Here is a 140,759-nt window from a genome sequence, read left to right as displayed (position 1 = left end):
TAACATTCCTGTTTGAGTTTCTTCACGATATTTCTCTCGTGTTTCTGCTAGTTTATTTTTTCTTGTTCATATTTTCCATGTTTTGTTGCTGTTTTTAGCATCTACCTGTTACTAATTTTTTTTACATTTAAACTGATAATTCCATAATGCACTTTACACAAAAACAACTTTTTTTTCGGATTGTTGGGTTTGCATCTACATGCCTCATGTATGATTGTATCTCTAATTCAATATCTATGAAAATCTTATCTGTAAAAAGGTTTGGCTATAAATTCCATCACCTACCTATCTTTTCATGTTTACAAGGCTCTATATCTTTTCCTTGTTGTGTTGATTGATTGATTAGCAATTAAGTTAAATGTGGTTATTAACATGTATATTAATCTACTTGATATTTCTAAAAAAATGTGTTTTTCTTTAGGGAATGTGATGAACATCAGCCAAAAGAATTATTCAGTCCAAAAGACTTGTTAAATCCTTACATGCAACGACAATTTCAGGTTTTTTTTAATAATTTTGTTGATTTATTACATCTTTTTAATAATTTTGTCGATTTATAATATCTTTTTAATAATTTTGTCGATTTATAATATCTTTTTAATAATTTTGTCGATTTATTACATCTTTTTAATAATTTTGTCGATTTATAATATCTTTTTAATAATTTTGTCGATTTATAATATCTTTTTAATAATTTTGTCGATTTATAATATCTTTTTAATAATTTTGTCGATTTATTACATCTTTTTAATAATTTTGTCGATTTATAATATCTTTTTAATAATTTTGTCGATTTATAATATCTTTTTAATAATTTTGTCGATTTATTACATCTTTTTAATAATTTTGTCGATTTATAATATCTTTTTAATAATTTTGTCGATTTATAATATCTTTTTAATAATTTTGTCGATTTATAATATCTTTTTAATAATTTTGTCGATTTATAATATCTTTTTAATAATTTTGTCGATTTATAATATCTTTTTAATAATTTTGTCGATTTATAATATCTTTTTAATAATTTTGTCGATTTATAATATCTTTTTAATAATTTTGTCGATTTATAATATCTTTTTAATAATTTTGTCGATTTATAATATCTTTTTAATAATTTTGTCGATTTATAATATCTTTTTAATAATTTTGTCGATTTATAATATCTTTTTAATAATTTTGTCGATTTATAATATCTTTTTAATAATTTTGTCGATTTATTACATCTTTTTAATAATTTTGTCGATTTATAATATCTTTTTAATAATTTTGTCGATTTATAATATCTTTTTAATAATTTTGTCGATTTATTACATCTTTTTAATAATTTTGTCGATTTATTTTGTCTTTTTAAGGGAACTTTTTCTTGTTATCTTCTTTTTAACAGTGCATCCAGAGTCGTGCATTAAATCCTGATGAAGTTACTATACCAGAAGTAGAAGAATATATTGCAAGGTTTTTTTTACAAATATCCATTTATCTTTTATTGGCTGAATACTATTCTCTCCAAATTTAAAAAAGGGGAACTGAGATCTACTTTGAGTTTATTCCTTTTAAAACTTTTAGTTGTTGGCCAATAACACTTCTTTTTAAGAAAAACAAAAGGTTCATTAAGATTTTTCAAAACTTCATTACTTACATGGATAGTATAGATATAAGATTTTAGTTTTCGTTGTGATGACTTTTTTGGTCAGAACCTTTAGTGTTTGTTTTTTTTTTTTTTAGCTCATTGCGAGTTTTGCCAGAAATGTTAGCAAATGCTCAAGCTCCAGCAAAGATACTAAAGGTAACCAACGATTTTTTTTTTTTTTTTTTTTTTTTTGATGCACTTGTTTTGTTGTAATAGAGTTTTAAATGAACTGGTTACATAATTTTTTTTATCTTTTTATATAGGAAAGTTTTGCCCTACAAGCAGTAGAGAAAAAGAATACCAATGTTAATATATTCCAGCAGGGGTAACTGTGGATAAATTTTGTATGCAGACCAATTAATATGTTCTGTGTTTTATTAAGCTTTGCATTACAATTTTCAAAGTGTTTCTAAATAAACTTTGGATTGATAAGATCGTTCTTTTACAAATTGTAGTTATTGAGTTATTAGACTTTAGCTGCATTTTTATTTGGTACTTTTCCAGCATTAAAGGGCTTGAGACGCAAAATAAAAACTCCGAAGATACCAATAATGAACCAATTGACTTCGCGAGTTTATCAAAATCTCGCTTGACAGAGGTTTTGCTTTTGTTTTTTCCCATCTTTGGGTCGTAGTTTAAGTTCTCTTGTGGCTTTTTTCTTACTTGTTCACAAATCTTGTAAAAGCTCTCAAAATTTATTAGGTTGGAACTGCTGATCCGGTTCATGATTTTTTGATTTTGACTGAAAAAGCCGATGATGTTAAATTTGTTGAAGGTGACTTTTCGAATAGCTTTTCAAACGTTTTTCTGATATTTTCTGATATACGTTTTTTTTCGGAAAGTTGTTTTATTATTTTGTTTAGTATGTGAGCAAATGAGAAAGTGCATATTAAAGCTCGTCCTCAGTTCAATTTTATCTCAATATTTTTCGAAAGCTTTTCTGGCAACTAAGGTTCTAAGAGAACACAGTGTTGCCGTATGTTTCTGTTTAATTTCTTTTTTATTTTTTACGCTAAACATAACAAAATAGATTTTTTTTTCTCTGGAGTTACTTTGTTAAAAGTAAATGTTACTTCTTTGAAGACAAAATGGTGTTCTTTTAAATAAAACCCTTTCAATCAAAACTTGTTGCTTTGCAACCTTTTGATATTCCCATGTATTACATTTAGAAAAGAATCTCCAAAGTTTTTAATGCGCTTTTATGCGACTTGAAAGAAGAAACATGTGGAAAAAGAAAAGACGAGTTTTGGCAACTCATTGTTACAGGTTGTAAATCTTAAAAAGCTGGCAAATCTAAAAAAGCTAGAATATGAAATTTTTTTTTTTTTTTTTTTTTTTTTTTTATTATATTTTGTTTTTAGGGAATCTGACGCCGATTAGTAACACTGAAGCCGAAGACAGTTCTTTCACGGAAGATCAAGCTAATTTAGTAAGTAACTCTAATTTTAATTATATTTTTTGATAAGTGATTTCAAAAATTCTTAACAGTATATATTTGATGTAGTTCTTTGTGATGAGTGGGGTTGGAGAAGAACTGAAAATTGATCAAATACATGATGATACTGATGAGTTGGTAAGAATTTTACTAAATATTCACCAGGTCGGTTAGATTTTATTTATCAAAAGCAGTCGATTGGTTTTATACTTTAAAAACTTTATTTTAGCTGGATATGATGTAAGTGTCGTCAGGGTTCAATTGATGTCATTAGAAGGAGAAGTGTTGTAAATGGGGTACAGGGGTGTAAAGGGTGTTAAGTATTGAATGCTTCTTTTTCGAGCTTCTGAAAAGTTCAAAATTGAATGGCGTAATATAACCTAGAAGTCTTGTATAAGAACCGCAAAATGATTTTAAAAATTAGAATGGTCAAAAATGAATGTTTTTCTTTTATTCCTGTATCTAGTGGCAACACATGAAGCAAAGATGCTGAGAGATTTGGTAGCAATAACTTGCATTAGTAACAAAATCTTAAATATTATTAAAAATGACTTATTTTTTATTATGAATTGTGAATGATATTAATTGTTTAAACGTTATTTAATTGAATTTTTTTTTTTGACTAATCGGCTTTTTCTTCACAAGTACTGTCTCTTTGACGGATTAATTATTAACGGACTCAATCACATACCAGCAAAAGAAACCTCAAAAATACTTTTCTAAATTTGTAAGTGGATTAGACAAAAGCATCAACTAAAGAGTAGCTGTATGGTTATGGCATTAGTGTTATAATCCTGACCGCATTCAATTCTAACATCACTTGAGCGGTAGGATTTTCTGGTCCGTGATCCGCCCTCTGTCTAATTAATCTGCTACTTATCGTCAGTAATGTATTTAATTAAGTTCTCAACTCTTAATTATAACAATTATTACAAATACTCTAGTCCGCTCCCTTAATTATAATAGACCTAGTCTCTTATAATCTAATTCCTTTTGAAACTAGTCAAAGTTGTAAAATCGGGTAACCAAGTCCCAACTTCATTTTTCGATTACTTGGATAATGAGTATCGTCTCAGTTTCGCTCTTTGGTATTGTTAAATTCTATTATTATATTAACAAAAAAATATTCTACGAAGTTGATGTTTCATTCAAAAAAGTAACCACCATATTCAAAGTAATCAAGATTTTTGTGTTTTTGTTTCTCAAAAACTCGGAAATAGAAAATATATCGAAAGCAATTGGCTTGGCGGATTCAGTATTTGATTAACTTTGTTTTAATCGAATGAATGGAGTTTATAAGTCGTAGCTTAAGATTAAAAAGAATTAAACTTTAGTGAAAGACGTGCACAGTTCTATAAACTTCAGAATTTTTTTTAAAGCAAAGAAACATAATTTGCTGCATTTAGTACCTGTTGGTTTGCTCGTCTCGGAACAACTGATCTTTTGAACGTGCTACAAATAAACTTCTTCCTCATCTATTTCGCCGTATATTTTGCGTTCTGATTTATAAATAAAGATGGCGCATAGAGCGGAAAATATTTTCTCCTGTCAATTTTTTCTATATTTTGTAATATTTTCAAGCTACATTGCTTTTTTCCCGGTCTTCTCAGCTGGTTTATATAAAGATACAGATCCTATGGTACAATTTACAAATGACACAATCAATAGCTATTTAATAGGAAGCGAGAAAGCGTGGATTGTAGAATTCTATTCAAGCTGGTGCGGACATTGTCAAGCTTTTGCACCAACATGGATTCGTCTTGCACTTCAATTAAAAAGTAATTTTTTTTTTAATAAAAAGTTGCCTCAGTTAAAAGTTAGAAGACCAATTCCTAATCTATAGAGCTTTTTTTTTTATTATTACAAAATTTAAAGCAGCTTGAGGATTTTAAACTTTGGAAGTAAACGTAAACTTCAGTGTTTAATTTCAATGATCTTGTAGTGATGAAAGTTCTGTGTGGTTTTTTTTTCTTTTTTGAAATATAAAAAAATACACAAATTCTTGGTCGTCTTTTTTGGTGTTGACTGTATATGAATATAATTGTATGTATATGTGTGTGTGTGTGTGTGTGTGTGTGTGTGTGTGTGTGTGTGTGTGTGTGTGTGTGTGTGTGTGTGTGTGTGTGTGTGTGTGTGTGTGTTCATATATATGTACATATATGTATATATATTTGTCAGGGTTAAAATTAAGCAAGGAAAAATGCATATACAGTCAACACCAAGTTGTTTTTTGAAGAGAGTCAATGTAAAACCATTAAAAAACACTTTGTAATGTTGCTTTGACAAATACAAAAGTATTAACAAATATATGTAGTGCAAAAGAATTTTTTGCAGAGTTATTACATTTTATTATTATCTTGATCAAGTCATTTTATTTGGAACAAAATCTGTTAAGTTAGTACCGAGGCAAATTATCAACAAGTGTTGTTAATAACATTGATTCTAAGAAATTCTATCTGTTTTGAATGAAATTGACAAGTTTCATCATTATATGCCCTTTTTTTTAATTTTATCACTGATTTTATCATTTAATCCACTTGAAAAGCTAGTGTCCATAGCTTTTAAACTGGATTTATGTTTGGGGTGATTTACTCTGCCATCAGCATGTTTTTTCAACATATGCTTTGCTACATTTTCCAGTGTGTTTAAAATTGTTATTTTGTTGAAATAAGTATTTGCCATCTGGAAATAATTTCATTCAACTTGGCTTTGCATGATAATCAAAGATATGATGAAACTGGTTTTGATTCATAATGCCATTAATTATGTGAATCCTTCATGTATCATATGCAGCAAAAGACCCCACACATTTATCTACTTTTGATGCTAAACAGAGTCTTTAACACACTCAGAATGATACTTTTCATTCTACACCTCAAAACACAGAACTTTTAAGAACATCTAAAAGGAGATTTATTTGACTGCAGCATTCTTTAAGCACATCTAAATGAAAGAATTAGTTGACCAAACAACTTGTCTCCATTGGACAATAGTCCTGTCTTTATGTGCACTATACCATTGAAGTCTATGCACATATATGGTTTGATGACGAGTAAAATACTACACTTCTTGTAGTGTCTGTGTGCTCCTGACGGCCATTGGAAATCAGAGGGAAAGTTTGATTTTTGCATCTGTTTATACTCATAGCACTTGCAGCAGGTCTCCTAGGTCCATAGAACAACATAGGTAAAGGAAGCCGGCCAAATAGATCCATAACTTCAGGAAAAGGATTGGCTCTAAGGATTGTTGAGCTGAGACTTGAAGCGAGTGGCACTGACCTGGGTTTTATTTCTGTCCAGTGCTCTGACTGTCAAAGTGAAGAAATTCAACCAAGCGTGCAAAATAGCAGGAGTAACTATGGCTCTCTTAAGGTAGCCAAATGCCTTGTCATCTAAGTAATGATGCACATGAATAGATTAATAAGATTCTCACTGTCCCTATCTACCTCTTAAAAACCACATACATGCATGCATACATACATACATACATACATACATACATACATACATACATACATACATAGATAATAAGTAGTAGATAAGAATTTTAAAAAGTATTTTCAGTTTTGTAATACTTTTATAATGATTATATTTACAAATGACATATCAAAGTTACTCTGTAAAAGCATCTTCTTACAGCATGTTTTTTAATGCAAATTTTAACGTTAACAGGCTCAAAAAATACTAATTCAATTCTGGTCCTACCATATGAAATTTCATAGTTGTTCTAATTAATAGCTAGTAAAACTCATTTTTAGTTTACAAAAAGGTCTGTGTGTATTTAACTGGTGATAACAGCGAAGCAAGAATTGGAATATTTCATGTTCTTCCCCATAATTAACTCAAATATGTAATGTGAATATAATTATTTAGACTTGTTTGCATATTCATACTGTTGTATGATAATCAGTTTTCTATCTTTTATAGTTAAAAAATTCTAGATGAAACTGAAAATATTTAATTCTTTTTTACAGATTGGAATAACTTTGTCAATGTTGGTGTGATAGACTGTGCAGCTGAAAGGAATTATGGGACATGTAAAGCTTTTGGCATTGATTCCTATCCCACCATCAGAGTAAGTTTTTGAATTTTTTTTCATTGATTGATGGGTAATAATTTTAGTTACTGGATCAATTAAAGTAATCTTTTTAAACTATGGTTGATTGGCTCAAAAATTTGTAGGATTGAAAAAAGCTCTGCATCAAAACTTTGTGATTTTTCAGTTTGACTTCAGCTATCTTAAATACTGTTAAAATAACCAAGTTCAAAAAAATTGCAAGATATGTTATTTTTGTTGTTGTTGTTGTTATTTTTATTATTATTTTATTATCTTTGTTATTATTATTATCATTATTATTACTGTTGTTGTTTATGTTGTTATTATTATTATTGGTATTTATTACCAGATAATGAATTTTTTTGCTCTTTTTTACTTCTTTTACTTTCTTTTAGTAAATATTTTGTTTATTATTTTATTTGTTATGTATCTGCAGTTTTTTGGAGTAAATTGGCATGAAACACAAGACAAAAATTCTCATGGGTATACTTACACAGGTTGGTAAATAGTTTGACTATTATTTTGAAGAAGAACATATTTGCTATTATATGCATTTATGTACTGTTAAAATGTTTTCAAATGAAGGTCAAAAAGATGTTGAACACATGAAAAATGGTTTATTGGACTATTTGGAACAACAAAAAGGTGGTGTTTTCAGGAAAAATGAAATACCATTTCGTTTTTTTAAGTATGTTTACATATTCTATTATTAGCTATTAGTTGAAACTCTCATTGTTGTTAACTTTCATTATTATTATCCATATATTCTTCAGACTAACAATGTCAGAAAAGCATATTACATGACATCAGCAATTTTTAAAAAAATTTGATAATAATATTCTCTTTTTGTATTTTTCTTTGGTTAATTATTTTTAATTACTTTCTGTAATTAATATGGGCTTTGTAGTATAGTTATTTTGATAAATGCTACCATTTTAAGAAAGAACACCTTACAAATTTTTAAGTTTGAGGGCGTTTCAGTAGAAAACTTAGATCAGATAATTATGAAAGATGAATTGAATGTTGATTTGAAGTTTGCACAGGATTTTATAAAAACTCAAGATTGACTTAACATTTTATTATGCATCCTTTTAATTAGAACTTTTTAAGTTGTATGCCAAATTTGATTTGTATGATAATAGGAATCAGGAGTATGATAATATTATCGTTTAATATGCAATTTTTTTTGGCTTTTTTAGCAATGCTGATGTTCAAAATTACTTGTTTAAGAAAGACTTTATATCATACAGATATTTAGCATTATTGTTTGAGGCTCCTGAATCATACCTTGGAAAAATAGTTTGTGGTTTATTACTTTAATATTTTGTTAATGCATTAATTTAGAAAATTTTTATTAACTAGTATATATATATATATACACTTAACTAGTATATATATATACAACTAACTAGTATATATATATATATATATATATATATATATATATATATATATATATATATATATATATATATATATATATATATATATATATATATATATATACACTTAATCGCAAAATTAATGCACCACTTATACATTTCAATTTATTTTAATTGTTGTCAATATTATCATATATTTTGACAAACATATTAAGAATAGAACACATGAATACAATTATTTTGATGATAATAATAAATTTGACTTTGAGGATGGTGAAAAAAGAGCTAAAACCAAAAATATGGTTCGTTTAACAAAATAAAGTTAAATGATTATTCTTATCATGCACACTAATATACCTTAAATTGAAACATTTTTGACTTATCAGTAACTAGTGTTACCACCTCTTGATGTTATTACAGCCTGACAGTGCAGTGGGATACTTTCAATTAGAGATCTCATCTTTTCTTGAGGGATATCTTCCCACACGCAAATTAAACTTTATTGTAGCTGGTCTAGGCTGTTAGGTGGTGGATGTTGGCTTCTAACACAGCATCCCATTATGTCACAAAGATGCTCTATTGGATTTATATTTGGACTGCAAGCTGGCCACTTCAAAACTTGAATATTAACATTATTTAAGTATTCAGTAACAATATGTGCTGTGTATGTTCTGGCATTATCCTACATAAGAAGGAATCCATCTCCAATGTACGGTGCAAAAGGTACCTCAAAAGGTTCTAAAATGTCTGCTATATATTGTTGAACATATGTAACTATAAGTCAGACGTCCACCATCAACAATAAAAAGCTCTGTGCGAGCTGTTAAAGATATTCTGCCCCATACCATCAATGAGTTGTCTCCATATAAAGTGGTTTCTCGAATGTTACAAGCGAAATGTCTTTCATTTGGTCTTCTGTACACTCTTGGGCAGCGATCAGAACTTACAAGGCAAAACCTTGACTCATTTGTTAACAAGGTCTGTCCCCAATCATGAATTTTCCTATTCATATGCCTTCTTGTAAAAGTCAGTCTGTTTCTTCGGTGGTGTACAGACAATCTGGGACCAGTAGCTGCTGCCAGAGGTTGTAAGCACGAAGTCTTTTTCTTATGGTATCTTGACTGGCAGCAGCTCTATGAACCTCAGCAAGTTGTATTTGGAGTCTTCGTGCAGTAGTGAACTGTTCTCTCAGTGTTCGAAGCATTAAAAATTGGTCCTCCACAGAATTGGTAGCTCCTGGTCTGCCTTGGCCAAGTCATCTAGCGTTATCATTGGTCTCTATAAACCTTTGTAGAACCCTACCGACTGTTGTATGAGACACTCCAAATCTTCTACCAAGTTGGCGATTTGTTAATCCTTGATTGGACAAAGTAACAATTGTAGCACATTCATCTTGACTTATATTTCGTTTAAAATGCTGGATTGCAAGCAGTTGTGTTGCTCAAATGGCAGTTATCTAAGATAACTTATCTTTTCTTCTGCTAAAATAATTTAAAACCAATACATACTTTTCTTTTAGAAGTGAGGTTTAATTACAGCAAAATATACTACTTATAAAAAGCTGCTATAATTTCAAAATTGAATAAGGCAAACAGAATAAAGCCTAAAGGTGTAAAAATAAACATTAATATCATCTTTGTAATTGATAAATCCAGGAAAATACATAATATTTTTCAAAATAAGCTGGAATTTATATGTGGTGTGTTAATTTTGCTGTTAAGTGTATATATATAAATATTTTTACATATATTTTTTTCATAGTTGGCTTTAGACACAATGAAAAGCAAAAAACTTATTCTTAGAAGAGTATCTGATTCAAATGTATGTTATTTGCTCTTTTAAATCTTTTTTTTTTACCATATAAAGTTTTTAGGAATATACATGCTTGTCGACAAAGAAAATAATTAAAAATTTGCCCTTTTTATAAAAATTTTGTTATAATTTTTTCACAGTAGCTATAATTATGTCAAATGTCCAAAAAACTTTTTAAAATGTAGGTGTAAATGGAATGCATTAAAATTTTATGTGTTATGTTCAAATTCAGGGAATTGCCACAAGGCACTAAAGTATTTGTAAAAAGGGCTGAATTTTATAATCAACCTTAATATAAATACTGTAGTGTCATTTTGCTGTGATTGGAACTTGAAAATTTTTTTGTTATAGGATGAGCTTAAAAAGAAATATAATGTTGCTACAATTCCTTCATTAATATTAATTACTATTTCTACTGGAAAGTTTAAAGAACTAAGCATGTAAGTTACTTAATATTAACTATATTTCAATAAATTTATGTTTTTTATCTGTATTAAAATGTTTAAATCAAATGTCACCAAAAAGTACCCATGAAGGCTTTAAGATTTCTTTTAATTGTAAGGTCAATTTCAGAGCTATTTTAGAGGCAGATTGTTTTAGTATTCAGTGAGACATGATTTAATGATGAAGTAATTTTTTAAACTTACTTTTAAATTTTTGTAGTTTAGGAAAATTAATTTTAAAATCAGAATTAAAACTATAAAAAAAAAATGATTCTCTGAAAAAAACTTAAGTTTGTTTATTTTACTATTAGTGTTGTTGTTATTGTTGTTGTTGCAATCTGTTTCTTATGTAAAAGGCATAGGTTTAATCAAGTATCATTCTTTTCATTTTTGCATAGATGTTTTAGATAGCATGAGGTTCAAAACGAAGTTAGTAGATCATCTTTTAAAACAGGCTTAAGCTGCTTTAGCCTCTTCAACAAGAAAACTATTTAACAGTAGTTTATTTATTATGAAAGCTTTCCATTGCAGTTTCTTTTGTAAAAAGTTTCAATTTGTCGCCATCTGTCAATTTTCTCTACATCAACTCTAAATCAATTTTTTTCTATTCTTATGCTCAAAGAAGTTATTATCATTTATAACATTCAATCAGCAAAAACTAAGAGCATAATTTACAATAAAAGCCTTGAAAACCTTGTAGTATTACATTTTCTTTTAGATTTTTATTATAACATATTTGTTTTTGTTTTGCACTTTAGGTCAAATCGAACTCATAGTGCATATTTAAGTGTGTTAAATCAATTGGCAGGTGGAGATGTTATAAATGAATCAGAAGACTTAAAAATATCACCAATGGTTATAGATGAAAAGGATTTAAAAATAGCTGCAAATGTGTTTGTTTTTATTACTTTCTTGTTGTTTTTATCACAACTCGTGATTTATAATTGTTAGGTATTATGTTATTCTCTCACAGAATGATTTGCAAGAATGTCCATCATATTCTTTTATCATTTTGGTGAAGTTTTTTTTTTTTTTTTTTTTTTTTCAGTTCTTCTGAAGTTTATATACAAGATATCATAAGCGCAGTATCATTTTCTCTTCGTCGTGAAGTTGCAAAAAAGAATATCATTGACAATGATGATATGTTTGCTTTAAAAGATTGGGTTAATCTTTTAGCTAAGGTGAGATAAAGTTTTATTTAGCTTTTATAATCTGATAAAAAATCGTTTATGTTAAATAGCTTTTTTGAAAAGTTACAAATCTTCAAACACAGATTTAAATGGTCGGGCAAAGTTTTGAAATCATTTTAAGGTTCATTTTTAGTTTTAAAAGTTACTAATACAAATTGATGTTTTCATTGAGGAAGGTTAAAACCAACAAGCAAAATTTCTCATTTTGATAGATAAATGTTGGTGGAAATTTGTTTTTATCATTCTTGTTCACCCTCATTTTAAAAGATAATTTGATTGAGAGGATGATACAAATGTTAATATAAAAATTATTAGAACTTTTTAAGTAAAAAAAAGGTTTGTTTATTTTGTTTGTTTTTTTTTATTAAGTGTCTTCCTGCAGAGAGATATTTACAGAAGTTTCTTGAGAAACTTGATAAATGGCTGCATGGGGCAACTGTTGGCAACGAAATTACTTCAGAAAAGTTCATGAAATATATAGAAGAAAATCAGGCATGTTGCATAACCTTCTATGGTCTGTTTACATTTCATGTAGTACTGAGTAACTTTAACATAGACTCATAATAACCAGAACAATTTCTAATTTAGGAAACCGATTCATACCTGCCTTCAGAAATTAAATGGCGAGGGTGTGAGGGAAGTGTGCCAAAATATCGTGGTTTTCCATGTGGCTTGTGGACGCTCTTTCATACACTAACTATAAGTTGCAGTGTTGAAACTGATATTAATGGTTATGAGGTTTTACGAAGGATACGGTCCTTCATTGACCACTTTTTCGGCTGCCGTTATTGTCGCGATCACTTTATAGAAATGTCTAAAGATTTGCAAAAAGAAGTACAAAGTCACGAAGACGCCATTTTGTGGCTTTGGTCTCGTCACAATCGCGTTAATGCTCGGCTAGCAAAAGACATATCATCTGATCCTTTTCACCCTAAAGTTCAGTTTCCGCCTAAAAGCAAATGTGAAAAATGCCATGAACCAATAAATATCAAAGATTCTCTCGTTTTCACGCCAGGTGTAGGCGAACCTAGTACAAAGTGGAGTCGCAAATTTATCTTAGAATTTCTTAAAGACCACTACAATCTTAATAGAATTCAAAATAAAGATGGTAAAAAAGTAGCAGACAGTGAGATGCATGATGCTGATGCTGTTCGAAATCGTTTCACCTACAAGTTCTACTCGCGTACAGCTTCTCCCCCATTTTCTCTTGCTGGTATGTCACGGGTAGATTTAAGTATGTGTGTTGTGTTATATGGCTCAATTATCGGTGCAGTTTTTGGTCTCTATGTTTACTTTATTAGAAGAAAAAAACATAAAACATACAAATCTTACGTGTGAATAGAAATCCGTTTATGGATTCTTCACAAATTTTAAATTAAAGTAGGGCATACGTTTTGAGAATAAAGCGTTTTATGTAAATATATAAAATTTTCTATGATATAATATATCAAATTAACTATTTTTTATGTTAAAATGCTTTCCGTTACATAGGAGAAAGTCTCTCAAGCATCATTTCAAGATCAGCTCAGTTAAATTTATCTTTTCTCATCCTTTAAAAACATAACTCAAGAAGACTTTTTTTACTTTTATTGAAATGTCGCGTTGCGGATCTCAGTATATTTTTTGCACTGAACATTTTAGAAATATAAAATTTATTTATTTTTTTAAACTGCACTAAAGTAGGACGTACTTTATTTACGAATGAGATCGGAAAGCATATTTTTATTATTATTTTTTTTTTTTTTGACGAGGTCACGGCTTAATTTTGCTTACTTTTCCTAGAACATACAAAATATTGAGCACTCTTATACGAGTATGAGATTTTATATTTTATCATAATACAACTCAAAACAGCAATACATACATACATACATACATACATACATACATACATACATACATACATACATACATACATACATACATACATACATACATACATACATCATTTTTTAAAAGGCCATAACTTTTTTGACTAGTAACTAGGCAGGTTTTCCTGGAGCCACCTCTGGATCTTTTGAGATGTATACGGAGGTGCTCCACCCTGCTTTGTGAATCCTCAAAAGATTTCGTTTTCTCTATTGCACATCAAATCATGGCTGATGAAGCAGTTTGTTACAGGTCTTAACAAAGAAAGAAAATCTTGAAGATACTCTACTGTCTTAGAGTATCTTCAAGACTTCTTCCTCAAGCTATCGGAGGCAAAGGTGAAAGTTGGCACTGGAACGTGGATCCATTTCCACACTTATTTTGACGACGCAAGGTTATTTCTCAATCCATTTTAAAACAAAACATAAGAAAACAACCATAATTCTTATTTAATTTACTTTGGAGGCTAGGTAGTTTGACATAATTTACTTTGGAGGCTAGGTAGTTTGACATAATTTACTTTGGAGGCTAGGTAGTTTGACATAATTTACTTTGGAGGCTAGGCAGTTGACTTCTTGTGAGAAAGTCAGCTCGTTTTTGTTACTTTTGCTGGTTTTGGATAAAAAATGAAGAAAAATTTATATAAGTTAAAGTTTTGTTTTTCTTTGTTTAAAAATTTTGCAATTTTAAAAATGGTAAGTTGTTTATAGATTTGCGAGTGTTTAATGTAATGTCTTCTCGTACAAGTTCCCAAATGTACCCAGACATGACAGAGATTAATAAACACCAAGATAAATATTATTTCTGCTTTTAATTTAAGATTAATACTATTTATAGGTAATATTGTTAAGCTAATTCAGTTTATTTGGCTAAAGTTGCATATAACAATATTGCAATATGTCACGAACCAAATGAGTATCAGACCTATCCGAATTTCAGCGAGGATGCATCGTTGGTCAACATGAAGGTGATTTTAGTCAACACAAAATATATGAAAATCTTTCAATACCCCATTTTACTCTTAATAGAGCGATCATACAATTCAACAGAGAGAGCAAAGGGTGCATGAAACCTCATCCAGGTTGCCCTGGACACTCTGAAAGAAGAATTATTCGCCAGGAACAAAAATCGTGTTCCACAATTTATTCATTCCTGTAAAAACTGTTGTATTTTTATTTAGTATAAATGCTCAAATTTACTAAGAATAAAAAATTGTATTATGTTTGAGTGAAGTTATTTAATATTTAGAAAAGAAACTAGGAATCAAACTAATCTGGATTATTTGTGCTTTACATGCTAACTAGTTGCCACTCAGGCATTTAATGATAGCTGATGGCAAAATAATACCTGATGGATAATGATAGCAAAACTGTATCTGGCAACAGTTTTTCAGGAGACATTGAACAACTGATTAACATAGTGAGTCTTCTTTTTGCTAAAGAAGTTCCTCACCTTGATTGTTGTACAGTTAACTTATCTCAAGAATGATGTTGTAAATTCATTGTTAACTGATCAGAAGTATTTATACAAAATATCAAGACCAGTGACATTAGTGCATTGAGTATGAATTGGGGGGGGGGGGGCAGGATCAAAAGAACTTGAAGTTTACCATGGACTTTATTTTGTCATGTGGTTTGAAATTAAGGCAATACATTTTTTTTAGCACAAAAATGTATAGTTCTCTGCCGGAAATTCATACAGTGATAGCATTCATTAGACATCAGCTTTGTAGTTTAGATAAAGGAGAAATAAAATTTGCAGTGCAGGCAATTTTTAAACTGAGAAAAGATATTGGAGACAAAAAATGTATAAAAAGAAAAATACCAAGAATAAATCCTGATGCTAGAAGTCTATCAGATCTAATCAATCGGAGAACAGAGGTTATTAGCGAACCAATTCTTACCTTTTGTTTAAAAAAGCAAGACACAATGTAGTTACTTGACAACTCGATGATTGTACTAAACCTCCCTGTTCATTTTCAATTTAGTGAACACGTTATGAAAGAGATCATAATGACTTCAATGGTGGTGTATTGCGCTAAGAATGATATCCAACCTCTTTTAAGGATTACAAAATCGTTGTTAGAACATCAACCATTCAACATAGACCATCGTTTTGCAATATCTAGAAAAACCTTAGAAAATTTTTTTCCGTTGAAACACTGCGTTCGTTTTTATCGTATTTTAGGATTTGATCGAGTCATCGATCTAAAAGCGATGCACGTATAAGAAATGGACGTGCAATGATATTGCTTTTTCTGCGAACCATGCTCGTTGCATGTTCTTACAAATCTTTTGTTTTAAACAATAGAAATTAAATTATATTAAAGTCTGTCGAATTGGTCGAAAATTTTTGGTATTGTCTAACCAGTCACATCAACTTCCTTTCAGTTATCAAAGATAAGAGCAATAGAACCAAGTTTTAAGCTTAATTTCATACAGCTATACATTCTTAATATTTTAAGAAATAACGCTGATGAGGATATAGAAATTGAGATCATTTACTTAACTACTTTAGTACATTATATCTCTATAACTAGAGATATAATAAATAATACAAAATATCAACTAGTTTTGTAGCTACCTAAAGCACAATGCTTTCATGTCCAGGGAACTACTCAATCTATTATATTGCTGTAAACTTTCAGTTTATGAATATTTTGTATTTTTAAATTTAACAACAGAAATATATACAGTTAAAGATAAATAACTTATACATAAAATGAATATAAATACAATAAAGAAAAAACTAGTTTTGCCAATTTATGGCAAATCGCAAGGATAACAACGTATTTAATATTAACATGATATGATTTATTAGCTATATATAAACTAATTTTTATTTGACAAAAACAAATGGGTTATTATGTGCTTTTTATGACAAATGAAATATTATATGAAATATGAAAAACGAAAGGATGAAATATCTGGCCGCAATTTCCGAGATAATTATAAAATTTGAATAACTTTTTAAAAGGTTTTGCTTTAACAAATTAATTATAAAAAAGCCCATTAGAAAATACATTTACTAAAAAATAACGCATAGTGAAATACATATTATGGAGCTTATAGAGCAGTCGAGGCAAAAAATGGCGACATATCAGAAAAAATACTAAAAAAATACACAAAATTAAAACTAGTGAATGAAGGACCAGGGAATTAAATGAAACCAGATCTTGACAAAAAAAAAATTTTCAGCTTTTTTATATTTTGCTATAAATTTTTTAGTCATTTTAAAATTATCTTTACAGGTCTATTTTATCATTGACAAACTTTGTTTACACGAAAAAAGTTCCCAAATTTACAAATGTTCATCTTGAAAAAATGATAAAAATCTGTTTTTGCCGACGACTAATTTTCTTTACCTTGGTGTAGTTTGTTTAGTAATTTGTCAACGCGTGAAGCTACTTTATCCTGAACAGTCTTATTAAACAAATGCTATAAAAGTTCAAACTAATACCACGTGATCAGAGTTTCTGTTTTAAAACTGTGGGCAGTCATTTTATTAGATTTTTTTGTTGACGGTTGAAAATTTAGAATTTGTTGGAAATTTCTGCGGCCTCTTTGTCCTTACAAAGTCTGCGTATCGTTTCATTTCCATATCGTTATCATTCCGATATGATATCGGAAAAAAAAAAATCATCGGAATGACGAGAGTAAATACCGAGATTTAAACTAACTGCAATACCGGTTAAAATTTTTATAACGATATTACGTCGTAATCATTCCAATGACACTTTTTTTTTCCCTGATATCATATCGGTATGATAACGATATGGAAATGAAACGATACGCAGACCCTTACCTCTTTGATCTAAAACAATGAGTTGCATGTCCATCTCTTATACGCCCATGCTACAAGCAGTCAACAGTTTACAAATGACTATCTTTTGAGAGTAATTTTTGCGAAAATTTGTTTTCGGTATTTTTCATATGCAAATGTGGCAATTGATAAAAAGAACTCTTTGTTACCTCCATAACGTTAGTATTGTAAAATACAAGGCTAATAAAAGACTACACACCAACCCAACCTGTCCAAATCCCAACCCCTCTTGGGTGGAACACGCGATTTTAAATACCGAAAAGGTCTCGCACATGAAAAACTTTACAATTTGATGTTTTCAGGGTCACCGGAGTAAAATCCATATTCCTAGCAACTGTAGGATAACGTGAAATAAGAATCATCCTAACTCTATTGATTTTATAAAGCTGTCCACCTTTTGAAGTGTTTAATTGAAGCCAATAACCTTCTTCAGTTTAACGAGTTTCAAGCTGGGATGGTGTAAACTGAAACTTCACGCAACTCAATCACAAACTTAAAAATAGATAGTTTGCAGAAAAGTTCCAGAAGAATTATGGAGATAAATTTTTTTTTTTGCTCATCTTGGTAGTCACTATCAAACAATTATTTACGAAAATAATTCATAAACAATTATTTGATAATGACTACCAAGATAAACACTCGTGAAAGAAAGGTTTGTTTGAAGCTGATTTTTTCATCGGTTGAGGTGGAAGCTGATTGGTTGATGTGTGTTAACCAGCGTTTTGCACAACTTCAATTGTACAAGAAGTAATTTAGAGTTTTCTGAACTCTTAAAAAAAGAGGAGAAACAAATTAATTGCTCAAAGAGTAATTTATCAAATATTCTGCCAGACATTTTTCAATTGCTCTTCGAGTACTTTTAATAGTTTCAGTTGGTTGCAATTGGAGAACAAAGCTAAAACTTATCAAATAACTCTTGAAATCTTTAATGTCACAGGAAAGACTCAAATTTTTAACGATGATATTAGATGAGTACAATGTTAGCATTCAAATGCTTTCAAAACAATTTAAAAAAGTCGTAAATTTTTATTTTCCAAGTTGAAACTGTTCAAAAGTATATTTTTTAGCGCTAATAATTCTTGCCAACATCGCTATGAAAATAATTCTAACTACAAAAATGTTCAATTATCTTGTGGCATCTTAATATGAAGTATTCTAACTGGAACTCTTCTAGTTAATAATTATTCTTTTTATTTCTCTTCGCTGTTTACTTGGTTGGCTTCTTTTATAAATTCTTTTACTTTACCCTGCAGGGCATTGCTCCAACTCTCAATTTTGTCTAAGGCAGCATTAAGGTTATCCAGTTCTTGGTCTAAAATTTCCACATCTAAAAAATATGAAGCAAACGCTAGAAAAAGAAATTGTCTAAAAAGGATCATATATATAATATAGAATCAACGTTGTATACATTGTAGGTGCTTGTATACATTGTAGGCGCTTGTACAGTTGCTTTATTTTTCAATTTATAAAGTAATGAGTAACTTGTTAATTTCCTAAATTAACTTGAAATTTAATAATTATCCAAAGATGTGTATATAAAAATTATCATTTTTTGATATTTAAGAAAAAATTTTGCTTTACATTTAAAATGGACAGTAACAAAATTGTGTGTCTGATGTGAAACTTAGAAATTATGATTTTTTTTACTGATGTTTACAGCTTCTGTTATCAAGTTAATCATATTTGATCAAGAAAGATCTAAGAACAAATTTCTAATCAATTACTATTTGAGATTAAACTGAAGCCATATGTTTTTTAGCTTAATAACAAGCATAAACATTCTACATCTAGCTAACCGACTCTTATCTTAGGTTTGCGACTACAAATAGAACAAAAAGTATATTTACTGACTATAGCAACTATGATAACTCAAACTGCTGGCATTTAAGCTACTGAAGAAGAACGAGGAAAGATTGCTATATTATTAAGATATTTTATTTAAGCACTTTAAAGAAATTTTGAACCAGACAAAACCCTTGAACCAAATTAAATGTTTAATTCCTGAAATTTTCTTGCTTACATGGTTTAATGTAAATGAAACCTATTGCATACTAAAGATATTTGGTTTTAAAAGCAAATTGCTTTAAGTTTTGAACTTTTGTCAGTCTTTGCAGTTGGCATATCAAGGGAGAGAGGCAGAAGCCTAAAAGATCATTGGGACCTGTCCCAAAAATACTTAATGCTACTGTAATCCAATGCTGTTTTTTATGTTTGGTAATTAACACATTTTAATGGTTTATAATAAGGTTGTATACAGCTATATAACAATCAAAAAATAAAAATAAAAGAGCGAAGAACAGTGATCTTCTAGAAAATATAGAAAATTTTCAAAAGTTTAAAACAATAACAGACCTGATGATGGGTTAATGATTTTATTATCATCACCATTGCTTAATTGATCAGATGACATCTTAGTATAACAGTAATAATCTATTTTTTATGTAATTTGTTGTGATTAAAGCCTAAAGTAGAAAATCCAATAAATAAATAGAATTGCTAAAAAAAAAAAAAAAAAAAAAGAAAGAAAAATGAAGACACTTTTTTTTTGCTTAAAGAAATTGAAGATAAATAAAGATAAATAAATAAATATGGACCAAAATATGTTAACATATATTGAGTAAGCATATACATGAAAGTCTGATTGGATAAAAATATTTTATCAAAAAAAATTAAAACAGTAGCAAAGCTCTCAATAAAACTTATATATGAGTATACTTTAAGTATATAAAAAATAAAACTCATATAAGTATACTTTAAGTATACAAAAAATAAAATCAGTTAATAACCATCTAAAGATATTGTTAACCATATATGCAATATAAAAATATATATGTACAAAGAAAATAATGTATAAAAAAACAATATTATGATTATATATGTTCATATATTGTTTATATTTAAATAATTTTTGTGCAAGCGAAACTCAGTTAAACATTTTGAAGTAATGGGGTTCTTTCTCTACTATCTAATGTTTTTCCAACAGTAACTTTGCATAGGGGACAATTATTCTTCACTAATAGCCAGCTTTCTATGCAGCCTTTATGATAACAGTGTCCACAGGGAAATAAAACAACATCTTCGTTTAAAAAGAAATCTTCCAGGCAGATTGTACATACAGAATTTTTAAATAATAATCTTTTCTTAAAGCCAAAGCAACCAACGTGTACTGTTGATTGTGGGTTAAATCCCAAAAAAAGATAGTTAGAAATTGGAGAATTGTACTTAAATCTTTTACAACAGAGATATGTGTCAGATTGAGATTCAGATGTTTGACTACAACATCCACAATGACATGGAAAATTAAGTGCTTTAAAACATGCAAAAAAACAAAGTATAAATAAAGTAAAAACACAGGACACAACAGCAAGGATAAAAAATGACCATGCTCCTTCACCGGTTGAAAATGAAAACATTTTCCAAGAACCAAAGCTGAACTTTTTACATATGCTAATGATGTTTCCAGCACAATCACGCTTTTTTTGCAATACTGTTTTGTATGTTATTTAGGTGCTAAAATTAAAACAGCTTTATTTTATACATACATATATATATATATATATATATATATATATATATATATATATATATATATATATATATATATATATATATGTAATGCAATTATGTATGCATGTATTTATGCATGCATGCATGCATGCATGCATGAATGAATGTATGTATGTATGTATGTATGTATGTATGTATGTATGTATGTATGTATGTATGTATGTATGTATGTATGTATGTATGTATGTATGTATGTATGCATGTGTGTATGTGTGTGTTCGTGCATGTATGCATATATCAAATAAAAACAACATAATTTTTGCTGTACGTATAAATAGTCATGCACGTCAACAAAGCGTCACAATGTTTTTATTCACTCATATGGTCCACTATGTATGATTATATAAAGTAACATGTTTTTATCACTGGCCATCCTTTAAAAGCCTTTTCCACAACATGAAATAATTTGAATAAAATTATACTAAATCTGAGTTTGGTCAAACCCAACGTTATTTTAAAAAAACCCCCAAAAAACTTGTATTGCATATCCCACTTTTTAATCTATCTACATTTTGTTTGTTTTCTTTTCTTTTTTTTATTCTTGACAAGCTTTATTTGCTTTCTGAATTACTTTGTAATGTTCAACGACCTGGCGAAGTCAAGAAAAACTATTGTTCAAAAAATTATACGAGAACAAAATCAAGAGTTTCGCAAGATTTCGGGATTGTTCATGTAGTAAACTTCGGACCTTCCTCTTCGGATGAAAAATTTAACTTTGTACTTCTGTTTACGTTCCACTAAATTTACGCAAAAATTCTAGTTCCGAAGTTTCATTAGATATCCTAGGCTTTAACCAAAACTTCAAAGTTCTGCCGCAAAATAAAAAACAAACGAATATTTCACATTTAAAACTTTTAACATTCGAACGTTCAAAACAAAAAGCAAGGTGAATTAAATTGTTTAAAAGAATGAATAAAATAGTGGAACATAGGTTTCACACAGTGTTGGAAAAATTTTTTAAAAGTAAAATTCCTAAAGCGTAAATGTAAAATGCCAAAATAATGCCATTTTTTTAACCAAAATGTTATCTTTTCAAATTGTGAGTTTCAAAATCGACATTATGATACCATGGTCATACGTATCTAATATATTAATATCTAATTATCTATATTCCTTGAAATATCTGACATTTTCTGTACTATTTTATTAGGTTCAACCAGATGCAGTTTGCACACTGGTAGATCCCAGATACAAGTCATTTTACTGCAAAAAACCTGAAAAGCCGACTGCCAACATATCAAAGCCTCGTGAATTAATGAACTTCCAACAGCACCAGGTTCAGGACCAAAACCAGCCCAGTTTCAGCATTCAGTGACAGAGTCTACACTAGAAACACAATCAATAGGCTTATGGGAATCCCTTGATAACATGATAACAGCAACTGCAACCAACGACAATATTGCTAATGTGTAAAGTACGAGTGCGCTTGATGATACTGTGAAGGCGTATTTGAAATAAATGGTAATTGGGCAGTTGCTGTCCACTGACATGGTGGAGGAAAAATAAAAGTTGATTTTTTTTGTCTTGCTAAGATTGCTCAATCACTTCTGGCAATCTCAGCAACCATTATCAATTCAGAGCGTCTGAACTCAATATCTTGGAACATCGTTTCCATTAAACGCTGCAGTCTTCTATCAGAGCATGTAGAAGATCTTACCTTTCTTCATAAAAATTTGTTGACTTTTAGGATAAGTATACTTTGTTGATGATGACACAAGTTTTGAATTTTTTTTTTTTTTTTAAATAAATTGAATGTACACTTACTTTGGTTTGTCTAAAGATATATAGATGAGAATACTTAATGTAACTTTTAAAGTCGTTAGTTGCATAAAAGCCAATGAATAAAATTATATTAACAATCTCCGAACTCGATTGAAGATAAAAAACCATTATCTCGCACAGCTCTAATATACATATAGTTTCAGTGAGATACTGTTGCGTGATATTTCATTTACATCTTTGTTGTCAAGAAACCAATTTGCTACAAGGTAACTTTATTTAGAGGTAAGACAAAACATATTTTTACATGAATTTGTCATCAGTTATCTCAGCAATACTTCGAAAATCACATTTTGAAAAAAGAAAAAAGTTCGAGGAAAATAACTGTTTGAAGGATTACAATTGATCAATGACACACATTCTCATGTGCCTTCAAATATGTATTTTAGCTATAGAATGATTAGATCAAGTTTCTATTGAGTGCTTTTCCTCATAAGTCTTCATTTTTATTTTATATATATATCTTAATTTCATAAAACAGTAATTCATGTCCAATCCACACAGAATATACACTTAACCGCAAAATTAACGCACCACATAAAATCCAACTTATTTTGAAAAAATATTATGTATTTCCCAGATTTATCAATTACAAAGATAATAATGTTAGTTGTTAGGCCTTTTGTAGGTTTTATTCCGTTTCCCTTATTCACTTTTGAAATTTTAGCAGTTTTTTATAAGCAGCATGTTTTGCTGTAATTAAACCTCACTTCTATTGTTACTTTGTCCAATCAAGGATTAACAAATCGCCAACTTGGTAGAAGATTTGGAGTGTCTCATACAATAGTTGGTTGGGTTTTACAAAGGTTTGTAGAGACCAATGATCACGCTAAACAACTTGGCCAAGGTAGACCAGGAGCTACCAATTCCTTGGAGGACCAATTTTTAATGTTTCGAACACAGAGAGATCAGTTCACTACTGTACGAACCCTCCAAATATAACTTGCTGAGGTTCATAGAGCTGCTGTTAGTCAAGATACCATAAGAAAAAGACTTTGTCCTTTAAACTTACAACCTCTGGCAGCAGCTACTGGTCCCAGATTGTTTGTACTCCACCGAAGAAATAGACTGACTTTTGCAAGGAGCCATATGAATTGGGAAATTCATGATTGGGGACAGGTCTTATTTACAGCTGAGTCAAGGTTTTGCCTTGTAAGTTCTGATTGCTGCCCAAGAGTGTACAGAAGACCAAATGAAAGACATTTTGCTCGTAACATTCGAGAAACCACTTTATATGGAGACAACTCATTGATGGTATGGGGTGGAATATCTTTAACAGCTTGCACAGAGCTTTTTATTGTTGATGGTGGACGTCTGACTTATAGTTATATATGTTCAACGATATATAGGAGACATTTTAGAACCTTTTGTGGCACTTTTTTTACCATACATTGGAGATCGATTCCTTAATATGTACCCAGTAAGCACACAACGTTGAAACAACGTTGAAATAACGTTGATCAACGTCGATCAACGTTATTTCAACGTTGTTTCAATGTTGTGTGCTTGCTGGGTTGGATAATGCTTCAATATATACAGCACATATTGTTACTGAGTACTTAAATAATGCTAATTTTCAAGTTTTTAAGTGGTCAGCTTGCAGTCCAGATATAAACCCAATAGAGCATCTTTGTGACATAATGGGATGCTGTGTTATAAGCCAACATCCACCACCTAACAGCCTAGACTAGCTGCAACAAAGTTTTATCCGCGTGTGGGAAGATCTCCCTCAAGAAAAGATGAGATCTTTAATTGAAAGTATAATGCTTTCTAATAATGTATTAATGGCTTTCAGTGACATACTTTCACCGGCTTGTTGTAATAATATCAAGAGGTGGTAACACGTGGTTAACACGTGGTTACTGATAAGTCAAAAATATTTCAATTTAAGCTTAATTAGTGTGCATGATAAGAATAATCATTTTACTTTATTTTGTTACGAACCATATTTTTGGTTTTAGCTCTTTTTTCACGATCCTCAAAGTCATGTTTATCATTATCATCAAAATAATTGTGTTCATGTGTTCTATTCTTAATATGTTTGTCAAAATGTATGATAATATTGACGACAATTAAAATAAATTGAAATGTATAAGTGGTGCGTTAATTTTCCGGTTAAGTGTATATTACAATGTTAACCTGATAAATAAAAAACGTTTGTAACTATTTTAAACAATTTTTTGGTTTAGATTTGGTTATTTTATCTTAGACATTCATAATTTTCTCAAAGAAAACAAATCTTGGTATTTCAAATAAAATATTATTGAAGATATATTCAAACTTGTTCAGCCAAAAGTTTTTAAGTTTGAAAATGTTTACCTGTATCAAAGAAAACGGAAATCTGTTAACTATACTGTTGAAAGTTTCAAAAAAATATTTGTGAATTGGTTTAATGAATACTTCTTTGTCAGAAAAACAAATATGAACAAACTGCAAGTGGATATGGTTGAAAACCAGTTAAATTTGATGATGTTTCTGGTTTGCTTGAATCTCATTCATCCAATTATTAACTTTTGCTGCCAGTAAGGAATTAGGAGATGAATCTAATTTTATTACTGCCAAGAAGGCTTCAAACCTTTCAAATATAGATAAAGCAAGTAAATATTCAGCAGATAAAGCTGGCCTTTATAATCGACATCCGTTTGACAAAATCTTCTTATTAATTGTTTAGAATGGAGCCTTGGAGAAGGAACATAACAATTATCCCACTTACAATGATGTCAGGGAGTTGAAATGTTATCCTGCAAATGGAGAACTATTTAGCTTTAGTTCCTTTGAAAGATTTAACAATTCATACTTTGCAAAGAATTCGTTCAGTTCAAGAACCTGTGCTAAGGGACTCGATTATGAAAGACGAAATAAAAAAGACAATAAATTTTACGTGTAAGGCTGGCTTTGGTAGCGCTACTCACCGAAGCATTTATAAACAAGTTTTATTAAATCCAGAAATGAACAGAATTTCAAATATGAATGATCATTATTCATTACTTGCGAAATCTCATCGTATTTGACTGGATTCCACAGCAGAAATCATCCACAGCCTACATCAAACCATAAAAATTTGCATACTAAAAGGAGTCTAAGGAACCATTGATCAAAGAAGATTAATACATTAAAAGTGAAACAGAAGGGTTTGTTATGATTGTAATTGTGAGTAAACTAAATCTAATTAACCAAGATGCTATTCATAACAATCAAAACACCCAAAATCAACCATTAATATTTTACACACTATCTAACAAAAATAAAAAGACGCTAACGCCCAAAAACTAGGCAACAAATATAAAAACGAGAAACCCAAAAAGAAGAGGAGGAGAGAAGAGGAGAAAGAACCTAAGAGATAGGTTACGAGAAGGTTTTGAGAAAGTTACGAAAATTGTTGAAAGTGGGGAAGACAAGTTATAGTCATAAGGGATATACGGGTGGGCCTTTACGGTAGGGAGATTTATAGTTGGTTACGTGATAAATGACAAAAGAAGGAACAGAAGAATTTGTAAGAAACAGTTTTTTTTATATAGTTTAAATTGGAGAATATATTATTTGTTATTAACAACATAAAAAAAAATTTGTTGTTCGTAAAGAAAATAGGGAAGAAGAATATCACGCGCCAAGAAAAGTACGCGCGTATTATAATACAAGTCCAGAGTGCTACCATTACACCGAACCAAGAGGCATCCATACATCTATACACCCTATCCTCCTAAAATATGAACAAATTAAACCCCATCCCTCGTAAAGAAAACCCCGACTCACAAATATAGAATTGATATTATTTAATAAAGACCCGCCTCATAAATGCAGGTTTGTGGATTTCTAATTAAAGTGAAATATACATTATTGAAATAACAATTGTTGATGGGAAGATCCAAATTATATTATCTGGAACAACTAACTCATCAAAATATTATTCAGTTGTGGTGTCTCTCCAAAAAATATGAACAGCCTTGATATCTTCAATAAAGATTACATTCACAGAGAATTTAAAGTTGGTCTCTCCAGTCCCCATGCCTGGATTTGATTTTTTAAGATGGCTTTGCACATTGCATTTAAAAAAAACAGGAAAATGGCAAGCAAGATTTAAGGAACATAAAGAAAAGACATCAGTGACTAAAAAGAAGATTCAGACTGACTTAATAAGCAAAATGGGACATGTAATTGGAACAAGCAATGACGGTTATACTTCAAAGCTCGCTTTTGCAAAATATGTACAAACAGCTGAATTTCTTTATACTGATCAAAACCTTATATTCACATTTTAAATTATCTTGATACCACTATCTTCAGGATATGAGATAAACTGCCTCATATTCAAGCATTATTGCTTTGACACTGTTAGGCTGTATGTTTTACTTTACCAAAGGTATTACATGGCTCAATCTGTACACAAAGTAGATACATCAACATGACAATTCAACAACAGATTTTACTCTTAGGACTTATGTATGAAAAAGTTCACGCAAGAGAAAATGACTAAAAAATATTACAAAACAATTCACCCCAAAAACATCGAGGAAGCAAGCAAGCAATACTGATCTAATCAATAGGCTTCCTGTTTTTTGTAACACAATATTCTTTTAAAAATTTTTGATGTAATTTCAAATTGAGAATATTTTCTTACACTATTTTTTTGTTTTTTATTACTCCTAAAACATTAATTAAAAACATTAACTAATGTCTGATTGTTACTTAAAGTAGGTGGGGTTAAAAATCAAACAAAAAATTTAAAAAAAATCTATTTACCCCCTATGTAATTAAAGAAAATATCTATTTGCTAAACGTCGTAGGTTTCAATAGCAATCAAAAATCAAAACTAATTTCACCATTGGAACTACAGTCCTCAAATTTGTGTATAAAGCAAAAATGATCCTTAAATCTTCTATATGTGATGAGTTATTAGTTTTGCCCGGGAAAAGAGGATTCTGGCCCAGTGTGCATTTTTCCAATCGCAAGTAATCCTAGTTTAACTGTTTTAAAACAGAAAAAGATCATCAAAGCGCCATTACTAACATCTGAAGTGTAAGGAACGAATCAGGACATCAGAGTGGTGGTTAGGCCGCAAAAAATAATGGAAAAGGACGGTCTTATGAAAAGTTTGAAGCCATGTGGCTTGTCTAATTCGCATTTTCTGACGAGATTTTCACAAGTTTATTTCGTTTAATCAACTTATTCAGGAAATTTTATCAAGAGAAAAAAGTCATTTTTGTAATTGAAGAGCAGTTTCCCAAAATTTGTTAAGTCCATTTTTGTAGTTTTGAGGTATTTAGGTTTTTTTGTTTATGAAAAAACTAAAACTCACATGTAAATTTTTATAAGTTGAAAACATTCAAATTAAAAATTATATATTTAAAAAAATTATACAATTAATTAATTATAATTTCCAAAAAAATGAGTTATCTCATTTTTTTCATTTTTTGACTTAACCAGTTTTGGAAAACTGCTCTTCAATTGCTAAACATTAATCTGATATACTTTCTGGTTCGAACTTGCGACATCACATTAAGCAAATAGCGTGGCTTTGAAATTCGGTGAGAAACACTCATTTTGTCAAAACCTGAATGTTTGGTAGGTGATAACCTACCAAACATTCATGATGGTTGCCCGATCGACGAGTTTTGGTTTTTTTTTTGAAAAAAATGGCCTGTAATGAGCTGGTGAGTAAAAAATTTTTATCAGCAAAAAACTTAAGATAAAAACGTTTCTAAAGAGAATTTATCTTCGTAATCTTTCCAAGAAAGTGTTAAACGTGCAATATACGCGGGCTAAACAACCCGACAAAACGCGCCAACGTGAAAGCTAAAGTGTTAAAGTTCCTCGAGTTAAAAGTCAGAAGAAGCAACTTCATCTTAAAAGAGATTTTATTATAATAAAGAGGAAATACTCCAAATCTTTTTTTTTTATTTCCGGCAAAAAAGATCAGGGAATCCTTTTGAGTCCCAGGAAAAAAAGTTCTATAATGTTTTAAAGTTATCTACTAACCCTATAAGAATCTTAGCTAAATTCTACACGATTATAGAATCCCAAAATATTTATAGAATTTTGTAAAAAACATGTCGTCCAGGATCTACATAAAATTTTAGTAATTATACGTTACACTTATGCATATATTTGAATTCGTAATTGAGTTGTGCATCCCTATCCCTCCCTTCCTTAAGGAAGTTAAGCCTGTACCCTTGGTCCTTCCTTTTTTAGTCCTCTATGAAATTACTAACAACAACTATTACTCCTTTTTTGGTTTTTTAGAATTTACAATTTCAAGGAAATAGTAAAAAAAACTCTGATGTATATTATTTAACGGCCTTTCTCCAGTTTTTTTTTACGGATTTAATGAATTTTATGAAATGAACGAGTTCTGCAGATAAAATTTTTGCAAAGGAATTGTTAGTATAAAAATAAGAACATTGCTGATAGAAAACCATCAAAATGTTTGGTCTACTACGTGATGCGAATTATTTGAGGCGAAGTACGTGAGGTTAATTGCGTGAGGCGAATTACGTGAGTTGAATTACCTGAGGCGAATTACATGAGGTGAATATTTGGTCAATAGCGTGAGGTGAATTTTAACTCTTGCTTAAAGGAAGAGAGTAATTTAAGATTAAGATAAAATCGTTGCAAATTATAGTGAAAGCGATCGGGAAGTGAGTTAAATAAATTATATAGATAACAATACAGGCAGTTTTCTAAATTATTGATAATACAGTCAATAAAAATATAGTAAATATAGTAAAAAAGTTTTTAAAATTTTTAATTTAGACACTTTTTTGAGTAAACTCTCTACGGAATCTAAGCATTGGTGTCAGCATTTTTTTTAAGTTGGTGTCTGTATTTTTCTATTTTACTAAAGCAATCTTAAGAACATTTTGCTAATAACGTCTTTTGATTTTAAAGCAATATTTTCAAACATGATTTTCTGAAATTAAAGGATAGTTAAAAGTCGTTACCCGCGGACCCAGCGTCGTTACCCGCGGACTAAGCGTTCTTTTCTGCGGGCCCAGCGTTCTTTTCCTAGGGGATAATCTTATTAGTTTTTACCATACAAAAATTTTAGCTTTTTAAAAGTTTATAGTTATTATGTAAATTTAAAGTAAAAAATATGGAATTAATGACTATATAAAATATATTTCCAAATAATCTGTGTGTGTCCATCAGATCACAAAATTATAACAATATAACAATAGCTATATGGAAAGGAGTTTGATTTGGTCTCTTAAATCGAAAGATTTGGAGCGACAGCTCTTAAACTTTTGACTTTCATTGGATTTTTTATCTATCGAAGCAAACGACATACTAATTTTCCGTTTCTCAAAGCGTGTTTGTTTGCATATTTCGATAAGAACACTTTTCAAATCTTGAGTGGGAATGGCTGCTGATCTCTCAAACACGTTAACGTCATATTCAATAGATAAGGTTACCCCTTCTTTTACGCTTACTTCACGCCGTTTGCACTGATCAATTTTATTTGCGATAACTGCTATCGGTATATCGTTTACATTTAGTTCGCGAACTTTTTCGATAAGTTTTTTAACATTTTCAAAACTTTCTTTATTAGTGACTGAATAAACGAGTATAACGGAATCGGCGTACGAAATGAGCGCATCATTCTGTAAAAAAAAAAAGTAGCATACTTTTTTTACATTACAACCGAAAATGCTTTTTAAAATTGTTATTCGAATGAACTCACGTGTGTACGAAATTATTATTTCGAATAACGATCGAATAACCCGATGTGTTAAAAATATTATTTAGAACAGTGATCGAACGAGTAGTGTTAAAATTTTTATTCTAATACTTTTGTGCGTTTAAAATACCTTTCCGTTTGAATCCATGATTTCTAGCTGAATCTTTTTCGCTCCAACTGTTACCTTATACCTGTAGGCTTCTTCCTTACCTCTTACATAGTTGTTAAAAAATTGATTGGATAAGCAGCGAACAATAAGCGCTGGAAAAAAATGATAATAAGAATGATAATTTAAAAAAATACAAAACTAAATTTTTTTTATTCTAATTGTCTTTTTTTATTGTGAAAAATCAGCTCAAAATTTCAAATAAAACTTTGAACCAAATTTTCCACTTTTAAATTTACGCAAACTAGCTGTATCTATTTGTAAGTTTGTTATTGAACTAGCAATTAGTTATGAATTAATAATGAAAATTATACCTGTTTTTCCAACGCCTGGTGAACCGAGCAAAACAACTCGTAAAGAACTCCTTTTTTTTCGCGATATGAAGTCAATAATTTTCTGCTTCATTTTTTTCTTGATTCAAATGGCATTTCCCGCTGTAATTGAAATAAACCACAACAATCTCTCAACTTGTTGATAATGGAACTCGATTATAATCACTATTATTATTAACACTTGCAATCCCAACAGGATACAACAAAACAAAAGCTACGCGTCATTTAAAATGGCGGAACTTTTTTAAAAATGCAGCAAGTAAAATGCTAATGATGCATTAATTTAAACCACTTTGAAAATGAAACAATAATAGAAACAATAGCAACAACAAAAATAATATCAAATTTAATAAGTATGATAGCAGTCAAACTTTTTTTTCTTAAACCTTTTTCTAATTGAAGAAGTAAGACATCAATAACTTCTTATTAGACTGCTCGGTACTGATCACGTTGCGATTTCGACAATTTAGAAATGGCTTCACTGTTTAATCCTTGGACGCGCTAAGGAAATGAGTAGATTGATAGTTATTTCGAACTATGCTCAAAATCAACGAAAGTTATGAATGTTTTTTTTGGTTTGCAACCAATTATTTTTATAGTTTGGTTGCCTAAGCGTTTTTTATTTGATGCAGAAAAAGTTTTAAAGACATTGTTTGTATGTAAATGTAGGTTTTAACGTAATTAAATGTAGGATTCCATAGCATAAAGAGAAGCCTTCCATTTTACTTCTACACCTTTTGATCCGCAATTTTATTTTAGATATAAAAGGCCTTTTAAGAACACCAAGTTAAAAGCTGAATAAGTGAGACGAATGAAGTTCATTCATAATCTCTTTACTTCATTGAAAATTTGAATCGTGGCGCTGCAAAAGAATATATTTTGAAGGCTGCTGAACAAATTGATACGTTTAAAAGCTGAATGTAAAAAAGTATTTTTCCATCTTTGATGTTTGATTCTGCTTTGCGAAAGGAACGAAATTTTTTTTCTGCAAGTAATCGTTGCACAAAAGTGAAAGTATGACCGATCGCGCACTTGCAATTCTTACACAACATGATAGAAAGTTCGTATCAGTTCTGGAAAGCGAATTGAGAGATCTTATTGATCGAATCGGGAAGAATCTTGATGACCTTTTTGCTACATGTCATAATCAAGGAAAAAACATAATAAAAGCGGATACCTTAATGATTGAAGCACAACAACTGATGTTTTTAGCACATTTATTGCAAGAGAAGAGATCAGTTTGAGAGAAGAGTTTGAGATCAGTTTGAGAGAAGATCAGTTTGAGAGAAGAGAAGAAGATTACAGCGATGATCAGTTTGAAAAAAGTATTACATTTGGTAAAGAGGATGAAGAAGAACCAAATGAGATCTACAAGTGATCAAAATTTAAATGAAATGATGATTTCGAAAAAAACTAAGTTTTAATCAATCATATTGGAAGTTTTGCAAGCAAGATGTTTTGCGGTGCACATGTTTGGGATAGTACATATATTACGATCAATGATTTCAAGAAGAATATGCGATTGCAAATGATAGATAAAAGCTAATGCGATCGCAAAAATCATTTAAGCAGATAAGCGTCGAATTTATTGACGAATATGCTAATGTATTCAAACCACTTCACTTAGCAATGTAAGATTTTGAGCATGCTTATTAAATAATGAGTAACTTTTACTTATGATGAGGCCAAACGCAAATGCAAGTGCAACAAATAATCGACAGAGTTAATCAGTTACAAAGAAAACTGCTTACTGTATTGAAAGAACTTTCTCAAGTACTTTTGAATTGTGATGTTATTGGCTCCTTGCTTGCGCCAAATCATAAAACTATGATGCTTTGCGCACTGATGTAATCAGTTCAAAGTCGAAGAGAAGATAACTTCGGTGGATTTGCACTCATACGTAACCACTTATGACTTCGTTAATGCTTAATACGGTTCTTGTAGTTAAAGTAATTTGGGTTTGTTAGCGAATGTTAATTTCGTTTAAATGTTAAAATTTTTAAAAATATATATGTATGTGGATTAAAACACAAAAAAGTTAAATTCAAATTAAGAGAGAGTAATAAATAAAATATTTGTGTTTGTTATTATTTTTATTATTTCTAAGATAAAACAATTTCAGTTAGTGTTTGTGAAACCAAAAATTTTCTGTAAATGTTTTTTTTGATCACTAAGCTATAAAATAATAAACTTTTTCAATTGGACTTTCCAAAAATAAAAAGGTTTTGCAACTTTTCCGTCTCTGAAACTTGTTTACATATAAATCTGGAAAGGAATTCACAAACCTTTATGTACGCTAAAAAAAAGAAAAGTTTTCTAGAATTCAATTTCTTATGCAAGAGTTTGTCATTAACGAATCGTACAACTTTCCAATTAGTTATGCATAAATAAGATTTACGCTTAAAAGTTCCCGAAAAAACCAAGGTACTATGCAAGCAGGAAAACTAACACTGACGTTTTTTCGTTTTTTAACGAACAATAACGAATAGTAACCAACTTTTAAATCAGTTTTTTAAGATGAATCGAGTTTTCTGAAGTTTAATAAAATAAAACTCTTTATGCGTTTAATCACTACAAGGTTTTCGGTGTGACAGATTTTTCTTTCGTGCATACATTTTTTATTTAAACCTTTTGCAGAAATAAGTTTTTACGGTTTTAATCGAATTGCAATTGAAGAGCGTTTTTTTAAAAGGCACATAAGCCAATACTTTTGCCAAAATTGAGTTTCGGTTACTTTTGGATTCAAATGTGTAAATGGTACTACTTCAACTATGTTAACATAGACAGAAAATTATGCATCTAATATGTTTTCAATGTTTAAATCAAGTTTTTTCAAAAGAGCAAAAGTCCATCGGAAAACAGTACATGAAAATCATTAACGCTTGCGCAGTAACTACTTCTGCAGCAAGTTGACCTTAAAGATGGCTTCTAAATAAATAGATTCAGAACTGGAAATGTTTTCATGCACTTTGAACCAGTCATATTTAAGATCTAAATATAATTTCTATTTCCATTTTTATTCAATTCTTTTAGCATTGATTTAATTCCTAATTTTAATTTTACTTGTTTTGAATCAGTTCTGATGAAATTAATTTCAGTTCAGTTCTTATGATTTCAATCATTTTACTTCTTATTTCAGTTACAAATTCACTTCATATTTTACTTCTGTTAAATTTTACAGCAATTAGTAGTCCTAACGGCACATTTTTTGGAAAAAATCAAAGTGTAGTCTTGAAGTGTATGAATTTGGATAACTTGTACTAGTAGTATTCATTTTTTTAAAAAAATCTTATGGCACATTCCGGGGCCTCAAAAAAAAAAAAATTTTAACTCACCCCGGGATAAATTGACGCAAACTGTAAAAAAAATTATTAACGTATTAGTGAGTAAAAATTTATGAAAATCATTTAACAATTTTAATGAGCTGGTAACAATTATTAGTTGGAATATGAAGTTAAAACAACACCCACCTTTGTTCCTGGTAACAAAATCCCTTAAAAGGTTTTTTTTTATAAAAAAATAAATTCAAAAATTTTTTTTTTGTAAAAAATAATCTTTTTTAATATTGTTACAAATAAAAATTAAAAAAAATTTTTTCAATAAACAGCCAATACATATTGAAAAACGGCAACTATTGAAAAAAAAATCTGACTGATAATAGTAAATAAATTATGACTGAAATATTTACAGTAGTTTTTTTTTTTCATAGGACCCAAAATGAAATTGTCAATTAGGAAGGTTCCCTAAGATTTCTGAGACTTCTTGATAAAAGTTCTGTAGATAAACACAATTCGTCAACTTATCCCTGCTACCAACTGGCCCCGGTCTCCTCTATCATTATTTCAAGAAGTAATGCAATACATAAGTTTTAAGAAAAATATTTAAACAAATTTTTAACTTAATATCAAACAATCGAAATAAGCATATAAATAAATAAATAAATAAATAGTTACAAAATAACTTAATATCAAACAAACAGTTGTAAAATAGTCATTCAATGATTCAATTGAGTTATAATAATAGTCAAAAATTTTTATTAGTTTTAGCATAGATTTTGATTTAGTTTTTTTTGTAAAATTCAAGAAAGTTCGCATAGGTATGTTTTTATTTTCATCAATACCAGATTTGATCAAAATTAAAGGTGAAGATTTTTTGGTGAATTACTTCCAGGCCCTTATTTTCACATTGAAAGTAAATATTAAAGTTTTTTTTTCTCACTTAACCAAACAAAATTTTCAAATCTTAAGGGTTGATATTAGATTATTTTTCACATAAAATGCTGGAATCACAAACTTAAATACAAAAGATTTAAAAATTATTCAAATTTTTAACTTCTGTTAAAATCTGAGTTTTCAGGCAAAAAAGACTGGGTATCATATGGAGTTTTATGCTTCTATTTTCGTGGTTATTCCATCACGTAAGAATGGTTAAATTATTATAGTATCGTAAAGTGATTTAGGCTACGGGCGACCTTGTAAAATGACCCTAGTTGACTGATCTTACAGATCCTACAAGAATCTTATGGGTTGAGTTGCACAAGTCCCTGCAAGACCTATAAGCATCTTTTTGAAGGATCTTGTAGGATTTAAAGGAATTCTTACAGGATAAGGTAAGATCTAAAAGAATATTTTAAGAGATCTTGAAGGATCAAAATAGGATTCTCATAGGATGCTGTAGGCTATTTAATTTTAGATTCGTAATAGCTAAGTTTAAGTTGGAATTATTATTTTCTTATTGAAATAAAATTTCATTCTGTGTAAAATAAATTTTGCACATTAAAAACTAAATAAATAGTATAGCAGATATTGTTTTTTTTTAGTACATGTACTAAACATGTACATGTACCAAACAAAATGTAAACGTTTTTATAGATTAAACAGGATATACCTTGTTATAACAAATGAAAATGAAATTTTTATAACGAAATTGTTAAAAAAGCGCGTTTCTTAATTTCTCCTTTAATTATCTGAGTGAAGTTAAGAAACGCGCTTTTTTTTCATTTGTGAAAAAAAGTATATTTTACAGAATTAACATTAACAAAACAACTTTTCTGTTTTTACTTACGATCTTACGAATCCTTTAGGATATCCTAAAGGATAATATCCCTAGTTGACTGATCTTACAGATCCTACAAGAATCTTATGGGTTGAGTTGCACAAGTCCCTGCAAGACCTATAAGCATCCTTTTGAAGGATCTTGTAGGATTTAAAGGAATTCTTACAGGATAAGGTAAGATCTAAAAGAATATTTTAAGAGATCTTGAAGGATCAAAATAGGATTCTCATAGGATGCTGTAGGCTATTTAATTTTAGATTCGTAATAGCTAAGTTTAAGTTGGAATTAATATTTTCTTATTGAAATAAAATTTCATTCTGTGTAAAATAAATTTTGCACATTAAAAACTAAATAAATAGTATAGCAGATATTGTTTTTTTTTAGTACATGTACTAAACATGTACATGTACCAAACAAAATGTAAACGTTTTTATAGATTAAACAGGATATACCTTGTTATAACAAATGAAAATGAAATTTTTATAACGAAATTGTTAAAAAAGCGCGTTTCTTAATTTCTCCTTTAATTATCTGAGTGAAGTTAAGAAACGCGCTTTTTTTTCATTTGTGAAAAAAAGTATATTTTACAGAATTAACATTAACAAAACAACTTTTCTGTTTTTACTTACGATCTTACGAATCCTTTAGGATATCCTAAAGGATAATATAAGAATATTGCCATCCTACAAGACTTATAAGTTTTCTGTAAGATAGTCAACTAGGGTAAGAATATTGCCATCCTACAAGACTTATAAGTTTTCTGTAAGATAGTCAACTAGGGGAAGTTCTTGAAAACCCCCGCAACCACCCGTCTACCACCCAACGCCATCAATAAAACAATATTGTAATCGATTAAATCAGAAAAAAAGATGGCTCTAGATAATATAAATATCAACAAACTGCTTTATACGGAAAACCATCCCAACGTGAATAATTTTGTTTGAGGGTTATGAAAAAAGCCTTGAGTATGCCACTTTAGAATAAAGTATACTTTTTAAGTTTTTTTTAAATGGTGACCACTTTTAATTGGAAAAAATACAATGAAAAGTGGTCACCATTTAAAAATAATGCTTTCGCTTTTTAAAGCTTGTAGGTACGTGTATGGTACATGTGAAATTTAAAATTAATCTTCACTAGGTTAGACTTAAGATATTTAACAGTGATGCAAACGCTACAGTATAATAGGGTCTCTCAATCAAAAATAACTTAATATTAAGATTAAAAACATCTATAACATCTTTTAAATATTAATTTAGTCACCATCTATTAACAGCATTTTTAAGCTCATATCAATTAATAATTAAATACATCCAGTTAAATAATTTTTTTTTGTGGTTAATAAACCACAATAAATCTCAAAAAATTTTTCTATTATAGTTTTTTTCAAGTATTTTCAATTAAATACTTCTAACAAGTAGTATCTTAGGTCTGTTACAAATTGAGTTGAACCCAAGTTGTACTACAATGTATGTAGAGATATGTTATTGAAAACTAACATTTTAAAGGAAAGTAATTTATTTCAGTATATACTTTTTTCTTACTTTTTACGATATTTTGAAAGATTTAGATTCTTCTTATCATGTACAGCATGAGTGAACTTAACTATTACCTAAAGTAAAGTGTTTGAATTCGAAACTTTTAATTCTTTTACTTTAGTTTTATATTTTTTTTATGTTTATAATTTTGTACTTTAGCAAGCACAATGAAGCTCTGCAGAAGTTTTCAAAAGCAATGGCACATATTTAAGTTTACTCTAAAATCATTATGTTACAACTCTTCTCGATCATCTAACCATTATATTGATGCAGCTTTTGAGCCATTGTTTTGGTTTATTGATCATTTTACAGCATATTTAGGATTAATATTTGTTGTAATTGTAGTTTTAGCCACTTCATCAGTAGTTGGTATTTGGTATATGTTTTTATTACCAATTATTCGTACATATGCTAGTATTTGGTTGATTTTTCACTGTGTAATAGCTCATTATCTACTTATAAACATTGTGTTTCATTATTATAAAGCAGTTACAACTCACCCAGGCTCACCACCGCCAGATGCTTCAATAGATACAATTCAACAAGCAGTAATTTGTAAAAAATGTATCCAAGCTAAACCACCTCGAACCCATCACTGTTCAATATGTTCAAAGTGCTTCTTAAAAATGGACCATCATTGTCCTTGGATGAACAATTGCATTGGATTTTATAACCACCGGTATTTTGTTTCCTTTTGCATCTTCATGTGGCTGGGTACAATATATGTCAGTTTATCAACTTATTCAATTTTTATTTATCATGCTTTTCATCCAGTAAATCTATTGAAAAACTCAATACCATTTTCTTACTCAGTGGGTCCTTTAATCCAAGGGTTGCTGGGTAATCAAAATGTTTCAAATTTTTTTGCCGATAAGTTAAAAGAAAGAGAAAAGGATTATGGTCCTCATCCAGCTGGCTTCACCCAAGTACATGAATATGAACATGTGGCAGTAATTTATTTATTTTTTCTTTGTTGTGCAGTTACTGTAGCCTTGACTCTTTTAAATATGTGGCATGTAACATTAGTTTGTCGTGGAGAAACTTCCATTGAAGTCCATATAAATAGTTCTGAGCGACAGCATGCTGCCACTCAAGGAATGGGATATAACAATCCTTACCATTATGGATGGCTTAAAAACTGGAAACTATTTTTAGGGCTTAATAAAAAAAGAGGTTTACTATATATTTTGCTTCCATCTTCACACTTGCCAATTGGTGATGGTATGCAATGGCCTTCAAACAAGAAGCCTACACATTATGCTGACCCTGCTGCTTATGCAAGGTATGAGAGAGAGCAAAAAAAATGGTTTATTCGCAGGTATTGCCCTTGCTGAATTAATCAAATTTAGATAATAAAAATAATCAAAGATATAAATTTTATAAAGAAAAGCAATTACAAGTTCTATCATTTGAAAATATTTTTCCTTTCTTTCTGTAAAAATGAAATTTAGTTTTAAAAGAACTTATATCATGCAATAACATTGAATACAAAAAAATGTTTTATAAAATTTTAAATATTGTTTTTAATTCTGTTTTCTTGATATGTATTAATGGCTACTTGTTTTTATCTTTAGCTAAACTTTTTTAATACATTCAAATATATTGAAGTAAATTTTAATTTTGGATTTAGAATAAGTTATGAAGTTTTTACTATGGAATATTTTTTCAAGTTTTGGGAATTTCTTAGATGATATTTCAATTCATTGTTTTTTGATATTTTTGTTTTTGTTTTTGATTTTTTTTTTTAACACTCTGTTGATAGAGTTCTTTTAATATTGATATTAGTAAATTTTTAAGGCATGTTTTTCTTTTTGAAAGTTTTCAATGTTTAATTTATCCATTTATACAGCCCCCTGCACTCGTATTGTGCATAATAGTAGTTTAGTAATTACATTGTTTTTTTGTTTTTTTTGTTTTTGTTTTTTTACATAAATAGCAGTATTTCAGTTAATCAAACTACAATTTTTAGTATTAAATGATAAAGCAAATTTTTTACTAACATTTAAAAATAGCTTATTATAAATTTAGTTTGGGATTATTTATAGGATACGGAATTTATAAACTATTTATAGAAGTTTACAAAGGCAAAGGAGTTTTTAAAAAATGTCTGAAGAAGATCTTTTTAACCCAGGTAAAGTTTTTATGTGATATCTGCAATTTTTAAAAAATTTAATGAACCCTATTAATTAAGTAATTAATGCACATTTTAAAATTTGTTTAGTTTCTTTACCAAGACTTGTAGAGTTTGACTGGCGTTTCAATGTTGTTGCTGCTTCAAATAATATTAATAGAATGTCAGTACCAACATGCATGCTTCGATTAAAAGTAAGTTAAATATTTAGCATAAATTTATAATGAATGAATTTATGGTTTGCTACATGTGCTACTTTATGTTCCATATTTATGGCAATATTTATGGCAATATTTGTTCATTTAAAAACTCACTTCTCTTATGATCAAATGTTTCAGGTTGCTGATTATGGCAATAGCAACGAAGAGAAATTGCAAGTAAAGAATGTTCAGCTGTCCAAAGAAACTCTGGATGCTATGTTAGATGGACTAGGAAAAATAAGAGATCAATTGAACTCAGTTGTATCCAGATAGCCTATCTTATTCTGTTACCTTCATTTGTCAACAGTATTTTGTCATCACTGTTTTTGCAAAAACCTCACCTGATCATAAAAAAAAGATACGACGTTGGTTTTTAAATACAAAATAAATGTTTTGTTGTTGGTGTGTACATAATCTTTTAAAGTATAAGAGTAAAATTTAATTCCTCAATATGTAACTGCATTTGATCATCCTAGATATCTCTCAGAAGCAGAAAAGTGCATAATCAAGTCCTCTGGATGAGTTTTGATAATGAATTCTTGTTTTGAATTTTTGTTCATTATATTTTACTTTAAAGCTATTTTTTTTTTTTTTTTTTTAAATAAAAAGAAAAAAGAGAATTATTTTTGAATTAAAGTATTTTTATTTTACTAATTATACACAAACTTTTTTTTTTTAGAATGTTCTTTTCAAGATTAAAAGAATATTTTTCTTTTATATTAGTGTAATTATCATCTATTGTATATTTTATTGTATATATTTTTATATTATGATGTTTTTTTTTTTAAAAAGATGTTTAAAATGTTGTCAGATTATTGCTCAAATGTTTCTATACTCTGTTTCCAGCTTTTATCTTTGCAATAAACTAATTTTAATTAGGTTGTATAGGGTACTTAGAATTATAAATGGCATGGCATGAAGATATTCGTGGTAGATTTCCTTCTTCGTCAAAACGACTTGGAGCTGTGCTCTACTGTAAAACTGGGTAAGCATTTACATACTTTTTTGGGATTTTGAATTAAAACAGTTCAATCATACTCATTTGAACATTTAAACTTTAAAAAAAAAAGTTTTGCTTTATGGTTGCTGAAATGAAATTATAGATGTGGATTCTATGGAAATGTAGCATGGGAAGGTTATTGTTCAAAATGTTTCAAGGAAGTGTCAATAAAAAGCCGACCTCAGTCAAGTTATGAAGAGCTGTTGTCGACCCATATTCCTGAGTTTGGTTAGTACTGTTGCTGTTTGCTATTGCTGCTGTTGTTGTTTATTGTTGCTGCTACTGTTTTTTTGTTTTTTTGAGTTTGAAGCATTTAAAACATGTTCAATTGAAAAATTTTGTACTAGAAGAATGTTTTTCCCTTTGTTTTCTTGTATTATATTTTCACAGATGTTTTTGCATCACCAACAACATCTACTACACAGTTGAAATTTGACAAGTTTGAAGAGAAGAAAAAGCAAAAACAAGAATCCAAAAGGTAGAAATTTTACTTTTAGTTCATTTTTATTTAAATTATCTTTTTAGTAATTAAAATTATACTTCCCTGTTGGATACATAATTGTCAGATAATTCATAATTGTTGAATACAACATAGTGAGCTTTTGAATATATCATAGTTGTTAGATGCACTATGGTTAGCTTTTAGATATATAGTAGCTGACTTTTTTGAATAAATTAGCAATAAGCTCAATTTTCTTGTTTTTCCAAGATTCAAATCAAAAGTTTATTTTGGTGCTTATTGATATCATTCTGCAGTTTTTAAATTTGATTAAACTAAAATTAAGTTTTAATTATTTTGAAATCAAAAAAAGAATTTGAAACAACTGAAAAATTTTTGAAAAGTTTTTTTTCGTTTTTTTTTTTAATATTAGAGAGAGTGTAAAAAAGTTCTTTACAAAGAGACCAAATGCAAACACTGATTCTGGAAGAAAGATAAACTTTGATGGTAAGAGTTAATAATTTAATAAATTATTTAACATAATTTAATAATCATTTAATATATGTTTATGCTAGGTTTTTTGACTAGACTTGTCTATAAATGGTTCAAAAACCTAATAAAAGGATCAGCAGAACACATGAAACTATAAAAAGATCACACAAAATAGTCATCCTAAAAATACTTAAACAAGATATCATTAAATCTTGATGCTCTTTTTTTACAAATGTACAAGTAATGTCAAGATATTTACTGCCGTTATATTTTTTTCCATTTTAATCAACTTTGACTTTTGAGACAAAAAAAATCTTTAACAGCTTCAAACTTAATTTTGTCAAGAGTAAGATCTTCATATCATTATTATCAGCGTTACTTATTTCACTGTGTGAAATTATTACTATATTTACTATTACTTGTTACTGTATTTATTACTATATTTCACTTTGTGAAAAAAACAGTGAAATAGTTAAGAATATTATTTAAATAATGTTTGCACCTAAAAAGCTGAAAAATACTCAAATGCTGATTGATGTTAGTTAACTTTGATTTCAGTTGCAAAAGAGGAAATTTTGTCAACATCTCGTGATTTTGTTGACTTTCTGAAGGCTTTGAAGAAACCTGCTTCTAAAGAAATCAAGGATAGATGCAATCGGTTTGTTATTTAGCAGGTCTTTTTAAAATGAGTGAATTTCTCAACAAAAGATATGGAAAGTATGATTTGAGATTATCTGTGAAGTTCTGTATGTGAAGTTTTATGCAATAGTTATATGTAGTGTAGAAATTTTAGATTTTATAAACCAGAAAAAAATAAATCTAAGTTTTTATTTATTTTTTAGCAATAGTTTTAAATCAAATGGGATTTCAAAAGATTTAATGTTTCTCTATGATATCATAAAAATGACTCTAAAAATCTATCATTCTTTTAATCAAATTCTTTTTCTTTTTCTTTTTTTTTTTTAAATCTTTTATACAAGAGAGTTAAGTTTTATACAAGAGTTGATTTTGAGAATTTTTCAGAAATATTTTTAATATTTTTTTATTTAAGGTTTATTATTAATATTTTGGAAAACTATGATCTTCCAGTACAACAACAAAGTGAATTTGTCCAAGAATTCTATGTGGTATGCAATCTTAAATGTTGTATATGCCATATGATCCTATAAAAACTTACCAGCACCTACTTATCTACATTTCTAAAATACAAGCATATTTTCTGATCTTTAGCATAAAATATTCATGAACATAATTTAAGGTGAAAACAGAAGAAATAATTTCTCAATATATTGGATTGTGTTTGTAAAACCACCATAAGTTTATACAAATATAACATGTATGTGTGTGCATGTGTGTGTGTGTGTACACACACACACATGCACACACACACACATAATATAAGTATAAAATCACAAGATTCTAGCCTGTATCATCGGAAATTGAATTCTTTCTCAAAAGTATTTTGTAATGGTTTTTGTTTAGATGTTTTTGCAAGTGGTAATCTTTTTAAACTTTATTTCAGAAAATGGGAAATCTTATCCAGTCACATCCCTCATTTCGTGATTTGCCTGCAGAAAAGCTTGAGTGTATGATGGATGGAATTGAGAAATATATCATGACCCACATTTATAAAGTGTGAGAACATTTTATTTTTTCATAATATTTTAAAAATTTAATGATAGAAGAAGAAAAAATTAATAGAAAACACCCATTCAAATCTAAAACATTTTTTAAAAATCTTTTAATTTTTTTGTGAAGAAATTTTTCATTGCAAAGTAATTGTAAAAACATTTTTCTAATGTTGGTATCTAGTGCATTCAGTCAACCATCAAGTGATGATGAAAAAAAGGATCTCTTAATACAAAAAAAGATTCGCAGCTTGCATTGGATCACCTATGAGCAACTTGAAGTCAATATTGATCTCAACAATTCGGAGGTACAGACACTTCTTAAAAAGGCTCTTCAAGGTAATTCTGTTTTCAGCAATCAACAGTTAATCTTTTAAAGTTTTATTTCTTTATCTAGATTTTTAAAACTTATTTTAGATAAATTTTTTGAATCATTTCATAAATAAATTATAAAAATTGTTTGCAAGTTTTTTTTTTTAAGTATTCATTGTCTGAAAAAATTTAAATAAATTCATCGTGTGAAAAAGTTTTAATAAATTCATTTCTGAAAAAATTTTAATAAATCCATTTGAAGCTTTTTTACCTATTTCAAAATCAAATTTTTTTGCCTTAGACTTGGTAGAGATGAATACAAAGCGAGCTCCTCAAGATAAACTAGCATGTATTGTTAACTGCAGCACTGCAATATTACGTATCTTTTCAAATTCCTTTGCTACTTCCTTGAATGATTTTTTAAATTCTGGCAACTGAAATTTGCTTAACTCATTTTCAAGAGATGCTTCAAATTACACAAAAAGAACTGATCGCAAGTGCTGATGACTTTCTCCCAGCTCTTATTTACGTTGTTCTAAAATCCAATCCTACTTTGCTGCATTCTAACATACAGTTAGTTTAATATTTTTTGGTTAAGACATTCAATAGAACTTTTTTACTTGCAACAGAAAAACAGGTCCTTTGGGTTTTTTCATTTTTAATTTTTTTTTTTTGTAAAAAGTTGAAGAATTATATATTAGGACATCCCGAACTTTTCAATTTTCAACTTTTTTCAACTTTCAACTTTTCAACTTTCATTAACGATTTTTTTGCCTTTAGGTACACACATTAAGGGTGGGCATATAAATTTATCAAAATAAAAGCACCATTTGCAAAAATAGACCTTGACTTTTGCAAATAATAACTCATATTGGGAGGGAGGAGCAAAATTTAGAATGTGTATGAGTAACCCATACTGATGGTATAAAAAACAATTTTTTTCTAATCAGATTGGATGTCAATAAAAATAGACTTTTCTGAAAAATTTGGATTGGTGTGTAATAAACCCAACTCTTCTCTCAAAAGTCTGTTTCAGAAGCTGCAGTTACCTAAAAAAAAACTAGTTGTTTTAAAAACTATTTTTAAAATTTTTATTAATGAAAATGTATTATTAAGCATAAGAAAAACTAACTTTATCTGCCCTCTCAACTCTTGGTGTGTGAACAGGGAAGTACTACCAGGACACTCCAGGAACTATTCTAGATCATTAATGCTCATATGACAGGTTAAGTTGGGTTCATAGGCTTCTTTCATTGTTATACGGTAAGTAAATGTAGTTGCTTGGAAGTTTCAATTATGAATCTTGTATACTCTGGAAGCTAGGCTTTCCATTTTTTGATTTTTTCAAATTTCAAAAATTTTATTAACAGCAAAGTCCCTTTCAATCTTGTTTTGGCTGCAAAGTTAAGTTTGAAACAACATTTCAGAATGAGAAAACCATACTGAAGATCTCACACATTTTTCAATAATTATCTGTGCTTTTATATTTTAAATTTTGAAAAGGGTGAGTTAGTTCAAGATGTGCCATGGATCCTCTATCCAACTATGTTTCACTTTGATTTGGAACCACATAGAGAAGTAAACTGATACAAGAAGCTTAACAATTAGCTCTAATTTTTTAAACTCATCTCCCTCTAGTTAATGTTTGCAAACCCACAATAAAAGTAAAGAAAAATCTCTGTTGAGCCACCTTGAATTGACTATAGTGCCTGGTTTTTGCCAATCTTTCAGTAAGAGTTCCTGAAATTACTGTCAGCATATTTTATACACATGTTTCAGATCTGAAGATATTGGCTTGAAATTGTAATTTCTTTCCATTTCAGTCACCTTGGAAAGCAACTTCCCTAGGGGTCCAGAAAACACTGCCTTTGAGGTTGTCTTATCATCAAGCTCTTGTATCAAATCTTGAAGGCAAAGTTCATTTGTGTGAAGTGAACAAAATATATAAACATTCAAAATACAACTTTTGTTACAATTAGATATGAAGTTTGAAACTTCATATCTGAATGCAGCAAAAGCTGTATTTTGAATGTTTATATATTTTTGCTCTTCTTTAAAATCTTTACTTTTATCTAGGACATCAGTATTTTCTGTGTAATTAGAACATTTTAAGTCACTATTAGAATATCCTTCTTCAATATTACATTTTTCTAAAAACTTCTTTTAATTGCTACATGTTTCCAAAAACTTCTTTTAAAATGGCACAATTTAACACCTCCTTTTCTTTGATCTCCTTTGCATCATGTTCTTTCTTACTACTTCGCTCTATTTCCTTTCATTTCCATGTAATCTCTTTATAATCTTTAGTTCTTATCATAACTTGAGTTTTCTTCTTCTCTTTTGTTCTCTGCGCTTACATAAATTCTAATTATATCAACGGAATCCTCGCTAATTTTTCACATGTACAATTGATGCGAACTTTTCTTTCACATCCCTGACAATTTGATTCACTAGAGATAAGAATAGAACATTTGCAGTTAGTTACATCAAAGAGTTGCAACAGACTTTATTATGTTGTCAACTTATAGTTTTTTGGTATACATCATAATACACATTTTTGATCTTTCTGTCAATGGAATTATCGTAAAAATTAGTGGAGATGAAAAGTCTGAGTTTGCTTTTTGCTTTTGTTTAACAGCTTCCAATCTCCTTAACCAAATCATCCGGCGGATAGATTTTCTTTTTCTAATAACTCTTTAATCAGTATAGCTTTACAAAGAACAGCACCAAGAGTTGGTAGCTCAGGTGGTTTAAAGTCTCTTCCTTTCTTCCATAATGATAATTCTTTATTTCCTTTTTCTAAAAATATTATCATCATTAATTATTAATTTTAATATAATATTATTGATAATTTTATATTATAAGAACATCAATAATAATATTACTAAAATAGCATTATATTGTTAAACACGATAATGCTATAAAATATTTATTTGAAAAACTTTCATATATTACCAATTAAATTAGACGTAGCTGTGTTTGTTTGCTTTTTTCTTGTTTTTTTTTTTTTTTTTTTTTTTTTTTTTGTAAATAAAGGTTTTTATAATATCCGCTTTTTTTTTAAATAGATCCTACATTTATATACCTTCAAGCAAAAAAATACTTGGGGCCAAGTTGTTATGGTAAAAAATGATGATTTTTGAAAAGTACGGGATGCCCTATTATATATTTATTGCTGTCTTTTAGTCCCGATTTGATATCTGTGTTTTTATATTCAGATACATTACTCGTTTTTGTAATCCTAGTAAATTAATGGCCGGTGAGGGCGGATACTATTTTACAAACTTGGTAAAAAAAAGTCTTTGGTAATTTTAAAGATTTGTTCTTTTTTTTTTTTTCTACTCTTAACATGAGTTGAGTTGAAAAAAATGGTTGAATTGTTTTTTAGTGTTGCGCTGTTTCTTTTATCACAGACAATTTAGATGCGCAATCTTTAAATATTTCTGAAGATGAGTTTAACAGGTATGCAGCTATTTTTTTCCAGGTTGGGAAAGGAAAATGTTAAAAAAAAAAAAAAAGAATGTAAAATCACATGAAAATTAGTTTCTGAAGAAAACTCTTAAAGATATTTTTTATTATTCCAGTTATATGAAAGGTGAAAAGCCTATACTTCGACCGAAAATAATTCAAAAGAAATATGCAGTCACGTGTGAAGGTCTGCAACAAATGCAGGTGGAGAATTTTTGTTCTTAGTTCAAAGTAATCTCTTTTATCGATTTTTTAAGTTCTCAAATGCACTTCTTTAGTCATCATTCTGTCTATTTTAAGAATACCAGTATTACCACCAAAATAACTCCACACCATCACACTACTTCCATCACGTTTTACAGTTGACACAGTTTCATCATCCGTTCACCAATACTTCTTCAAATTTATACTCTTCTCTTCGAACCAAATATGTGAAACTTTGACTCGTCGGTCCAAAGAACACGTTTCCAGTCATCAGTCATTTGTTCATGTTGTTTTGTCCACTGTAGTCTTCTTTTCTTATTTTGGAGTCGAAGAAGCGGTTTCCTTGCGGCTACTCAACCATAAAGCCCTGCTTCCATCAATCATCTCTTCACTGTTGTCACAGATATGGGATGTTCTCGGGAACTATTCCTACTATTTATAATTTCTGGGGCAGTTAGTAGTCTATTTCTTTTATTATTGGTAGCAATTCTTCTTTCTTTGATAATAGAGGTAATTTGCTGACGTTCTGATCGTTTCCGATTGACCACATTGCAGTTTCTTCCTTCTTTTTTATTATACTTCATACCATTTACATGTGGTATTCGGTGGTTAAAAAAAAAGCTCTTTGGATTTTAGATTATCAATCGTCGGATCCTAAACTCTAAATATTGATCACTATGCGTAGGATGTGCTGGACAGTAATCTGTGATAAGCACTACTTTTTTCTTCTCTTTTGTGAACTTTGTATCCATTCCCCTTATCCACTCTTCGAACACTACTCTATCCATCCAGTTTTATTTTCTATTTTTCTATCTGCAAGGTAATTGTTTAACTCCTTCAAAGCAGCGAGAGGAATCTTATCACCCGCTGCATTTGTCTGTCGCCATTCCAGTAAAACAAATTTTACTGTATTTTCTTCCTATGCAAGCCTCAATTAGGCTGCGCACAAAAAAACAACTCAAATTCATCTGCATTGTAAATTTCATCCAATTTACACCCGAATGAAATTATATAAAGGCTGCCACCAAATTTGAAGTCAAGAGTCAACTCACACATTCATGAAACGTTACTTTCATGAGTGAGTCGCAAGCCCAATTAAGAGATCATGGAGTAGTCGACATTCAGTAAAATTATGTATATATGGGATAATGGAGCCACCACTAAAGTTATTCACCTCAGTTATTCCACTTCCATCTTTTGTAGTTTCTTATTACATGGTTTATATATTTAAAAAATTTATTGGAATTTTAGGCAAATTTAGAAGAAATAGCAGCACTGCGTGAATGCCAAGCAAAAACGCTAGAAACTTGTCGGGCTTTTCGCAAGGAGATGAATGAATTTAAATCAGATTTTAAGTCACAGGTAAAATGCTGTTAACACGACAGTTAACACGACACGACAGTTAACACGACACGACAGTTATTTTTCATGTTTTTGTGATACTTAGATTTCAAAGTTAACTAATAAAAGCTGATTCAAAATGCATTTTTTTTACAGTTAAGGTAATAATGTAAGCTCTATTTCAAAGAAATTCTACTCGTTACGAGTTTATATTTACTGTTGTAGTACTTTTACAATTCGTTGCGTTATTTAACGTATTTAGATTCAAGCGATCCTGAAAAACAGGCCCTATGATCTTAAGCGCATGGAAACGTATCTAGAAAAGTTCAGACAAGCGAATGCAAATGAAACAACGACGATAAAACACGGAAATGACCTGCCACTTGACAACTCGTCTTTGATAGGTGTTTCTGCGAACGATACTGTTTCTCTCGACAACGCGATAGAGCTATCGATGCACCTAAACGTTGATCCTTTCGACAACACTAAATCAAAAGACATTTCAACACAAGTTAATGTTGTTTCGGACAATAACGCTGAGTCGATAGATTTTTCTACACACTTTAATGTTCCATTTGAAAGCGAAGTCAACACAAAAACCAACTTGCTGCTCGATATTTAAAAAAAAAATTAAACAGCGCGCTTTAAAATAATTTTTTTCTGCAATTAATTTATTAAACAAGCATTTTGTTTTAGAGTTGAAACAAAAGAATTTCTTGTTATTATAATTTTTTATCGTGTCAGTAATAATTTGAATACGACTTATTCTATTCCATTTTGTGTATTTCTTGCCTGGTGATAAAAAAGAAAAAGCTTAGAAAAGTAACTGCATGGTAACAGTACGTTGCTGTTTTTATTTTAATTTAGTCCATAGTTTTTTCCACAGTTTTATCTCAAGTCAAAAAAATGTTTACTTCTTAGAGAGGTTGTCCAGGATGTAGTTGAAATGATAAAACATAAAGTGAAGTTTTCCCCATTGTAAACACAGGATCATAACATTTTTCACAGCTTTTTAATAAGTTATCCTGAATTCAATCAAAGCCCATAAACAAATTTACATGTAAATTTGATTCTAATGTATAAATTCAAATGAAGGTAAAGCAGAGTCAGTTTTAAACCTTTCATGGAACGACTCACTTGAAATTTGCTATGAATTGTGAATCCTCATTTCTTCATGCTTAATATACTTAGAATGACCAACAACACCATGCTGGACCTAATCAACCACATCTAGGTGGTGTTTATCCAACGTCTTACAATTACTAAAAGACATGTACCTCGTGTCTTATAATTACCAAAAAATATGTAGGTGGGAGCTGCTAAATATCCCTTATTCATAAGTCAGCTTCCTCTAAACCATTCTGGTGAAATGTTCACAATAGTTTTCACATCATTGTTCCTGCCTGTCTGTACTTCCTCAGATAGTAGTCCGATTGGAACAGGTTTGTTGCTGACAACTGAATGCGAGTGAAAAACCATTTTAAATCAGCGGCATTTCCAATTGGCAAAAGATATCATTCATACAGAAGAACATATTTCGGAAACGTTTTTCTACAGGATTGCTTCACTTTGTCCGCGTCAATAATAACACACAGAGAATAACATAAATCACTTCATCAAATTCCAATCCAAATTTAGAATATCTGCAAAGATTTTGTGGCTCCTAAAACATCAACAACTAAACTTTTGGATTCCTTTTATTATCTGCATGGAGTTCTTTTCTCTTTAGTTTCTTTTTTCTTTAATTTTCTACATCTCGTTAGAATTGGCGTGAATCTTAGAATTTTCTACCTCACGTTAGAATTGGCATGAAAGAATCTTAGCTTCTCTGATCCTAACAACCGTCTCTGGCCTATATATAAGTATTTTCACTTCGTATCTAAAGCTTCAGATTCATGTTTATACACGAATACTCTAAACTTTGTAAAAATCAGAAAATGGCGACAAAAGTGTTGACACTTTATCATCAAGTATAAAGAGTGATATGCGACCAACCATCATAGATACATCATAACTTTGGTTTGTAAACTGTATCAGTTGGTCGAATGCCACTTTTGATAAAGAAATTGCATTAAACCTGATAATAATAAAATAATAAAGTAACATCCTGAAATTTTCTGGATAGACTTTCTCACCTTGAGACCTATTGCAACTCAACAAGACATAAATTTAGAGGAACAGTTTTATGAAAATAAAGTTCTATTTATATTGTTTATAGTGTAGAGTCCAATCCCTTCACTAAAAAAGATAATTTACTTACTCGAGAGAGCACTCGAAACCAGCTATTTTTACAAATTCCAGAAAATTTTAAATTTCACATAAATTGACCATATTTTACGTTTGATATAAAAAATATTCTACTTTTTGAAGTGTAAATTTACTTTTATTTTTTACACAGTGGTGATGACAAAGAAACACACAAAACATTTTTCGAGTTTATATAAATTCTTTCTTTTTACTGGGGAAATTAAAAAAAAAAAGAAATAGTATTAATTGATTTCCATTTATTAGCTTTAAACCATAAGAAAGAAAATCATTTTTAATTTCAGCACATCTTTATGGCATAATGTTAACAAGCTCTTGACATCGTTCGAATTTCCCCCCAAAATTCTTTAAAATTAGTGGTTTGTTTACCTCGTAAAGCCACCCCACAAATGGCCCAAATGTATGTGCATTGATCTAAATTTCCATTAATTTTGACCAACGGACCGATACCATGACAGGATAAAGCTCCCCAACCTTAGTATTACTCCCACCGTGCTTCACCGTCTTTAGTATAAATAGGTTGTTTTCTTGTTTATTTAAATGCCTAACATATACTTTCCTATCAGATTAGAAGCGATTAAACTCGGATTCATCACTCTATAAAACGTTTTTTCAAAAGAGAAGATTTTTACTTAAAAACATTTTTGTAAACCTGAATCGCTACAGCCAATTTCGTTTCAAAACAAGGTGTTTCTACTTTGTTATACAGTCTCGAAGGCCAGCTTCCCGTAAACGAAAGCGAATGATTGGGGCTGACACAACTAGATGATACTGATCTTAAAGTTTGGTTTTTATTTCATTAGAAGCTAAAAAAAAAAGATCTTTTTTAGACATCATTATAATTTGACGACCGTATTGAAGTTTCTCTTGGCGGTGGCGTTCGAATTTTATCAACCAGTAATATTTTTTTTTTCAATGTTTACGACAGTTTTAAACAAATTTTTTTTCTAGAACACTCTGATTCACGCGAAGTTTGAGAAATGTTAAATACATTCAAATAATACATTATTTACATTATTCCACAGAGCGAGGTTTGTTTAGTTACTTCAAGAAGAATAAATATGCATTACAAATAGTATTTGCAATGCCTTACATTTGCAATGTTCTCACTTAAAAATTTTACTTAAAAACTCCAAATTTTTATAATAAACGGAATTCTATACTAGCACATTTCCATCGACCACGTCCAAACAACGAAATACGTAACAAAAAGTTTTTATTGTGACATTTTCGTATTTACGTCCAAACAATAACGCAAACTCCAACTTGTATGTTTTCATAAGAACTGCAATTAAAATTATTTACGTAAAACTCCACTGTAAAATGCAATTAGAAGAAAACTTTTTATTGGGTGTGCTATTTCTATGACAACCATTGTATATTTATAAAAATGGCTATATGTTTTTCAATTTTAAAATTTGAATTAGAGAATTTTGGCCTAATCAAGAATAAAAATGGATATCACGTCTTTTTAAGCAACGATCTTTCATAATGTGCATTAAAAAAAGGTGTTTGTGTGCGTGTTTGCGCTTCTTAAAAATGAAACAAATCCGTAAGTAAACATGAGACGTAAACTTTTTTCTTTATAGCAAAAAATTCAACTTTATGATTTTTCTTTCGAACACGCTGAGTGCGCAAAAGTAGAAACAATATCAGATAATAAAATGGAAAAATCAGGAAAAGATTGCGCGGTAAACATGTACTAGATGGGCAGAGCCATTTTTCTCATAATAACAGCCACTTATGTAGAAAGAAAAAACTGAATTATACCAATTAGATTTTAGAAAAACCTCTTTTTAAAAATTCTAAACCAAACTTCAAAACGTGCCTATAATTTTAAGCTCAAATGAATTGCTTTCTTGATACTTAAAAAGCACCCAAGCACCCACCTAATTAGGTTGTCAAAAGTGCCCAAAATATTTTTTTAAGTATTAGAGTCAAGAGTATATTTAGCAGCATCAGGTTACAATAATGAAATTTCATCATTAAAATGATATTTTAAAGAACTTTAGTTTAAGTCCTGGTTCACATTCTTTGAAATTAAAGGGAACTTGTTTTTTTATGAATTAAGGAACCGATAGTTCCCATATCCATTTTTCAGTTATCATTCTTCGCATTCAGGTGACCAGTCCTTTCAATGTACAACTTCTTTAAGCAAAAGTAAAAGATGCATTTGGTTTAGTAATGTATGGAAATTCATATGTAAATATATTACATATATAAATATATGGAAATAACTACTGTTGGCTTATTCCACATTGTTTGACATCTCAATTTAATAAATTTCTTTAGATAAATGCTAAAGGATTTAATTACTAAAAATACTGTTGGCTACAAAGGACACCTAAATCTTTTTGTTTGCAATATCTCTTGTAATTATTAATAATTATCTTCTAAACGTTGTGAAAACTATTTTCCTAAGTGAAATTTATTTCATGTTTATGGTATATTTAGTATATAACATTATACATATGTGATTGTAATTATATATTATTAAATATATGTATTAACATATGTATAGGTCTAATATAGTACTGTTTCGTTTAAAAAAAACTATGTTTTGTTTATCCTGCCCTTTCCATATACTCCCAGAATTAATCTTAGATGCGCTTCTATTTAAGCTAGACACTTTTACTAAGGTAAACCAGAGGCTTTCAGTAGTTGGTTGATTTGACCTGGAATGACCCCGTGGAGAGTTCGAACGACTCGATCATCTTCTCCAACTGCAACGTGTTTTAGTTGCTTATCATTCTCAATGTGAAACAACTCTCCATCAACTAAACGAAACGACACTGCTTTTTGTCGAAGCCTTCTCTTATCCTCTTTCATATCATCATTCATTCTTTGCTAAATATAAAATTTGAACATCAATTTTTCCAGTTTTTTCAGTTTATAGTGAACTTAAGAATTCTGCAAACACATAGTATATTTTTAGAAGCATTCTGTTACAATTTATGCAAATATGTTTACCGTTTATCAAGCACCAATAAATGAGAAACGTCCTCCGTTTCCAACTATGTTGTATTTCTTCCAGCAAAATTCTTGGCACTTTTTTTAATTTCAAATTTTTGTCAGGACAGGTTATTTGCTTATGTTGTATTTCCTTATTTAAAAGTGTTCCTAATTACTCTTATCTGTAGCTGATCAATTACCGTTCATTTTTCAGCAAAGAACTTTTGATTGCAATTGTTTATATTCTATTATATTATACTGTAAACATAAAGTTAAGGATATCACGTTATTAACTTTATTACGCTATCAAGTTAGAATCTGTGTTATCGAAATGACATAATATGGAATTAAGGAGAATCTATCAAGCGGATTGAAGTTACTTTTAAACGAGGGAGGGAATTTTATTTTGGGACAAGTGATCTTTCTTTTAACTGTTAACTTAATTTGGCTGTCAATGTTTGAGGTTTAAAATAAATTTAGTTAGCGACTGGCCATTTTTTTGTATATTTACAATCTAAAAATGAAAAAATGAAAAATAAATTTCAAGCACAAAAATTACTTTTGTTTGTAATGACGCAAGAAAAAGTTTTAAAAACGTCTGAGAATTTCCCCCGAAACCAATTTGCATTAATGTAGATGGTTTTTAGACAGATTTAATTTAGATGTATTTCCCTTGTTTTAAGTCATTAGATATTTCAGACTTAGATCAGTAGCATAAATGACGTGCTACTTTACAATAATACCTCACTTACGTTAACAAACGGATTTGTCATCGTGAATTTTGTAAGCAGATAAATCAACTGTAATGATAATATTGATTTCATGTATATACTGTAGTAAAAACACGTATTAAGCAGTTGGAATTATAAAGAAGATTAATGTGGCAATGTCACACAATATGATTAAATCTTTATTTAGCTGTAGTGCCAAAGTCAAGTGACAACAATTACTTAGACTTTATCTACTTGTGTCTAGTCGCATAAAACACCTTTTTCAGCAGTAATATTAAATCTTTATTGAAAGCATATTTAAGACAATACGACTTTATAAAATACCAAACTTAACTGAGGCACCCAGCCATTACAGCAAAGACTGCAAAATACTTAATATAACAAATGCATGTTAGCATTAAGCACTTGTTTTCGCTTTCTCAATAAGGATCTTGACTTCTACAGTGAGTTAATCTGAGAAAGAATTCAAAGTGAAATGGCAAAGCAAGACCATTATAAAACCATTCTTAATAGACGCCATAAACATCAGCAATAAATAATCGATTGGCACCATTCCATTATTTTTTCAGTGTGACAAGCGTTCTTAAAACGCCCGATAAATTTTACACGGGTTTACAGTGTTTCGGCAACCATAGCAACAAAAACAAGTACAATTAGTGGCATTGGCTTTGTTTTTATACGAATAAATATATTATCACAACGTCGATGTTTTTTAACACAAATTATATAGGCTGCAAAATCTTTACGCTCAAAAATTGTCTTGAATAGCTGCTACACCAGTTGAGTTGAGTGATAAAAATCGAAAGACTCATCACGTGCCTTTTTCGTTACTTCAAATTAATTTCAAACAAATTATATACATATAACAAAAAATAACAACTATAACAAAAAAAAAAAAAAAAAAAAAAAACTATATAAAAACTCTGTAAAATAAATACTGCTTGAAAAGACGGTTATCTAAATGGTGAAAATAGTTTTGGGTTTTAGTAAAACAACATATTGCTAATAGTAGGTTTCCTGTATAATTCCAGTGTTCGTTAACGCGCCCGCACCCGCGCCATAGCCATATCCTTTCGGTCCGAAATGTTTGTTGTAGCAAGCTAAAAGAAAAATTAACATTAAAGAAAAATAGACAGAACTTGATGAAATAAATAAATTTACAAATGTTGACATTCATACAAAACTACTAAAAATTACTTTGGCAATATATTTCTTGTTCAGCCATATTTTCTTGTACATTTGTTGAATCTAAGCTCTTATTGCATGATCGACATCGAAAGCAGTTCTTATGCCAATACTATAAAAAAAGATCAACTTTTTCATTCTTCAATTAAGCTGCTGATGCTCAAACAAATCATACAAAAACGAAAATTGTACCAGTCCCGAAGCGATATTTTGTTCTGCAGTGTATACAGTGCCGCCACAACGTCCGCACGGATTCCCACCTAAGTAATTTTCTGTGTATAGAGATTGAGTTAACGGAGCATTATTTGTTGCATATCCATCACCCGCGTCCATACTTAAAGTACCGGCACCAGCGCCGTAACCGTAGCCTTTTGGACCGTAAAACTTGCCATAACAAGATTTGCAAAATATTTCTTGAGCTGTGGAATCAAACATAAAATACATTCATACAGAATGTTTATGCTCTACGAAGAAGACTAATTTTGCTCATAAACAACAGAAGAAAACATCATACTCTTTATAAACATTAAAAAGTATATTTTGAATATACCAAGCAAATATCACGAATGAGAAAGTGCTTCCCTGAGAGGTTTAGCCAGACTCTAATTTTTGAAAACAAACTGAGCTATGAACATAATGAAATGATTTTAACCGTGAATGAATTTCAATCTGTAAGCTTATCGAAATTATAATTTTATATGAATAACAAACTAATATAGAAGTATATAGATTTAAGGATCGCTCCAAGTCATAACTTTTTATATTCATAAATTTACCTAATAATAAGTATTAACAACACTAGAAATGACAAAAATAAATCTATTTTTTTAACGGGAGCTCCAAAAAAACGGTGTACATTTTTGTATTACATATTTCAACTTATTTTTTATGCAGTTAATCAGATCGGCAAATGCCCGGCTTATATAGGTTAATAGGCAAGAAACGTTATTGAAAAACAACTATAATTTGAAACGTCATTCTTCCATTCATTGAAAAGTTATTTACCAACAAAATATTTGAAGTGTGACGCGCGTGTCAAAAATCGCTATGATATTAAAACACAACAATCTGACTTTTTATCAAACAACAGTTATAAACGTGATATACTCATTCCAACTCAATTTAGTTAAAAAAAAAAAAAAATTAAAAACTGACTATTACGTTTAAAAATGCTGATTATAATGTTTTTAAAGACTGATGAGCGTTTTATTCTCCGCCGTATTTATTAACAAAAAACGACGTGGAATTTCGTAAAGTGGTGGTACAATATTCAAAAGGTTTCAAAAAAATTTATCGTTCAATAAACGTCTGAAAATTTACTTCAAAAAAAAAATTTATGGACTTTGAAATAAGCTTGAGCCCATTTGATTGAAACAACTTGACTTAAAATATTAGCTTAAAAAATAACGCGATAACTTCATATTGCAATAACTTAAAAATAACAACACACAACTTGATTTAAAATGTTAACCAAAAAATTAACGCGACAACTTCATATCGCAATAATTTAAAAGTAACAAAACACAACTTACAATCTTTATTTTCAGCTACTGTTGTAGAAGACAGTGTTTTGTTGCAAATTCTGCAAGTAAAGCATCCGCCGAAATGCCACGACTTACCAGCTGCTAACCGCTCTTCTGCAGGGTATACGGATTTTTCACACCTTCCACACTTTGGTGCACCGCCGAACTTAGGCGCCATTTTTGTTGTTGATATCTTGGTTTTCTAAATCTAAGTGCAACATTCAATAACTGTACTAATAAGCTGTAGAAGGGAACTTAAGAAAACGTAAGGATGCAAAGGATGCGAACTAATGATGACGTTAATTAAAAACATGGGAAAAGAATGCAAGTAAAAAATACTAAGTAAAAAATTACTAAGCACGCAACAGCTAATAGCAAACAATGCGAGGTTAATATCAACACAGTAACTGTGATAACAAAATGTCTTTGTACAACGTACACAAACGCGAGTCAAATTTTATATAAGTTTTGAAAATACTTCTAAAATATTTTTACATGGTATATTGTATATTTGTTATAAAAAAGATTATTTGCTCAGTCTGAAATTAAATGCATATACACTCATTCCACGAACTACAAATCATAAAAAGAGACCATTCGCCACCAAGAACTAATTTTTTGGGCGAATGATAACTACGTAACAATCCTCTCTTTCTTTGAAAAATCTTTAAAGTAAGAGCTGCTCACGAACTGAACACGAAATATCACATATCAGAGATAGAATATATATATAAAAAAACAAAACAAAACAAAAAAAACCCATTTATAATCAACCTAATTTGAAACTGCGATTCGAAAGAAAAGAAAGTATTAAAAAGACGAATAATCTCCGTAAATCTTCTATTGAAAAATCTTAAGAGAGTATTAACAAAGATTCGGAAATTTCAGGCAAGGATTTTGTGCTACGCATCTCTTTATATGATTTTTAATGTTCTTTCAAAAACAGGCAATGCTTTGTGAAACAAAAATTTTGAAAAAAAAACAAACATCTTTTTTGACGAAAAGTTGCTTACCGCGAAAAATATTTAACACCGTAAAAATTTTTTTACAGAGGATTGGAAAATAAATATTTCATAAGATATTGCCATGACGGAAGTACTGAATAAATCAAATTACAAAACTAGTAAATCAAATTACAAAATTTTTAACCACAAAACACTTTTAAAATGTTCCTGATTGAGAAACGCTACAAATTACGTTTCAAGAGCAGCCAATAACGCTTACAGCTAACCGCTGTACACGCTGATAAAAACAGCGCTAATAAAGCACTAGCATGCCATAAAATTAATCTTTTTAAAGCTGAATATTTAACTTGAATTTCTAGTAAAAAAAAAAAATCTCAAACTTTACTTAGCACTTATCTAGTAATCCATCATCCGTCATCATAATCCTTTACTTCGGAATGTCCACTTCTGATCCCATAGTTACTTAAATTCCCGTAGTTACTATTGATTGTTTTTTTGTATAATCCGTTGGACTAACAACTCGATAATTAAAGATTTAAGATAAGTTTGATAATTTTAATAAAAAAAAAATTATTCCAGTAAAATTTTGAAAAATCAGAAAGTTATAAATCAAACATAATTAGCAGAGAGAAAAAAAGCTAACAAAAGAAGATACAAAATATATAAAAACTAAACAAGTTCCTACATGACTGAGAATAAGCAAACCCCAAGCCCATATATATTTGAGTGACGACATGAAAAACAAAATACTGCAAGAAAAAAAAAAAGAAAGAAAAAGAAAAAGAGAAAAAAGTACCTCAAACCAATAAAATAATAAAAGAAAAACAATAAGATAGTCATAACTATTACCACATTTACCCGTCTTGTTTAGAGTAAGATGCTCGTTTAAGCTAAAAGTCCACAAGAAAGAAAAGAATCCAAACTTTAAATACTAATTTTGAAGATAGCTTTCTTTCTTTTCAATAATCAAATATACTTAAAAATACAGTCACTTAAAGGTCTATTTCTAACTGAGTATTAAACAATATGGATCCATTATAAACTTACTGTATAAGCGTAATAAATAATTTTGTTAAAAAATAATTGGCAAGTTAATATGAAAATGACTTTCTTTAATATAACTAGTAGATAATATAACTAGTAGATAATATAACTAGTAGATAATACTAAAATATTTTTGCTTTTTATTCCGCATAAAAGCACATCATACAAGTAAAAATTGGGAGCAAATTGAAATAAAAATAATACATCCTACTGATTGGTACCTTTCAAATTAAAAACTTGATTACATTCCAAGAACTTATTTTTTTGACTCTTTTAAAAATTTATATTCATTATTTAAATTCATATTTAAATTGCTTTGAAAAGACGTTTTTTAGAAACAAGCATCGAGAAAGTTCTTAAGTTTTAATTCGCCATATTTATTTTAGTGACAGAAAAATTGTCATGTTGCATTTTTTAGCTGAACTCGAATAAGTTGGATATTTTTTCTTCAGTTAAAGACTGTTCCCTACCAACACTCTTTTATCACTAAGCAATCAAGAGAGACTACCACCAAATTGAATGTTTGTTGGGAGTGCCGTGGTTTCGAAGTTGTACCCACCCTGTGCGTCTAACTTGCGTGATTCTAATAGGGTTAAAAATAAAATTTATTGTAAATACAAAAAGTATTTGTAAAAGATTGGTAAATATATTGAAAAACGTAAAAAAAAAAAAAAAAAAAAAAAAAAACTCAAACAAAAGCATATTAAATCTCTGAGTACATCGAAACAGCTGTAAATCCACAGCTATAACACGAAAGTTTTTTTTTAATGGTACTGTTATTCCGTAACTAAATTATAATTATTTTACAATATCATTTCGTAATTAACTTTACATTAAAAAACGAAATCATACGATATCAATTAGAAAAATATCGTAACTGTAGGTTTTTTCAGTACTAAACTTCACACAATAAAAAAAAAGATCATTTTTTCTGTTAAAAATAATATCATCAGCGAACAATATTTTGATTGTGGCTAAAAAAACCTCTTTAGGAATAAATTACCCGGATATTGCAACAATGTGCAAACTTTTCTGACGAAGTTTATTTTGAAAATTCTAAAATTTCTTCTATGGTTGTAGAACGACATCAAAAACTCTTTGATAATCTTTTAAAAAGTAAAACCACACCAAAATATCTTGAAAATAAGTCTTTCGATAACTTCGTTTAATGAGACATCTTATTTAGGTGTCCTTGATAAAATCTCCAGTTAGAACACAATGAAATGACACAATGTTTTTAACAACCTTGAACTGTTTTTACTATCACCAGTATTGGACGTTTAAGTTACAAAAAAACCTGAACGTGCCTAACAAGATCAAATACACAGTTATGATGATTTGAAAGCAAACCAAACACGGTAGCTACATCAAGCACGCAGATACGTTTACCAGCCCAGGAAACGATTAGTTGAGTAGCACCCATAAAAGGCAACTTTAAACTTATCATACACTTGCCATTAAGTTAAAAATTGTTACATGTTGGTGCTAACAATTTTTAAACACAGTAACAGAGTAAGGAAGCTAACTTGTATTCACCAATTATATATTTTTAAATATATCTTCTGCATTATGAATTAATGGTGTATTAAAGATATTGAAGTTTAAGAATAAATGATAAAACAAATTTTTATTTTCTTAGGGTTGGACTTATTTCTTAAGGTATTAATAAACTTAGAGGTCACACAGGTTCTTTTTTTTTGCATTTACTTTTTGTTTAAAAACTTTGTTTACATTTCTATTTAAATTTAAAACGCTTTATGTATGTATGTACGTATGTACGTATGTATGTATGTATGTATGTATGTATGTATGTATGTATGTATGTATGTATGTATGTATGTATGTATGTATGTATGTATGTATGTATGTATGTATGTATGTATGTATGTATGTATGTATGTATGTATGTATATATATATATATATATATATATATATATATATATATATATATATATATATATATATATATAAGGAAAAGTAGCTTACCAAGCTTATGTGCATTCTTAATTCCTTCATTGATGATAGCCTGAACACTAACTTTTTGTTCATCAGTTAAAGATTGTGTAAGCAAGGTAAATAATCGAGCATCATTACTTTGTAAAGCTAAAATGGATATAAATCTGCTTTATAAAAAAAAATCAGCTGAAGTGGATGTGATACTAACAATTATAAAAGCAGTTCATAAAAAACACAAAGAATTTGTAGCGCGATTTTGTATTTATACCTTCAAATGTATCTTTAAAAGTGATATATTCATCTATGTAAGGACTGTCATCAATAGGTGTTGTGAACATATCTAATTCATTAGCCCAATCATCATCATCATTATCAAAATCATAAACCTTTTGCCCCTCCTACAAAACAAATATAAAAATCATTACTTTTTTGACCTTTATATAAAACATTGAAATCATAAACAAATTAACCTTCTGTGATTGAATTGCACTAAAGCAATTAAGTAGAGTGCTAGAAAGATGTTGTTATGCTGTTTCCTTGTATTAATGATTTTCAACTAGAAATATTTGTAAATGTAACTTAAGAAGTTTTTTGTATTTAAAGGCTTTTTATGGATTATGAGTGAGTGTAAATTGAATGTGAAAAATTTTTAGGGATGTAATTGATAGTTATAAATAATCATGTTTTTCATTAAACGAGCTTTTGATATGGTTGTAGTTGTTGATCGTTACAACTATCTAAATTATTTTTTTCAGAATGAAAATCTTGTGATCGGACTAGTGTTACAACTGATTTACCTTTTTTGGGAAATTTATATATTGGCTGCTAAGTTAAAAAGAAAAAATGGGAGAAGAGCTGGGAAGAGGGTTACATATAAAAGTTTTAGACAAAAAGTCTAAAGTAAATTCTAAAAAATGTTGACTAGCAGACTATATAGTGTTGATATTAGAAGATGAAAGTGATAAAGAATTATGCAGTGTGAACTTTATTTTTTTAACATGCTGCTACCTAAATTTGTTCTTGTTATTCTTCATGATATCACCAACTTTGAAAAATATACACATAATAGTTACTATTTTAAGCAATTAATTAACAATCTGGAAATCAAACTCTCTTATTTTAAACAGTTAAAAAATTTACCAGGTTGAATGAGTTGAAATGACTTATAAATTCAAGTCCAAATAATTTTTAATCTTTTTAAACAAAAGGGTATTTTTTAAACCTTTTGATGTTTGAAAAACTAAAAAAATTTGATTTTTCCACAGAATATAGAAAACAAATAAATTCATATTTTAAAAAAAAAACAGCTCAGTTTTGTTTTGTTATATGCTTTATGTTATGAAACTTTTCCTGTGTTAACCAAAAAAACAAAAAGAATAAGTTTAATAAAACTGCTTATTTATTTGACCTGTTGCACACAACTTTTGCACTCAATTGTATTGGAGTTGCTGTTTTTCCTTTTAATACATTTGCTGAAAAAATGATTTCAAATAAAAAACATCTCTTTGCTTAAAATATTGCATTAAGATATTTCAGCAAACCTGCCCCGTATTACAGGTTGCGAGAGCAGGCTTGATAATGAAAGTATGCCATTGAATGTAACTATTCAATTGAATAGTTTGTCAGGGACAAAATAAATTACATAAATCAACAAATTAACTATTTGAATCAGAATAGATAACTTAAAAAATTAAAAAAACTTAATCTAAGTAACCTCAAGAGGTATTGTGATGGTAATTGCAAATGAACTTCTGAAATTTGAATTGAAACACAAACAACAGTTATGTTAAAGTAAATAGAGAGCTTTGTTTGAAAAAAAATTACTTTTTTTAATAAACTCTCAACATATTGCTGGCCATCTTCATCGTATTCATCATCTGAGTCATTCAACTCATTATCTAACAAATAAATATAAGTAATGTAATAATAAAAACTATAGCTTTTTAACTCTTTAATTCTGCAGTTAAATGATGATGATGATGATGATGATGATGATGATGATGATGATGATGATGATGATGATGATGATGATAATAATAATAATAATAATAATGATAATAATTATTATCATTATTATTTAACTGCAGAATTAAAGAGTTAAAAAGCTTTAGTTTGCCCAAATGTTATTATATGCTTGTATGTTGAATAAAGGGCAACAAATACAGTATACAATATTGATGTTGCTTTTTATTTTACAATACAGTTCTATGCCAATTTAACATTTCATAAAAACAAAAAATTTAATTTTAACTATTTAAAGGTTTTTTTTTTTTTTGTAGGAAGGAAAGAAACAGTTTTTAATTCTTGTACAATCATAAAATTCAAAATGTACATGAAATGAACATTTTGAATGTTAGATGATCTACAATTGAAAGTGTGTAAAATAATTGACGCTATAGACATTTAAATAAAAATGAGTTGTCTTATTTTACAGTAAGATATAAATATATAAAAAGCTTTGCATAAGATGGCTCCCACATTAGCTAACAAATGATGAAAAACAAATTTAAATGTGAATTTCTTAAGAAAATATCAAAACAATTTTAAAGGCTGATTAAAGTGCCCCATTAAATGATTTAACTGCAAAATTTGTTTCTTTCTTCTTGGTTTCAAAACATTTTAACACTGGTCTTCAACTAAAGCTTGAGATTTTATTGGAAAAAAAGTTACCATTATCATCATCGTCATCAATATCATCTTCTTCATCTTCAACATCTTTAGCCATTTCTATAATAGTTTATTAAAAAAAACCAGTTTTTTTATTGATAAATTTAACCAGGAATAGAATTGAATAACAAACTTTGATACTAGAAAAAAAAACCCATAAAACCCATTTGGATGCTTGTTAAACAAATTAGACACAGAACAGTTCCTTTAAAAAGAACCCACTGAGGGCTCAAAAGGTTTTTTGTTATGATAGAGCACATTTTTAAAGTTTTATTCTTTGATTAAGCAATTGAAGATTTTGACAATATAACTAATTGTAAATTCAATAAATTATATAAACTAGAGTTCATTGAATTTCTTGTCTAAATGATTCTTATCTTAGAGATTCATGAAAACATACATTTTTGAATGTGTTTTTTTGAAAAAACTTTATGATTTGCAACCAAAGGAAAAAAATTGTTTTTATCTTTTGCAAAAAAAAAAAAAAAAAAAAAAAAAAAAAAAAAATTTTTTAGTACTGAGAGTTTTGATTGTTTGCATGTTTTAAGCTTCGTTTCCTACTCAATGCAGCTTTTGACTGCATGTTTTAAGCATCCTTTCCTACTCAATGCAGCTTGAGTAGAAAACAGTTTGAAACATACAAAAATAATTGTTGTTTTTTTTCACTCTAGAAAACATTTTTATTGAAGCTTATAAATCTTTTTTCAATATTATATATAAAAAATATTGTAACTGTAATTATAGTAATATTATCATTTTTTTTTTTTTTATTAAGTTATGATTCTTAGGATGCACAATGCTGCAATTAATTTCTCTTAAAATAAATTAATGAAAAAAACACTTATTTTTATCTCCCAATAGTCATCACTAAATGATGATGAAAAATACCAGTTCAAAAATCTGAATTTCATTAACCAAACTCTATTAAAATAATGAGTTTAGGTAATGTAGTAAATTATCTCCATAGAGGTAAAGCTGAGTTTTTCTAAGATTAATTCATTTAAAACCTTTTTAAATGACTTAAATGTCAAAATATTTTTAAGTAGATACTAGAGTACAGGGTGGGCATTTTAAATCTGGAACTTTTTGACGAAATATAAAAATTTCAGTTTCAAAGATTTTTCTGAATTTTTTTACAGTGTTTTACACATTCCAGATCTTTAATTTTATTCAATCCAGTGAGTTTGGAGGCCAAAGGTGCTTGACCAGAACATTAACAGATTTTCATGAACCCTATACCAAATTTGATGCATGGGCAGGTGCAGAATCTTACTGAAAGATATAGGGCCTACCTTCAGAACATCTGTCCACCCAAGGTTTCATCACATTATTCAGAAGCTCCAGGTAGACTTCCTTGTTTATATTTAGGCCCTTCTAGAAAAAGTGGGGTGGCATGACATGACCTTTGCTTGAAACAGCCATGAAGACATAGACAGAGGCTGGAAACTATGCCAGGCTTATCACTGTGACATCTTCAGGGTTTTGAGCTAACTATCTATCATTTCTCATTTTAACTTTGGCATCCACAATGAGGATTTTCTCATCACTGAAAAACCAGATTTGTCTATCTGTATCATGCTTAATTGATGTTAAAAGAAGGGAGCACCTAGCCACTCTCTATGCCTTCATTTAAGCAGACAATATCTGCCTAACTTCCAGGATGTAAGACATGTACCTGAGGTCTTTATGGATGGCTTTTCTCATGCTGTCAGGAACCACATCCATTAACTTGCTTAGTTTCCTGATGGAGATGCTAGAATTGTCGCTGATGATAATGTCCTGACTTCTGATTGGTCTCTCCCTGGCATGTTCCTTATAGTCTGTAGAGTTACACACAATCATTAAACCTCTTTGCAATGTCATAAACTGTGCTTTTTGGGTACTCAAACCATATAATAATTTCTTTGACTGAGTTCCCAGTGCAAAGTGATTTTATCACTGCTGCTCAAAGATCATATTCTTTCAACATGGTGATAAAAATTGCCAAAAAAACATGGTGATAAAAATTGTGCCAAAAAAACATGTACTTTCTAAAAAAATAGCTTTGTTTTTGCTTTGAATTTTTAGCAATATAGTTCAAGAGAAAAAAAAGAAAGGAATTTTTAAAAATTCTGAATTTAAAATGTCCAACCTGTAAATATTTTTTAAAAAATGCATAATAATTCAAAAAATAAATAAAAACCCAATACTGCTGCAGAATCTTAGATTGTAGTTAATCTGGTAATGACAAACAAAAAACAACTTAATAAGTTTTCATCAAGTTTTCAGGTGTCATCCTTGAAAATTAGTAAGCCATTGTAACAGGAAAAATACCAAATCATATTATTTTAAAGTAAATGAGTATTTGTCATTTCAACCAACTTTCAAGAAATTCATTTAGGACAATATTTCAAAAAAGCTTTGATAAAGACTTACTATTTTACAATAATAACAGGATTCTTTTTCCTTCTACTAATTCAATACTTAGAAAACTAAAAATAATAAGAGAGTCGAAATTAAAAATAACTTACTATCATACATAGAAGCTAAACCATTAAACACAAGTAGCAAGGCAGGCACAAACTGTAGTGCAAACTCTTCAATAGCAGGTGGGCGGTTATCAGCAGGAAGAGCAAGCAAAGTGCAAACTCCAAAAATGTAAACTTTTCTGTCATGCATGCTAAATTATTTTAATGAAGAGAAATATGATAATAATAACTCAAAACTGTTTAAATTTACTACTGATACAAATGAAAAAAAATAAAACTTTTAATTTCAAATCTTTGATTTTTAGGGTCTACATTAAATATTTTTATTAAGTTTTACCCAAGGAAGCAATCAGTATCATTGAGCCATTGTGAGATAAATTGTGTAAACATGTTTTGTTGTGATGTTGGATTTTGGAGATGACTAAGATGTGAAATTACAAGTAATGGGCTGCTAATGATACTTGCTATAATCTGTTAAAAAAAAAAAACAAACAGGTGTTTTCCTTAAATATTCAACAATACATCAACCTTGAAAATAAAGCTAACAAAAACTGACATTAAATGTTAGTCGCCATCTTGAATAGTGATATTAAAGGTTAGTTTTGGCAGCTTACCACTTGCAAAAGCATTACACGAAGTTCACTGGTCTTTAATTCAAGAGTTAATCTTTCTAAGCATAAGGAAATGAATGCTGGTAACCACTAAATTGAATTATTAAAAAATGAAAATGATCAATTATAGCTACATAAGTCACTGGCTATATACATATTGCATGTAAGCATATTTCATCTGTGAGCAAGATATAAAATATCAATTTTTGTTAAATATTTTTAACCTGATCAAACTTTCCTCTATATTGCAACACACAAACTTCTAGTAATTTTGCAGCCTGGCATTGTGCACCTTCTCCTGTATACTCAATAAGCATCTAAAGGACAATTGTTTTATAAAACTTTTGATGCAACATAAAAATATGAGGAATACTTTTAAGTTTTAGAAATAGAAGGCTATGGGATTTGGAAGATATGAGTCTAACAGCAAACTTCATTCGCTGATGCAAAAATAAAATGTCACTAAATTCCACAATTTTAATCATTAAATTTAACTTCATTTGCTACATCAATTTGAATAACATTTGGAATTGAATGTTTTTCTGCTACTGTAACTTTTTTAAAAATATTAAATCATTTTATGTTATATAAACAAAATGATTTAATATTTTAAATAATGGAACCATTAGAAATGCAAAACTTATGTCTTTGTTTACATTTTATATACAGCAATTAATGCATATCTTTCCAAAACAATATTTAAATTCTCTTTTCCATTTGACAAAAAAAAAACTTTAGAAGAAAAAGCTCATTTTGTTTTATAACTCTCATCTTAACAAATAAACACATCCTAATGATAAAGAAACATCTTTTTGTTAGTATAGAAACTTTCTCCAAGTTTTGTATCTTTTTTTTTATGTGTGAATAGTGACTTTCTTTAACTGTGTTGTAAGCATACCTCTTAATTTGGAATGTTAAAATGGAGTTTTATTAGGATATCCAACAACTTTTTTATAACAACAACAAAAATTAAAAAATCAAAAAGCAGAAGAAAAACTTAATTAAAACTGGCTAATTTTTGAATAAATGAGCAAATAAAGCTTATTCACACAAACAAGTTCTTACAAGTGCTGCAAAGAGGAAATTTAGTTACTAAATATGAATGCAGCAGTGAAGCATCACTCATTTAAAAAACTTTAACTTATTCCCTCCCTCTCTCTGCCCCCCCCCCCCCCCACCTATTCTTTAAAGTAGAAGAAAACATGTTTGAAAAAATCAAAAAATGCTTACTTTATTACACATATTGAATATTGCTTCACAGTACTTTGGTTGTGAAAGAAATGCATCAGGGTCCACTGTGACATAATTGTGAAGACAGGGCATCATTTCTATAATTTCAAATAATGATAAAAGCACAAATTTTATAAGCTGCTGTTAAACTAATATAACATAAAGTTCCAACAAGATATACAAAGATATAACAATATTTGCTAAAAAAAAAGCATGTAACTGCAGTGAGATTAATCTGCAAGACAATCAGATAAATAATGAGTATTGAGGTTGCTAATGCATGATAAAACATTTCAAAGCTTTCACAGTGGCCAATTATGTTTAATTTTTAGTTTGGTGATGTTTTATTATCCCATATTAAGAAATAACCCTTTTACATATTTGCAGCTCACAAACTTATTTTCTTAGGGGAATAAGGCTATAAACTCTATATTTCTGCTATTCTCTCTGTTAGTAAATAAATAGCAAATCACTTAAGTATTAGGTCAAAACTAATATTCCAGCTGATTTTAATAGATATAAATCTCATTAAGCTATTCAAACAAAATAGAAGAGAAAAAAACTTGAGTAATGCAGATAACTTAGTATGTTATGTTGCTCACCAGTAAAATAATCTGAAGCATCTCTGTGAAAAGTTTCATAAAGTAGAAAGAGCATATTCCACATGGTGGTAGAAATTTGTATCGCTGTACACTCAGTAATCAATGAAAATACTTCTTCGTAATACTCTATAAAATTGGCATTAGAATAAAAAAAATTTAAAACAAATAAAACAACAGAAAATCATGTAAATAAAAACGTAAACCAGTTCAAATGAATAAAAATTAAATCACTTTTCTAAAGTTGTTATTATGTTACATTAAATTTCCAAAAATAGTCATACCCATTAACTCTTTCTGTAAGACACCTTGAATTAATCTTATCACTTGCAGTTCTAATTGAGCCATTATCTAAATAAAATATGCATAAAACTCAAAAATTTAATATTCTTTATAGCAATTTTATTAAATGAAGTAAATATCTAGCCAAATGTAATGTAAAGTGGTGGTCAGGAAATAATCACACTCAAGAAAATTTCAATTCTATTAATTTTGTTGAATTTTTAGAAAATAATTTTGTTGACATCAAGTATATGATCTAATTTGGCTACATTTAGTTTTGTTAAAAAATATTCTTAAAATCTGATAGCCTTCACTCAGTTTTTAATTGAAACCCCATTTCTAATACAAATTTGGTTGGACACATAATTAGCACTCTCTGTAAATGTCATTTATCAGAAAATATTTTTCTGACACATTTTTAAAACTGAAATCATCAAAAATAATTGTAAGTATTCAGTTAATACTTATTTTTATCATAAAATATTTCTTGGGCATAACATATTCCTTGGGTCATAATCACTTAGACTCTAGAAAAATTTTAGTCAATATGAAAAACAAAGGAAATCAGTTAGTGAAATTTTAGAAAATAATGATCTGAAAAATTTACTTTGCAATTTATAACAATGATATAAAACCAAGAATAATAAAAAAAAGACTTCTTTTCATTAGCTAAAAATTGAGATAATTCCAATAAATTACATGGAATTCCAATCAGTAGTCATACAATTATGAGATGATGAAGCTAATTTGATTGATGCTGCAGCTCAAAAAAAGTCCCTAACGCCAAACAAGAACTTGAAAGCCAAATTTGAATTTGTAAAACTCTATTGATCATAGCAAATACTATTTTGTAAAAATATTCCATTAGTGATGAGTCAAAATTTAATAGATATGGCTCTGATGGAAAAATTCATTGTGCTGCTCCCACTAAAGCAACAATTGAACTCCAAATTCAAATTAAAGACAGTGAAACATTGAAAGAGTCATTTTATAGTATGGGGAGCATTTTCCTAGGATGATGTTGGACCAATTTGAAAATCAATTTTAGAAAAAATCTGCACATCTGTAAGCATATTTTAGAGAACCACATGGAACCATTTTGGAAGAAGAAGTCACATTAAAATGGACATTTATGCACATTTATGTCCCTAAGCATACTTAAAGTCTAGTAAAAAAAAAAGTGGCTTAATGATCATTTTATTGACATTTTGATTCTATTGAGAACATTTAATTCTATTGAGAACATTTGGAATGACATTGAAAAGAATGTAAAAATTAAGTAATCCAAAAACTTGAATGAACTGTAGCAAGCAGTAAAAGGAAGATAGTATTTGACTTCAACATCTTGATTCTAAGCTTTAGTTGAAAGTTTAGAGTGCCATTTGGAAGCAGTTACAAAGCCACTCAAATTATTGAAAAAAAAAACAACCTAAAACCCAAATTATTGAAAAACTTAAAAACTTAAAATTTTGTGACTGCAGAAAAAAAAAAAAAAAAAGCAAATTAAAAAAAAAAAAGAAAATCAAGCAACCATAACTGTATTGGTTTGATGAAAAAGAATATATATATAGTATTTAAAAGCTCATTACAGAATATTTACACAGGAAAATTAAACAAAAAATGTTAAAAACTACCTGATAAACTTATCATTTTATTGTTTATGACTTACATGTACTAATTCCCCGACTACCACTGCATTAAAAAAGTCTTTAAAAAGTTTTTTCTTTAAAATAGTAACAACTGTTTCTCAACAAACAATAACAGTTTTCTACAATTTTAATGTATTAAACTTTTTAAGAATTAATAAGATTGTAAAAATAATTAAATAGAAGAAAAGTTATACTTCAGGAGAACCATCAAGTTCACCAACAACAATTTCAATGGTTTCCAGAATGCCCATCGCTGTCACTGATTTGCTGTCATAATCTTCCTCGCTTTCTACTAAACTGTTAAATGTTTCAGCCTAAATTTAATTTATATATAGTTTATTTTAAACTATATTTTTCAAAATATAAACAAATAGTAATAATTATAAACAAAATAACCTGTAATTCAACAATAAGACAATAACATGATTAACTTTGAAAAAAATATTTGATAAAAGATTTTTATACCAAAGTTTTCACTAATTCAACTGAGATAGAGGAAACTTCATCTGCAAAATTTTGAACAAGAATTGAAACAGTTCCTGTCAGTTCGTCATTTTCACTTTCTCTTAAGATCCTCAGAATCTGCTGAACCAATTCTCGAACATGAGGCCGCAACATATCATTAGCTAAAAATGGGAGAATTTTGTGTAGTTCAATTTGAAAAAGAATGTGATTAATAAGAAAATTCTTAACAAATTCCATTAAATTTAATAGTAAATTCTATATATAACCAGCAAACTGCTTTGTATTTTTAAAACAAAAAGATTAGATTTTTAGGTCTAAATTCTAATAAAAGTCAATGAAAGTCACAAACATTTCCTGCTTAACATGTTAAAGATACCTTTTTCTTCTTGTTTGTCAACAATCTGTCTAATGGCAATTCCTGCCTCAACCTGGACAGGTAGGTCTTTATCAGTTAAACAGTGCAAAATATTTTGAATAGTTTGAGCAAGAATATTAGGATCTTTAAAACCAATAATTGCGAATTGTTGTACAACCCAACAAGCCTGATGAAATATTGAAAACAAATATGCAATAGGATTATAAAATCTTTTAACAAGAAAGGATTTATAATTCTTTATTTCTCTTTATCATACATTTCTAAAATCATAACAAAAGGGGAAAAGGTTTACTAACACGAGCTCTCAAAAACCCATAAGGACTTTGAAACTCAGGTAATACATGTACACTCAAGACACTTTCCATGTGATTCTTGTAAGCTTTTTTCTAAATTCAATTTTTTTACAATAAAAGTGAAGAACATTTCCTCACTATTTACATTAAATCATAGAAAACAGAAAAGGAAATGAAAACAAAAGATATTTTAACTATAAAAAGTTGTTAGAATAACTTAAACCTTCACTAATTGTACCATTTAAAGATCAAGTAAAATTTTTGAAAACCTTTTGCAGTGTTTCAGCAAGTGAACCAACAACATGCAAAGCACCATCTTTAAATTTTGGATCACGACTACTTGCATCCATTGTGAATATTTGCATAGCAAACTCTATAACAATTTGTATTACATTTTTGCGCTTTTTTACAGCTTCTCTGAGGTACGATTTTGCAGCCGCATGTGGTGAAAAATAAAGAAAGTCCTCAAATACATCTGGAAAAAAGAAATTGCATATAAAACTCATTTAATTAAGTAAACAGAAACTTGATAAACTTTTCTTTAACATTTATTAAGTTTTTTACCAACAAAAAAACATTGATATGTAAAGTTGATTTGTAAGTTCAAAGTAAAACACAATTCATTTGCGTCATAGCTTACCATATTTTACTCTAATGTATTCCTGAGGATCATCAAGCCATAAAGCCTCATCTTCATCTGAGTGGCACATTAAAGGAAACAATATCTCTTTAAAAAGTTCCTAAATAAAAGATTTAAGATGAATTTTTATATACACATCTTTAATTTATAAAACTAATTTAATCCATTCAAAAAAGTTTGTCATTAAATAAAAAAAAAATCAAAAGAATCTGAACTATTAAGACTGTGAAATTTAAAACTTAAAGTATCTGCAATTTCTTATTGCATTTCCTAAATAGTGTAAGAAATATTACCTGAAAATGAGGCTTGACAACTTTCCATGATCTTGCATTATGAACCCTATTTCCAGATTGATAAACAGAAATTTAACATAGAATCATAGCTATATTTGTATATTGTCTGCATTTAAATCTACTATATGTTTACATACATTCAAAATATTAAGCAACATTTAACAAAACAATTTTTATAAACAAACCATTTATTTAATTTTTATTTACAAATTAAAAAAGGTAAATTTAATGACTAACCCTTGAGCTAAATAATTGATTGCTTGCTGTAGCACCCTGGGTGCAATATATTCTTTATTTCTGTATTGATTCAAAATTTTAAGCATAATTCCAGTAACTTGCTCTATTAAAAAAAAATATTAAATTTATTTCTTATAAGTTCATAAGTAATAATATTTTAATTAACATATGACAAATTATAAAATTTTTAACTAAACTTACCAGAGTAGTTTTTATCATAAAAATCAGCAAAATCACTGTAAATCTTTTCTTCTGAACCTGGACAACCATATCTAAGGTTTAAATTAAATTCTTTAACATTTTTTTAAAAAGTAAAGTATTTTACTTTAATTGAAGGGAGCATATCATAAAACGCAAACTAAAATACAAAAGAACTTTAAGAAAATTCCTTAAGTAATTAACAATGGGAGTGATGAAACTGTTTTTACTACTAATCACAGCTCGCTTTTAAATGCTGAAGCTATTATTTTTTAGGTAGAAAATTTTTAAACTCAAAAAAAAAAAATTTAATTAAACTTTGCCCACCACAACTTTTTACCTAAATTTATACACCTGATCTCTTGAATTTGAGAAATGAAAAAGGGGAAAGTTTCCTTATTTTTGAAAAGTCTAATATATGTGAATTAAGGTACATTAAACCCTTGATCTGGAAAATTTCTAAAAGACACTCTGTTTCTACCTCTAAAACATACTATCACATCGCAATAAAAAACCTGACCTTAAACTCAATCTTAACTTCGAAGCCTAACATTTTGAGCAAATATTAGATTAAAAGGCACATTTTTTCTTCCAGTGCATAAAAAGGTTAGGTAGAATATTTTACAAACTTTTTTTATGACTTTTGCCAAATACATACTCTTTCTTGTATGCTTAAACTACACTGAGGTGCACCATAACAGGTGATTTACTTTCAGTTAAATATAGCAATTTTTGATTTATTCTATGAACACACTTTACATCATAGAACACACTTTACATGATACCTCATAGAACCTCATAGAACACCTATTTGTCTATACTTAAACTTCAATTTTGAGCTCTTCAAATTAACTTGCACTACAAAGCAAAATTCAAACTAGTAAAATTTGTTACTTTTTTTTTTTTTTTACAAGATAAAATATAGTAAGAAGGTAAAATGGATAATAAAGAGGATGGTCCAGTTTCAGCTCTTGGATCAATTGGGTTAAATGGATTGAAATCCACAATTCCACAATCAACATCTGATTGAGCTATCCATAAGAGTGTACCCTCAGTCAACATCTGATTCAGCTGTTCAGAAGGGTGTACCAACTAAACATAATATTTAGGTTAGACAGCAAGATAACTGATAACTAAGGATTTCTTATTAGCTGTATCATATTTCCTACAGATGGGACACAGCTTATTAGGAATCCTGAAGATCTTGTATCTCTAGAGTCCATGAAAAGTGAATACTTTGCAACATTTAGTCTCCAAGACAAAGCTCTTCCCAGTAAAGTTAAACGTAGAGAACAACCTACGAAAAGAAAACATGATGGAAGAATATGAACAATGCAACTAGCATAAATAATCCTTGTGGAATGAACAAAAACTGTGATAGTAGCAGCAATCGATCAACCAGGATTGGTGTCTAGAATTCACAAGTGTACTAATCAGACAGGGACCACTGCATCATAAAAATTTCTTGATAGTTATCAAAGTACTGTTCTGCAGATCAAAATGGCCTAAATTCTTCATAAACTCAACTACTGAGAATTGCTGAACAATTCATAGTGTTCCTAGACATAGTAGACAGAGATTATGAAGAAGATTGTGTTATCACTGTCAAGCAACCAGGGACATGTCAAAAGGTTTATTGGATGGAGTTAACTTACTCACTTAAAATATGTTTGTTTGAATAACCACATGGACAACCACAATGTTGTAGTAAGAAAATTATATTAGAATTTAGAAGAAAATTAGATTTTATGAACTTCATCAGACTGATTTACAGCAACTTGTGAATGATCTTGCTGCTTTTCTATTGATGAGATTGCTGATTAATGATGTTTTGTATGGAATTATATCAGAACTTAAAAACTAACCTTATTATTTTTCTGATAAATTGAATAGCTCTGTGTGCCCCCTATATCAAGTTTAAACAGAACCATTTTCCTTAGAACAGTTTAAAAGATACAAAGAAAAAAACAAAAAATAAACAAACAAAAATACAAAGAAAAAAGATATTAATAAGAGTTTTCTTCAAAAGTCATTAAAAGTTATGAGGGGTATGGGATCCAACCTAACATGGAACTACTTTATCGTATTTTTAAATGCATCAAGTTTATTAAGATAATTTTATTTAACTCTATCTTTGCAAAAAAAAATTCTTAAACCATCAACAGATTTTGAAAAATTATCTTGTACTTTAGATTGTTATAGTTGTATCCTTTTTTTTTTAAATTAGTTTATATTTACCTTTCAAAAACCTTATAAAGAATCGTAAGAGCCCATTTCTTTGCTTTCCACCATGATAGCTGTGGCCTGTCATCTTCATCTACCTGAGCATCCTAAATATTTATTTGTAAATAAGAAATTTATTTTAAAAAATTACACAACTTTTTATTAATAATACACTACTATTACATTAAATTCTGAAAAATGACAGTTCTAGTTTTAAATAAGCATTTTTAAAAATGTACTTAAAATTTTTTTTAAAAAAACAATCATAAACTTTTAAGTCAGCACACCCTTCTGCAAAAAACAAAGGTGTAAAAGAAATTAAGATTTGTTTCCTGAAATCTTAAATAGTTTAACAATACCAAATTTTAAATTTTTTTTTTGTTGAGATGGGAAAAAGTTCCCTGGTTTTTTTTTTTTTTAAATATCTGTATATAATATTAAATACTATATCTGTATATAATATTAAATTTTTTCACAAAATATCTGCCATATATATAAGATGTTTAGTGGAAAAATTAAAATTTAGGTAAATAAAAGCATTACTATTCAGTATGGAGTAACCAGGCAAATACACATTTTGATATACATATACTATACACCATATTGTATCTTAACTAAGCAAGAAATTAAATGCAAGAATTTTAAAGAAGAGAGTTGTTGATCAGTCTTAAAAAATTTTAACTTCTTGGACTTTCCTAAAATCTATCAATATATCAGAAATATTGAAGTATGATTAGAATGTGCACTACAGGGTGCGGCAGCGATTCGCGAACTTTTTAGAACTTTTTTCAAAATGAGTTTTTAAAGTACTAAAAAATTATTTTCATCGTATATTAATAGGAGAAAAGTTGAAGATAAATACTTTTCCCACCTTAACATTCAATTAAGTCTCCTTTTTTTTTTGATTACTGCCTCAAGCCTAGGACGGAAGGCAGGTGCTTATTATATAGTCCCTTGACATTGAGTTCCAAGCACGGGTAATTGATGACTTTAGTGACTTGAGACTTGAGTGGGTCTTTTTGCAAGCCTTACTCTCAACTACGCTCCACACACTATAGTCAAGGGGATTGAGGTCAGGGCTGGATGGTGGCCAAAAGTGTTTGGGCCAGAAATTACCCATATTGTCCTGAAGATATTGAGTTTTTCTGGACCGATGACAAGGTGCATTGTCCTGTTGAAAAATGTAATTGTTTTCTGGGAATGTCTTCTTCAGCCATGGCACCACATAGCATTTTAGTAAGCTAATATACTCATCCGAGGTAACTTTTTCTTTCTCTTTAATGTAGATTGGTGGATATTTCTCTCCATTAGAAGCAATAATTCCTTGCATCATAATGGACTGAGGGTGCTTGGAGTGATACACAGGTGGTGCTTTGTCACCCTTTGTCACCCAATGAATCTGTCATTACGCCTATTTATCACACAGTCAACACTAAAAAGTTTTTCATCTGAGAAAACTTTAACTGTTGACGAAGCATGACTTTTTAGCTGATTCAGAAGCTTCTTTGATTGTTCCAATCATAAAGTTTTTAGTCTTTCTGTTAAAAGTTGGCATGAAGGTCAGGCCACACTGACTTTTCCAAGTGTTCTTAAAGTTCTTCTGACTGTCCTTTCATCAACATTGAACAATTTTGCTGTCTTTCTGATGGATACAGTAGGATTCTTTTCAACATGCTTTTTAAGCTTTTCTGTGAACTTTTTATCATCTTTTTTATTCACTGGAGAAGGCATTTTGGCTCTTTCAGCACTGACACGTTTTTTCACTTTGTAAAATGTAGTTTTAGTTACTCCAGAAACACGAATCACTTCACGTGCAGACAAACCCGCGTGAATCAAATTTAAAACTTTGGTTCTTTTGGCTTCCATTGTAAAACTTTTAACTAAAATGTTTTCTATTCACAATTTTATTAAAATCTAAGACGGTCATTAAACATTAATCAACAAAAACAAATTCCAGAAGTATTTTATTTACATCACAAAACCTAGCCAAAAATTAGTTTGTGAATCGCTGCCACACCCTGTACAATCAAAAAGCTCCAAGCAAAAAGCACAAAGTCTTTAACATGAAACTTGCAAACATGCTATGGTATTGAGTGAGCAGCATTATCCTATATGGTATACATCTGGTAAAGATCAAATACAAAACTTGAAATTATTAGTTATAAAACTCTCAGAATGATCTGCATTCAGACATTTTGACTACAAAGCTAAAATTAGATACCTCCCTACAGAACTCAATCCAGAAACAATTAGTTTGCATAGAGTTTGCTAACAAGCTACTAACAATTGCTCAAGCTACTTGCAGTTAAACAAACTTTAGTTGAAAACTGTTTTAACATTAACATAAATAGCATAATTATCTAAAAATATTTGGAAACCTTTAATGCAGTACTTACATTAAATGTTCATTAATATCCCAAATGAATATATAAAAGTCTATTATGAAAAGGCTTGTGAACAGAAAACTTTTTTTTACATCAAATCAAAGAATTTGATAGTTATATTTTTAATTTTATTCAAAAAAAAAAAAAAAAGGTTTAAAATCAGGAGAATTGTTCTAAAGGAGATAAAAAGAGTACCTTTGCTTGTTATCAAGAAAAGTTATTTAAACTATCTATTAAGAGTTTACTGAATATTAAAAAAAAAAAAAAACATAAAAATTTGAAAATGAGATCTATTCCATCAGGGAAGATATCTATCCTATTCAAAAAACTTTTTTTCTAAGTCTATAAAGAGGCTTTTTTAAACAAATACATTATCATTATATTTACTAGAGTAATAATAAATTACTATTATTTTAGCAATTGAGTGCAATTTTCAAAATGATTTACTAAAAAATTAGGTACATTACATTACAGTACACAAATTTGATAATTAAAATAATGAAAATAATTAAAACAGAAAAAAAGAAAATGCTCAAATAAATTATAACAGTTAAAAATCTAAGTTTGAAAAAACCTTTTTGTAGATCAAATTTGTGTACTTAATGCAATGTACCTAATTTAAATTTTTATTATTAAAATAATTAAAATGATTAAAGTAATTAAAACAGAAAAAAAGAAAATGCTCAAAAAAAGTATAACAGTTGAAAATCTAAGGAAGGAACTTACAGTAGGAACAGCTTTTTCCAAGACAACTTTAAACAAACCCATCCATTGTGGAAAATTATTTTGATTAATCAGATTTAAAGGTAAATGCAACTGAAAGAAATGAAAAAAAAACTAAGAACTCCTTCAAGCATTGCAAACAAATAACTGACAAATTGTTTTTAAAAAAAAATAGAAGCTTTTAAAGTTGTCTATAAGATGATGTGACCATGATGTTTCAACCAAAATTTGACAAAAGTGGTTTTTGAAATAGTCTTCAATTTTAAAAACCTGAATTACTAATAAAAATGAAAAATAACAATTACCTGTATAAGTGAACGAAAAATTTTAAATACAATAGTTAGTAAAAGATAGGCATCAGCAGATTCTTCTTTAACTAATGATGCACATCTACTATGAAGTATAGGTAAGAAAACTTCCATAACTTTGTCAATAGGTTCTCTGTCCTCTTGTTTTTTGTATCTTAAAAGAAAAAATTATTTGAGCAAAATTTCATTAGAAGTTAAATTGAAAATATAACTTTTTTAGAATCTATGAGAGTCATTAAAAATCATATTTGCATAAAATTATTATTTAAGGTTCATTGTTTCTTGGACTTAAAACAGAACTCAAAGTTCAATTCAAACTTCATAATTCAATTTTAAAACTAGCTTTATTTGTTAACAATGTACTAACCAGTGAGAGGCAAAATGCTCCCTCTCTTAATAGGGTGAGACTCTCTGAGGGCTTATTACCCCAGTTCTATTTGTTTTAATTATTTTTTAAAAGCATCTATAAATATTAAACTGCTCTTGTAACAATAACAAATAAATATTAAAATCGAAACAGAAAATAAAGTACCTTAATTTTACAAAATGTAAGTTGTTGTTTAAAAAGATGTATTTTATGCAGGTAGTCAGAAAATCTGTACAAAAATCAAAGAGGTGCTAATAGTACAATCATCTATCTGGCATTGAATGCAATCAAGATGGGTTGTAGTCTCATTTGATTTTAATGTGGACAAAAAAAAAAAATTGTGCATATCAGAATGGAATGAGTATTTCTAAATATTGACCACTTTAAATTATTTTCATTGGAACCATAGGGCCTTTTTAATAGAAATCAAAAATTGTATTATGGATCATATTGAAGTGCAGGAATGAGCAATATTTAACTTACAGGGTCAGGATTTATTTTTATGCAGTGTATAAATGTCAGTATGGAATATGTCACAAATCATCAGTGAGTGGTGTAAATACCACTGGTAGGATGGAACTCAGCAACATAGTTGGAATTGGATTCTGCCAGACCTCTTGAATAGTACTGAGTCACTTGTCTTCATGCAACCTGGACACTATCAATGAGCTATTCCCTGTGTTCTGGGTTTTGGTTCTATCATGACACTTTTCTGAAGTTTAGCTCAATTATGCTCCACAGGATTTAGGTCTGGGCAATTACCTGGCTAAAACTCTTTCTGCAAAAAAATGGAAAAATTTGGTATGCAAAAATTTTGACACTTTTTTGCAGGGTAAGCTAGGGCTCTATCTTATTGAAGCATCACTGAAGAACATTTTATCTTCATCAATCTTGGTACTGCCATTATTTTGCCTTTGACAAATTTGCCTTTTTTCAAGACCATTTTTGGATCTTTGGTCAGGTGCTATTTAATTTTATAAGCAGTACTCATTCAAACATTTTCCCTATTTGGCATAGAATGTGAGCTCTTTTAATTCACCTGTATACCCATGCTCTTCTAACCAATTACAAAATTTTAGTCTATCTTCCTTGTACTTGTCAAAAGAAGTTTTGGCCTTTTACAGGCTATTTTTTCTTACGGATGACAAGTAACACCTCTGAACAGTCAAAGAATAGTAATTTGTTGTCAGGACTGAGGAAGCCTGGTGCCAAATTACTATTCCCAACAACATTTCCCATCTAAAAAATAAAAAAGTAAAATTTTGGTTGTGATTTATTTAAATTAAATTTATAGCGACAAGGTACACAAAACTTTTGACCTATATTAAAGTATATTTTAAATCACATTAAATTTTGGTAACTGTAAAAAGTATCCACACTAAAACTAATATAGGCTATATATATATTTTACTTTCATTTAAAACATCATTTTAAGATACTGCATTATTGTTATTCAAAAAAATAATAAAAATGCTACATACCTTTTTTCTTTATTCTTGAAGTTTATTTATCCACAGTATATTTATCCACAGTTTTTGTGAATTACCCTCTAAAACTCTTCATACAAGCACCTTCAAATCACAATCACTAACCACAGTATTAAAAATTTAATTACTTTCATGTATTTACATATTTATCATTTTTATGTATTTACAAATAATTATGTTTGCAAAATGGCCTTCCCAAAAGTTAAGGTGACCTACTTGTTATAATATCTTTTTATTTCATAAGTAAAGCAATAATTATTTTCTTTTAAATTTACTTAATTATTAGTCATTTTTAAATTTATTAAAAAAAATTTTTAGTTTACTTATATTAACAAATATCATTTAATGTATACCATAAAAGACTTTAGAGAGGGTGTCATGCCCCACCTTATCCTAGTAACAAATAAAAATTAAAAAAAAAAACATTTAAAAAAATCTTTATTTAAAAAGAAAAATATTAATAAATGGATATAAACAACTTTCTTAACATATAAAAATAGCCTGATTGAAAAATACAGATTTCTGATTAATCACTTACTCATATTTTTTAACGATTTGGTATAACACAAGCAGAGAGCCAAGCCATGTAGACCGAATATCTGATGTTAAGTAGTTGTTTAACTTGTGGCATACATCTGGCCATTTTTCAGGGAAGTCACAAGAGAGTATCTCATGAACGCTTACTGTGAGTTGGATTCTAAACAAGATTGTTGAAGTTTTTATCATCATTTTAAAAAAACTAACATTTTGTAGTTACCTTAAAATGAGTATTACACTATAAAAACTCAACTGCAAATTTTATGCCTTTTATATAAATGATTTAACATATCTTGTCAAAGATAATTTTAACTAAATAGTTACTTAACTAATTTATAAATAAAAACCAACCGAATTAATTCAGATGCTTCAATGACAGATTCAACAATTTTCTCACGAATAAAAGATTTATCTGCATCTGGGACAACAAACATTTGTTCACCATGGTTTAGATTGATATCACGCTCTCTCCAGAACTTCCCTGTCATATTCTTTAAATATATGACAGCTAAAAATTAAAGTAATGAATATATATATATATATATATATATACATACATTTTTTTTCTCTCTCAAGTCTTTTAATTACTTCACTGATTTAAAATTTTAATAATAGTTAATAGTTCAAAAATTTAAACTTTTTTAGTTATCGCATTATGCACCCCATAGGTAAGAACATTAAACTTTTTAGCCATTTTGGGTTCAGTAGGTGTATGTAATTTCAAAAATCACAATTTACTTAATAATAAATTTCAATGCTGTTAGGTTTTAGTAAAAATATTCTCTGATCAGATGAATAAAAATAAAAAAGTGATGGAGCAAAAAAAGTTTAGCAGGCAAAGCTTTCAAGTTAAGTGTAAGGTACTGTAAAGCATGGAAGAGAAAACATGATGTATTAGGGTGCTATTGCATGAAATGAAGTTGATATTTCATGCCATAGCACTCCTAATACATTATGTTTCATGACAATTCAATAATGAATGCTAACTTGTAACTAAAAGCTGCAGCCTTTAAATTGCATCCAGAATTAAATTTATCTTTAAATAGGACATTGATTCCAAACACATAGTTATGAAAACTAATTTAATAATAAGTAATTTTTTGATAAATTCATTTAAATGTATTGCCCACTTAGACTCATTAAATGTACTGCCCACTTAGAACCCAAATTTAAACCCAATTGAAAGTTTGTGGTACCTACTGGATTTGGAGTTGAAAATAGATTTTTGAATGAGAAGGAAGAACTAAAGGTGCATGACCAAGAATAGCTAAGGAAAAGACTAGAAACAAATATTTGCCTTTTTTTTTTCTTTTTATGAATAATGATAAAATGGAATTAAATAAAATGCGCTTTACTATTAGCACTCTGCATTTCTATTATCTTAACATTTCTTTTATTTAAAGGATTTACTAATTTTCTATTTCTAAAGATTTAAAATATTTTACTATAAGACTTATGTTGGATAGTCATCCTTGCTCAATATTGAACTTTGGGTTAACATACAATTAAAATATGAACTAAATGTTTTTTGTTGTGTTAGATAAAAAGTAAATTTAAAAAAAAAAGTGATGTGAAAACCTATAATATAAAAATTACTGCTTGCTCACCAGCTTGTCTGATTGAAATATGAATCTCTCCTGACATTACCAGCTGTAAAATAACAGGTAGAAAACCAGGGCATCTTGAAAGCTATGATAAAAAAAGACATCAAGGTAAGATATTGAAATACTATAAGGATTAAAAAAAGATTTATCTAAATAGAAAACAAGAACATCAATTTTTAACTTGAGATTTATAGTAACTATAGTAACAGTTAGTAGATTAATTAGGTTACTAATGACACTGGCCTTATTTGAACTCAAAAAGCAGAGGAAGTAATCTTTACAATAAATGCATCTACAAATATTCCTGGCTTCAAATAGATTATGACAAATGTCAGTCTATACATGATGTAACTGCTTTCAATTTAAACTTCTAAAAAACTGTATAGTGAAATACATGCTTGTTGCAAACTGTTCACTATAACAACTAAATATCTGAGTAATCATAATATTTATAGTGATTTATTGATCACTTTTGCAAAGAAAGTTAATAACTATTGTAGAGCTTTTTTTAAAAAAATTAAATATTTTCTTACAGATTTTTTTTTATACAATTATTTTGATTCTACAGATTATATTTTAATAACACTTAGTATGTATATTTAAAAGAGTACAAAAGTGTGCAAAACAAATACAAAGATCATACAGAAAGCTATACAGAAATACTACTAAAAAAAAGTTTATAATGCTACATCAGCACATGGTGAGCATATGAATTATAAAACATTTACCTCCTACAGCCACTAAATGTTTTAAAATGTTTGAAAATAACCCTCCAGAATATGAAACTTATTGTTTTGTTTTGAAATGGATAAAAGATTTTATATTGAAGTATAATGAAGAAGCTTCAGTATTTTTTAAGTAAGATTTATTACAAATTTTTATTTGATCTTTTGAGATAGAAAAAAGGTTTCTTTAAATTTTTCATTAAAAAAATTTGAAAAACATAAACTCAAGATCCATTTAAATGTTTTTTTTTAGCTATACAAATTGTGTACACAGTGATTTGGTGTACTCAAAAAGTTTACACCAAGAAAAGTTCTAAACAAGATGATGAAGACAAGGAGGAAAACTTATATAGAAAAGTGCTTCCCTATATAAAAGAAATAGCTTTATCTGCTGGTCTTACCCAACAAGAAATAAAGATGCCTTATAAACATAAGGAAAAGCTTAGCCATTTGAAAAACATTCAGCTATTAACTGAGTTAGATAAAAAAGTTCTACCATGGCTGAATGAGGTAACCTTAAAAGTTAATAAAATAGCAGAAAGTAAGGCAGATAAGATTGATAAATTCCGTAAAAAAACAAAAACTCATATTAGGGGACCATCAGCACTAAACTCTGATCAATCATACTTGGTAGAAACACCAAAACATATAAAAAATAAAAGCACAACAGAAAATCATTTGAATAACATGGAAAATAACATGGAAAGTTTTCATCAGGAAACTCATATTTCTGAATCTCCACAGCTACAAGATTTTGAAACTCCCCACTTACAAGATTTTGATGATACACAGTTACAAGACCTTGATACAACTTCAAAAACAGATTATCACCAAGATAATTTGTTGGTAGATAAAGAGAATAAAAGTAACTATTGTATTAATTTTGTTTTGACCTAAAGCATTAGATATAGATTCTCTTCTTTTCTTGCAACCCTGAATAATTACATTTCAGTGTCATTAGATGTTGCATCAGAGGTAGCAAAGTTGACAAACCAAATTGCTGAATTCCAACAAGAAATTGTAACAGAGGTAAATTTTTAACACATAGAATCTGAACCTTACACAAGGTTTATAAAGATATAAAAATCTGATTAAAACAACTGTGTTTGTATTTATGAGTAAATGAATTTCTTGGAAATAATATTCCTAAAAAATTTTTTTCTCAGAAAGAAAACAAAAGTTTCAAGACCAAAGAGTATGCAAAACAAACTCTTCCAAAGAAATCAACTTCCAAAGTGAATCACTTATTCAGTAAAACTATTGAAGAATTGGTTACACCTCTAAAGAAAAAGTACAATTCAAAGAAAAAGGTATCTTCAACAGAAAAGAATTTCATAAATAAAAAAAAAGAAAAAAAGAAACCATTGAAAACTGTTAAATTGATATTTGGAGGCAATCTAGGATTAGATGGAATAATACGATATAAAGTCGAGGAAGAAATCTGCACATTTAATGAATCATTTGATGGTGTGAAAAGTTACTTTGAAGCAGCTGATCATGTTATTGTAAACTTAGAATCATCAATTGGACCCAATGAAAATAGTTTGGACATCAATAATATATCAAATATAGATCTAGAAGCTGCTCAAGCTTTAATGTAAGTGATATGAATAATATTTTTTATACCAATAACCATATGCTAAAAATTAATAAAAATGATAACAGTTGATTTAGTAATTAATAAAATAAAAAGTTAAAAGCCAATTTAAAGTGTATATATAAAAGGAAACTCTATCTTTAAGATATGCTGGCATTGAGACAGTTGTTCTGGCAAATGAATATATTGTAGAAAATGGGCCCAATGCTGTTTCAAATACAAAAGAAATTCTAACAAAGAAAAACATTTTGGTGTCAGGATTAACAGAAGACAACAGACAACAGGTAAAATCGAAATACAAGTATCCTAATAACAGTAAATAAAAACAGACATTAAAAGAAATGATAAGTAACTCATTTACCTGAGGTATATCAACTGATATCGTCATAAGATTTTTGGATGAGCTATTTTTTACTTACCCAGAAAATATATACTGATAACCTATCTATAAAGATTAGTTTAAAAAAAAAGAATTAAGTCACAAAAAAGAGAATTTAGCCACAAAAAACTTAACTGATTCTAGTAAAGCAAATTTACAAATTTCAAAGCATAAAAAATCTGTTTGTAGTAACCATCTAATTAACTATATTTTTGAATACTAAAGATAATCTCTTTAGGAGCCAGTTACATTTGCAAATAATGGTATAACAATAGGAATTTTGTCTTATTGTGGTAACAGTGAAGGTTGCTTAAGAAATAGAAATGAAACAAGAATGGGACCAGCTGTGTATACTGAAGATTTAGTCAAAAAAGAAGTGACAGAGCTTAGGGAGGTAAAAATTACCTTTAACTATATATGTATGTATGTATGTATGTATGTATGTATGTATGTATGTATGTATGTATGTATGTATGTATGTATGTATGTATGTATGTATATATGTATGTATGTATGTATGTATGTATGTATGTATGTATGTATGTATGTATATATGTATGTATATATGTATGTATATATGTATGCATGTATGTATGTATATGTGCATATACACACACATATATTCATTCATATATATATATATATAAATTCTTCCAGAGTGGCATTGATATTGTAGTTGTTTACTTGCACTGGGGAAATGAAGACTCTCTGATTACAACTGTTGAAGTTAAAGAACTTGTTCAAAACCTATCTAGTATAAAAATTGATGCATTAGTAGGGTGCCACCCCCTAATACAAAACCATTATTTTTACAAAAACATGCTGGTGTCTTTCAATATAGGAAACCTTCTTACACCAATGCATGTGCATTTTTCTGTAAGTATTCCATTAATAACTTAACAATTTATCAAAATTAATAAGAATGAATTGAGATAAATCAATTGAATTCCCATGTTAAATTCATTTAGGAGTGTTTTTCATAAAAAAGATTTTTTTTTTTTAAATAACATGCAAAATTATTTAGAAAGTGGAGTCTCATACAGGCATGTCAGATAAAAAAGTAAATAAATTCTTTGGCAAACGAAATGAACACTGGGAAACACCTATTTTTTCAAAACTACTGCAAATCGAAGTTAACCGGTAACCTTCAGATTGCTTTCTAAATAACAAACAGCCTTTTTTTCTAAAAAATTTACACTTTATACTTTGCTTTCTTTTTACTTTAAGTGTTCCTAGTTCTTTATTTACTGTTACTTTCAACACTGAGAAATATCAGACAAATATTTTTAATTTTCTTCATTTTTTAAAGTAAGTTTATACTTTTTATACATGTACTTTATGTTATATGTCCTAAAGAATTTTAAAAAGGATTTCAAAATTTAGAGATGGCATAATCAATAACCAGTCAAAGTATCTACCTATTAGAATTGGTATCAACCAAAATCATTGTCTACAAACTGAAAAGCAACCAGGAAGTAATTGGATTATTTTATGTTCAGATGAAGACAAGTTATGTAAAAGGTAAATGAAGAAAAGAACCTATGAAAATCATAGCTTTTCAAAACAAGACAAGCAAATCAATACACTAGATGAGATACAATAGATATATTAGATGAGACTAATAAATTATCTTTATACAGATTTCATAGTAGAGAAATAAAATGGTTGATTATAAGTTTTATTCTAAATAGAGGTAATAATTTATTTTCCAAACAAATCCTGGAAGTAAAATGAGGTACTTTCAGTTAGAGCTGCAAACTTTTATTTTTTTAACTATTGTATCATGCTGCTTATTTGAAGAAACATATTTTTAATTTATTGTGAATTTTAAACAAACTGAAAGCTGATTTTCTTTGAGAATTTGAATAAAGATAACTATAGTATATACCTCTTGTAAACGAGCCTCGGCCTGTGCTCTTGTTTCTGGAGAAGGGTCTAAAGTATGCTGAAATAAACTAGTAATTAACTGAGCATCCATAGCACTTTGCAATAAGTAGGAATGTTTACACCTATGCACAAGACTTCGTTTAGCTATGCCACCATTACGAATTTCGTAACGTGAAATGCGCACATGCGCTCGTTCTTAAACTTATAAGAGGTACGAAAATGCTGCCTAACTCAAGAAGAGAGTTACGCTCATACAGTTTGCGCCCTTGAATCCGCACTAATTTTTTGAAAGTGGTTAGTCGTAAAAACAAGTGAACAAGAAATACTTTCGGTAAAACAATTTATTATATGTTATTTTTCTATGAATTTCAGATAACTTGTACAAATGAATGATCACAGTCTCAATTCTGCGCCTGAATCTCTTACATGTCTTAAGGACAAACTTCTTGAACATGGTATTCCACTGCTTGTGGAATACCATGTTCAAGAAGTTAAAAAATGACTTCAGAGCTGAAAAATTGTTTAGGGGAGATGTATAGGCCTTTGACTCAGCATATAATCATATATAACATAGCTCAAATGGTTTAAATCAGGGGAGCTTGGTGGCCACAAAACGTTCTCCCAAAAATTCGGCATGTTTTTTCTGAGCCATTCATGAGTCTTTCTGGTTGTATTGGGTGGTATCCTATCCTGATGGTACACAACTTTAGTATCAGAGTTGAAGTTAGAGTGTCATCCATGGCTGGACATGATCTTCCAAGATTTTAATTTACACATCTGAATTGATTTTGATCCCTAAAATAAACGAAAGTTTCTTACTTCTCTCAAATCGTTTGGTCTTAATTTCTTTAGAAATAAGATGTGTTTTGGGTCTAGCTCTAGATATCCCCTTCAGGTCATATTTAACAATATTTCTGATTGTGTGCTCACTCACAGAGAGCTCCTTAGCCATCTTCCTTATGAGTCACACTGATATGTGCTGAACTTGGCGTTTGACTGCTCTATTAAACCTTGAAATCCTCACAGTCTTAGTTTTACTTTTTCCTGGTTTCCTCTTTATGCGACCAAACTTTTTAAATTGAATTAAAATATCATGCAAAGTTTGTTTCACCATCTGAAGTCTTGCTATTATGCCCTTGGGCGTAACACCCAAGAGATGAAGGTCAATAATGATCTTATTTTCGGCAGTAATCTTAAAAAAATCAAATTTTTTATTACATTACTTTTTTACATTCGAATCAAAGATTCCAAAATTATAAATCCAAACGCTGATTCCTACAAAAAAAATAGATTAAAAAAGGACGCCAAAGTTAGTAATGATTTTAAGGATGCATGCTGTATCTTTGGATTTAATTGCGTTAGATTTTTTAAACGTTTGTTTTCTAATGACATAAGAATTTTACAATAAATCCCTTTTATTTTAATGTAACTTAAAAGATCCATCATATTTATCGCATCAAATAAAAACTCCATTTGTAAATCTAGTGAAATAAAATCCATCGTTTTTATCGTTTAATATCGTTGAATAATATCGTTGAAATAAAACCCATCGTTAAATATTTCTGAGCCGATCTTTTCCATATGTCTTTTTTTTTTTTTTAGTTTCTCTAAATCTATCTTTAAAATTTCTTTAAAGTCTTTAAGTTCCGATAAGTTTTATTCGCTCAAGGACCTGAATATTCAGCTACGTCATTGGGAATGAAGTTATCAATTTCTAAAGTTATTCTCATTTATTCTCATTTCAAAAACAGCACTGATTTATTTTTAGAAGATGAAAACTTTAACAAGAAGGAAAATAAAAGCTTTAGCAAAAAAAAGCACATAACAGGAAAAAAACTCAAAAAATGTTTCTTTAGATTTCTTTAGTGTTCCGCCGTATATTCCAGACACACAACTTATGAAAATAAATCAGTGAATTCAGGAAAACTGCAACAATCATTTAACCGTCAGCAAATATTAGTTCCAGGAAAAGTTCCTTGGGTTTTTTTGATGAAATTCAATTAGCTTTCTAATAGCGTAAAAATGAATTTATTTAAACCAAATATGTTTCGTTATTATCAACAACATTTCTCCATTTTGTGAGGAGGGAAGATGAAGAAAATTGTAAACATTATCTTTAAGTTTTACCCGACTCAAACACGCTACATTCGAACGAGGAAAAGAGTAAGTCAACCAAAAAAAACACCAGGTGGACACACATGTCTAATAACATGAAAAATGAATAAGTCACACCATAAATGATTAAAACTGTTTCGCAAACACGACTTGAAACACAATGATATGATTTTAATTAGTAAAGTTCTAGAAAGTTCTGTAGCCACTCTGATATAAAGACTAACAAAAAGAAAACTAGTAAGACTTGTTTTAAAGAATACCATGACTCAGAAGTTGAAACTAAAGTACTGAACGAACTTGAAAAAAAAAAAAAAAAAAAAAAAAAAAAGAAATCTATTGTCTGGACGAGAATTCAAAATAACACCTGCGGACAGATAGAAAAGGAACGGTTGAGAAAATCTTTTAGATTTTTATTGAGATTTTTTTTTTAGAGACTTTTATTTGGGGAGATTTTTGGAGCCCTCTCTTTGGAGAGATGTTTTCGGGAAAATTTTGATGAAATGTTTTAAAGAGAGTTTTGAAGATGAATTAAGAAAGAGTTATGAAAGATTATAAAAGAGTTTTAAGAGATTTTAAAAGAGGATTTATGAGAAAAGGATTTAAAAGAGTTTTAAGAGATTTTAAGAGGATTTATGAGAAAAGGATTTAAAAGAGTTTTAAGAGATTTTAAGAGGATTTATGAGAAAAGGATTTAAAAGAGTTTTAAGAGATTTTAAGAGGATTTATGAGAAAAGGATTTAAAAGAGTTTTAAGAGATTTTAAGAGGATTTATGAGAAAAGGATTTAAAAGAGTTTTAAGAGATTTTAAGAGGATTTATGAGAAAAGGATTTAAAAGAGTTTTAAGAGATTTTAAGAGGATTTATGAGAAAAGGATTTAAAAGAGTTTTAAGAGATTTTAAGAGGATTTATGAGAAAAGGATTTAAAAGAGTTTTAAGAGATTTTAAGAGGATTTATGAGAAAAGGATTTAAAAGAGTTTTAAGAGATTTTAAGAGGATTTATGAGAAAAGGATTTAAAAGAGTTTTAAGAGATTTTAAGAGGATTTATGAGAAAAGGATTTAAAAGAGTTTTAAGAGATTTTAAAAGAGGATTTATGAGAAAAGGATTTTTGAAGATTTTAAAGAGAATTTAATGAAAAGAATTTATGGACAATTTAAAGAGGAACTTATGAGAAGGATTTGGTAAGGAAATGTATTTGAGTAGTTTTCAATTTGCGTTGTTATAAGTATTAATGTATTGTTATTTGTATGAGTTGATATTAAGAGAATATATATATTGTTGAGAAATAATTGAGAATATTGATTAAGAAAAATAAGTAAGAAAAGAAGAAATATCAGTCGTAAGTATTTTTACTTTTGCTTTCATTTTAAGTAAGGCAACATTATCATTATAATATTTTTTATTATTGCTTTATTTGAGTAAACAATTTTTATTTAAAAAGTCTGATGCTCCTATCGCGCTTTTACCACATCTGCGTTACACACTAACAGTCCTACCTCACATTCTATCACTCTCTATATTTGCGCTACCATTACACTTACATAGAACCAATCGCCACAGTCACATTTTTTTATCATCACATCAAATATAAATTAACATAAAATAAAAAAAATTAATTAATAAAATCAGCCGCCCTCACACTGGAGGTCCTAGAGAGTCTCGATCAAAGTTATCTATTGGTAAAACTTCAATGTCGGGTGTGATACAGTTGGGTGCAGATGGTGTTTTTGAGTAAAATAGTGGTATAATGTTAGGGTTATTGTTGTTATGAGGTGAACCTGAATGACTTGCCATTTTTGATGTTGATAAAACTGTTTTTTAAATGTTTATTAAAAATGTTAATTCACTTTTACTTTTTCGAAAATGATTAATAATTAAAGTTCACTGATTTATGAAGAAATGAGTGAATAAAGTTGATCTCGGTAGGACCTCCAGTGTGAGGGCGGCTGATTTTATTAATTAATTTTTTTTATTTTATGTTAATTTATATTTGATGTGATGATAAAAAAATGTGACTGTGGCGATTGGTTCTATGTAAGTGTAATGGTAGCGCAAATATAGAGAGTGATAGAATGTGAGGTAGGACTGTTAGTGTGTAACGCAGATGTGGTAAAAGCGCGATAGGAGCATCAGACTTTTTAAATAAAAATTGTTTACTCAAATAAAGCAATAATAAAAAATATTATAATGATAATGTTGCCTTACTTAAAATGAAAGCAAAAGTAAAAATACTTACGACTGATATTTCTTCTTTTCTTACTTATTTTTCTTAATCAATATTCTCAATTATTTCTCAACAATATATATATTCTCTTAATATCAACTCATACAAATAACAATACATTAATACTTATAACAACGCAAATTGAAAACTACTCAAATACATTTCCTTACCAAATCCTTCTCATAAGTTCCTCTTTAAATTGTCCATAAATTCTTTTCATTAAATTCTCTTTAAAATCTTCAAAAATCCTTTTCTCATAAATCCTCTTTTAAAATCTCTTAAAACTCTTTTAAATCCTTTTCTCATAAATCCTCTTAAAATCTCTTAAAACTCTTTTAAATCCTTTTCTCATAAATCCTCTTAAAATCTCTTAAAACTCTTTTAAATCCTTTTCTCATAAATCCTCTTAAAATCTCTTAAAACTCTTTTAAATCCTTTTCTCATAAATCCTCTTAAAATCTCTTAAAACTCTTTTAAATCCTTTTCTCATAAATCCTCTTAAAATCTCTTAAAACTCTTTTAAATCCTTTTCTCATAAATCCTCTTAAAATCTCTTAAAACTCTTTTAAATCCTTTTCTCATAAATCCTCTTAAAATCTCTTAAAACTCTTTTAAATCCTTTTCTCATAAATCCTCTTAAAATCTCTTAAAACTCTTTTAAATCCTTTTCTCATAAATCCTCTTAAAATCTCTTAAAACTCTTTTAAATCCTTTTCTCATAAATCCTCTTAAAATCTCTTAAAACTCTTTTAAATCCTTTTCTCATAAATCCTCTTAAAATCTCTTAAAACTCTTTTAAATCCTTTTCTCATAAATCCTCTTAAAATCTCTTAAAACTCTTTTAAATCCTTTTCTCATAAATCCTCTTAAAATCTCTTAAAACTCTTTTAAATCCTTTTCTCATAAATCCTCTTAAAATCTCTTAAAACTCTTTTAAATCCTTTTCTCATAAATCCTCTTAAAATCTCTTAAAACTCTTTTAAATCCTTTTCTCATAAATCCTCTTTTAAAATCTCTTAAAACTCTTTTATAATCTTTCATAACTCTTTCTTAATTCATCTTCAAAACTCTCTTTAAAACATTTCATCAAAATTTTCCCGAAAACATCTCTCCAAAGAGAGGGCTCCAAAAATCTCCCCAAATAAAAGTCTCTAAAAAAAAAATCTCAATAAAAATCTAAAAGATTTTCTCAACCGTTCCTTTTCTATCTGTCCGCAGGTGTTATTTTGAATTCTCGTCCAGACAATAGATTTCTTTTTTTTTTTTTTTTTTTTTTTTTTTTCAAGTTCGTTCAGTACTTTAGTTTCAACTTCTGAGTCATGGTATTCTTTAAAACAAGTCTTACTAGTTTTCTTTTTGTTAGTCTTTATATCAGAGTGGCTACAGAACTTTCTAGAACTTTACTAATTAAAATCATATCATTGTGTTTCAAGTCGTGTTTGCGAAACAGTTTTAATCATTTATGGTGTGACTTATTCATTTTTCATGTTATTAGACATGTGTGTCCACCTGGTGTTTTTTTTGGTTGACTTACTCTTTTCCTCGTTCGAATGTAGCGTGTTTGAGTCGGGTAAAACTTAAAGATAATGTTTACAATTTTCTTCATCTTCCCTCCTCACAATTTTTTGGGTAAAACCGTGATGCAATTGGCAAAGATATTCTCTGGTTTCTAGTTGAAACCCCGAATCAAGTGGTTTTCATATACTTCTTTTAAAACAACCTTAATTCCATTGAGAGAATTCTGCAGAGATTGGAATAGGTAATAGTTAGAGGGTGCTGTATCTGGAATATACGGCGGAGGAAACAAAATTTCCCATCCAAGTTCTCGCAATTTTTGACGGGTCATCAATAAAGTGTGTGTGGTCAGACGTTGTCATGATGCAAAATAACACCTTTCTTATCATTCAACCATGGCCTTTTTCTTTCAATTTCCTGGCCTAATCTCTCTAGGTGTCTATTTTAGACTTGAGAATCAATCGTCTGATCAACTGGAACTAGTTCATGGTAGACAATTCTCTTCAAGTTCCACCACACCACACATCACCTTGTACAGCGTCAATCCTCGCTTAACTAATGCTTGCAATGGCTTACTATCATTCATCCACAATCTTTTACGCTTCATATTGTCTTACGTGATCAATTTTTCATCACCGGTTAAAACGCGTTTCAGAAATGGCTCGATTTAATTGCGTTTCAGTAGTATTACACATGTTTGATCGTTCTATTATGTTTTTCAGGCTCAACTCATTAAAAATCTATATATCTAGCTAGCTTTTCTTTGTATCCAGCTTTCAGTGAATGAACGGCCTCGTGGTTTATACCTAGCTTTATACCCACAATGCCTACAATACCGAATAAGTATCTGCAACACAAACACAGCTGATGTGCCAAGCTTGTTAGACTTTTTCAATAATTTCATTAGCTTATTCACTGATTGGACGACCAGAGCGTGAGTCATCTTTCATATTAAAATTACCAGAACAAAATTGAGCTATATCCGTTCAGGAGTACTGATAAATTACCTTTTACCGTACAAATATTTTTTTTACCGTACATAGCACAAATATTTTTTTAAGAGACTGGGCAGCGTTCTTCCTTTTGTTGTAATAATATTGCAAAACGTAGTATAATTTTAAATTTCTATCAAGGTTTACAGTGATCAACAAAAAGGAACACATTGTGGTTCGTTGAAAAGATCTTGAAGCGATTAAAAATGAAATCTTGTTGAGAAGACAAGTTTACAACAATCATATTGTGAAGCTGGGCATCGATGGTGAAGGTTGTTTCCTAAAAATCAGTCTTGGAATTCAGGAAGACCTAGCCACTTAAGCAAAATCCAAGAAAAAAGCTCTTGACAACACAATCAGCAAAAGATATCAGTGTCAAGCGTCAACTTCTGGTTGCTATTGCTGAAGATATTCATGAAAGCTACGAAAATATCAAAATACTGCTCAATTTGATTCAACCGAACAAGGTAGGTTTCATTGTCTTCAGTGACATGAAACTTGCCAACATCCTTTGTGATCTGCAGTCCAATCCTTGCACATGGTGCGATATTGACTCTCAAAATCTGTCTAAGAAAGGCAATCTTCAAACATTTGATGACTTCCGGAAGTGCTCTTCAGCATTCAAGAATGCAGGTGAAGATTTGAAAAAAGCCAAACTTTTCAAAAATGTTGCTCATGAGCCTCTGCTAACAGTTTCTGACACAACACTTGTTTTGAATGTAATTCCCACAATGGAGCTCCAACTTCTCCTTGCTGTTGTGAATCGCCTTTTCAAAGCTCTAAAGGAACTGTGTACAAAAGCTAATGAATCGCCAGTGTCTCTTCATATCAAATGCTAGTTATTCCATGGTATTCAGTTTGCTTGGAATGAGTGTCACAAACTCATAAAAAACATTGATGTTTTGCTCGGAATGAGTGTCACAAACTCATAAAATATATTGATGTTTTGCTTGGAATGAGTGTCACAAACTCATAAAAAACATTGATGTTTTGAAAAGGCTTGCTGAGAACCACAGTGCTTTTGAAGTTTTTTCAATCACTGACACACTGAGAAAGTTTGAATCTGTTGTGTCATTTTGCTTTGGAAATTACCTTGATGATGGCTATGGTGAAAAGATTTCAAGCTTTCAAAGATCATTCCTTCAATTGCAAAGGATCAGTGTGACTCTAAAAGCACGTACTGTGTTTCGTCATATTCCAAATTTTTCAGCTTCTCGAAAAAAGCCATTGGGTCAATACCGTAGCAAGCTATTGAGTCGTTCATCATTCGTTCAGCATGCAGTGGAAAACATTTAAAAGGCCAACTAACCATCCAGAATGTGGAGAGATTGGAATTATGCTTGGTGGATTTCAATAGCAAACATTTGTAGAATACAGAACGAAAATTGGTTTTGACTTTTTGCTTTTCTGAAAGAAATTGACAGATTAATTTATTCTTCAACCAGAACATTTTTTCGGCACAAATGCCACGAACTTTTTCCCAGGACCAATATTATATGTTTAATGCATTATCCACTGTCAGTGGTCGAACTAGGAGGATACAAGGGGGGGGGGGGGGAATAGAATCTCCGATGACAATTTTTTCTATTTCATCGTTGCAAAAACCTTGAGTTTAAAACTGTTCGAAGAAAGTAGAGTTAAAAGAAGTAAAAAAATTGCAGAGACTATTCTGAGGACCTCCACTCAGACTACCCCACCACTTCCCATCCCCATCCTTTCCACAAATTGACAAAATGCAAATGTTTTTTGTAACAGTGAACTGTTACCCCATAAACCGTTTTTCAACTTAACCCCTGCCAATAATCAATGTGTAGTTGATGTCAGCCTCTATACTGTTATTTGGACCGGACGAAACTACTTTGAAAATCCGGAGATAAGAGGTCTACTTTCGAATGTACGATAATTTAACTTCAGATTTGCAAGATCATAGTTTTCTAAAAATATTATAAATGGCATTACTTGGTATACAGTTTTTAGTTACTTTGATTATTGCACTGTTTATGCAAAAGCTTTCGCCGTTTTATTCAATTTCAAAATGGATTATGTGTGGTAGGCTATATCGGTACTTGCATCCAAGTAATGAACACTTAAAAGCATTAACTGGAAAACTACCTCATGCTAAAGGTAAACCTTTTCCTTTCATGAAATAAAAATGTACATTAAAATGAATGAGATTACGTTAGGAAATAAAATAACAGTGCTGGCAGTAAAATGTTAGACATAAGAATCAAAAAAGAAAAATTACATACAAATAAATTTCATAAAAAACAATTCAGATAAATTATTTGTATATAAATAAAGATCAATGGAAATCTATGCAAAATATATGCATGAATTTCTTACTTTTATTCTTTGTAGTAGAGTTTATACAAGAACAAGTGATGATGTTGAAGTTAGTGTGTAAAAAATAATACATTTAAGTAAAACTTACCTTTATTTACTAATTATCTATGCTTTCTAAAAATAAAGTTTCATATGAATTTTTAACAGTAGGAAAGCGAAGAAAAGTAAGTGAAAAGCATGAGAAAAATGAGACTATGGAAGTTTTTACTATACCCTGCAGTCTTGAAATTCATTTGGACTGTGTTAGCATTGAAGAAATTGACCTATATTCGCAATATAAATATCATGATTTTAAATGGTTGGTAGACTTTACGGGATGTGCTGCACTGGTTTATATCATTATTGAGTTAATTGGTGTTTGGCGTCCTGAGATCTATGTGGAAGAGTTTAATATAGGTAATTTTTAACTTGTTACAAAAAGTTAAGTATAAATTATGTTTTTTTACTTCTTTTTTTTTTTTATTAAAATTGGTTGATTATTATGATATCTTTTATCTATCTTAGAGGTTATCCTTTTATGCGTGAAGGTAAAATATTCTCCCTTTGACTCATTCCTGCTTAAGTATAACCATCCTCCTTTTTCTGCTCAAAGTCATCACCAGCTCTCCACACTTGTCCAAAATTGATAAGTTAGGACCAAAATAAAATCTATGGGGCATTAATCTACAAGATCTAAGGAATGACTAGATATGAAAACTAAAATTCAATCTCTATAGCTAAAGGAGAAAAACAAATTTAAAGTTTTAAGGGATTTTGTCCTACTGATTATATTTATAGCTACATTGTAAATCTATTCTGTTTTGTTTTGTTTTTTTTTTTTTGTTTTTTTCCATCCGTGGTGTATGGAATTTTAAAAAATTATCAAAAACTCTTTAGATATGTGTTAGGCATAACTTGAAAAAAAATTCAGCTCTTTAACACTTATAATATTTATATAATATATATAACTATTATGTTCCTGAATTTATTGCTCTTAAGAGGACAGCATTAAGTATTCTCAGTGTGCAATCTACAGAAATCTTGCATTGCTTAATGGCCGGGTACAAAATAACTAAAACATATAATTAAAAGTGTGATTGGCTATAAAAGAATGATTTTTTAGATAATTTTTATTTTAAGTAATTTCTACTTATTTTAAATTGCGTTTAATTCTAGAAATACTTGAATTATTACAGAATGCGGCTTTTTTTTTTTATTTTGAAGTAAAATTATTACCCTTTCAAAAAATATATTGGTTGATAATCAATTTATGTGTGTGTAAAAATTAAAAAAGAAAAAAACCACTAAGTTGAATTGTTGAAGAAATGCAACTTCAAAGCATTAAATAACACATTTTATGTGTAATGAAGAACACATTTTATGTGTAGTAAAAAACACATTTTATATTCAATCAAAAAAAACATATTTTGTATTTAAATGTTAATACAAAAGTATTAACAAATACATATAATACAAAATAAATGTTGATAGAATTGTTATATTGTATTATTATAACATCTTAAATTAGTATTTAGTTGTTGCACCTTTTTTTGAGAAGATAGATTTATTTATTGTAGATTATCTTAAATTAGTATTTGGTCATTACACCTTTTGTTGAGTTGGCAAAGTTGTTATGCTGTCTTACACCTTTTGTTGAGTTGGCAGAGTTGTTATGTTGTATTACACCTTTTGTTGAGTTGGCAGAGTTGTTATGTTGTATTACACCTTTTGTTGAGTTGGCAGAGTTGTTATGTTGTATTACACCTTTTAAATTAGTACTTGGTTTTTGTAGCAAGGACTACTTCAATTCTCTGAGGCATACCATTTTAAAAAGACTTCATAAAAAGACAAGCTTCATTGATACACACTCTTTTTTGTTTTATTATTGAGAATTGACCATAGGCTTTCCATTGGATTTAGATTAGGTGATTGCCTGGGCCACTAGTCCAAGGTAAGCATATTTTTTTCAACATATGCTTTGTTATGTTTTGTAGTGTGCTGAGGTTCATCATTTTATTGAAATAAGTAGTTGACATCTGGAAATAATTTTTCAATTAAACTGGTTTTAATCCATAATGTCATTTATCTTGTAAATCTTTCTATAACATGTAAAGCACCCCTATATTTTTATCTTCTTTTGATGCTTAACAGTGGATTTAATACACTCAGGATGATACTTTTAATTACAATGCTCCCAAGCACAGAATATTTGAGCACTTCTAAAGTGGAAAAGAGATTCATCTGACCATACAACCTTTCTCCATAAGTATTAGTGCAGTCTTTCTGTGCACTGCACCATTGAAGTCTATAGGCAATTTTCTTCTTTGATAGGAGAGGCTTCCTGACAGCCTAATTAGATTCTCAATTTTTTCACTCATGTAAATGACAACTTAAAGTTTTCCAGAGTTGTTGGTCTGTTGTATCTATCTTCTCATACTTTAGTTTTTCTTTTTTTTCCAGATTGACAGACTGTTTCTTAGGTGTTCTTACACTTCTTACTTGCAATATCTCTATGAGTTATTTAAAATTATCACATCTCAATATTTCTTCTTTTATTGATATCATTCAGGACCATTTTTATCTATATATTAAACATTTATGTCTATTCTATAAAAGTAATAAATTAGCAAATCATCAACAAATACATATCAGATTTTAAATTATACAGGGTTCGGGTCAGGTCAACCCCTTGTCTACAAACATTTTATATTTGTTTTTTATTTTAAAAAATCTTAAAATACTTTTTAGAGTTATTTAATTATAATTGACACAGCTCTAAATATGAAATTGTTAAAAAAAAAAGAAGAATAAACTTAAATTCGATGTAAAACTTGGATAAAAAAAGTTAATGAAAATAAAGTAAACAAAAAGTTTTCAAGAAGCAGAAATGTGGTTTTAAACTTTTGCAAAATGTTTTGAAAATCCATAAAAAGTCAATTTACCTGTATACAGAAAGCTTTTTTTCTTGTTGTTGTTGACTATCCAAAGAGATTTTGAAAGTTTTTTAAAATTCAGCAAAAAAAAAACAAAAATAGATTTACAATGGGGCTCCAAGTGTAATCAAAAGGGCAAAATGCTTTAAAACTAAAAATTTTAGCGAACTACTGAGACCAAAACAGGCTAACACTTTAAAGGCAAATTTTGGTTACGGTTGAACTGAACTGAAATTTCGGTACTTGCAATTTCAGTCGTTCACTAAAAGAGTAACCCCAATTTTTGATGTTCATCTTTTTGATTTTTAATTAGTTGAAACAAATTTTTTTATCATGGGTTGTGCTTTCACTAATTCCTTGCTTGAATTTTTTTTCAGATGAAAGAATAGATGTCAGACATAAAATTTGGTTTTGATCTCTTGAAGTATAATAGTATGCTATTTTGAAATTTAGACTAAAAGCGCTCTTTTTTTTGTTTCATGTCTTCCTCTATGGATTTTGTAGCAGTACTTTTCCTGAGCACTTCAAGTTCAGTACTTCAACTTTTAAGTTAAAGTTTTAGTAGAAGTTTTAATTGAAAGAAATTATTCACATTTTAGTGGAAGACTTTTAGCCTGAAAATTGGTAATTGACCATTTTTGAGGGTGCTGATTTCAGAAATATAATGATAATAACCTAGTTCAAATTTTTTGATGGTTATTTTTTGTTTTGAAATCAAAAACTGATCATGAAAAACTTTAAATTTAGTTATTTTCTCCTCATCTTTGGATTTAGATTTTCAACACTTTTTACTTATATTTTAGTTACATTTTATCTCTACAGTAAATTTTTGAAGGGCTATATTTCTCAAAATATGAAGGAAGCAAAATACACAAACAAAAAAAGTTATTTTGAAAAGAAAAAAAATTATATTCAGAACTACAGAAATTATGATTTAATCAAGAATAAGTTAACATAATTAGAGTCACATTTTGTAATAAACAAAACCCTCTTTTTTTAAACAAGAAAAGCCCCTTTGGTAAAAAAAAACCTGTAATAATAAGTCATTACAAGCATTAGAGCATTTTGTTTTGTTGTATTTTTATTTTCATTTTTGGATTCCTTAGACCTTAAAATACTGTTGTACCAATTTACATATTCATCATTCAAAAGATTGCACCTTATGCAATAAAAAGTGTCACAACGCTAAAAATATTTTTCTAAAAAACATCTGGGTCCATCTAAAAACAACTGGGTCCAATTAGCAGATTTTCTCTAAGCCTGACTGGTGAAAAGTTATAATTTAGTAACCGTGTTCTTAGTATTAAATTAGGCTTTAGTATCAAAAGTCCTCAATTTTAAACAGGATGGTTATCATGAAATTGATTTTATGTGAACTTTTGATGTGGAGTATTAGTGACTAAGAGTTTTATATTTTTTTGCTTTCTTCGTTTATTTTCTGTCTTTGTTTATTTTCTTGTTTATTTTCTTGTTTATTTTCTTCCTTGTTTATTTTCTTTAGGTTTTGTTTGGTGTGGAATGGTTGTTTTTTTCTGCGTAAAAGAGCTGTTCTCACTTACAACTGCATATTGGAAAACTGAAGATGGTGGAGAACGATCAATGACCTTGTCATTTGGATTGTTCTTTTTTATTGTTGCAATGGGTGTACTTATCATCGATGAAAGTATAATGGATTTCGGACTAGAGAAGGGATTTAATCACTTTGTTGGGAATTTAGAAATAATTTACAAGCATCTAAACTTCAACATTAAAAGAGCTCCTTCAATATGGGTTTTTAAAATATCGTTAGCCTTTCTCTCCTCATTAATTGGAGCAACACTTAGTTTTCCAGGAATCCGATATGCTAACATGCATATTGAATCTTTAAACTATTCTCAAAGTAATACCACTTATGTATTACTTAACATCATTTTTTTTAGCCCCCTACTTTTATCGCTGTTTTGGATTCTTCCATTATCCAAAGCCTTAATTTTAGTAAAAGATTCAGAAAGTAAACTTCAAGAGATATCTGATGAAACATTCTTATGGTTAAGAATCCATTTCGCTATTTTAATCTGTTTTATCCGATTATTAGCTACAAGTCGATTTCTTCAGTCGCATTTAAATCTTGCTTACAAAAAGGTCGAAAAGCTCAAAAAGGAAACAGGGCGGATTACAAATCTTGAGTTACAGCGTACGGTTGCTAGGGTATTTTATTACTTATCAGCTGCAGCATTGCAGTATATCACGCCCATTATTCTTGTCTTATTCCTATCGCTTATGGTGCGGACCCTTACATACCGCATGAATGACTCAACAGTTCTCAACAGTTTTTTAGTAAACAATACACTACCGAATGGTAAAGAAGATTATGCTAAGATGATGCGTGGACTATTTTCAGTGAAACTTTTTAATGGACTTTGCTCGTACTTTTGCTGGTGGGTTCTTAATGTATATTTCATAACATCAACTTTCGGTACCGTTTATCTAAAATTAAAGGTATAATTAGATAATGTAAATTTGAGTTTTCATCAACTTAAAATTTACAGCCAAATAGTATTTTTACTTTATGAGCAAAGTTTCATCTGCATAAAATCATATATTTGTATGAAGATCTAAAGAAATCTTAAATTTATGTCAAAATTTATAAATTCATTTAATGATATCAAATAAAAGCACATAATGAATTTCACAACAACAACATAACACAAACAACAAAACTAAATAGAATTATGAGAATTCAGTTAGAAAAAAAAGAAAAAAAGAAAACATATTTACAAATATCTCAAATATTTAGCGAGGCTTTTGTGGTTCTCTCCTAGAGAAAAATGCTTATGATTTGCACATGTGCATTAAAATGTTATTAAATGTAAATTTAAAAAAGTTTTTTTTTTTAAAAAAAAAAAGCATAAATTTGTTTTTGATGCAAATTTGGTTCCAGGTTTCAGCTTGGACGCATCATGTATGTTGCATTACTTGCATCTCATAAATTGCAATATACAACATACAATATGCATTTACAATATACGAATTTGTTATGCACAGTCTACCAATGTGTAAAAATGCAAAAACTTTGAAACTCCAGCTATGTGAAATCACTATTTTCACAATCCATGAATGTTTTTATCCATTTTAACGAATTTATTTGCATATCATATTTATAATATATTGTTATTTCATCATATCTAGTGATATCGATATATTATAAGAACATTTATCGAACTAAGTGATGGAACAATGACGCATTGAATTAAACGATGTGGGAAGAAATTAATTTTTAAAATTCGTTGCAAAGAGTTTTTGTTTTTCCAATATTCAATTTGTATCAAAAACTTCAAATTTTCGCATCCGCTCCGCGTCTTCATCAAATCATCACCGTATCTTTTTTTAATAGAAAAATCCAACGCCAATCTTTGAATAAATTCTTTTGTAATGATCACTGAAAAAAAAAGAAGAAATTTAAAATTGAAATATTTAGAGGAAAACTTATTTTGAATGAATTCAAAATTTATGATGAAGGGTAAAAATTAGTTGAAAAGTTGTTTTCAAAACTGATAGGACTTGTTCTAGCTACGTCCCACGACTAAATCAAATTCAAATTAGAGAAGTCATTTTTAAAAATTGGCCTTGAATGTCATTGAACAGAAACTCAATAAATTGAAAAAGTGCAGCGCTCATATTTTTATATCAACGTAATAATATCCGAATCAAGGTAAAATAATTCATATCAATATAATAATATTTTTATCGATTCTACTTGAAAGCATTTCGCTGTTTTGGCCAGTTTTTTCGCTGTTTTTTGTTTTATAACTGAGCTTGATGTTTTTCATAAATGAAAAAAAAATACATATGGTGGGTTATGTTCCTACTTAACATAGCAATATTCTAAAAACTTATATAATAAAAACAATATTCTAAATAATTTAGTAGAAAATAGAAGTTTCACTGAATGGTTTAAGTATTTTAATCTGTTTGATATCGTTACAGCAGTTTTTTCATCTGAAATGTAACTCACAATAAAGCTTATTTCACCAAACAATTTATCATTTATTAAATTACTAAAAAATACTTGAGAATGCAACCACGGCAAGCTGTAAACACCACTTAGTCTAACTAAACCTAAACACACTTAAAGCATTTAAGGCTGGTTTATCAAAAGACCCTTCCTCCGGGTTATCAAAAGAGTTTCTAATAATTGGCAGGATCTCTTTAGATTCATGGCCACAAACTATAAGGAAAAGAGGGAGAGGATAGCCAGGATCTATATCCTCAATCATGATTTTAGGTAAAGGTATCACGATATTTTTGTATCGCTCTACTTTTTAAGCAATTTGCATTATTTTATATGGTGAAACAATCCACAATGGTTGAAAGTTTTAAATTCTTATGAGATAACTGTTTTTTCATTAGTGTATAAAAATAAAAACCAATAGTGAATGGAAACACGACCTTTCCTTTATTCACCTCTTAAATACACTTTGCCCCCTCCCTACCCAACATTTAAAGTAAATTTACGTCTATGTTTTAGATGATTGCAAATAAATAAATCATTGTTTTTGGGAATTGAAAAAAAATGAAACATTTCTATTTCAGCAAATTTCTGGACTTGCTTTTTACTGCCACGCAGTTTTCTCGGACGGCCCTCAATATTTTACAACGCTGAAAATAAGCCCTATACAAAGGGCTTATTTTCTAGAAAGGAGAGACGTCATAAAGACATTTTTTAGGCTAAATTTGGATTTCTTTTTTCTATAGTAGAGCTTCTTTTTTTTTTTTTTTTTTTTTTTTTTTATTAACACTAAAAAATTCCTTGCTACTTAAATTATGTTTTAAGTTAACATAAAAATAGAAATCAGTTTTTGCTTTTTTTGTGGTTTTACGCAAATAAATAGAAATAAAATTAGCACCATTTTAATCCTGACCATTAACTTGGACCAACAAGGAAATTAAAACCATTAAAAATACACTTTGGATGTTTACAAACCAAAGCTGTTAAAAATAAAAAACCGTATAAAAAAATCTCAGCATTAAGTCTTGTAAAGCGTAGTAAACGATAAAAGTGGTATTAATGAATTATTAAATGCGTTCGTTTTTTTGTTTGTAACATGTTGTAATTTTAAATAACGTTTTAGTTTTCCTGTTAAATTAAAATTAGTTTTAAAAATGACAATAGACTTTACAAAAAAAATATGCACAAGTATGGAAAATCCGAATAGAAGCTCTAGCCCAATAGCAAAAGAGTTGTAAATATATCTCTACACCATTAGTCGTGCTATTCAACGTTTCTCTCTAACAAAATCGATCAATTGAAAACCTGGCGGTGGAAGAATAGGAGGATTTTCAATACAAAAGACCGGCTAGAAAAATTGTTAACAATTTCAAGATAAACCCTGGCCACACTCACCTAGGGAACGCGCAAAAAAATACGGATTTTCTTATAGCTTTGTTGCAAAAAGTTCAAAATAATTATCATTTTTCATTCTTTCAAATCACAAAAGGGGCCAAACGGTTTTGATACTTAAAAAAAAAAGTGCAAGAATTTTGCGGTAGAAAGTTATTCAACAATTTTATTTTTTAGAAATTTCTGATTTATTGAAGACGATGAATCTTACAACAAAGTACAATGATCAACAAATTCCTAAGGCTGTCTGTTAAAATTTCCAAGTATAAAGGAGAAGCAGATAAGAAATCTAAATACACATTAAACTTATTGCATTTGTAGCATAAAATAGGTACGTGTATGAGTCCACACTTACTGGTCAATTATATGTTAAAGGTTGCTTACAAAAATGTCTTATCTCTCATTAAATTATATGCTAATGGTCTGTGTTGGCTTCAAGTGTTAATGACAAACTGGCTATGAAATAGTATGAACAAAATGATGGGAGAACTGTGCTTAAAACATTTTAGACACAATTTTAAATCCTTGAAAATTGCGCTGAAATCCCTCTAAACTGCCCAGAATTGATAGTTATTGAAAGGTACTGGGCAGTCATTGAACAAAAATTGAAAAAAAAAATTTTTTTTTAGAAAAATTAAAGATTTAAAAATTTTTTTTAGAAAAATTAAAGATTTAAAAATGGAAAAAACCATCAAATAATTACGATTATAATGGCGTGCGCAATAAATTAATTTCTTTGAATTCTTTTATCTTCAAACATTGATGCATTAGAATTATTATTTAGTTTTAAATAAAAAACGAGTGCTTTTTTTAAATAGTTTTTCTGCTTTCACATTTATTTCGTTTACACGCTTCAGAACATGCATTTAGGAAGGTCGAGATCAAATCTAGATCGCAACCAAAATATTTGACCTTAGCACCCGTGCGTAAAATAAAATCGCACCGTGAATTTTGAAACATACGTTTAACCAAAGAAAATCAAGTCTGGTTTATAAAAAAAAGCCTTTGACAATTTTTTTCTCCTGAACTTTTGACCAAACCAAAACATTTCGTTGAATTGAGTGTACTGGATTTTAAGTCATTACTAACAAGGCTAATTCTTTAAAAGGAAGCTATTTCCTTGGGGGATAATTTTCCGAAATCATTTTTCCATACGTTGTTTTTTTTTTGTTTTTTTTTTTTTTTTTTTTAAAAAAAATTCTTTGTACAAATCTAAAATATTTTTAAAGAACAGTGTATTTAGAAACCAAACCATAAAAGGTATGCATAATTACGAATAACTCTAAAAACCTAAAGCTAATTATAGCCTAGAAAATATCTCGGGCTTATTGTATTCTTTCTTATCACTGCAAAATGCGATTAGAAATGTTTTATTGGAAGAATGACTATTTAAATGTTAAGTATCGGTGTACTAATTTAGTAAAAATACACTAATAATAACAAGTTATAAAAGTTTTTAATAATATACTGCATAATCCAGATATTGTGGTTTTTAAAAATGAACAAATTATAAATTTAAATGTATGATTTTATTTAATGTAGCCGATGAAAAATTGTAAATTGAAGCTTACGTAGGCTTATTCATTAAAATTAATGCCTCTTAGAGATGCTGCTCATAAATTGTAGTTTTTTATTCGACCGCATCCCGCCGAGTAATGACGTTATTTAACTTAGAGCTTACATTTAATACAGGACGTACAACGGAAGCAACTACAACATTCACTTGGGAGATCTTACATTTTATTTTCAATGATCACTAATTGCTCTTCAAATAAAAATTAGTGTTTTAGTAAAAAACATTAATTTTTAACATTTTTGCTATAAAATAAAGAAATTTTGATAAAGGAATTGAATTAAAGACACCCTGACAAATTTCCTTTGCACGCAGGTAATTTAAAAACCTAAAGCCGTTATCTTTGTAAGTTTCTTTGATTACAACCATTCTGTGTGTTATTCAAATAACTTTCGCGGTAAGCAAGAGGCAGTCGACATTAGAGAGATTAAGATTTATGAAAACGATTTTTGCACTTAAAGGAGAGTTGTTATTTTTGTAAATAAAATACGCCTGACCATAAAAAGTTCTTCTATCTTTAGCGCTGAAAGCAACAATGCGCAAAATTGTTTGCTGATAGTTTTTTTTGTTAAGTTTTTTTTGTGCCAACAGCTGCTTGCAATAACATTGTTTTTAAAATCTATTAATATTCTATTTCGTATTAAATACTTTTAGACGCTCAAGTTATAGAAAAGATGGGTCTAACTTGTGGAATGAAATGTTTAAAATATCTAATGTTTGCTTTCAACTTTGTGTTTTGGGTGAGAAGTGTTTTTATTTAATAAAATTCATATTTTAAGCTTAGAGCTTAACATATATATAATGTATAATATGTGTTATATATATATATATATATATATATATATATATATATATATATATATATATATATATATATATATATATATATATATATATATATATATATTTATATATAAAACACATAACTATCATTTTATAACTTTTTCTTTTACAGATATGCGGCATTGTGGTTTTAGGAGTAGGTATATATAGTCGAGTTAAGTCTAAAGATTGGAATAGTGTACTTGGAAATGATGGCTCTATTACAAGTGTAGCAAACCTTTTGATTGCCTCCGGCATAATTGTAATGATTATTGGCTTTCTTGGCTGCTGCGGCGCAATGAGAGAAAATAAATTTTTGCTAATATCAGTAAGCAAATTTTTTTTTCTAAAAAAAATTTTAACTTAATAGTTCCTAGTAAAATTTTACTTTTAAATATGTGATTTGAGAAATGCTAGAGATGCTTTTTTTTCGAAAAAGATATTTGACTTAAAATTTGTAGTACGCTATCTTGCTCATTCTCATCTTCATTATGGAAATTGCCGCTGGTATATTCGCGTATGTGAAGAAAGACAAAGTCATCAACGGTATAGAAGTTAACGTTCAAAACTCTATTCTTAGAGATTACGGTGGTCCAACTACTGCTCAAAAAGGGTTGACCGAAAGTGTGGACTATGTTCAAAAAGAAGTAAGTCAATCGATGAATTTAAAATTCGTCCAATGTATTGACTTATCAGTTGCTTTTTGATATTAAATATTTGCTTTTTTTCAGCTAAAATGTTGTGGCTCAACGTCTGCAAGAGACTGGAGCGCATCAAAATGGTATAATGAATATAAAAAGCCACAAAATGTTACAATTGCTCACGAGGTTGTCCCAAAATCATGTTGCATAGACAGCAAAAAAACTAATTGCAATGTTGCGACCGATGTTGGTTCTTTACAAAATACCACATTTCCTGAAGTAATTATACTTGTTTCCTAGGAAACCGGTGTAAAACAATTTCTTATGGAAGTTTTCGTCTTTTGTTTAAGTTTTTAATTTTTTTTTGGCTAAAAAATCTTTTTTGTTTGTTTGTTTTAGGGTTGCATTTCATCGGGAAAAAAATTTGTTAAAAGTCATGTTTTAGAGATTGGAGGTGTTGGAGTGGGTATAGCTTTTATACAGGTAAAATTTAATTTTATAATATATATTTTTAGAAATTCTTTTTTTTCTTCCTTTTATTCTATAGCTTCGTTTTCTTTTAGCTTCTAGGAATTGTATTTGCAGTGTTACTATGCAGAAATATTCGATACGAGAAAGTTTGATTTGTAAACAGCATTTAAAACGTCTCAATATTTCTTTGGTGTTCTTAGCGAAATTTTGCATGACTCAAACGTTCTTTGTATACTTTTAGTATGACGCACTTAATTTACCATACAACTTAACTTGATTGTAAATTACATCGGAATAATATCCTTAGATTTTGAGATTTCAAGTATTGTTAGCATCAACTAAGTTTTTTAAATAACACACACAAACGCGATATATATATATATATATATATATATATATATATATATATATATATATATATATATATATATATATATATATATATATATATATATATATATATATATATATCGTGTTTGTGTTTAAAATTTTACTCTATCGCATCAATAGAGGTTATTAAAGATAAATCATCCTTATAAAGTATGATATGGTCTTATGAAGTATGATATGGTCTAAAAAAAGCGCATGATATTCTGAGGTTGATGTTCTTGAGGCCTTTGATGGTGAAAAAACCCTTTTGCAAAAACAATTTTCAAATCCTCAAATATTTTTAACCAAATTTAATTGTTAGAATTTTACAATAAAACATTACTGGGTGGTCAGGTATAGTTGGACAGGGATAATAGGGTGGTCAGGTATAGTTGGACAGGGATAATAGGAATTCTTGTGAAAAATTCAGGGGTGTTACCTAAAAATAACTTTTAACCGTAATAAATACACCTTTTTGTGTTTGTGCTGAATTTATTAAACTTTTTAACTTATTTATACTTAACCATTTTATCCGAGTATTTACCCCCTGGAGTTTCTCCTTAATGCTTTGATAATACTTATGACCAGGGATTTTTCATGTCTAAGGGTTTGAGAATATGGATTTGGCTTGCCATCCTGTATTAAAGCAAATAATAAAATACAACTGATAAGACTTTTACAAACAAATTACTCAAATGCCTTTTCAACCTGTTTATTCTATGTTTATTAAAAAGAAGATTGGCATCAACCTATTCGACCTAATTTATTGAGGTTGTTAATAAATTGACTACAATAGTAATGGAAACCCTAAGTGACGTCAGCTGCAGTCCCTGAATCGTAAAAGATTAGTTTTATACCTATGTTTATGGAAATGACTGGCATCAATATCAGTAGAGTTCATAAACCTTTCTTATCTAAGGAAGATATTCACTATGACGGTAACTAAAAGTTTGGATATGAAATGAAACCTAGAAATTGATAATAAAAAAAAACTTAAAAAAGAGAAACCTGGCCTAAGAAATATTTATAATTGAAAAATATTTTTAGTTGATACATTTAGGACTAAGTTGATACGAAAACTTTGATCATAAAACTTATGGAAATTCCTTATGGAAAATCATTATCATGCTTGAGAAATAAAAACAAAATACGGCAAACTCGTTAAAATGAAAACATTTCATTACAGTTTTAGTGAAATTCTATGAAATTGAAAAAGGATTTTCATACACAGTATGCAAAAAAAAAATACTAGAAAAAAAGTAGTGTTCCGAGAGCGTTTCGTAAAAAGTTAGCTATAAATATTTACATGAGAACAAAAAAAGTTCTTATATTACAGGCGTAACAGTGTGCTGAGAAATTATATTCATTAGTATTTTTACAAACTATCTTTAATAATGAATATATCAAAGGCTGAACATATTTTAAAAAATCACCACAAATGATGTAGTGGCCTAGGAATAATCACCACACATGATGCAGTAGTACACGAATAGTAAGGATATAATCACCTAGATTTAGAGATTGGGTTAAGTTAGCTGGACAGCGCAAGTCGGAGAATTTTTTTTTTCATCGGAGGATTTTTCCCAGAACCCCTATTACACTGTTTTCTTAACTGAAAGTAGTTAATAAAGAAAACACTTTTGCACATATATTAGGTTCTTCTTATTAGAGTTACTTATACAAAGCTGTTGTAAAAAATATTCAAAAATACAATACTGCTGGTAATAAAATTCGAAAGCCAATGCTATGAGAAACTTCAACCAACATGGATCACAAAAGTGCTAGGATGTCTAAAAAAAATCCTTTTTAAACTTCTCACGTAATAAAAATCAAAATTGAAGAACAGTATCACCTACTTTGTCAGTCTCAACCATTCGTTCTTGTTTACAAGAAGCTGACCTTCGAGGCTGTAAAAGCAAAGTAGAAACCCCTTGTTTCAAAACCAAATCGACTAAAGCGATTAAGGTTTGCAAAAAATGTTCCTAAGTAAAAATGTTTCCTTTTGGAATAAAATGTTTTATAGAGTGACGAATCCATGTTTAATTGCTTCGTTCGGTCCGATGGGAAAGTATATGTTAAATATCCTATGAAGTAAAGATTTGGAGAGCTACGTCCTGGCATGGTTTCAACCCTCTGTTCAAAATTGAAAAAAATTTGGATCAAAAGACGTGCAAAAATGTATTACAAATTGTAATGGAGCCGTATGCTGATGATAACCTACCTGTTACTTAGGTTTTAATGCACAATAACAATCTGTAAAATCATTGCTTAAGGGAAAATAAAGTATTGTTCTAGAATGGCCACCTCAAAGTCCTGATCTGAATTCAATTGAAAACTCATAGAACGATATTGGGTTGGCTTTACAAACCTCTAATTGTAATGAGTTTTGGCTGAAATTCAAAAAGTCTGGTATGCTACTATCGTTGAACGATGTCAAATGGTTGCTAACAGTATGCCATCAAGATGTGCTAAAGTAATAAAGAATAAGGGCTAAACAACAAAATATTGTTTTTAGTCTTGATGTTTTGATGTATACATTTAAACAGCACTATTTTTTTGTTATTTCTATGACCATAACATTTCGTTGTATTTAGTAAACTTTTCAATAATTATGATTATCCTTCAGTTAAAAATGATTTTTTTCAAAGTTTAACTTGGCGACATTAGCTCGACCTGCTTCCAGATTGAAGTTGAGTGATGTTCAAGAGAATCTTTAACCCGTAAAATATTTGTAAAATGCTAACTTTGGTAGCATGATACATCATTTAAAAACAAATTTATTAAAAGGTGAAAAAGTGAATTTCTAAAAGGTGTAAAATATGTTGATAGGTTTAATCTTCAGAAGATGATATCCAAATATATACAAAATTTTCTACTTTTCTTGACACTGTGAAAAGTTTCTTTTTACTGATATGATAAGCAATAATATTTTCAGAATCTTTGAGAAGATTTAAATTTTCATTAAGGGAGATTTCGGCAAGAGTTATGTGCTTTGATGTTACTTTTCCCAGTAATTGGCAGCTGCCATTTCTGCTGTTTGACAAGAATTCATTCCTAATACCTTTTATTCTTATTTTTCTCCGGCAAGTTGCATACTTTTTTTGATGCTTCTTTTTTTGTTATTCATATTTCTGTTGTTCTTTTTCCAGTGGTATCTCCTCCCCACCTGAGTGCACCACAACCTATTTCAAATTCAACCTCTGTAGACCTTTGCCTATGTCTTTTTTTCTAAAACACTTTTTCATTTATTTCTTCTATTTTGTTTTACAATTTGTCTCTAATGCCTTCCATTTTTCTACGCGTTAAATCCATGTCAATTAAACCAGGCCATATAACCACGTACTTCAAAATGGCTTGATTTTTAGAATTCTGAAAGAACTTATTACAAATAAAGAAAATTGAAAAACTTGAGCATCCAATTTCAAGTGGTTCCAGAGATATTGTTTATGCAATTCCGGAGATATTGTTTATGCAGTCTGTTTATACAGTTCCAAAGATATTGTTTGTGCAGTCTCGACCCCCTCCTGCCGTAAAAAATATTTTTGAACTTTTGTTAATAGCTTTACAAATAATTTCTATAACTAGCTGAAGTTTGGTATCTAACGATGAATCTTTAAAGTTAAAGTTTACCCAGCCCTTTTTATTATTAAAATATAATCTCGACTTCGACCATGCCGCCATATCTTCGCCTTCAACGTTGCAAAATACTTTAGCTGCTTTTGCATCCAAATTCTTTTCCAATGACGCAGCGTTTGCGTCATTGGAAAAAGAATTTGGGTGCAAAAGCAGCTGTTAAAGTATTTTGCAACGTTGAAGGCGAAGATATGGAAGGCGCAGTAATGCAAAATAATTATGCATTACAAATTGCTATTTCAGTTGTAACAGATTAAGAAGCATGGAATAAATACACTCGTAATGCACACTTTTTAGAAACCCATTGTAATAAAAGTCAGTAAGAAAGTGTTTTCTCACTTAAATCTGTTTTATGGCTCAAGCAGTCAAAATGTTTGTTACTGCGTAAAGTTTGTATAGCTTAATTTTGTTTGAAGCTTACATGCCAGTTGTTTTTCACTTAGTAGGACACTCACAATACACAAGTGATACTCTTAACGAAATTTAACAAGGTGCGCTCTTTTTGAATGACTTGACCACGTAAATGTGATCACATTTCTGAGGCCGACCAAAAAAGAAAAAACTTAAGAAATATCAATACAGAATCGCTTATAGGCATAAACATCAAAAATCTTAATATTTTGGTTGATGACGCTTTAATGTTCCTCGCATGTAAAAATTAATTATAATCACTAGTATTGATGACATAAGAAGAACAAGAAAAGTAATTTATAAACAAGAATAACCAATAGCAAAAGAGTTTGTTTTTTGAAAGAGTGGAGATAGCATGCCGTTAACCTTCGTTTAAATTTCACCCTAGAGTTGTTTCATGATAGAAAAATTTGCCCTGCAAAAATTTACCCGTGTAAAAATTCGGAAACAATTTGTAAAACAGCTACTTCCTCTTAATTTAAAATTAGATTTTCTATGAAAATTTTTTTCTTTAAACGCAAAATAAAAAAAAGAACTCACTTTTCTTGTGAAACATTTGATTGGTTAACCTAAAACATTTTACAGTGAGTAAATCAATTAACATGACAATCGAACAATATCTAACTTCTCCTGTGAAAGTTTTTATTATTCAAAAAAATTTCTTATACCAAAGTATCTCAGTTTAATGTGTCAAAGACCTGTGGTCTTTGTCGAAAAGTAAAGAAGTTTGGATGTGAGATTCGTTAGAAACATTTTTTAGACAAAAAAAAAAAAAAAATCAAGTCTTTTGCCCAAAATATATTTCAACATCACATAATTGAATAGTTATAGAAAGTTAAAGGTACATTAATTACAAGCCTTTAACTCGATAGAATCTCCGCTACTTCTTGCGCTGCCAGGAGTAACTCATGTTCGGAATTCCATTCAAGATTTAGTCCTCCAGTGAAATCAGAAAAATTTTGGACGTCAATGTTTAGAGAACTTAAATCGGATAAGATATTTTCGTCATAAGAGTTTAGAATACTTGCTAAATCTGTTTTAAGAGATGCTTCAAGTAATTCAGAATTATCATTGTTACTCCGGACTTCAACTGGATTTTTAATAATATTTCTGTTACTCACTCCTTGGACGTCTTTACTTAAAGTAATTTCACTCGCAGAAGAAAATTTTTCCTGACTCTCACAAAAACTGCTTTTTTGGGGAGTTTCTTCAATGTGCTTCTCTTTGACTAATGACCAATTAGTCAAATTAATCTCTATTGGATCATTTTGTTCTGTATACGAGTATATCGGAGCAGAAGTAGACTGCGTTGTGTCAAAAATATTAGATGCGCATACGGAAAACTTGCTTAGCTGATTAGTGTTTGAAGGAATATCTGTGAAACTCAAAGAATTTTTTGTATAAGCGGAAAATTTAGAAGACCCGTTAAGCCCTTGTATACTGGCCGCAGAACCTCTCTCTACGACCATTACATTTGAGATTGACGTCATATCCATAGTCGGTGATTTCTTATAGCTGCTCAATGAATAGGATGGTTTTAAATTTAAATGTGCTCCATCTAAATTACTTTCCAAATGCTTCCCAGACTCATTATAAACGGTCCGGGATATGCTTTGTAATGAACTTCCAATAACATCCTTATCTGCGTCCAAATCATCAGGTTTTTTCTCAATTCCAGTTGTTAAAATAGTTTCAGAGCCGATAATATCGATATTCGTTGCGCTTTTTATATTTGAAGTGAGACGTGATGTATCTTCAAGCAAATTTGTACGTGAGTCCATAACCGATTGTGACTGTAGTAAACTTGTCTCTCTTAACAAAATAAAAAGATAAACTTAGCCTTTTTCAACTCAACTAACATATCAGAGTTGATAATGCATCCCGGTGGCAATATAACATGTGCAGAGTCTTCTTTTGGGGGCAGAATATTTTGTAGGTTTCCGCCAATCGAGAGGCGAAGCAACTGGCAGCCGCCACCAGAAGAAATTTTAGAGGCAAGATGGTTTGAAGGTAACCTCTAATGCTATCTACCTCCCAAACAGTGATGGAATTTTGACCGCCAGTTGTGAGGCGAAATTAGGGCAAAGGAATATTGGAAAAAAAAAATTTTCATGGTTTGTTTTTCAATAGATAAATAATATAAAAAATGAATTAGATACAAATATTGAAAATTTGACATCAAAATAGAGTTTTGCATATTGACTGCCAAATTTTAAAATCATAATTTATTTTAAACGACTTCGTCAGACGGTTGGTTTTTTATTCTCGGATTTAACATGATCTAAGATAAAATTAAAAACTATTTATTTGAAAAAAACATGATATCTTTCACTTGAGTTATAGGCACATTATTTCTCGAGCCCTCCCCCTCCCCTTTTGAACTTCAAACTTCGAAGGTCCTTTTTCTAGAAAGGCTTCTTTTTAAAAAAAAAAACTTTTTTTTTTGAAGTGTTAATACCAGTGAGAAAATATTAGAGGAAACTCAAAGAAGTAAAAAAATGTGTCCTTTAGTATATCATTTGCTTCGACGAAAGCGCATTTTCGCTAATGTCATGTAAGTAAAATTTCCAATTTTTAATTTTTGGTGTGAATATGAAAATTTTATAATAAGTTTACAAAAAAAAGCAAAATCATAATTTATCAATTATTCATATAAAACGGAATTTGATGTCAAGTTTTTAATATTTACACCTTTTGTTGCTTATTTACTTAAAACCAAACTTGAGAATACATTTTCATAAAAGTTTCTTTCTTTGTCTTTATTTTTTTTGGCGATGGAAGCAAAAATTTCACCTCTAGTTGGGATTCGGAAGCCACTAAAGGTAGCTTCTAATATTTTTTTTGGCTGCGGCTGCCAGTGCCTTTCACTTCTCGATTGGCAGAGGCCTCCAAAAAAAGAGTTCTGGCCTAGGCCGCCATGGGAGGTAGAAGACAAAACACTCTACTGATAACAAACTTTTAGGTTGCAGTTGCTAAATGCTGTGGAACTAAGTTGTAGGCGAAAGAATTTTTGCCGTTAGTCAACTCTGCGACATATAATACATTTGACGAGTCTAGCTAACTGTTCATTTGGTAATAGACTTGTGCTGCTTTCGCAATTATGACTGGTAAATAAGTATTTTTATTTTACCTTGGTTCAGAGATAACGCAACCATCATAAGAATTGTTTGAATTTGAAGTAGGTAAAAGATCTGTTTCCAAAGGCAAATTTACTTGTGGCGCTGTAACGCTTCTTTTATATTCAACTACATTAGGCAATAAACATTCGTTTTCGGTAGCTTTTTCAAGCGATTTCTTGTTCGTTCTCAAACTTGATGTACGAAAATTTATTGCACTGTCTTTCGCTGCAGCAACTGGAAGCTGCAACGCACATGATTTGATATTACCCAGCATCATACGCGCAGTAACTTTATTTTTCTGAAACATAAATTTATGACGGATTGTTAGAGGCGTAGGTTTTCATTATCCAATGTCAGAACAATACAATTAAAAAAAACTTAATAAATTCAATGGTAAAATCTATAAATGAAGTATTAGAAAAACAAAAACAAATAAGAAAAAATTTATTTCCAGTTTTCAGCTTTAGCCTTTTCTTCTTTTTCTTCCTTTTCTTTTTTTATTTTATTATTTTTTTTTTTTTTTTTTTTTTAAAAAAGGTCTATTTCTTGTTTGATACTTCCACGAGAGCTGTCGATAACTCGCTATTTTTAACTTCCAAGCACTAACGGGGGTAATCCATGTTTACATTTAATTTAGTAATTATATGTTTACCGCATTCATGTTTTCATAATTCTTTTAATACGAAAGGTTTATCGCATTCGTGGTTTTACACTTTTTTTTTTTTATAGGAAAGGCTTTATGTTTTCAAAAATTATTCAGGGTTTGGTAGGTAATACTGATTGCCATTATTGGGTTATAATTTTAATTATTAATAAATAATTATTAATAAATTTTAATAGTTATAATGAATAATTTTTAATATTAACTTACAAATAATAACTTTAATTAAAAGTAAAACTAAGTAATCCCTTGAGTAAAAATTTAAATTTTATACAATTTTTCAGTGTTTCAAGATTTTTACCTGATTTTGAAGAAACTTATGACGTAACATTTTTTTTTTTTTTGTAATTTTGTGTTTTTCTAAGGGGAAGATAATTATGAACATTAAAAATATTATTGTTGTAGATTCTTAAATTTCGGAAGATCTGTGGGCTGTTCAGATTACATGCATATCTCAATTGTTAGCGTAATGAACAGATCGGTCTATTAAGTACAAGCCAGTTCAGGTATACCTCGATGTATAATATTGATAGCAGCCACAATTAAAGTGAAAATATTTAGATATTTGAAAAAATATAATCTTACATACATACATACATACATACATACATACATACATACATACATACATACATACATACATACATACCATACATACATACATACATACATACATACATACATACATACATACATACATACATACATACATACATACATACATACATACATACATACATACATACATACATACATACATACATACATACATACATACATACATGTGGTTATGTTTGTGCATGTATAAATATTATTGAATCATTTTATGAAATAGTGTTCTTTAACTAAACTTTCAAAAAGAAGTTGCTAAAACATTCAAAGTCAACAATTCATCACATAATTTTTATTTAAAGAAATAAAAATTTGAAACATTTAAATAATTTGCTGAAGAAAAAACACTTTTAAAATCAAAAAATAGTATATCCTTCACAATCAAAATTATATTTGTATCCTAGCAATAAGGAAGTATTATTTTTAAAGTTGGTTCACTCCTAATAAATAATCTATTATGAAATATATAGTTATGTTTGCATTAATTTACACTTCATTAGCTCTATGAATCACCCTTGCAATAATATATTACTTAATACTTTTTCAAATAAAGCAAAATTAAACACAAATATAAAGTATTATACTCATTAGAATATAAAAGCAAACTACTGACAGTTGTGTGATCTTTAAAATCAACCTTTGTTACTTAATTTAATCTTACCTTGATATGGCTAGAAAAAATACATTTTTTAGGTAGCGCCTTTCCATCAATTATCGTTGTAGTTAAATCTGACCTGAAATTGTATTCAACAATAGTTAAAGCATAGAGTCTTACACAATAACAAAGGAAATGCATATATATATATATATATATATATATATATATATATATATATATATATATATATATATACATTTTAGTTTTTTAGCTGACTGTATATATCGAAAAAAATTACCTGGTCTTCTCTCTCTCTTTCTTTTTCTTGAAAGTACATATAAATGAGTAAATATACATAAAACTTAAATATATATTCTGATTTTTTATAAACAAAAAAACAGAAACAATACAACATAAGCATACCTTCCTTGCACTGGGGATCCAGATATAAACTTTGTCATGCAACTCATAAAAGTTCTGGTCTGCAAATAAATGCAACTCCTTAAAGTGATAATTAAAATCTTTCCTTATTTCAGCATCTTTGCTGACTGCTGAGAGCTTTTTAAATGATTGGCTTAAAAGTTTGTTTTTTTCATTCCTGTAATTATCATAAAGCATAAATAAATAAAAAATACAGAAAAGTTCAGTGAATAAAAGCTCAAGAATGGAAAGGCTTAACAAATCATATAATAATGATATAAATTAACAGGATTTATTTTTTCTTTAAATTTTTTTTTTTTAAAGAACTACAACAGGGGCATATTCAGGAGCTGTATTTTGGATGCTTAAATACCAATGAGAACAATCATTTTTTAAATACATTAAATGATTTATTAAAACTTAAAAAAAGTGAGCTACTTTTATCATTTAAGAAAATATACATTTGTTGTCTAAATTTTATAAGTAAATCATAAATAGTGATATTTGCATTAAATAATTATGGAACTAATATATAAAACAAAAGAAAATAAACTATAAGAAAAAAAGAGGTTAGTTAGAGTTATTATTTTAATTTTTTTTTTTTAAAAAAAAAGCTCTCTTGGAAATTCTTGGAAATATTCCTGCTTCTAATCTTATACTTTTTATATTTATAAATAGTATAAATTAAGTAAAACATTTTGCATCAATAACTTTATATTAACATTTGCATCAATAATTTTATATTAAGATTTTAAATTTAAAAGCTTTACCAAAATAAATAACAAAATAGTTACCATGCAGATTGATTTTTATTTAATAGACTTTTGTTAAAATCAGCTATACAAGATTTGTTGCTGGAAAGAAGTTCAGAATCCAGTAAATTTAAAACAGTATATTTAGTTAAACATCCATTTTTAATAGCTTTTGATTTTTTCAGTACATTTTTAGAAGATTTAGAGATTTTCTTAAATTCCAAGAATAGTGGTGGGATGCTTTGGTTTTCATTTTTTAAAGCTGTCCAGCACCCAGGATGTTGACATAATGGGCTACATACACTCATCTAAAATATATATATATATATATATATATATATATATATATATATATATATATATATATATATATATATATATATATATATATATATATATATATATATATATATATATATATATATATATATATATAGCAAACAACTCTTACGTAGGTACTTTAGAGGAAGGTTAATTAAGCATTTTAAGCATCTCAAAAAATGTATTTAAATTATGGAAACATATTGCATAAATTTTAGGGAAATATGAACATTTGATACAAAGAACATATATTGGCACTATAGAAAAGAAAATGAAGAAAGTATTCAGAGTAACATCACTACCATTTACAGCCATGTGTTTATGTTGATATAATTTGAGACAAACCGTTGTTATGGATGCAAAAAAAAGCCGCGTTGCTGTACAACCTCTAAATTAACCAATGATATATTATATATACTAGATGATTAACTTGCGGGATTTTATTGGACAAAAAGTGAAGCCGCTTTTTTTGTTTACAAATTGAATCCGCCATTTGTAATAAGGGCAAAAACTATATCCGACGTGCGAAATAAAAGTTAAAAATGCACGTTTTTGCCCGAATTAGAAATGGCTCCCACGGCTTCACATTTCGGATCGAAGTTAGACATCTAGTATATATAATATATCATTGAAATTAACTAATAATTTTGTATATGGCAGCTAATAATAAAGGCCGTAGCTACTTAGAGCGCAATGCGCTCTATGCAGCCAAATGCTACTCGGAGCGCAATACTTTGTACGCATGCGCAATATTTTTTTTTTTTTTTTTTTTTAAAGTTTTAAATCTTGTTGATGTTAACTCTATCCCTATCCCTATCCCCATCCCTATCCCTATCCCTATCCCTATCCCTATCCTTATCCCCAATCCTAACCCTTACCCTAATCGCCTATCTAACCAGCTTTATTGTGAAATATAAATCGCACTGTTATAATAAAATAACTGCGCATGCGTGTACAATATTGCGTTCTGAGCAGCTTATGGCTACGTAGAGCGCATTGCGCTCTTACCCTCTTAAATTGTCTTGTTTTAAAACACGAACGCATAAACTAGGGTGCATTTAGCCACGTTAAACAATTAAAATTAAAACTCGCACATTAGAGAAAGACTTATTTTGAAAAATTAATGCTACGAAAAATACAAGTTATCTTCACAAAATGATTTGGTTTGCTACATCGATTTGTTAGAGTCAGATGATGATGCTGTTCGGACAGTTTGACATTTAGTACCACCTGGTCTATACGGAGCATATTTTAGACACCTCTCCATTGCATTTCTTATTTGATTTTCGTTAGTCTCTTTAAAAGTGTTTTGAACAGCAGCTGAAAACATATATGAAGTACTTATACTCATCAAAAGATAAACTATTATTTAAAAAAAAAAGAGTAAACTCTGTAACTGAAACATAAAACAAGAAAACTTTTTGAAATTGTGCACAGAGCAAATAGTCACATTCAAAAACAGTGTAAAATAAAAAATACACATAATAGTTACTTTGGAAATTTAAGTGATAACAAACTTCTTTATATGAAAACAAAACATTATTATACCTATAAGAACAGGAAAGACTGCCATTTCTTGGAAAGTGATTTTATTCTTTGTTTTTCCTTTGACACACAGCTGGCTCATTACCCAATTACTCATTAATCTAGAAATTATAATTTATCATAATGATATGGTAGCTAATGTAATAACATTTTGTACAATAATAAACACAATAATATAGTAACAACTTCCTGAATTTAATATCCATACCGCTTCATCATTGCAAATACCATTGCATCTGCATCATGACCACCAACTCGTGAAAGCTGCTGTAACTATTATATGCAAATACATTTTTATACAAATAAAAACACTTTATTAAAAGTAATTTTTATAATTAGTACTGCATAAAAAGTACCATTGAAACATCATAAAGTGAACTTAAGCTGCAATCAATAACTAATAAAATAATTATATGTTCAATATTATTACTAACCACATTAAGTTGAACAGCCTTTTCACTTAAGGTCTTATCAAAGGCATAAAATTCCTCTAATTGTGTTGATTGCACCAAAGTTACTTCCTCAGGATTATTGGATCTTTTTAGAAGTTCTTTTATTTCCATCAGCAAGTGTAAAACCCGCTTTTGAAATTCTACATAAATTTACAACATTCAATTAAGTAATCAACAATTTTCAGCATACCACTAGGTCTGATGCATATTCATAAAAAGAAAATAATACACTCACTCTCTTGGGCCAATAAAAATGATTGATTTATGTTTGCCTGAGATGTAGAAGCAAAGACTTCATCATCATAATCACTTTCCCTGTCTTCATCAGGCTCTTCATCATATCCACCTTGTCTTATAAATGTGGATGGTTCTGGATGTTCATTCTGGCTGTGACTAACTGAAGTACTCTAATAAATTATAATAACTAGTTGTACTTTATAAACTTACAAAATCTAAGAGCTTACACTTATATAGTCATGACCATATATATTGAAATTATCATTGCTTTATATTTTGTTTATATAACAACATTTTTTATGCATCCTTGTTAAATTTTTAATAAACATTTACCCTAAATTTTTTGCTTAGTGGTGGAGTTGGCCAATCAAGATGATCACTAACCTCTGGGGTGGTTGTGACTTCATATTCATTGCAAGCCTTATAACTGTCTAAAACAAAAAATTTCATGTAGACTAAAGTCCCATGCAGTTTTTTTTATCTTAAATGTTTAAATACTTTTCCTAATCTAGAAACAGAAATCTTTTGTTGATAAAACCACATCAGTAAAAATAAGTTTACTTTCAAGAAAGTTTTTTAAATACTATAATAAACACTAAATATAAATAATATAAATGATAAAATAATAATTATAATAAATACTATGATAACTGTATAATAAATACTTTAAGAAAAACAAACCATTCCATAACATTATTTTCTTAATTTGAAACTTCTTCCACTGTTCATTTGGTTTAGTACCATTCTTTATCTGATGTTGAATATTGCCTCTTGATGGCCAAAACATATATTTGTGGTCTTCAGAAATCCAGTTTACAGGTACAGTACCATCTAATTCTTTACCATTTTCTAACCATACTAACTGTAAATATTTATTAACATATTTTTGACTCATTCTAAAAAAACATTATATATTTTTCTGTTGTGATATAAAAACTAAATTAGTTAAAAAATACATAAAAGCAAAATGGATAATTTTTAGGAAGGGAAAAAATACCACTATTGTATCAAGCAGGTATCTATTACATGCATATTTATAAAGGAATAAATAATGTGGTACTTGTAAAAAGCCTCAACATTGTTAATTTACCTACTAGAGAAAGAGAATAATTTTATATTACATATTTTATTTTGTTTCACACTATATCTGTAAATTGCTATTCAAATAATTCTTTGACAACAAAATGTTTTGATAAACAAAAACTTTAAGTGAGAGATAAAAAAGCATGCTACTAAAAAAAAACACAAAGAAAAGAACGCAACTATCATATCAAGTAGCAATCTATCAAGAAATTAAAAAAATAAAATTTGAGTAAACTTTACTAAAAAAATTTTTTCTGGCACAACTCAATAATCTGATTAGTAAAACAAGATTGATTAAACAACCCTAAATTTTAGAAATAATAAATAAAAACTCTGTATAACAAAATTTATGAATAGTGTAAACAAGTAATAATTAAAAAGCATTATAACTGATCTTATCATACTAATTAAAAAAACAAGTTACCCCAGTTCCAAAACAACACTTAGTGAATATTTAACTTTGAAGCAACGTATACATATTGATGAAAAAAATTATTGTAGTTGAACTTTTAAAAAATCTTGAATGATTAAAGATAACTTTCTATTCCATTTCTGACAGGCATCATAACATATCCATCAGCTATTGGCAAACAAATAGCCTTACATTTGACATCACACTTTTGGACAAAAATTCCAATTATAGCATCTGCTGCTTTAAGATGTAAAACATTTAATAATGTTGAGCTACATGGCCTAGAATAAAACTCTTTTCCTTGGCCTATTGCATAAATATCACAAATAAAACCATCTTCAACAACTTCTTGTACAAAAGCAAAGTTACCATGCTTAAGTAAAATACATGAATCACTTGATAAATGCAATTTTGCTGTTATTTTTATTTCATTTTGATTACTTTCTTTTTTTCTTCCTACTAACTTTATTTCTTCTAGTCTTTTTACAACCTGTACTAGCGGGTTAGGTCCACTGCGAACTAGACATTTTAATGATTGTAAGAAATTTTCAAATGGAAAAGAAGACAATTGGTTTAAACTACATTGAAAGTGTCTAACATCATCACCAAGGTGTAACAGATTGTGAACATTATACACACAGAAATTTTGTCCGTATAACTGACCTGACTTTCTAACAAAACTATGCATAAGTTCTTCTGCATACTGTAAAAGAGGCACTCTCTTTTCTATGTTATCAGTTAAATATATAGTCATTGAAATAGACAATGCAAGAAAATGTTGGTAAATATTTGGATTAATTACATCTTTTAAAATAACTGGACCAGTATATAGAAGGAATTGTCTTAGTTCCGTGGCTTTCCATCTGTTAACCTCTGCTAAAGACCTTGGCTTTCGTGCAAATTCTGATGGTATATAGCATCTCATGTTGATTAATAGTTCAGATATCTGATTCAGCTGAATATTAGAAACTTTGCAGCATGCAGGACCCTCTTTCCAAAACTTTAACATTCTTTTTAGCACACCGAGGCAAACGGTATGCATGTAGTCTAAAATAAAACCTGTCACACAGGGGAATGACAGTTCAATTAAGGGTGAAATATTATTCTGGTGAATATCCTTATAAACATATTTTATAAATTCTTCATCTGTTCGTTTTCTATAGACAGCTTCATCATTATCATAGACAATACAATTATCAATACGTCTACCTTTTATTTGACATCTTTCACAAGCATTGTAACCACTATGGCTCTTTATACATTTTAAATAAGACCGAGCTGGTGCATCACAAATAAATGCTAGTATGGACACAGAAAATACCTTATTAATATAGCAAATGTTATCAGACTTCAACTTTTTATATTCAGAAATAAAATCTGATAAAAATTCTTGAACAGAATATGGTTTACCTTTTCCATAAAATAAACATACCACAAATTTCTGGCCAATTTTGTGCTGTGTTTTTAACACAGCACAAAATTGGCCAGAAATTATCAGCTGATGATTTTTTTAATGGTAACCCATCAACATTAACCTTTAGTTCAACTACATGTTGGTCATTAACAAATGCTGGATTTTCCTTTAAAAACTGCACTATTGTATTTTTTAGACCAAAGTAATAGTAACTTCCTCCACATTTGTTTAAACATGGTATAGTTGAAGGAGTCACTTGACGAAGAGTGCGACTATCTTTTGGCAAATTTAAACCATGCTTTCTTAAAATACTGAGCAAACTATCTGCATGCTCTCTGCTACATTGACTATCTACAAGCCAACTAGCTAACTCAGTCTGCAGGTTTTCATTTCTTTTTAGGGCATCAATATTGTTTTCAAGCTCAAGCTCATTTTCTGTACTGATGTCTGTGTCAATATCAAACTCTGAACTTAAATCAGTTACATCACTGAGGCTTAATGTAGGTGAGTGGTCTTTAATTAACACTTTATTGTGATCATGATCACTTTCTGTTTCATTTATAAGCCTTTTCACTTGTTTGCTTATTCTACGATAAGTCTTTAAATAATTTCGTCGAGACATCTAATGCAAAAAGATAATATACATATACCGCCAACAGGGGGTACTTGCAATAAGTGGGGCTTCTGAGAACAACATTAAAAAAATAGTATCAAATAGTTGATTTTCGTAAACTTGTATACAGACTTGTTTACATTTATTTAACTTATGGCAAAAAAACTTCCATTTATAATTTCATAACCCATTTATAAACTTATAATCTAATTTATAATATTTATAATATAGAAAAGTAAAAAGCTAAAAAAAAAAAAAATGCAATTTTTTTTTCAATTGAACTGCTGTAATTTAAATAAAAACTAACTATGAATAGTTAACTAACGATGTATCAACGTTTTTAAAACGTTGAATTGTAACGTTAGCGCGCGCAACCTATACGCAACGTTTTGATAACGTTTTTTGCCGGCTGGGTAGAATCAAAAAATTGTGAGAATAAATTCGCTATTTGCGTTCAAAGTTATCAGTTGACACCTTCTTACTAGTTTTTCAAAAGAACTTGTAAGACCTCTTCAAAATAGCCCTTTTATTCAAACACTTAAATGTCAAACAATAGAAGTTAATGATACATGTTTGCATCCAAAGAAATCATAAACCATTCTGAAATAGAACTCACTTTAAATTGCTGTTTAAAAATAAAATAGCTCTAAAGTTCATGCAAAAACATCATAATAACATGTACAGTAGGTCTGCCTTATATTTATGACCAGATCTGAGTATTGCAATTTTCTCATGGAACAAGATGGCTTTCTTAACAATCATATTATTTGTTTAAAGAGGAGTAGATCACCCAAACAGTGTCGTACATTTTCATTAATTTATTTTTAACCCAAGAACTTTAACCTCTTATTTTTCAGCAAACAACTAAAAATGGTATCATAAAGTCGGTCAACAATGATGTATTCAACTTTCAATCTATTTCATTTATTTTGATTTGCACCTCCATCACATTTTCATTTCAACCAACAGTAGATCATTATCGGTGTAGATTTAGGTTTAATATGAGAAAAACTGTCGGTTAAAACTTAAGTTTTGTAGTTTCTACAACTTTACAAACTACTGAAGTATGTCTTAATAGCGGTGGACGCTCAAACAACCTCCTCCCCTATTTACGATAACTGATGTGCTTAAATGAGTGATGTAAATACTAAATAACGTTGTTTAATTACCAAAACCCATAATGCTCCAAGAATCGCTAAGTTCGCCAAATTTTTTATACTCTTCGATGTCAAAATGGTGTCGTTGTTTTGCTTGTAGCAAAACCATAAGGTGCGATTCAACATTTGTGTGTTGAAATTTTTGAAACTTTGTTACTCTCATGTTTGCTGAACATCGTTCAGCAAACATGAGAGTAACAAAGGAGTTTAGGGAAGTTGAAAACCGGAACGTCATCGTTTGAAACTAACATTTCCATATCAGTGACTTCATTGAATGAAGTATTCTGCTTGCTAATCAAATTGATGTATTCTCCTGCTGAAAAATTTATTTTAGGAACTCGACATTTTCTATGTCCGTGCTGCTTCGATCTGGCACCCAGTATGCGACACACTGAGCAACACAACTCTCGTATATGTTTACGTTCATTGTTTTAAAATTGTTAGAAGAATATTTTCAGAATGAACCAAGTATTCATTTCATTAAATCACTAGATTAATAACTGGTTTGTCTACCTTAGAAAGATAAAGTTTAAATAGATGATGAGCACTCTTTCCCATACAGTTTTCTTTTGAATCTGAACCATATTGCTGCATAAATTTTTAGAAAGTGTATTGCCAATAAAACCAGATTTTCGGACGAAACTTTAATTGAAATATGCAAACGCAACAGGCGGATGGCAGCAGTTAATGGTGTTTAACAAAAACCTTTTGGAACAGTACCACTTCATATAAATATCGCTGAACGGTACTGAGTCATTAGCACCAATATTTGGTAAATTACTTCTCTTTTTATTCGTGCTCTTCTAACATTACTTCTGTTAATAATATTTACCTTCTTTCCTGGTGATATAAGATGGGAAATTTTCTTGGACCGCTGAAGCTAATTTAACAGCAGCTCTATCGGAGATTCCATGATCACGAGCCATTGTTAAAGGCGGAAGGTCTACTTTCATACTCACTGTTGTTTGACTGGAACATGGTAATTGATTGGAATATGGTTCAGGTTCATTCAGTTGAGAACTCTCATTGTAATCATCTTCAGACACTTTTAAATCTCCTCAGACTTGTTTGAAACAATCCATTTATTTACAAGGGCTTCTACACCATACTGTCTTAATTTCGCTGCTCAATTGGCTCCTGCATGTGGAGTTTCTATTTGTCAAGGACCCTTAAGTTGCTATATCAAAAAATATGTAATTGTCTTCTTTTTTGAAATACAGTGTCAATATATTTTTGTTGTCCTTGTCGTACTTTGACCAATTTCAAAATTTAATGTACTAGATACGCATATACTACACGTATATGCGTGCAAAACGCGGAAATAAGGTTACGACTGGGATTTAAGCTCCAAATTCCTTTAGCTCCAAATTTCTTCAGTATTGAAGTAATTTCGCTGATCTCAACGAACCTTAGCTCATTATTGATTCCAATGAAAAGCGGTTAAAATAGTAAACAAAAAATTATAAACACAACACAATACTTAGAGCAATTTATTTACCGAAGAAGAAAAAAGAGTTTGGGTTGCAGTCAGGCATGTTGCTCTCGATTTTCTAGGAAACAACAAGAGCGAAAACTATAAGGAACTGGTTAATGAACAACTTGATAGTTATCGGGAGTTGGGCTGCAGTATGTCATTTAAACTGCACTATTTACACTTTCATCTTGATTCCTTCTACCCAAATCTCGGAGCTGTTAATAAAGAACACGGAAAAAGATTTCACCAGGACATCCAGTGATACCAAAGAAGATGGGATGAAGCCATGATGAGTGACTTTATCAGGAGTTTGGTCTGTAATGATATCTCCACTCACTAAAGACAAAAACGATCTAATGTACATTTCTGAGCTTTTAATGTTAGCTTATGTTATGTAATGTTCAACTTTAAGATGTTATTTCATAGAAAATAAACGTTAAAGAAGCTTGAAATGTTTTACCTAAGGTTCATTGCTTGTAAATTTAACTTCAAATTCAATGTAAATAAATGTTAATTGCAGTTTGTCCATTGTAATAGCATTTTTGTATTCTACCAGTGGGATCAGCCGGAACACATTACTTATTGCTTATCTTCACAACCGCTATAGCTAACTGAATATATAGCTAACTTAGAACTAACTTAGAGCTTATAGCAAACTTATAGCTAAACTGAAGTGATTTTCAGAGTTAACATGCAAAAATTTATCTAAATAAAAAATTTCAAATGAGACAGAATTTTCATGAAAATTTGTTGCCCAGTGTAATTAATATATAGGGTTCTTGACCAACAACATCTTAAAGTTGGCCAATTTTGAAGATACTTAAAAAATAACAATTCTGATAAACTTTCCAACCAGAATAATAGTAATATACCCTAGCTTTAAGTTTACACAACAAAACTGCTGGGCAACAATATTTTTTCACTGCTACTAGAAGTGCATCAAATTCAAAAGCGGTCCTACAACAGATTACTTTTTGATGTGCTACTTGCCAGATCTTCAGAACCCAGGCGCGTAGCTACCCTATAGCAAGAGTAGGCACAGCCTAAGGACCCGTCGAAAAAGGGCCCAAACGTCGATATAAACTCAAAACTCATAAATCGAAATTGAGATGTTGAAATTTGCAATAGAGCTGGTTTTTTTTTTAAATTTGAATTTTAAATTTAAATTTTTTTTTAATTTTAGATGTGGATTTAAGTACAGCAGTTTCTGCATTAGAAAATTTAAATATTAAACTAAAAATATTTCGAGACTCATATGAAGAATTTAAAATGGAAGCTAAAGTGCTAGCAAACTTGTGGAAAGTTGATTCTCGTTTTACGTGTAAACGACGAAGATTTGTTAAACGTCATTTTGATGAATTATCATCAGATTATCGTTTTAGTAATAGTGAAGAAATATTCAAGGTAAATGTTTTTTATTATACACTTGACAAAATAATTGTCCAAATCGATAAACGTTTCACCGGAATGAGAACTATCAACCATTACTTTGCATGTCTTGAACCTAAGAATACATTAACGATGTCGCAACAAAATATGGTAAAAGCTTGTAATACACTTTGCAGCAAATATCCAGAAGTATTTACATTCAACCTAACTAATCAATTTGTCCAACTTACCACATTATCAAAATTAGATTTAAACCACACAATGACAATTAAACAGCTAGCTGAAATAATGACAACCAAATGTAGTGTATTGGAAAGTGATTTTTCTGAAATTTACATGACAGTTCTTTTATTTTTCACATTACCCGTAACGGTTGCAAGTGTGGAGAGAAGTTTTAATAAATTAAAAATAATTAAAGATTACAAAAGAAATGCAACCACTCAAAGCAGACTACATCATCTTCCATTACTAGCTATAGAACATAAAACAGCATCAACAATGGATGTTAAATAAGTTGTGAATATCTTTGCAAATGCAAAAGCTAGAAAAAAAGTTTTTTAATATTGTTTACTTTGTAAGTGTTTTTCATACTGTGTTCTTTTCTGTAATAATAATAAACTACTGAATTTATAATATATTTACTGAATTTACTTTTTTTATAAAATAAATTTACCTTTAGGGAGCCCCTCAGGGGATCTTACCTATGAGCCCGAAACTTTTAATAATAATAATAATGTACACTGTGACAATCGATGAAATCAATTGCGGAGCATAACAACAGAAGATGTTGTGCTATAACAGCTATAAATATTTTAAACATAGCATTATTTACTTTTCAATGTATATAAATATTATTTGGTATTTAATAAATAATTTTTGCAATAATCTGATTTATCAAGTTTATTTTTGAATTGGTCAATTGTTATTGATTCGACAATATGTGGTGGTAAACCATTCCAAGCATTTACGACTCTACACGAGAAGAAGTTATATCTAGCATTACTCTTACAGTATGCCTTTGTTAACTTTTAGTTATGACTACGAAAATTGTAAGGTTTTAATTGAACTATAGATATTGAGTCGTTTATCCAATTTATTTCCTCATAACTGTTCTGTATTTTATATTGAAAAATAAGATCTCCTCTTAAACGACGCTCTTCTAGAGTTGTTAGTTGCAATAACTGTAGCCTTTTTTCATATGGCATTTTTTTAAAAGCTAGTACGAGTTTTATTGCCATTCTCTTTTTTTTTTTAACTTTAAGCTGTCTTGCTTCAGATAAGGACACCATACTTGGATTGCAAACTCAAGATGGGGTCTTACAAAAGTCGTGTATAATTTTTTTGCCATATTCGAGTAAAAATATTTAAAAGTTTGTTTAATAAGAGCGAGCATTTGATTTGATTTTCCGACAGTTTTATCAATATGATTGGTCCATTTTAAATTAGATTGCATCATTACTCTTAAATCTTGTTCTACTTTTGATGTTGCTAAGATATTATTCTGTTGAGTTTCAGCGTCGAACATTGAATAAGTTATAAATGGATTTTTAAAGCCAATGTGCATAATTTTACACCTTTCATAGTTAAATTTTGTTAACCATAATGACGACCATTTCATAATATTATCGATATCTAGTTGTAATTTTTTTATGCGAATATCTTTATCTGATTTAAAAATATTCATAATTTTGCTATAATCTGCATATAATTTAACATTATTTTTAAATGTGTCTGGCAGATCGTTTGTAAAAATAAGAAATAGAAGAGGCCCAAGGACAGAACCTTGTGGAACTCCACTCTCAACTGTTAGCCATTTTGATACACTATCCCCTAAAATTACTCTTTGCTTTCTATTATGTAAATAGGCTTCTATCCAATTTAGAATTACTCCATAAATACCATATAATTTAAACTTTAACATCAATCGCATTTGAGGTACTTTATCAAAAGCTTTTGAGAAATCTGTATACAACATATCAACACACCAGCCATTTTCAATAGCATCAAATAAAATATATTGTGTTTCTAGTAGATAAGTAGTACAGCTTTTGTTCTTTCGAAAACCATGTTGGTTACTATTTAATAAATTGTTTGTTAACATGTAATCCATTACTTTGTCACCTAAGATTGATTCTAGAATTTTGCATGGTATTGACGTTAATGAAATTGGTCAATAGTTTACGGGATCATTTTTATCTCCATTCTTGTATATTGTTGTTACATTTGCCATTTTCCATATGAGTGGAATTTGTTCTTCTTTTAAGGATCTTTTGAATAGTAATTCTAGAGATTTGCAAAAACTATTTTGACATTTTTTTAACACATATGAACTTACACCATCTGCTCCTAATGCTTTATTGACATTTAGTTCACTTAGTTTAATTCTAACGGTGTCTTGAGTTATTACTGAGTCTATATCTAATTCTAAAATCTTGCTTGTTTTTACTTTAATGTTAGGAAAATTTGTTAGATCTTTTATAACAAATACTGAATGAAAGTTTTCATTGAGGATATTAGCAATATTATCACGATTTGTTTGTAAAGAACCATTTTTATCTGTTATCATATTAATCCCTGATTTTATTTTTCTGTTTGAATTAACATATGCATAAAATAGTTTTAGATTTTCTTTTGATGACTCAGCTATTTTTTTTCATAATTTATTCTTTTTGATTTAACTAGATTTTTTATTCTTTTGTTGATTAAAAAATATTAGACTTTTAGCTTGTCACATTTAAAACCATTAGATAATAGTTTGTGCCATAAACTTGTTTTGTTTCTTATTGCTTTTTTGCTTCTCTATCAATCCAAGGTTTGGGATGTAACTTGTTATTGAAGTATAAATTTTTTTAGGAATGTATTTGTTGCATAATTAATTATAGATATTTAGGAATATTTCATAGCACTCATTAATACTATTTTTTCCAAAAAGACTTTCCCAATCATTTTCATTAATAGCATTATTTATGACTGTGTAATTACCAAGTTTATAGATAAATCCAGATTTCCCAAAATTTGACATTTCATTTTTAGTGGTGTTTTTTACAAAATATTTCCAGCTAAGCATTTGGTGTCCCTTTCTAGCGTTGCCTAAATTTGGGTTATGATGGATTTTATTTATACGTTCAGGTGTTTCTGTTAAAATTAAATCTAAGATATTACCATTAATTAAAGCTGCATTATATGTAGGTGATATAACTGCTTGATGTAAGTAGTTGTCATTTATACATTCAACAAATTTGGTGGAGTATTTATCATATTTTTTCATGTTTTTTGAATATTGTTTTTTTTCCATATTATATTTGGATAATTAAAATCTCCTGAAATAAGTAAACTAGAGTACCTATTATGATCAATTTTATCTTTAGTTGCTTCTATTAATTTACAGATATAGTTATTTATTTCTTCAGATGCATCAGGTGGCCGATAAATACAACCAAGTAAAATTTGTTCATTTTTCATACTTAAAATACACCAAGTATGTTCAATGTTGTTGTTTTTAGTAAAACTATCATTGGGTTAGTAAACTACAAAACTTTCTTTTACATAGATAGCAACAGAACCTCCACGTGTTTTAACTGAACGACTTTTTGATCTATTATTATGGATTATTTGATAACAATTTACATGTGTAACTGAGTTTTCATTAAACCAAGTTTCTGTGATCATATAGATATCAGGTTTAAAGGATGCAATATCTGATAGAAACAACTCAAATTTATTGTTTAATGATGTAGCATTTGTCTATCTACAACTTAGACAATTTTTATTTACACCTATGCTATGTTTTTCGGAATTAATTACATCACGAGTCCGAGATTTTTTAACATATTTAGTCAATGTGTAAGTTGCAATGTTTTTTTTATTAAATTTATTATTAGACAAAATTGGTTTGAATGAACTAATATTTAAACTCATTGATTGCTAATTTTGTGCACGTTTTAATTTCACTATTTTGTAATCTCTGATACCATAATATATCGACGATGCATTAGTAATTGAAGCATTTAGTTCTTTAGTTTGACTTCTTAGTTGATACATAAGGTACCTTTCTGCTTCAGCCATATCATCGCTAAGAAAAATGCCATTTTTATTAACAAGGACAAATCTTGTCCTTGTTATTGTATGCATTTTTCAACATTGAATCTCTACATGCTTTACTTTCTAATTCAAGAATTATTGGCGCTGATTTACTTTCTATTTTAAATCTTAAACGTGTATATTATTTTATCTTTATATCTTCTGTGTTAATTTTAGACATAATTGTGTTTATTTCATTTTGGTCAAACTTTTTTTTCTCTAAAATATCATCATTATTATATTGGGTTATTCCATAAATTAGTATGTTATTTTCTTTTTTCATTTGTTCTGCTGTTTCATTTGCAATAGTATTGATGATGTTAATTTGCTCTTTAGTCTTCTTAGTGTCCTTTCCAGCTACGATGTTACATGCTTTTTCGCTTTCAACAACATTATCTAAAGTTTGTACATTTTTGTTCTGTCTTTCTAAAAGTTCAAAATGTTCAATTCGATATATTAGGTTTTTAATGATTTCGTCTTTTTCATCTAGCTTATTTTCTAAAATCTTTACTTTTTCAGTCAAATCTTTTACTGCTGCCATCGCCATGCTCTATTTTCTTGGGCTCTGTTTTCTTGATACAATAACACAAGATTTAAATTGGTTTATATTTTTTTACTAAATTACGATCGCCATCTTTAAACGGCACGTCCGTCATTTTAGCAACGCGACTGTCAGAACCACATGCATTAACTCAAGAAAGGTTTGATTGAACACATCTTCAAACTTAGAATCTATGATGGGAAAGGTTTTCTTAACTTCTTCCTTAGCATTGTGGACATGGATATTTTGAATGATGAACGGTCATCTACTCATACCACTCATGCAGAGTATTGGTAAAAACACAGGTGTGTCAGTTCCTGAAGACATACAGCAATCTTCAACAGCTTTGGTCACTTATTATTTCAAATCCTGTAAAACATGCCATGATGATGGCATTATCTGTGGATTAGCCTGAATACAATTCACAACCAATAGGCTTTAAACATTCAGGAAATTTCGTAGCGTCTTAGCAAAGGCAAAAAAAAGTCTGGCAATTTTATTTAAGAGCCAATTTTCTCTATATTTGTTAAAACTCTTTTTCTGGATTGCATTCTGCCAATAGAACATCATCTGTTACTTGGAATTGTTAACTATTTGTTTAAAATACTCCGCATTAACCTGAGCCCATGCCACAGAGAACAGTTTGAAGGGAATGATTGTCAAAAATCTGCGTTCAAAAAACGACGTTCATATTTTTTAGAATTTTTCAAGATGGAGCACTTGATACTCTAAGGAAACTTAATACTGTTGTCGAGGCTGGCCATTATGAAAAAGTTAGTCTCTTCAAAAAATTATATCTGAGTTTGATATTTTGTCTGCATCAGTCAAAAAGTTCATGTCGTTTTTCATCGTCAAGGACTTCATATACCCATAAAAAAATCATTGTATAAAATTATATAAAATTATAAAAATTTACCTTGCTCTCTTGTTGAGGTGGAAATGGTGTATATGGCTTCTTTTCTTTTATCTTCGGTTTCTTCCTTTGAACATTTTTATTCTTAAATTTTAGTAAAAATCTAATCCAATTTTCATTTATCGATGCCGGATCTTTTGAAAAAATATCACAGAAGCTAATCTTTTCAAATAATTAGAATTTCAAAAGATAAGTTTCCTGACTCAAAGAAGATAAAAGGTTGATATTTTACCCAATTATAGGTATACTGGCTTCGAGAATTTTTTTTTTATATAGTGGTTGTCTAACTGAATGCTCCTTTGAAAACTTTAAAAACGATTTACTTACACAGACATAATTTTAACAATCACCATTTTTAAAATTGAGTTGTTTTTTTTATACAACCACGAAGATATTAGACATTTATAAAATAACCCCCCCCCCCCACCCCAAAAGAAAAAAGAAAAAAAAAAAAAAGAAAAAAAAAGGCTGTAATTGTTAATGGCAAAGTCCTCTATTAAAGGGCCGAAAAAGAAAATCTTGTAAATACATCATACTTAAACTATACTTTAATAAATATTCAAATAGTACATGTTTACTTTTACATAAATAAAAAGGCATATTTCGAATCGGTTCATAACAGAATTTTATTTATATAAGAATGATATATATATATATATATATATATATATATATATATATATATATATATATATATATATATATATATATATATGATATATATACGAAGGTAATATATATACGAAGGTTTATATACATTTTATGGTATGTTTAAATGTTAAAAATATTCAACCAAAGTTGAAAACATTTGAGAATAACGAACAGAAAAATAATTTTGAAGATAGGTTTCATTTCTAAGTAAAACCGCAAAAAAATGTAATTTCTTTTTTTTTTTTCTTTAAATTAATATTCCAAACTATAATTTTCAGCATCAAGTGCTATTTTTCGTCAGGATCAGGATCTGGTTCAAGCTTGGATGCTCCTGGAGGAACATATGGCTCAATCAATGTAGCCGGTTCACAGTCATAACCTAACTTTTTCATATCTCGAGTAACCACATTAAATCTGACAGTCACTTTACCATGAGACCTGACGCGTGTGACTTCTCTACCTTCACATTGCGCAACAACTTTGGGGTCAACAAATTCTGGTCTTCGCCCAAATATCCAGGAAGTAAACTTTTGAAACAGTGATGAAGACTCTGGGACAAATAGATTAACATTTCTAATATGACAACCGGGTGATATTGGGACATGTACAGAGCCATAGCCACGGACTATGTCAGTACCAAAAAAATCGGATCCATAACAACTTATTACTAATTGAGGCCAGCCATAAGGACAGGTGCTTTTAAATGTCACATCCAGAGGAAAATTAAAGACAAATAATTGCCTTCCATCATTGCTTTTTGTAGTCAATTGAGAAAGACCTTCTTCTGAACCAGATGCAATAACCCAATCTTGACCATAGACAAAACTTGATTTACAATAGAGCTCACCAGCACCGGAGAATGCAGCAGATTCAATCTGGCCAGACACCATCACCAAGAATACTGAATTATGTAAACTACTTTTAGCCATGGTTTTTCCAACATTGTCAACATAAAACTTTTACAAAACAGTAAAATAAACCCTAAAAAAAAAACTAAAAAAATAAAAACTTCCAGTAATAATAATAAGTTGACCATTTTAAAAATTTTATTTCATGTTGTTCTGTTTATTTGTCGAACCTGTAAAGAACAAACACAAGAATTAAAGCTCAAACTGTATATGTTTATTCAAAAACTCATCAAAGTTTGGAAAATGTTCTTAAGTTAAATGCACCATACAAAAATACCACACAGGATAATTGTACAACTGTAGATTATAAACAGACACATTAAAAAAATATCATAAAATTCCATGTAAGAAATATTTCTGATCTTAAACAGAACAGCAGAATTTTCTCAATTTAAACTTTTAACACACAGAAACTAGTAACAACAACAAACTAGGGACTGAATTCCTTTTCAAGTTTTTGATAATACATTTTGTTTTTGCAAAGTTGAAGAACCAACTGAAATGCAACAGGTTTTTGCTCTAAATTTTTATTTAGATCACCCTAAGATTTAGTTGGTTGTCATATTCCATCGTTTTAATGCACAATTAGTTGGTTTTTTTGGTCTTTTTCTAAATAAAAAAATTTTAATTGTCAAACTCTACTTTGTATTATTGTAACTAATAATAAATCATAAAATAAATTAAAAAACTATTAAGTAAAAAAAACCAAAAATAAAAAAACCAAAAAAAAACAAAAAAAAAAACATAAACAATCTAAACGAATTGTTTAATAAATATTATCTTTATATAATTTATTTATATCTATAAATATTACATTTTAAATATTATATTTATATATTATCTTTTAATAAATGTTATCTTTAAATATCATCTTGGAGTATTATAAACTATCAATATTTTCCTGGAAAATTTTAAACCATAAATAAATTAAAATTTACCTCTTGGGCTGACTTAACTTTCTTTTTTAATGCTTTAACATCTACTGCAGTTGATTCTAGAGAAAGTCAAGAGATAAGGATAAAAGACTGAAGAATATAATATTTTTCTTTTAGTTTAAAAAAAAGAAAACTGATCTTCGGTAGAGAAATTGTCCTCTGTTTATTGATACTAAAGTAGCATTACTTTTATCTGTTTCTTTAATTCTTTTCATTTCAGTTGGAGGTACAAAGGATTGTTGACGCTTTTTCTTACGCAATATGCCTGCTTCTTCTTGCTTTTTCTAAAATGATTTAAAGAATGTACTTTCACATCATGTTACTAATACTGTTTTCAAAACACACAGACACACGCAGACACACACAGACACACACACACACATAAATTTTTGTTATTAATTTTCTTTAATTTCTGCATCAAATACAGACCAAGTGGCTGTTTTAAAAAGAAAGCTTTAATTTAGTTAAATGGTTTTATTTATAACAAAAATGAGATTTGAAAAGTCAATTTAACTGATGTTGGTAAAAATATTTTCTTTGGTGTACTTGTAACAACTTGACTGGAGTTTACACCATAACATGACTGGATTTCTAGAGAAAATAAAGAATACCTTTTTGCTTTCTCTTTCCTTTAACATCTTTTGTTCTTTATTTAGAAAATATTCACCACTTGCCAGTTGAAGATCAATCTAAAATTAACCATATCAACAATTTCTAGATGAAATTTTAAGTATGAGTAAAGAAAGGCTTCTAAATCTTTACTCAGAATAATTTTTTTTTTTTAATGTAAACTAGTTAAAAAAATAGTAAAAATCTTTATAAAAAAAAAACTGCTCTAAAAAAAAAAAAAAAAAAAAAAAAATTACCTTGCTCTCTTGTTGAGGAGGTGGGAATGGTGTATATGGCTTCTTTTCTTTTATCTTTGGTTTCTTCCTTTGAACATTTTTATTCTTAAATTTTGGTAAAAATCTACTCCAATTTTCATTTTTCAATGCGGGGTCTTTTGAAAGCTCTCTTTTGATCATCATTATCTATGACAAACTAAGCCTTAAAAAAACTGTCCTCTATTTTAATATATAGGCAGCTTTTATATTATATAGGCACCCAGGGCCGCCGAGAGCCTTCAAGCTGCCCGGGACCAAACTTTTTTGGCGCCCTTATAGATTTCGCTTCATATATATACTTAGCATAGAAGCAAAAAAGTACATTATGCCTTTAACTTTATTTCATTTTTTGCTAACTAACCACAGCATAAACAATTCCTAATTCAAATGAAATTTTCGAGCTTTTTTCGAGGCAAAATTATAAATTACTTCATCATATGACAATGATTTTGCGAGATCATTTTCAATAGACAACATCAGATTTGAAAGTCGCTCTTGTCCCATGGTGGCTCTGAAATGGTTTTTTATAATCTTAAGTTTACTAAAAGATCTTTCACCCTCTGGAATGGATATTGGCATTGTGTGAAAAATGATTAATTTCTTAAATTGCTTCGAAAATAATAAATATATATATATATATATATATATATATATATATATATATATATATATATATATATATATATATATATATATATATACATATATATATATATATATATATATATATATATATATATATATATATATATATATATATATATATATATATATATGTATATATATACACACACACACATATATATATATATATAGACCTATATATTTCTACTAACTCACCTTCAAATCAGTATTTTGATTAGTAGCTTTGTAAAACCAACATAATTCTTGGAGCGTTTGTTTATTTTTTTTCACATTCTTTTACCCTTTTGAAAGCTAATGCCCTATTTTGGGCACCAGAAAGTTTTTTCCGATTCATTATTAACAGTTACTATAAATAACCGTACGCATCAATAAAATAATAGCATAGTCAACTACGCAAACTCATCAAAAAATTATAAACTCAATCTCAAAAAGCTAATGTCATAAATCAATATTTTAATAGTTAAATATAAATCTTAAACATGAGTTACCATAAATAAGTTGATCGTAAAGAGTTGAAAAATATTTACTATTACTTTCTAAATTCTGAATAGAATTATTTCTAAATTGTATTCAGTTTGTTATTGCTAATTATAAACGTTTACGTTTTTTTTACTTTAGCCTGATGAATGCAAAAATCTCAAGGGACTTTTTTAATTTAACAGCGTATAGAGTACAATATCAATGATGAGTTCATATTTTAAAATTTTTTCGAGGAATTAAAAATAATGATATAACGCAAGTAATATATAGATTTCAATTATGGCATTTTAAGATTAAAAAAACTATTTTTATTTTACTTTGGCATCTGGCGCCCCATCAACATCTGCCGCCCGGGACAGACTGTCCCTTTGGCCCCCCTCTCGGCAGCCCTGTAGGCACCTATTATGTTACAGGACCACTATCAATATAATCAGAAAGGTAAAAAAAAAAAAAAAAGCATACTTTTATATTATATATAGGATGAATATTCTTCATTGTGTCTTCAACAACATTTCTTACCTAAATCATTTTAAATGGCAAAAGTATGAAATCTACGCAGAAAACTGGATTAATTTTATATTTGAAAAAGCAGCCATAGTAATTGTTAGAAAATGAAACAATCTTTCAAAATGAAACAAATAACAGATAAAACAAAGAATCTCAAATGTCAATGGAAATCTATATAAAGCTGAAACATACTTGCTTAAGACCTTTAAAAGATCCTATGGCAGAAACAGTACCACCTTGAACCAATATATAACATTCTGTTAATAACTCTAAGGCCTACAGAAATGTGTTGTTTTTTTTTTTAAAAAAAATTAATTGTAATTTTAAATTGTGAGAAACTTTCAATAAAATATAACTAGTACAATAGAACTTATACTATATAAAAAAAAGTGTTGATACTTGCCTTAACATTGAATAGCTATTCTAAACAGTAACAGAACAGAAAGACATAGTTTAATCTTTAACTGTCAATATCACTTTTCTTATCTTTTAAAAAATATTTACTTTTAAAGTGGCACCATTTGGCCCAATGAGCCGTTGTCTTCTCTTTATAAAACGTTCCTTATTCCGAACAAGATTACGTATTTTAATAATGTCACATGTTGTTTCATCTTCAAGAACCCGGGAGGCCTAAAGCAATTGAATAACATTAGCCATGGACTTTATATTATTTTTAGTTATTTTTTTTTTAAATGATAAAAAAAACCCTATAAAAACAATTTACCTGTTCATATGAAACACC

General features: G+C 29.1%; 17 protein-coding genes and 1 long non-coding RNA gene across 29 annotated transcripts in view; 9 read left to right on the top strand and 9 right to left on the bottom strand.

Moving 5' to 3' along the window:
• Positions 1–3,661, top strand: part of LOC145181044 (DNA repair protein Ku80-like) — a 15,039-nt gene extending 11,378 nt beyond the window's left edge. For 2 of the 3 annotated variants that reach the window (XM_090100118.1, XM_090100119.1), the window contains exons 18-28: positions 422–500; positions 1,385–1,452; positions 1,723–1,783; positions 1,891–1,952; positions 2,132–2,225; positions 2,330–2,402; positions 2,491–2,603; positions 2,797–2,893; positions 2,989–3,056; positions 3,132–3,200; positions 3,292–3,661. In XM_090100118.1, the coding sequence (XP_089956244.1) occupies positions 422–500; positions 1,385–1,452; positions 1,723–1,783; positions 1,891–1,952; positions 2,132–2,225; positions 2,330–2,402; positions 2,491–2,603; positions 2,797–2,893; positions 2,989–3,056; positions 3,132–3,200; positions 3,292–3,306 (799 nt within the window). In that variant the 3' untranslated portion in view covers positions 3,307–3,661. Of the gene's footprint in view, positions 1–421; positions 501–1,384; positions 1,453–1,722; positions 1,784–1,890; positions 1,953–2,131; positions 2,226–2,329; positions 2,403–2,490; positions 2,604–2,796; positions 2,894–2,988; positions 3,057–3,131; positions 3,201–3,291 lie in introns of those variants that run through there. The other variant, XR_016456333.1, reaches the window with a different exon arrangement.
• A 628-nt stretch (positions 3,662–4,289) lies between these two features.
• Positions 4,290–13,404, top strand: LOC145181045 (sulfhydryl oxidase 1-like). The gene is made up of 11 exons (XM_090100120.1): positions 4,290–4,840; positions 7,036–7,136; positions 7,555–7,615; positions 7,704–7,806; positions 8,318–8,417; positions 10,262–10,321; positions 10,664–10,752; positions 11,514–11,648; positions 11,804–11,936; positions 12,315–12,437; positions 12,534–13,404. Exons 1-11 carry the CDS (start codon positions 4,579–4,581, stop codon positions 13,281–13,283), a joined length of 1,917 nt encoding a protein of 638 aa, XP_089956246.1. The 5' UTR covers positions 4,290–4,578; the 3' UTR covers positions 13,284–13,404.
• Positions 13,405–18,558: 5,154 nt separating this feature from the next.
• Positions 18,559–20,103, bottom strand: LOC149883370 (uncharacterized). The gene is made up of 2 exons (XM_090065622.1): positions 19,989–20,103; positions 18,559–18,963 (listed from the first exon to the last, which is right to left on the bottom strand). Exons 1-2 carry the CDS (start codon positions 20,044–20,046, stop codon positions 18,827–18,829), a joined length of 195 nt encoding a protein of 64 aa, XP_089921748.1. The 5' UTR covers positions 20,047–20,103; the 3' UTR covers positions 18,559–18,826.
• Positions 20,104–30,088: 9,985 nt separating this feature from the next.
• Positions 30,089–31,383, bottom strand: LOC145181930 (ras-related protein Rap-2a-like). The gene is made up of 3 exons (XM_090101299.1): positions 31,138–31,383; positions 30,788–30,918; positions 30,089–30,580 (listed from the first exon to the last, which is right to left on the bottom strand). Exons 1-3 carry the CDS (start codon positions 31,226–31,228, stop codon positions 30,158–30,160), a joined length of 645 nt encoding a protein of 214 aa, XP_089957425.1. The 5' UTR covers positions 31,229–31,383; the 3' UTR covers positions 30,089–30,157.
• A 5,690-nt stretch (positions 31,384–37,073) lies between these two features.
• LOC145181968 (palmitoyltransferase ZDHHC16-like) lies at positions 37,074–39,541 on the top strand. 2 transcript variants are annotated; one of them, XM_090099415.1, is made up of 2 exons: positions 37,074–37,195; positions 37,905–39,541. In XM_090099415.1, the coding sequence occupies exon 2, from the start codon at positions 37,913–37,915 to the stop codon at positions 39,077–39,079; it is 1,167 nt and encodes a 388-aa protein (XP_089955541.1). In that variant the 5' UTR covers positions 37,074–37,195; positions 37,905–37,912; the 3' UTR covers positions 39,080–39,541. The 2 variants fall into 2 exon arrangements, with proteins under 2 accessions (XP_089955541.1, XP_089955542.1); XM_090099416.1 differs by lacking the exon at positions 37,074–37,195 and adding an exon at positions 37,627–37,676.
• A 183-nt stretch (positions 39,542–39,724) lies between these two features.
• On the top strand, positions 39,725–40,526 carry LOC145181929 (COMM domain-containing protein 9-like). Its single transcript, XM_080057127.2, has 3 exons — positions 39,725–39,876; positions 39,967–40,070; positions 40,215–40,526. The coding sequence occupies exons 1-3, from the start codon at positions 39,849–39,851 to the stop codon at positions 40,347–40,349; spliced, it is 267 nt and encodes an 88-aa protein (XP_079913253.2). The 5' UTR covers positions 39,725–39,848; the 3' UTR covers positions 40,350–40,526.
• A 326-nt stretch (positions 40,527–40,852) lies between these two features.
• Positions 40,853–49,733, top strand: LOC145181440 (rab5 GDP/GTP exchange factor-like). 3 transcript variants are annotated; one of them, XR_016456109.1, is made up of 16 exons: positions 40,893–41,061; positions 41,180–41,304; positions 41,467–41,554; positions 41,949–42,022; positions 42,566–42,665; positions 43,059–43,134; positions 43,530–43,642; positions 43,820–43,974; positions 44,249–44,326; positions 44,409–44,520; positions 47,016–47,069; positions 47,166–47,235; positions 47,336–47,409; positions 47,532–47,619; positions 48,871–48,981; positions 49,223–49,733. XR_016456109.1 is itself a non-coding variant. In XM_090099414.1 (15 exons), the coding sequence occupies exons 1-15, from the start codon at positions 40,982–40,984 to the stop codon at positions 49,580–49,582; spliced, it is 1,704 nt and encodes a 567-aa protein (XP_089955540.1). In that variant the 5' UTR covers positions 40,853–40,981; the 3' UTR covers positions 49,583–49,733. The 3 variants fall into 3 exon arrangements, 1 of the variants encoding a protein (XP_089955540.1); XM_090099414.1 differs by lacking the exon at positions 47,016–47,069 and having other exon boundaries at positions 40,853–41,061; XR_016456108.1 differs by lacking the exon at positions 47,016–47,069 and having other exon boundaries at positions 47,166–47,252.
• Positions 49,734–55,564: 5,831 nt separating this feature from the next.
• Positions 55,565–59,102, bottom strand: LOC145182032 (cysteine and glycine-rich protein 2-like). 2 transcript variants are annotated; one of them, XM_080057268.2, is made up of 5 exons: positions 58,967–59,102; positions 57,626–57,824; positions 56,286–56,512; positions 56,106–56,205; positions 55,565–56,008 (listed from the first exon to the last, which is right to left on the bottom strand). In XM_080057268.2, exons 2-5 carry the CDS (start codon positions 57,792–57,794, stop codon positions 55,911–55,913), a joined length of 594 nt encoding a protein of 197 aa, XP_079913394.2. In that variant the 5' UTR covers positions 57,795–57,824; positions 58,967–59,102; the 3' UTR covers positions 55,565–55,910. The 2 variants fall into 2 exon arrangements, with proteins under 2 accessions (XP_079913394.2, XP_089957412.1); XM_090101286.1 differs by lacking the exon at positions 58,967–59,102 and adding an exon at positions 58,630–58,648.
• Positions 59,103–59,742: 640 nt separating this feature from the next.
• On the bottom strand, positions 59,743–89,099 carry LOC145182023 (importin-7-like). Its single transcript, XM_090101284.1, has 29 exons — positions 88,291–89,099; positions 87,814–88,242; positions 83,228–83,309; positions 81,972–82,128; positions 81,622–81,780; positions 79,227–79,383; positions 78,925–79,014; positions 75,830–75,921; positions 73,595–73,665; positions 73,394–73,496; positions 73,157–73,202; positions 72,864–72,963; positions 72,493–72,698; positions 72,227–72,316; positions 71,931–72,096; positions 71,555–71,715; positions 71,284–71,403; positions 69,443–69,509; positions 69,162–69,287; positions 68,560–68,657; positions 67,554–67,646; positions 67,333–67,419; positions 67,056–67,189; positions 66,761–66,909; positions 64,254–64,310; positions 63,408–63,481; positions 61,852–61,981; positions 61,614–61,730; positions 59,743–60,208 (listed from the first exon to the last, which is right to left on the bottom strand). The coding sequence occupies exons 2-29, from the start codon at positions 87,901–87,903 to the stop codon at positions 60,120–60,122; spliced, it is 3,111 nt and encodes a 1,036-aa protein (XP_089957410.1). The 5' UTR covers positions 87,904–88,242; positions 88,291–89,099; the 3' UTR covers positions 59,743–60,119.
• Positions 83,904–87,761, top strand: LOC145182034 (uncharacterized). Its single transcript, XM_090101285.1, has 9 exons — positions 83,904–84,082; positions 84,203–84,814; positions 84,902–84,978; positions 85,116–85,546; positions 85,692–85,830; positions 86,164–86,319; positions 86,583–86,801; positions 86,950–87,065; positions 87,309–87,761. The coding sequence occupies exons 1-9, from the start codon at positions 84,058–84,060 to the stop codon at positions 87,448–87,450; spliced, it is 1,917 nt and encodes a 638-aa protein (XP_089957411.1). The 5' UTR covers positions 83,904–84,057; the 3' UTR covers positions 87,451–87,761.
• Positions 89,100–96,117: 7,018 nt separating the features above from the next.
• LOC145181599 (transmembrane protein 161B-like) lies at positions 96,118–102,447 on the top strand. Of its 2 annotated transcripts, none has more exons than XM_080056727.2 (3): positions 96,118–96,783; positions 97,153–97,398; positions 101,416–102,447. In XM_080056727.2, the coding sequence occupies exons 1-3, from the start codon at positions 96,609–96,611 to the stop codon at positions 102,396–102,398; spliced, it is 1,404 nt and encodes a 467-aa protein (XP_079912853.2). In that variant the 5' UTR covers positions 96,118–96,608; the 3' UTR covers positions 102,399–102,447. The 2 variants fall into 2 exon arrangements, with proteins under 2 accessions (XP_079912853.2, XP_079912851.2); XM_080056725.2 differs by having other exon boundaries at positions 97,150–97,398.
• On the bottom strand, positions 101,944–103,334 carry LOC149883369 (uncharacterized). Its single transcript, XR_016456663.1, has 2 exons — positions 102,460–103,334; positions 101,944–102,380 (listed from the first exon to the last, which is right to left on the bottom strand). It is a non-coding gene; the product is annotated as an uncharacterized LOC149883369 (long non-coding RNA).
• A 3,890-nt stretch (positions 103,335–107,224) lies between these two features.
• LOC145181907 (CD151 antigen-like) lies at positions 107,225–109,117 on the top strand. The gene is made up of 6 exons (XM_090065385.1): positions 107,225–107,607; positions 107,823–108,017; positions 108,151–108,336; positions 108,421–108,609; positions 108,730–108,813; positions 108,894–109,117. Exons 1-6 carry the CDS (start codon positions 107,542–107,544, stop codon positions 108,951–108,953), a joined length of 780 nt encoding a protein of 259 aa, XP_089921511.1. The 5' UTR covers positions 107,225–107,541; the 3' UTR covers positions 108,954–109,117.
• Positions 109,118–113,997: 4,880 nt separating this feature from the next.
• Positions 113,998–120,132, bottom strand: LOC149883368 (uncharacterized). Of its 2 annotated transcripts, none has more exons than XM_090101339.1 (7): positions 120,000–120,132; positions 119,419–119,684; positions 118,628–118,802; positions 118,503–118,528; positions 118,268–118,340; positions 116,345–116,631; positions 113,998–115,026 (listed from the first exon to the last, which is right to left on the bottom strand). In XM_090101339.1, exons 1-7 carry the CDS (start codon positions 120,000–120,002, stop codon positions 114,075–114,077), a joined length of 1,782 nt encoding a protein of 593 aa, XP_089957465.1. In that variant the 5' UTR covers positions 120,003–120,132; the 3' UTR covers positions 113,998–114,074. The 2 variants fall into 2 exon arrangements, with proteins under 2 accessions (XP_089957465.1, XP_089957467.1); XM_090101341.1 differs by having other exon boundaries at positions 118,628–118,686; positions 120,000–120,051.
• A 660-nt stretch (positions 120,133–120,792) lies between these two features.
• On the bottom strand, positions 120,793–123,113 carry LOC145184393 (uncharacterized). 3 transcript variants are annotated; one of them, XM_090065382.1, is made up of 7 exons: positions 122,613–123,099; positions 122,265–122,362; positions 121,930–122,101; positions 121,677–121,834; positions 121,451–121,515; positions 121,246–121,343; positions 120,793–121,017 (listed from the first exon to the last, which is right to left on the bottom strand). In XM_090065382.1, the coding sequence occupies exons 1-7, from the start codon at positions 122,824–122,826 to the stop codon at positions 120,866–120,868; spliced, it is 957 nt and encodes a 318-aa protein (XP_089921508.1). In that variant the 5' UTR covers positions 122,827–123,099; the 3' UTR covers positions 120,793–120,865. The 3 variants fall into 3 exon arrangements, with proteins under 3 accessions (XP_089921508.1, XP_089921509.1, XP_089921510.1); XM_090065383.1 differs by having other exon boundaries at positions 122,265–122,358; positions 122,613–122,735; XM_090065384.1 differs by lacking the exons at positions 120,793–121,017; positions 121,677–121,834 and having other exon boundaries at positions 122,613–123,113.
• Positions 123,114–127,586: 4,473 nt separating this feature from the next.
• On the top strand, positions 127,587–129,986 carry LOC149883367 (uncharacterized). Its single transcript, XM_090101066.1, has 3 exons — positions 127,587–127,613; positions 128,095–128,236; positions 129,268–129,986. The coding sequence occupies exons 1-3, from the start codon at positions 127,587–127,589 to the stop codon at positions 129,984–129,986; spliced, it is 888 nt and encodes a 295-aa protein (XP_089957192.1).
• A 5,896-nt stretch (positions 129,987–135,882) lies between these two features.
• LOC145182030 (B9 domain-containing protein 1-like) lies at positions 135,883–136,587 on the bottom strand. The gene has a single exon (XM_080057266.2). It carries the CDS (start codon positions 136,585–136,587, stop codon positions 135,946–135,948), a length of 642 nt encoding a protein of 213 aa, XP_079913392.2. The 3' UTR covers positions 135,883–135,945.
• Positions 135,883–140,759, bottom strand: part of LOC145182026 (uncharacterized) — a 7,212-nt gene continuing 2,335 nt past the window's right edge. Inside the window, exons 4-12 of one of the 2 annotated variants that reach the window (XM_090065600.1) lie at positions 140,742–140,759; positions 140,522–140,647; positions 140,210–140,293; positions 139,973–140,029; positions 138,368–138,532; positions 138,113–138,190; positions 137,689–137,785; positions 137,505–137,560; positions 135,883–137,175 (exon numbers count right to left, since the gene is read on the bottom strand). The exon at positions 140,742–140,759 is cut by the window's right edge and continues 117 nt beyond it. In XM_090065600.1, coding sequence (XP_089921726.1) covers positions 137,152–137,175; positions 137,505–137,560; positions 137,689–137,785; positions 138,113–138,190; positions 138,368–138,532; positions 139,973–140,029; positions 140,210–140,293; positions 140,522–140,647; positions 140,742–140,759 — 705 coding nt within the window. In that variant the 3' untranslated portion in view covers positions 135,883–137,151. The remainder of the gene's footprint in view (positions 137,176–137,504; positions 137,561–137,688; positions 137,786–138,112; positions 138,191–138,367; positions 138,533–139,972; positions 140,030–140,209; positions 140,294–140,521; positions 140,648–140,741) is intronic. The other variant, XM_090065601.1, reaches the window with a different exon arrangement.

Source organism: Hydra viridissima, unplaced genomic scaffold (genome assembly GCF_058129835.1).
Source record: "Hydra viridissima isolate aposymbiotic clone 2 unplaced genomic scaffold, HvirCarnegie_v1 scaffold_10, whole genome shotgun sequence".
In the NCBI taxonomy this organism is placed as follows: Eukaryota; Metazoa; Cnidaria; class Hydrozoa; order Anthoathecata; family Hydridae; genus Hydra; species Hydra viridissima.
This window is presented reverse-complemented; position numbering and strand designations above follow the sequence as displayed.

Bases quoted from the DNA above. Each gene is read 5' to 3' on its own strand.
- LOC145182030 (XM_080057266.2), bottom strand. From the start codon at position 136,587: ATGGCTAAAAGTAGTTTACATAATTCAGTATTCTTGGTGATGGTGTCT.
- LOC145182023 (XM_090101284.1), bottom strand. From the start codon at position 87,903: ATGGATGCTCAGTTAATTACTAGTTTATTTCAGCATACTTTAGACCCT. The intron at 73,497-73,594 runs GTAAGTTTAGTT...TTTTTTTAATAG, and splicing joins TTATGATAAAAACTACTCTG to AGCAAGTTACTGGAATTATG. The intron at 69,288-69,442 runs GTATGACTATTT...CCAATTTTATAG, and splicing joins CTTACAGAAAGAGTTAATGG to AGTATTACGAAGAAGTATTT.
- LOC149883370 (XM_090065622.1), bottom strand. From the start codon at position 20,046: ATGTCATCTGATCAATTAAGCAATGGTGATGATAATAAAATCATTAAC. The intron at 18,964-19,988 runs GTCTGTTATTGT...CATATTTTTTAG, and splicing joins AATCATTAACCCATCATCAG to ATGTGGAAATTTTAGACCAA.
- LOC145181045 (XM_090100120.1), top strand. From the start codon at position 4,579: ATGGCGCATAGAGCGGAAAATATTTTCTCCTGTCAATTTTTTCTATAT. The intron at 8,418-10,261 runs GTTTGTGGTTTA...TTTTTTTCATAG, and splicing joins AATCATACCTTGGAAAAATA to TTGGCTTTAGACACAATGAA. The intron at 11,937-12,314 runs GTGAGATAAAGT...TTTTTTATTAAG, and splicing joins GGGTTAATCTTTTAGCTAAG to TGTCTTCCTGCAGAGAGATA.
- LOC149883368 (XM_090101339.1), bottom strand. The intron at 118,803-119,418 runs GTAACTATTTTG...TGATAATTACAG, and splicing joins AATAAAAATCAATCTGCATG to GAATGAAAAAAACAAACTTT. The intron at 118,529-118,627 runs GTATGCTTATGT...TGTACTTTCAAG, and splicing joins GGATCCCCAGTGCAAGGAAG to AAAAAGAAAGAGAGAGAGAA.
- LOC149883367 (XM_090101066.1), top strand. From the start codon at position 127,587: ATGGTAATTGATTGGAATATGGTTCAG. The intron at 127,614-128,094 runs GTTCATTCAGTT...CACAATACTTAG, and splicing joins TTGATTGGAATATGGTTCAG to AGCAATTTATTTACCGAAGA. The intron at 128,237-129,267 runs GTATGTCATTTA...TTTTAATTTTAG, and splicing joins TTATCGGGAGTTGGGCTGCA to ATGTGGATTTAAGTACAGCA.
- LOC145181907 (XM_090065385.1), top strand. From the start codon at position 107,542: ATGGGTCTAACTTGTGGAATGAAATGTTTAAAATATCTAATGTTTGCT. The intron at 108,337-108,420 runs GTAAGTCAATCG...GCTTTTTTTCAG, and splicing joins TGGACTATGTTCAAAAAGAA to CTAAAATGTTGTGGCTCAAC. The intron at 108,814-108,893 runs GTAAAATTTAAT...GTTTTCTTTTAG, and splicing joins TGGGTATAGCTTTTATACAG to CTTCTAGGAATTGTATTTGC.
- LOC145182032 (XM_080057268.2), bottom strand. From the start codon at position 57,794: ATGGCGCCTAAGTTCGGCGGTGCACCAAAGTGTGGAAGGTGTGAAAAA. The intron at 56,513-57,625 runs GTAAGTTGTGTT...TTGATTCCACAG, and splicing joins AGTAGCTGAAAATAAAGATT to CTCAAGAAATATTTTGCAAA. The intron at 56,206-56,285 runs GTACAATTTTCG...CTTTTTTTATAG, and splicing joins AAAATATCGCTTCGGGACTG to TATTGGCATAAGAACTGCTT.
- LOC145181930 (XM_090101299.1), bottom strand. From the start codon at position 31,228: ATGAAGCAGAAAATTATTGACTTCATATCGCGAAAAAAAAGGAGTTCT. The intron at 30,919-31,137 runs GTATAATTTTCA...ATTTTTTTCCAG, and splicing joins ACCAGGCGTTGGAAAAACAG to CGCTTATTGTTCGCTGCTTA. The intron at 30,581-30,787 runs GTATTTTAAACG...TTTTTTTTACAG, and splicing joins TCATGGATTCAAACGGAAAG to AATGATGCGCTCATTTCGTA.
- LOC145184393 (XM_090065382.1), bottom strand. From the start codon at position 122,826: ATGAGTCAAAAATATGTTAATAAATATTTACAGTTAGTATGGTTAGAA. The intron at 122,363-122,612 runs GTTTGTTTTTCT...TTTTTGTTTTAG, and splicing joins GAAAATAATGTTATGGAATG to ACAGTTATAAGGCTTGCAAT. The intron at 121,516-121,676 runs GTTAGTAATAAT...TGCATATAATAG, and splicing joins AGGCTGTTCAACTTAATGTG to TTACAGCAGCTTTCACGAGT.
- LOC145181968 (XM_090099415.1), top strand. From the start codon at position 37,913: ATGAAGCTCTGCAGAAGTTTTCAAAAGCAATGGCACATATTTAAGTTT.
- LOC145181440 (XM_090099414.1), top strand. From the start codon at position 40,982: ATGGCATGGCATGAAGATATTCGTGGTAGATTTCCTTCTTCGTCAAAA. The intron at 42,666-43,058 runs GTTTGTTATTTA...TTTTTATTTAAG, and splicing joins ATCAAGGATAGATGCAATCG to GTTTATTATTAATATTTTGG. The intron at 47,236-47,335 runs GTAAAAAAAAGT...ATTGTTTTTTAG, and splicing joins GATACTATTTTACAAACTTG to TGTTGCGCTGTTTCTTTTAT.
- LOC145181599 (XM_080056725.2), top strand. From the start codon at position 96,609: ATGGCATTACTTGGTATACAGTTTTTAGTTACTTTGATTATTGCACTG. The intron at 96,784-97,149 runs GTAAACCTTTTC...AATTTTTAACAG, and splicing joins AAAACTACCTCATGCTAAAG to TAGGAAAGCGAAGAAAAGTA. The intron at 97,399-101,415 runs GTAATTTTTAAC...TATTTTCTTTAG, and splicing joins TGTGGAAGAGTTTAATATAG to GTTTTGTTTGGTGTGGAATG.
- LOC145182034 (XM_090101285.1), top strand. From the start codon at position 84,058: ATGAAGAAGCTTCAGTATTTTTTAA. The intron at 84,083-84,202 runs GTAAGATTTATT...GTTTTTTTTTAG, and splicing joins GAAGCTTCAGTATTTTTTAA to CTATACAAATTGTGTACACA. The intron at 85,547-85,691 runs GTAAGTGATATG...TCTATCTTTAAG, and splicing joins GAAGCTGCTCAAGCTTTAAT to ATATGCTGGCATTGAGACAG.
- LOC145181929 (XM_080057127.2), top strand. From the start codon at position 39,849: ATGTCTGAAGAAGATCTTTTTAACCCAG. The intron at 39,877-39,966 runs GTAAAGTTTTTA...AAATTTGTTTAG, and splicing joins AGAAGATCTTTTTAACCCAG to TTTCTTTACCAAGACTTGTA. The intron at 40,071-40,214 runs GTAAGTTAAATA...CAAATGTTTCAG, and splicing joins CATGCATGCTTCGATTAAAA to GTTGCTGATTATGGCAATAG.